The sequence below is a fragment of the Cetorhinus maximus genome, chromosome 1 (genome assembly GCF_964194155.1).
Source record: "Cetorhinus maximus chromosome 1, sCetMax3.hap1.1, whole genome shotgun sequence".
NCBI lineage: Eukaryota > Metazoa > Chordata > Chondrichthyes > Lamniformes > Cetorhinidae > Cetorhinus > Cetorhinus maximus.
The window spans coordinates 98,777,949-98,922,127 of record NC_135879.1 but is presented as its reverse complement, the minus strand read 5'-3'; the positions used below and the strand labels follow the sequence as shown (position 1 = coordinate 98,922,127).

General features: G+C 41.7%; 2 protein-coding genes across 6 annotated transcripts in view; one reads left to right on the top strand and one right to left on the bottom strand.

Annotated features, from left to right (window-relative positions):
* Positions 1-25,202, top strand: part of ccni (cyclin I) — a 45,173-nt gene extending 19,971 nt beyond the window's left edge. For both annotated transcript variants that reach the window (XM_078544399.1, XM_078544408.1), the window contains 5 exons: positions 14,483-14,617; positions 18,288-18,362; positions 20,789-20,929; positions 21,974-22,204; positions 23,550-25,202. In XM_078544399.1, coding sequence (XP_078400525.1) covers positions 14,483-14,617; positions 18,288-18,362; positions 20,789-20,929; positions 21,974-22,204; positions 23,550-24,002 — 1,035 coding nt within the window. In that variant the 3' untranslated portion in view covers positions 24,003-25,202. The remainder of the gene's footprint in view (positions 1-14,482; positions 14,618-18,287; positions 18,363-20,788; positions 20,930-21,973; positions 22,205-23,549) is intronic.
* A 10,260-nt stretch (positions 25,203-35,462) lies between these two features.
* Positions 35,463-134,770, bottom strand: LOC144682066 (septin-11). Of its 4 annotated transcripts, none has more exons than XM_078544378.1 (10): positions 134,499-134,653; positions 93,855-93,975; positions 75,885-76,080; positions 75,148-75,334; positions 66,694-66,855; positions 63,422-63,518; positions 61,705-61,873; positions 53,211-53,343; positions 50,801-50,985; positions 35,463-36,613 (listed from the first exon to the last, which is right to left on the bottom strand). In XM_078544378.1, the coding sequence occupies exons 1-10, from the start codon at positions 134,523-134,525 to the stop codon at positions 36,601-36,603; spliced, it is 1,290 nt and encodes a 429-aa protein (XP_078400504.1). In that variant the 5' UTR covers positions 134,526-134,653; the 3' UTR covers positions 35,463-36,600. The 4 variants fall into 4 exon arrangements, with proteins under 4 accessions (XP_078400504.1, XP_078400496.1, XP_078400514.1 ...); XM_078544370.1 differs by lacking the exon at positions 35,463-36,613 and adding an exon at positions 39,401-40,436; XM_078544388.1 differs by lacking the exons at positions 35,463-36,613; positions 134,499-134,653 and adding exons at positions 39,401-40,436; positions 133,939-134,027.
* Positions 134,771-144,179: the final 9,409 nt, after the last annotated feature.

Sequence of the window (144,179 nt, the reverse complement as noted above, 5' to 3'; positions counted from 1 at the left end):
TGAAGGAGTCACATGTGCTGTGGGTAAAGGGGAACCGGTGGATGTACTGTACATAAATTTCTAGAAGGCATTTGATAAGGTGCCATATTAAAGGTTATTGCAGAGAATAAAAACTCATGGTGTAGGGGGTAACATATTGGCATGGATAGAAGATTGGTTAGCTAATAGAATGTTATCATTTACTGTGAGGGGAATTGATTACAAAAGTAAGGAGGTTATGCTTCAGTTGTACAGGGCACTGGTGAGACCACATCTGGAATATTGTGTACAGTATTGGTCTCTTTATTTAAAGAAAGATATAAATGCGTTAGAAGCAGCTCAGATAAGGTTTACTAGACTAATACCAGGAATGGGCAGGTTGTCTTATGAGGAAAGGTTGGACAGGTTAGGCTTGTATCCACTGGAATTTAGAGGAGTAAGAGGTGACTTAATTGAAACTTTTAAGATCCTGAGGGGTCTTGATAGAGTGGATGTGGAGAGGATGTTTCCTCTTGTGGGAGAATCTAGAACTAGTGGTCATGGTTTATAAATAAGGGGTTGCTCATTTAGAACCGAGATCAGAAATTTTTTGAGAGTTGAGTGTCTTTGGAACTCTCTTCCTCAAAAGGCAGCAGAAGCAGAGCCTTTGAATATTTTTAAGGAAGAGCTGGATAGATCCTTGATTAACAATGGGGTAAAAGATTATCGGGGGTAGGCAGGAATGTGGGGTTGAGGTTACATTCACATCAGCTGTGACCTTATTGAATGGCAGAGCAGGCTCGAGTGGCCTACTCCTAATTCGTATGTTCGTAACAGAAAGTTAGCAGTCACAGCAAGCAATTAGGATGGCAAATGACAGGTTGACCTATATTGCAAGGGAGTACAAGAATGAGAAGGCTTGTTAAAATTGCATAGGGCTTTGGTGAGGTCACACCTCCAAGTACTGTACTAGCTTTGGTCTCCATATCTAAGGAAGACTATACTTGCCTTGGAAGACAACACAGCTAAGGTTCACTAGATTGGTCCCTGGGTTGAAACGGCTTCTTCCTATGATGAGAAGCTGAGTAAATTGGACCTATTTCTTTGGCATTTATAAGCATGAGAGGTAATCTAATTGAAATGTACAAGATTTGAAGGAGCTCAACAAGGTAGACGCTCTGAGCAGCTGTTTCCTCTGGCTGGGCAAACTAGAACATGGGGACACAGTCTCAGCATAAGGGGGAAATAATTTAAGACTGAGATGAGGAGAAATTTCTTCACTCAAATGATTGAGAATCTTTTGGATTCCTCTACCCCAATGGTGTGGATGCCCCACTGTTAACTATATTTACGGCTCTGATAGACAGATTTTGGTGCCTCAGAATTGAGGGATATGGGGAGTGGTTAGGAAAATGGAGTTGAGACTGAAAATCAGCCAGCATCATATTGAATGGGGGAGCAGGCTTAAGGTACCATATGGGCTACTCCTATTTATTCTCTTAAGTTATAAAAATTCCACAGGCTCCTGATAACATTACACAAGATGTTTTTCTGTATTACAATTTGGATATATAGGATAGAAAAATCTCCAGCCTGTGATTTGTTTTGGAGCACAAGCCTTGTTGCACAGTAGTAACCCAGTGCATATATATCCATTTCAGTGTTTAGTGGCCCAGATTTACTGTTTTAATGACTGTTCCTCAGCCATTCACCAACTAAATTCAGCACTGTTCTGGAGGTGGGGTTGGTGTGGCAAAACTCCTCCCAGCCAAGGCTTTCGGTAAGTAAATTACATGGGCACCGAGTCAAGTCCTCTGTATTGCACTTCCAGTCCATTCTAGACTAGACCATGCAATAGCTGCCCAGTTTGGGCTGACAGTGCTCCCATAGTTTTCTCTTTTGAAAAGCAAACTTTTATGGTGCATGTTATTATCTCACTGCTTTCCACAAAATATCCTTGTCCTTGTTTATCATTCCCTAGAAAAGGGAGTAGATATTACATAACCTGGTTATTTTTGGTGTGTTTTATGGATCCCTGTTTGAGAACTCCATCCCTTGATGGTGATAGAAAATGAGACAAAAATATACCCAGGCTCTTTGCATCTGATTTAACAGGGTTGCTTACAAATCTGACATCTATAGTCTGCAGTATACTCATCCACCCCCCACCCCAGCACTCTGTAAACTAAAACAGATGCTTTTAAGAATCAGGAGAACTCTTAGTGAGAGAAATGTAAATTAGACAATGGTACATTTAGAATTTGTTGCATTGAGAGTCTGCAACAAGGAATGAATTTCAGGGTAGTATGAAGTAAAAACCCTAAAATAATTTAGAAAGAAATGGATGCCCCTGTAGGATCTTCCTGGATAGATGAAGTGGGTTGAATGGCTTCCTCATCTATGTATCTTTGACGTGCTCTCCCTGTACATTAGGCTTTACAATTGTTCAGGTCTAATCTTGGTTTTACCTCGTTATAAAATTTTGACTTCTGCCTCACCTCAGATTTCACAAAACAGCTGGAGGAGTTGTTAGGAGCTGCTCTAATGCGGTGGTTTATCTGGGCACAAATTATATCCCCATGAACATTGCCTGTACTACTGTGGTTTGCATAACAGGAGCTATGCCTCTCAAGTGGCAATGATCCAATGATCAAGGGCAATCTATCCCTAAATTGTTGCATCTTGTTATCTGGTTGAACACTGGCAAAATTTGATTGTGTTTAAAAAATTAAAACACAGGAAACTAAGTTATACTCAGATAATATTTTGCTTAAATGCAAACTCTGGTCCATCCAAAACTTTAATTTCTGCTGAAGTGAACCTTTTAAGGAATGTCTTTTTTTTTTAATTCATTCATGGGATGTGAGCATCACTGGCTAGGCCACCATTTATTGCCCATCCCTAATTGCCCTTGAGAAGGTGGTGGTGAGCTGCTGCCTTGGACTGCTGCAGTCCATGTGGTGTAGATAACACCCACAGTGCTGTTAGGGAAGGAGTTCCAGGATTTTGACCCAGTGACAGTGAAGGAACTGCAATATATTTCCAAGTCAGAATGTTGAGTGGTTTGGAGGGGAACTTCCAGATGGTGGTGTTCCCATTTGCCTGCTGCCCTTGTCCTTCTAGATGGTAATGGTTGTGGGTTTGGAAGGTACTGTCCAAGGAGGCTTGGTGAGTTCCTGCAGCGCATCTTGTAGATAGTACATACTGCTGCCACTGTGCATCCGTGGTAGAGGGACCGTCAGTTGGTGGATGGGGTGCCAATCAAGCAGGCTGCTTTGTCCTGGATGGTATCAAGCTGCTGGAGTGGTGTTGGAGCTGCACTCATCCAGGTGTGGAGAGTATTCCATCACACTCCTGACTTGTGCCTTGTAGAGATGGTGGACAGGCTTTGGAGAGTCAGGAGGTGTTACTCGCTGTAGGATTCCTAGCCTCTGACCTGCTCTTGTAACCACAGTATTTAAAGCTAATCCAGTTCAGTTTCTGGTCACTGGAAACCCCCAGGATGTTGATGGTGGGCAATTCAGCGATGGTTTAAAAAAAAGTCAAGGGGTGATATTGGGGCGATATCACCACCTGGAAGTTCCTCTCCAAGCCACTCACCATCCTGACTTGGAAATATGTCATTTAACAAAGTTGAAGCGTTAACTAAGTTGATCTGAAGGACATTATTTTGTCAGATGATCTTTTAAAATGAAACTCTTCTTAAAGATCAAAAATGTAAATTAATAACTGATTCCTTTTCAGTGTAGTCTGGAGCTGTGATCTTTGAATTCAATCTTTCATATGCCTGACTTCGATCACACATTAGACCATACTCCTAAGCAGCAGTAATAGTTGTATGTAGCATTTCCAGCTGGAACTGGTTTGATTTTGGTAAAAGCAAAATACTGCAGATGCTGGAAATCTGAAATAAAGATGGAAAACGCTGGAAAAACTCAGGTCTAACAGCATCTGTGGAGAGAGAAACAAAGTTCACGTTTTGAGTCCATATGACTTCTTCAGACTCTGAAGAAGAGTCATATGGTCTCAAAACGTTAACTCTGTTTCCATTTTCCATGTAGTCTCCTTATTGATGTGGATGGATGCCTTACCTGATTAAAGAATGGGAGAGCAGGGGATGGAAGATACCTTAAAACGCAGTTTAAATTTAACTATTTTAAAAGTTTTATGAAGGAGCACCTTTGCCAGCACCCTGCAAAATACCTAAAATTCCCTTTATAATGAGGGCTGAAAGGAATTGAATGTTGCAATGTCAGAAAGATGGAGAGGGCTTTATTGTACCTTGTGAAAGGCACTAATTTGATAGTTCAGACAGATTTTCCACACCATCTTTGTTAGCGTGACCAACATAATATTTGGTCCTGTCGGCCTTCACTGTGTTTCTTTAGTTGAATTCCTGTTCTCTTTTCCCAGTGGAGATGTAGCTTTTGTGCAGTTAGCATCTTTTGCAACTTTATGTCTGACCAAGAACTCATGCTAAGATCTATGTGGGCATGACCACATCCACTTCATTTTGCGTTTGCTAACAAAGGTGCTCCTTTATAAAACTTCTAAAATATTTCAATATAAGCTACCTCAAGCTATGCTTTTAGTTTGTTCATTACTGAACTGATGGTTTTGGAACTAAAAAGCTGTCACAGAGCCATTTTTTATTTCATTGACTTGTCTAAGTGTAACACTCCCTTTTCCATTTCCTGACCTCTCATTCTTTCAAACATCAGGAAGCCAGTAATAAAAACAGAAAATGCTGGAAAAACTCAGCAGGTCTGACAGCATCTGTGGAGAGAGAAACAGAGGTTCATGTTTCAAGTCCATATGACCCTTCTTCAGAGCTGATCTGAAAAAGGGTCATACAGACTCAACGTTAACTCTGTTCCTCCCTCTACAGATGCTGTCAGACCTGCTGAGTTTTTCCAGCATTTTCTGTTTTTATTTCAGATTTCCAGCATCCGCAGTATTTTGCTTTTATCTCAAGAAGCCAATGACTTGTACAAGAGTACAGTTCCACAAATTGCAGGAGTGCTTCTGCATCTCATTCCAGTGCATGCCTATAAATCTTAAAATCTCCACAGATGTTTCTAGCAGGAATCACTGCTACATAATTGGAAGATGGAAATTTGCTTAACTTTGCCTGTTGACTAGGAACACTGAAGAGGTGAGGAAGGTTGGATGCATGAGCTAAGTGCCTTTATTGCACTGCTTGTGGACCAGGAAGAGCAGGGATATTTCTTCCAAGCCCATCTAGTTTGCCTCCCTGTGCCCACCACCACAACCAAAGCGATGTTTGACAATCAGCCTGTCAGTCCTCTTGACCTAGGTTAAACACCTGTTTGAAAAAATATTAAGATGTTCTTGCTGTTGATTTCTTTAGGAAATCTGGAAACCATACTTCAGGATTTCCTGTTCGAACATCTACCTCACTTTCCCACCCCAGTCGCACACCCTCCACCCCAACCCTCCAGTCTTCTTTCTGGGCCTGAGTACAGTAGTTGTTAGTTGTCTTTGTTATGAAACTCAGGCTCAGTACAGTTGAATCCAGTTCTCTGCATTATCATGTAAAATTCTGATAACAGTTTTCATTAACATTAAATAGCACTAGTGCCTAACAAATGTAACTGTTCTCCTGCAATTGAGATCTGAAGTCAAATGAGTAAAACAAAATGAGTAGGCACTGGTTAAAGGATAGGAAACAGTGGTGGTAAAAATTTTTTTGGACTGGAAGAAGATATACAGTGGGGTTCCCCAGGAGCTAGTACTTGGACCACAGCTTTTTTCTATTATTCATGGGATGTGGGCATTTCTGGCTAGGCCAGCATGTATTGCCCATCCCCAATTGCCCTTGAGAAGGTGGTGGTGAGCTGCCTTTTTGAACTACTGCAGTCGATGTGGTGTAGGTACACCCACAGAGCTGTCATCAACCTCCCAGATGCTTGTTATACCGTGAGCCAATCGGTCCCACTGAAACTCTGCCTCTTTCACGAAATTTCCAATCTTCATGCTTGAAGAACTCACTTTGGAATTCTCTCCCAAACGACACTTTCTCTCTAACGTCTTCAACAAGGATCCACCTCCACGGGGTTTCACTCTCTTCCAAGGCTCCTTCCCCTGGCTCTCTAGGTGCATTCAAGCTGCACCTTCCATTCACACTCCTAGATATTTGGCCATGCCAAACAGAACACCACTGCTCCAATGTCTGTAGTAAGGAGTCACCGACCTTGGGCTGTCTCCTCAGATTTTCTGGCTTCTCGCAAGCCCACCTTGTTCCAAGTCTGCTTCTTGCAGCTCTGTCTCTTTAATTCAGAGCCTTTTCCAATGCTCCTCACTCTTAACTTCACTTAACAGGATCTGTTTCAGATTCCTACCCTTGTCCCTTGACTATCTTCCTGTGACCTCTTTCTGTCCCATTCCCTGGTTTGGGATGACGACTTTGTTTGGGGACCTGCTCCTGGTCCCTCTCCTGTGTCCAGCTTCTTCTGGCACTTGCTGTGGAACGGTGTTTTCTTCTAGGTCACCTGACCCTCTTTTCCTCTTGTTTCGTTTTCTTGTTTTCCCTTCTGCACAGGCACGCAAGAAAAGTTTCAACTGGAAAAACAAAAGAAATTGCGCATGTGCACAGGGCCGTCTACCAGCCTAGAAAGTAGAAAATGCACCAACTACACATGTGTGGCCTTCTCAGAGCTGGCGCATTTGCAGAGACCACTGGTGCCTGCTGGGAGCTGTAGTTCTCAACCTCCAAGGCCCGGTCTCCATTTCCAAAAGGTAAGTTTTGTTTCTTCTCTTCTGGGACCCGTCATGGTATGCATCCCAGATGAAGTTGGTTCTTTTACATTTAATTGAGCAGTTTTCTTGTGGTCAGCTAAACTAGGCACTGAATTAAGTTGATTTATTCCAAATTAATTATCTTTAAGGATATCTGTATTTGTCAGGATGAGTATAAAATAAAGGCAGATGCCTTAATGTGGCAGTTTCTTATTAGGTCAATGCAGTTGGAAATTCAAACAACTGTTAAAGCAGAACTTTAAATGTTATTTTACCATTTTGCTTTTGATTTCCAAATTTAATCTGTATAATTTAAACTTCTCCTGTTGTGGGTCGTGTACCTTCACTTTCAAATGCTTCTTTGAAACTTGCCCCTCAGTTGCATTTGCAATCACTTCCCCAACCTTCCTCCCAAACTTGTACAGTGTCCAATTAATCTTCACTCTTTATAAAGTGCCTCATGATATTTAGTTGTTAAAGGCATGATACAAATCTGTTGTCTGAGATTTTGAGGCTGTGGCAGATTAAAGGGGGAAATGGGTACATATTGAAAACGTATTGTGTGCTCACAACATTGAAAACTTGGCTTGAGCCACCTGTTAATCTTGGCTGTGTGATATAGGTAATTAGCCAGTGGCATTTAATACCTTGTTTTGTAGCAGTAAATATAGCCCCCAGAATCCCCAATTCTGTTTCCTTACATAAATGTAAAGCCAAAATTATCTTGAGTTTTATTCAGTTTGAAAATTTAGTTCTAAAAGGGGTGGAGCATTAGCTCTGTTCCAAAAGCTCAATGAAATCTTCTCTTACCTGTTTTACCTGTCTTTTTAAAATTTTTCTTTGGTTCTGCCTGGGTTACTCGATTGTCCATTGATACTTTGGCTCTGATATTTACAGGGGTGAGGGAGAGAGTAAGTGTGCCTGATAGCAGGAATGTGAAGATTCTGATGAGTTTAATGGCAGAACCTTATTAAAATGTTTTAACTCAATTTTCTGTCTGGCAGCCAAATTGAAGACTGACAGGTGGGAAGGCCTGCAGTACAAGGAAGCAGCCCAGAGGCTGCTGGGAAGGCAGTCAGGAAAGCTGGGGGTAAAGTTCAACTGCTCAATTACTGTAAAAGAACCAATTTCATCTGGGGATGCATACCGTGACAGGCCCCAGAAGAAAAGAAACAAAACTTACCTTTTGAAAACGGAGATCGGGCCTTGGAATCAAGAACTACAGTTCCCAGCGTGTACCAGCAGTCTCTGCGCATGCGCCATCCCTGAAAAAAAGGCCACACGTGCAGTTGGTGCATTTTCTACATTCTATGCTGGTATTCAGCCCTGTGCACATGCGCAATTTCTTTTGTTTTTCCAGAGCTCAGCGGGGATCATGGAGGGTGGCGGGGAGAGGAAGGTAGGTGGGAGAGAAAGGAGTGCTTGGGAGGGTGGTAGGTAGGGGAGGGGGTTGATGGTGAGAAGAGGATGTAGTTTGCAGCTGCTAATCCTGGGAGGCTGTTGGGGGAAGCACTTCTCTTAGCCCAATAGTAGTGATGAAAAGTCACTTAACCTGCTGAATCTGGCTGCTCCCACCTTCCTTTAGTCGCTGGGTTTCCCTCAGTCCTGTGAAAGCTAGCTACACCAGAGGGCTGTGGAAGCTGAGTCATTGAGCATGTTCAAGACAGAGATTGATTGATTTCCAGATTTTAAAAACATCAAGGGATAATGGGGACAGTGCAAGAAAACGGTGTTGCGCTAGAGGATCAGCCATGATCTAGTTGAATCGCAGAGCAGACTCAAGGGGCTGAATGGACTACTCCTATTTCCTACATTCAATCCTGGAAGTGTTAAATTTAATTTGTCCACAAAATCTTGAGGCACAGAGTCTTGTCCAAATACTATATTGCAGACCTGTTTTTTGCAGGTTACATGGCCGCTCCCAAAACTGCTGCATTTAAACCATTTAGAACCATTTGCAGTGGCTTGGGTTCAGGTCCCATCCCTCCACCCAACACTACTCTTCCTGGGGAAGGGTTGAACATTTATCCATTTATGTACGAGAAATATTAGATCGAAACAATGACTCTGAAGGGTGATTCTGTATAATTTGGATAAGAAGCAGATATCCTTTGAGATTGGTGGCAAGGAAGGTTCCATAGTCTGAAGCACAAACAGCCTTTTTTGCAGTTATGGTCTTAACACCCTGCTGCCAGGGTAAAGGACATTGGAATTTGTAGGAAAAAACCTTTTGGAAAGTGAAAGAACAGCCAAAAATCATGAGTCAATGATGTAAATAGCAATATGTTGAGGTCTTTGCAGAAGACAGAAAAAGGCCTCAGGGTTGGTAATGCTAGACCTGTTTGCTGTTCCACATAAACAGGCTAAGGCGAGGGCGATTAGGAAGGTCAGTATGTGGTTGCAGGGCTAGTGCAGGAGAGAGTTCACATTCTTGGCAACGGAACAATTTCTGGAATAAGGGAATCCTACACCAAAGGGATGGGCTTTGAATTGAAACAGTACCCATATCTTTGCAGATGGAGTAAGCAATGAGAGGAGCATTTCATAGAATGTATTCAGGACAGTTTCTCAGAACAGTACATTCTGGAACCAACCAGGAAACAGGCTATTTTAGACCTGGTAATGTATAATGGGATAGAATTAAGGACCTCATGGTAAAGGATCCTCTCGGTAAGGGTGATCATAACATGATAGAATTTCTCATTCTGTCAGAAGGTGAGAAATGTGGGTCTGAAACTAATGTCTTAAACTTAAATAAGAGCAATTACAGTGGTATGAAGCCAAATGTTAGCTAAAGTGGAATGGGAAAATAGGTTAAAGGATAAGATGGTTGAAAAGCAGTGGCACACATTTAAGGAGATATTTAATAATTCTCAAGCAAGATATATTCCATTGAGAAAGAAACACCCTATGAGGAAGATGAAGCATCCATGGGGGTGCTATCTAAGGAATTTAAATATGACATCCAGTTGAAAGAAAAAATAGCAGCCCAGAGATAGGGAAAATTTTAGAAACCAGCAAAGGATGGCTAAAAGAAATAATAGAGGTGGAAATTGGAGTATGAGAGAGAATGAGCAAGAAATATAAAAACATAGTAATAGCTTCTACAATATATAAAAAGGAAGACGCCAGCTAAAGTAAGCATTCCTCCTTTGGAGGATGAGACTGGGGAATTTATAATGGGAAACAAGGAAATGACAGACTTTGAACAAGTATTTGTCTTCACAGAAGAAGACAGCAAAAGCATCCTAAAAATAGTAGAAAGGCAAGCGGAAAAAGGGACTGAGGAACTTACAATCGTGCTCACTAGAGAAAAGGTACTAGGAAAACTAATGAAACTAAAGGCTGACAAGTTCCCTGGACCTGTTGGCTGGCATCCTAGGGACTTAAAGGAAGTGACTGCAGAGTTAGTGGATGCTTTGGCTGTAATCTTGTAAAATTTCCTAGATTCTGGCAAAATCCCAGTGGATTGGAAAACCACAAATGTAACACCACTATTCAAGAAAGGGAGACAGACAGCAGGAAACTATAGACCAGTTAAACATTTTGCATTGGGGAAAATGCTAGAATCCATATCAAAGAAGTGGTACAGGACAGCTAGAAAATTCTAATACAATCAGGCAGAGTCAACCGTTTTGTGAAAGGGAATTCATGTTTGACAAATTTGAGAGTTCTTTGAGGATGTAACAAGCAAGGTGGATAAAGGGGTACTGGTACATGTAGTGTATTTGGATTTCCAAAAGGCATTCGATAAGGTGCCACATGACAAGTTACAGCACAAGACAAGAGCTTATGGTGTTGGGGGTGATATTAGTATGGATAGAGGATTGGCTGATGAACAGGTAATAGTGTCAGGATAAATGGATCATTTTCAGGTTGGCAAACTAACTAATGTAATGCCACAGGGATCAGTGCTGGGGCATCAACTATTTACAATCTGTATTGACTTGGATGAAGCATATTTTAGCCTAATTTGCTGCTGATACGAAGATAGGAAAGTAAGTTGTGAAGAGGATACCAAGTGTCTGAAAAGGGATAGAGATAGACTTAGTGAATGGGCAAAAATTTGGCAGGTGGAATATAACGTGGGAAAATGAGGTTGCCCGCTTTGACAGGAAGAATAGGAAAGCAGACTATCATTTAAATGGAGAGATGCTGCAGTACAGAGGGACTTGGGTTTTCTAATATATGAATCACAAAGTTAACATGCAGGTACAGCAAGTAATTAGGAAGGCAAGTAGAGTGTTGGCTTTAATACAAGGGGAATGGGTAAAAGTGGAAAAGTCTTACAACAACTGTACAGGGCATTGGTGAGAGAGTACCTGGAATATTGTCTACAGTTTTGGCCTCCTTACTTAAGGAGGGATATACTTGCATTGGAAGCAGTTCAGAGAAGGTTCACTCGGCTGATTCCTGGGCTGAAGTGGATGAATGAGGAAAGGTTGAGCAGGTTGGGTCTGTACTCACTGGAGTTTAGAAGAATGAAAGGTGAGCTTATTGAAACATTTAAGATTGTGACGGGGCTTGATAGGGTAGATGCTGAGAAGTTGCTTCCTCTTGTGGGGGAATCTAGAACTAGGGTGTACAGTTTTAAAAATAAGGGCTCTCCCATTTAAGGTGGAGATGAGGAATTTCTTCTGAGTGTTGTTAGTCTTTGGAATTCCTTTCCGCAAAGAGCAATGGAGGCAGGGTCATTGAGTATATTCAAGGCTGAGTTTTTAAAAAATCTACACGGGAGTCTAGGGTTATGGGGGACAGTCAGGAAAGTGAGGTAAGACCACAGTTAGATCGTTAATGATCTTATTGACTGGTGGAGCAAGCACGAAGGGCTAAATGGTCTACAGCTCGCATTACTTATGATTTTGAGGATGTAAGATAATGGTGGGGTGAGAAAAGTCAAGTTGCGAACTGAGAGCTTTATCAAACTGTTTGAATAGAAGTAGAGGTTTTAACTGAAATAGAAATACTGTATATTGAGAAAGGGGAGGTGGTAGGATAAAAAAAAACTTTAGAAAGAGCAGGCAACATCCAAAAGTAATTTGTCCTGCTATTCTGTTTTAATAGGGGTTAATGTTCCAGAAGAATTGGTGTCAGGATCGAGTGTGTGTGTGAATGGAGAAAGCCTTCAAACAAAACTGGAGAGTTGGTAACATTATTAAAAATGAATGGATACGATACAGTTGATATTACTGAGACATAACTTGGGTTTGGACAGGACTAGGAACTTGAATATTTATGTCATTTTCAGAAGGAATTTGGGAAATATTGTGGGATTAGCAATGTTAAGGAAGGATACTATTGCTGAACTAAGATGAAAGGATGTTCTGGGAGTCAAGACAGAGTTCGTAATTCTAACGTCAAGAAAAAGTAAAGGAAATGGTATTGGTCTTTGGTTATTCTCCAGTTCCAGTCTTTGTTCAAAAATATAAAAATGGACAAACAAGTTTGTTTAATGTCATTTGTGGGCAAAATATTAGAATTAAAAATCAAATTAAGCATTTAGAAATGTATGGGTTAAAAGAGCACAGCCAGCACTGAGTAAGAGTGACAAATTTAATTGTGATTTGAAGAATTTACTGATTTTTAATAAAGTGAATGAACTAGATGTGTATGCCAATTTTCAGAAGGTGCTTGTTAAGATATCTTACAAGGCTTAAGATAAGTTCAGGAATGTAGTATAAAAAGAAATGTAGCAGTACAGATATGGGAAGTTGGTTAACCGCAGCAAACCATGAGATCGTGTAAATGACTGTTGGTCAGATTAGAGCAAGGGTGAGACCGCACTGTACTGTTGAAAGTCGATGTGAGATCTACTTTTTCTATGTATAGATAATTTTTATGAATATAAGGAATAGAATCTTCATACTTTGTGCCACAGCAAAATTTAAGTTGGCAAAAGGAGGACTTTAAAAGACTTCAGGAAGTTCAAAGAACGGGTGGGCAGGTGGGAAATACAGTTCTATGTTGATAAGTTTGAGAGAGCACATTTTGGGAGAAAAAATGAGGTGTGGGAATCTCTACATAGTGGAACTACAGTGATGGTAGTGGGTGAAGAAATTGACTTGGTGGTTCAAATATATGATTCCTGAAATGCAAGTGTAGGTGGATAAAGCCTTTAAAATTAATAGGAGCAGGGTTTTATAAATAAAGCCATAGAGACATGAGCAGGTTATATTTGAGTATAGCATTCAGTTTTGGGTGCCCCATTACAGAGAGCTTATTAAAACCATGGGGAGAATGCAATGTTGTTTCACCAAATTTTCAGGAAAAATCATTAGGACAGACTTGAGATCCTTCGACTATTTCTTCTGGAGTTGAGTGGGCAAAGATGATTTTTAAATAATGAAATTATTAATCTCTTTGAAGCAGGGAATGATTTTTTTTCCTGTTTGAGCAGTCACTTGCAAGGTTGATTTCAGATTACTTCTGAGACCAAGGCGAAAGTTTGTGAGAAGCTTTACGCAGGATTGTTGGAACATCAAATACTTTGCCGCAGAGTGATTGTGACAAATGTCATTGTGTCTTAAGGGGAAAATGGTTAAATATTTGAAAAGGACGATGCATGGTTATGGGGAGAGACCTGGACAGTAGGATTAGTTTTTGATCGCTCCAACAAAGAAGTGGTGTGAACACCTTTGGCTGCTGCAACCTGCTCTGTAAACTCTGTGGTTGTGCTCACTACTTATAGCAGGCATATTGGTGTTAATGTAATATACCTGCTACATACAGTGGATGGTAAAACTTGTAAACTAAGTAATCAGCATCTTTAATCTTACTTGGCAACTGCATTCATAATCCCTTCACTAAGGTAATCGCACTTTAATGAGATATGCACAGTTGATTTGAAATTGCTTGAAGACCTGACCTGAAGTACCTATTGAGCTATGTGAAATAGTCACCACACTTAAGTTATAACCAGTGCCTTTGTAATTGACTCTTACTGTGATAGCCAATGTAATTTGCCTGATACAGACATCTGCCTGTGGTGAGCAAGGCATATATAACTGGGGATTATATACACACTGAATTATACTGCCAACTACTCAAGACTTTTTGTGAAAGAAAATAAAAACTTGCATTTATATAGTGCTTTTCGTGACCACTGGACATCTCAAAGTGTTTTACAACCAGTATATTCACTGTTGTAATCAGGAAACACTGCAGTTAATTTATGCACAGCAAACTTCTAACAAATGGCAATATGGTAATGACAAGATGAACTTTTTTCTCTGATGCATATTGAGGGATAAATATTGGCCAGGACACAGGGATTACCTCCCTTGCTGTTTGAAATAGTGCTGTGGGATCTTTTACATCCATCTGAGCCAGCAGATGAGGCCTCAGTTTAACATCTCATCTGAAGGAGTTGGCATCTCCTACAGTGCAGCACTCCCTCAGTATTGCACTCGAGCTTCAGCCTTGATTTTTTTTGTGTGTTCAAGCCCTGGATTGGGGCTTGAACCCAGAAGTTGTAGCTCAGAGGCAGGAGTGCTAGCAACAGACTCATGGCTGACACAATGAACAGCAGTGAAAGGTTTAGTCCAGAGCATCTGTTTGCCCTTCTGAAGAAATTTTGTATTATGTGGGAAGTAGATTTGTTATGGGCCTGGGAGAAAATTATGCCATGCCCCAGTATTACTTGTATATTTGTTATCTTGACGTGTGAAATGTCTATCCTGGTCTAACTAAATTCCTTTAGTTACAAATACATTTGTAAGCCAGCATTTGTGTGGAAATCATAACTGGTTTTTGTTTGCCTCTGCAGGATACAGATGTCTCTCCAGCACAGCGGGATGAGGTGATTCAATGGCTAGCTGAGTTGAACAGCAAATTTCACTTCTATCCAGAAACCCTTTCTCTTGCCATCACAATTTTGGACAGGTTTTTAGCTCTGGTAAAGGTAAGGACCTTGTGTTAAAACATGTTTAACCTGATTTATATCTGTAGGAAAGCTATGGCTCTCTTCTCTGGCCCTTTTCACTCTCTTCCTGTTAGTTTCTATAGGGAATATGGCCAAGTTTTTTCCCCAAGTATTTGTTGCATTCAAGTTTTGTCCATGTAACTTACAAGGTAATGGACCAAGAGTTGAAAAGCGGGATTAGGCTGAATAGCTCTTTTTTGCCAACATTGACACTGGACCAAATGGCTGCCTCCTGAGCCATAAGTTTCTATGATTCTAAACTTTGCTCTCCCTCCAGCCTATCTTATGCTGCAATTCTACTGCAAATCATGGGGTTAAAAGCAAATGTATCTGTATGTAGATCATGTAGTTTAGAATTCTTTTAGGATCAGTGGGTGGAATAATACTTTCCTTTTTAAACACTCAGCTGGGACTGGGGCCTGAAACCCAAACACTCCTCATTGCCACTTATATCTGAGACTCTTGCTGTATGTTTTTTTTGGTACTAGTTTCTGCCTGGTTTGCTGGTTTTGACTCAGAATTGTAAAGTGCGTGCAGAAATTAATTATGGGTAGATATTTTGTATATAAATGTGCAAATTGCGTTGTTTTGTGATTTGCAAGTTCCTGAATTTGCAAGTGAATCAAATTTCCTTCTTGCATCGTAAAGTAAAAATTGACATGAGAATGATTCCTTTTGAATGAAACTAGCTAATAACGAACACCACATTATGACAAAAGGGAATGCAAAGAGGTTAAGAAAAAACGATGGGAAGGCAATGAGGATCTACAAAATTTTATCAAGGAATATAAAACATTGTGAAATATTCGAAAGACACATAAATAACAAAATAAAAATCAGAATAAGGATATGGCCACTAAGGGATACATAAGATAAACTTGCAGGTAATGACAGCAACATGGCAGAGATATTAATCAATTACTTTACCTCTTTTTACTAGGGAAACTAATAGGTGGACATGATATTTGAAAAAGAGATCAAAAAAGATATAAAGACATTCCGATAGAAAGGGGATGCAATTGACGAACTAATCAAATTTGGTGAGGATATGGTCCCTGGTCTGGACAGGTTGCACCTGTGTATATTAAAGAAGCTATGGAAGAGTTAAGAGACACCATTGAATATGTATAAAAAATCATCGGGAAATGGAATGGTGCCAGAGGATTATTGTTATACCTAGATTTAAAAATGGAAGTAGAGCAAGGAACTAGGGAACTATTGTTAGCTTAACCTCGGTGGTAGGGAAAATAATTGAATCCTTAAAGAAAAAAGCAATGGAAAAGCATTTGGAAACTCAAAATATAAGAGTAGTGAGTATGGATTTTCAAAAGGGATGGTCATGCTTAACCAACCTTTGACTTCTTCGAAGAAGTAACACAGGGTAATGCAGTAGTTATATGTTGGATTTTTAAAAGGCCTTTGATAAAATTTCTGCATAGAGTATGTGGAGCCAAGACAAGTTATAGAATGGATAGCAAGCTGGCTACAGAGGAGAAAACAGTAGTTACGGATAGCTGCTCAGACTGGCAAAAGATGGGAAGTGGTGTCCTATTATGATCGATATGGAGTCTGCTGCAGTTCATAATTTACATAAAACTATTTGGACTTGGGAACTTGAAGCATAATTTCAAAATTTTCAGAGTAAATTAAACATTGGAAAGACCAAAGCCATTGTCTTTGGTCACCACCACAAACTCCATTCCCTAGGCTACCAACTCAATCCCTCTCCCTGGCAACTGTTTGAGGCTGAACCAAACTGTTCGCAGCCTTGTCATATTTGACTCCCAAGATGTGCTTTTGACAACATATCCATAGTAACATGAGACTTCTTAATTCCACCTCTGTCATATTGTCTGACTTCGCCCTTGCCTCAACTCATCTATTGCTGAAACCCTTATCCATGCCTATGTTGCCTGTAAATGTGACTATTCCAATGTAATCCTGGCCGCCATCCCATGTTGTACCCTCTGTAAACTTGAGGTCATCAAAAATTCGACCGTATCCTAATTTGCACCAAGTCCTAATCACCCATCACACCTGAGCTTGCTGACCTTCATTGGCTCCTAGTTAAGCTGTCTGGATTTTAACATTCTCCTCCTTGTTTCAGATCCCACCATGGCCTCAGCCTTCTCTATCTGTGTAATTTACCCCCAGTCCTTTGAGATATCTGTGCTGTTCCAAATCTGACCTCTTATAACTTCAGCTGCCAAGACCCTAAACTCTGGAATTTTTTTCTTCTACCTCTCTGCCTGTCTTCCCTCAAGGACACTCCTTAAAACCTACCTATTTGACCAAGCTTTTAGACATCTGCTGTAATATCTCCCTATGTGGCTTGTTGTCAGTTTTGTTTAATGATCCTATGAAGTGCCTTGGAACATTTTACTACATTAAAAGCACAACATAAATGCAAGTTTTTATTGATGACCTCCCCAAATGGAGGTAGATAATACCAAGGAACAATGTGACAAAATATAAGACAACATTAATATTCGTGAAAGGTGTGTCACTGGTAAATTCATTTCCATGCAGACAAATGTGATGTGTGTACATTTTGCTTGAAGAATGAGGAGGCCACATGCTGCTTGGATGATAAATGTCTAAATGGAGTAGAAGAGCAAAGTGCAGATACACACATTGCTCAAAGTAGCAATGAGGGTTAATAAGAGCATTTTTTTAAAAAAAAAGCAAACACTGGGATTCATTTCTAATGGAAAGGAATTGCAAATCAGCTAAATTATGTTAAACTTGCTAGACCACACATGGAGTACTGTGCACAATTCTGGCCTCAATATTATAAAAAGGATCTAGAGGGATTGGAAAAGATCCAAAGAAGATACCAGATCTGAGAGAGACTGGGGCTGTTTAGAAAAGAGCATTGAGAAGTGATCTAACAGAAGTCTTTAAAATGACGAAAGAGTTTGATAGGGTAGACACTGAGATGCTTTCTCTTGTAGATTAAAATTTGAGGCCATAAACATTAGATGCTCGTCAATAAATCCAACATGGAATTCAGGAGCAACTTATTTACGCAAAGAGTGGTACAAATGTGGAACTTGCGACCACATGGAATAATTGACGTGATTACCATAGATGTATTAAGGGGAAGCATGAAGGAGAAAGGAGTAGAAGGGTATGCTGATGGCGTGAGATGAAGAGGAGGAGGCTTATGTGGAACATAAATACTAGTGTAGTGCAGTTGGTCCAAATGGCTTGTCTGTGCTGTCCATCCTACGTGAAAATGTAGAGTTGCAAAACTTTTTGATTGCCTTTTGAGTTTTTCTAAACATTACATGGGCAGCTGCATTTGTGTATTCACAAGGCACTAAAGCATAAAGCTTCAGTCATTGCCATATATGTAATTTGTCACGAACCACCCTAGCTTTATTTCTACTTCTACTTGGCATTCTGGATGATCTGTCAACTCCACTGTGGTGAGCAGTTGAATATGTATATCAGATTCCTGACAGCACTCATAACCACAGAATGTAGTTTATTCTTCATGACTTTGAACATACAAATGCAATTTGCAACTTCAACCGCTGAGAAAAATACACAACTGGCACTCTATTTGATTCCTTCAAATTAAGTATTTGAAATATGTACTGTTTAAATACTTTAAAAATTAATTTTACTTTTCCTGATTTTCAAGGCCCGTCCAAAGTATCTGCGTTGCATAGCCATCAGTTGTTTCTTCCTGGCAGCTAAAACCAATGAAGAAGATGAGGTTGGTAAACTGCCTATTTTGTTTAATTGGCAAAATTTATTGAATTTCTCTTTGCTTCTTCCACCCCCCACCCCCCCGCCAAGCCCTCCCTATTGTCCCCAAATCATTCATAAAATGCTGTATGCATTCAGGAGCCTTGTGCTGTTTTTTTTCCATTGACTGTACAACTGAGATTGGGAACTTACCATTTGCTATTTTGTGGCAGAGCAAATTGAAATGCCAAAGCCACTATTTCATGCGTTTTACAATTTTTAAGAAATGTTTCAAGTTCATTTTAAAATCAGTACCTAAAGACTGTACTGTGTAATACCTTTTGTTTTCATTTTGCCTGTTTGAAATCTGAGTTAAACATGTCTTGGAAGATCGATCTCTCCACCTTGATCTTTGGCTAATGCTATCAAGCCAGAAAAAGAGTCTTGAGGGTGTGGCTTGCAAATCTAACCCTGAAACACTCCTAAGAGATGATTACCTCGCGTAGGAGACATACTAGCCTTCTATAACATCAAAGCTAAAGGCTATTGAATGCTTGTGGTGTTAGTGTCATTCTGAAGCAAATGTATGTAATGCTTGACAAAAACAGAAATACCTGGAAAAACTCAGCAGGTCTGACAGCATCTGTGGAGAGGAACACAGTTAACGTTTCGAGTCCGTATGACTCTTCAACAGAACTAAGGAAAAATAGAAAAGAGGTGAAATATAAGCTGGTTTAAGGGGGTTGGGATAGGTAGAGATGGATAGAGGGCCAGTGATAGGTGGAGATAACCAAAAGATGTCATAGACAAAAGGACAAAGAGGTGTAGAAGGTGGTGATATTATCTAAGGAATGTGATCATAGGTGCCATTAAGCAGGATGAGCAAGGTACAGATAGCCCTAGTGGGGGGTGGGGTGGGGGGTAAGGGATCGAAATAGGCTAAAAGGCAGAGATAAAACAATGGATGGAAATACATTTAAAAATAATGGAAATAGGTGGGAAAAGAAAAATCTATATATATATAGGGTCATGATAGGGTCCCCCTTGTCCTCACTTATCACCCCACCAGCCTCCGCATTCAAAGGATCATCCTCCGCCAACTCCAGCATGATGCCACCACCAAACACATCTTCCCTTCAGCCCCCCTGGTGGCATTCTGCAGGGATCGTTCCCTCCAGGACACCCTGATCCACCCCGACATCACCCCCTACACCTCAACTCCCTCCCACGGCACCTTCCCATGCAACCGCAGAAGGTGCAACACCTGCCCCTTTACTTCCCCTCTCCTCACCGTCCAAGGGCCCAAACACTCCTTTCAAGTGAAGCAGCATTTCACTTGCACTTCCCTCAATTTAGTCTACTGCATTCGCTGCTCCCAATGCGGTTTCCTCTACATTGGAGAGACCAAACGCAGACTGGGTGACCGCTTTGCGGAACACCTTTGGTCTGTCCGCAAGCATGACCCAGACCTCCCTGTCGCTTGCCATTTCAACACTCCACTCTGCTCTCATGCCCACATGTCCATCCTTGGCCTGCTGCATTGTTCCAGTGAAGCTCAACGCAAACTGGAGGAACAGCACCTCATCTTCCGACTAGGCACTTTACAGCCTTCCGGACTGAATATTGAGTTCAACAATTTTAGATCTTGAACTCTCTCCTCCATCCCCACCCCCTTTCCGATCCCCCTTTCTTCCAATAATTTATATAGATTTTTCTTTTCCCACATTTATTATTATTTTAAAAATTTATTTCCATCCATTGTTTTATCTCCACCTTTTAGCCTATTTCGATCCCTTCTCCCCACCTCACCCCCACTAGGGCTATTTGTACCTTGCTCATCATGCTTTCTACCCTTAATGTCACCTATTATCACATTCCTTAGATAATATCACCACCTTCAACACCTCTTTGTCCTCTTGTCTATGACATCTTTTGGTTATCTCCACTTATCACTGGCCCTCTATCCAGCACTACCTGACCCCCCCACCACCCCAAACCAGCTTATATTTCACCTCTTTTCTATTTTTCCTTAGTTCTGTTGAAGAGTCATACGGACTCGAAACGTTAACTGTGTTCCTCTCTGCAGATGCTGTCAGACCTGAGTTTTTCCAGGTATTTCTGGTTTTGTTTTGGATTTCCAGCATCCGCAGTTTTTTGCTTTTATCTTGGTATGTAATGCTTGTTTTGATTACGGTTACCTTAACTTGTGTTGTGAATACTGCAAGGTATTCAAAGCATTTATTTATATTTTTGACTAGACCAAAAACTTGTACCATTATAGCAGCTTACAAATGTGGAATTGACCCTCATTAGGACTCTTCAAAGGTGCCTCAAGATGCATATAAAAAATCCTACAGGCTCAAACTGAGCAGTGAAGTGGATTTCTACTGCTTCTGGAACTGGAAGATACAAATGTTGCATCATTTTTGTTTGCATCTGTTCATTTCTCTACAGATCATTCCATCTCTAAAGGACATGGTGAAGAAGAGCAATTGTGGTTGTTCATCTGCAGATATTCTGAGAATGGAGAGGATTGTACTGGATAAACTGAACTGGGATCTGCACACAGCAACACCTTTGGACTTCCTTCACATTGTAAGTATGTTTTCTTAAAATATCTCAAGACTTTAGCAAAATGTATTTGAGTAATTACTCCAAAGCTCCACATGACGGTCACTGTCACATGCTGTCTCTCTCTCTCGCGCCCTCCCTACCTTCCCACCTCCCGTCCTTGCTCCGCCACGCACTCCCGCGACCCTCAGCCCTTGTTTTGAAAATTGCCGCTGTGGACCTTATAGAGGGGCTTCACAGGTCACCTGTTGGACAAGCCTGATCTATTCCCTTCTCCCTTACATGTTTATCCAGCTTCCCCTTAATATATCTGTGGTTTACTTCAACCACTCCCTGTGGTAGGAATTGCACGTTATAGTCATTTGGGTAGTGGGAGTGAAAGGGCAAAACATGTGCTACTTCTAGGTCCTGTAAATTAAAACTTCTTTATGTTAACCCTCTTTTCATGATGAGTTATATACTAGGATTTTAACATTGTCCTCTGTTGGTGTACTAGTTATGTACCTTGCCATAACTGTCAGAAATCTTTATGTATTAATACTTGAATTTCATTTGGAAAAGATAATCTCACTTCATCTGCCCCTCTTAACCTAGTGTGTCAGGCTTCAGCACCTCCTCAGTACAGCTGAAAGAGAGCACAGCAGGCCAGGGAATGATCGGGCTTTCCCAAACCTGTTCCACCTGCTCTTCTCTCAGTATTCATACAGGGGTTGATTTTAGAATGTTTTTGTTGTGCATTATTTTCTCTGCCATTCTTCCTGGTAGTCTTTGACAAGAGTAGATCTTATAAAACTGATAGTTAGCTGTGCAGAACAGGAAGGACTTTGTTTTAATTAGTGTTGAGTTAGCTAATCTCAAGTGGGGTGGCACAAGAAGCCAACAGTTAGCATCAGTACCCTGGGATAAAGGGAAACTTGTCTTTGTGACATGTGAAGGATAAACATACTTATTTGAAATCTGTGCAACTTCAAGATTTTTTTCATGCTCGAATACTCTATAACAAATGTTTTTGTTATCACTGTGATTCAAATGAGTCTTGACTCTTTTTAAGAAAAAATGTTTGTTTAGTTTCATGCGATGATGATGTCCAGCCGTCCCCAGTTACTCAGCAACCTGCCTAAGATGACCCCATCCCAACATATTGCACTCCTTATCAGGCAGCTACAGCAGTGTGTGGCCTGTCACCAGCTTCTACAGTTCAAGGGCTCTACACTTGCACTGGCTATCATCAGTCTCAAGCTGGAAACATCAATTCCTGATTGGCTAGCTCTCACTATTGATCTCCTGAAAAGGGCACAGGTATGTGTTAATGTTTATCTGGGTTAGATATCTGTAAAAGTGGCTAGTTTAAAAATTGGCATGTATTGTGTTTGCATATATGTAGACCAATTCTCTTTCACATTTAAATGGATAGTCAGAATAAGTACCCATATTCTTGATGTGGTTAAAAAAATTTGGCTCAGGAACTGCAGCTATTTTATTTTTGCACCATCCTGTAGTCAACCAGCTTAGGTAAGTGGGCAAGAATGTACAATGTTGGGAAGTGTAAAGTTATCCACTTGGTAGGAACAACCAATAGAATATTTGAGTGGTGAGAGATGAGGAATTATTTACACTCAGAAGGGGCCTAGATGTCCTTGTACATGAAGCACAGTAACATGCAAGTACAGCAGGCAATTAGGAAGACGATGGTATGTTAGCTTTTGTTACAAAGGGATTGGAGTATAAGAGTGAAGAAGTCTTACCACAGTTATACAGGGTATTGGTAAGGCCACACCTGGAATAGTGTGTACAGTTTTGATCTCCATACCCAAGGAAGGACATACTTCTAGAGGAGTTCAATAAAGGTTCACCAGACTGTTTCCTGGGATGATGAGATTGTCCTATGAGAAGACATTGAGTAGAAAAGGCCTATATCTCCTGGAGTTTAGAATGAGAGGTGATCAAATTGAATCCCAAGTTCTTAAGTGGCTGTACAGGGTGGATACTGAAAAAATGTTTCCCCGGTCTGGGGAATCTAGAACCCGGGGTCACTCGAGGGTCATGAATCTTTTGAATTCTTGTCTCCGAGCTGTGAACCCTCGGTTGTTGCATATACTCAAGACTGTGGCTGATATTTTTTTGGATAGTGCTGGAAGGTGGAGTTGAGGTAGAAGATTAGCCATGATTTTACAGAATGACAGAGCAGGCTTAAAGGGCCAAATGGCCTGTTCCTGCTCTGATTTTCTTATGTTCTTATCCTTCCTGTGGAAAACAAAATTGGAAACAGAATTACTATTGACTAGAACTATTTCACATATTTTAAAACAGTACAGAACCTTTTGATTGTATTGATCCTATGTGCTGCAGCAGCTAGTGTCCCCACTGAACAATTTTGGATAAAATCCTAAAATGTCTGCTAAAACTAGATCCACTATATTATAATACTAAATGTACTTGGGATTAAGAGTTTTGTGTGTTCACTGCTGCAACTGCCTGGAAATGGAACTCATTTTGTGAGGGGGAAGAAACTTTCAAATATCTAAAATTTATTGTGGATTGATTTCATGTGACAGTATTTAATGCATCAATTATGGGCACCTAGTTTTTCTACCTGGCTTTTTTGAACATTTGATATTCAAATTATAGTGTTTTCATTTTTCAGATCGATAGCTTACAGCTAATTCGCTGTCGAGAGCTTGTGGCTGGACACCTATCCACATTTCAGGCTTCCCTACCACCTAATGCGGTATACATCTACAACCCCTGCAAGCAAACCATGGTGCCATGTGCAAGGGGAGCACTTAGATTATATTCCTCCCCTACCACAGAGCCAGAGTTTGATGTCAAGGGCGCCACCAAGAGAATTGGCAGTACAGCAGCACCCTGCCGACGCCTGCCTGCTTCCTACAGCTGCAAGCAGGCCTCGGCAAAACGTAAAGTAGAAGAGATGGAAGTGGATGACTTCTATGATGGCATAAAGCGTTTGTACAATGAGGACGGCAGTCAAGAAATTGTGGGGATGGATGCTGTAACCTCTAGCTATGGCACAAATCTACAGATTAAAGAGGGTAGTATCTCTCCATGTCCTCCGCTTCAGCCAGTTACAGTCATCTAACTGGCCAAAGTGGCTAAAGTTTAAGGCTTACGCTATGTTACAAGGAAGAAGAGTGTTGAAGGGCATACCTTACCAGGCCGAAATGAAGTGAGCTACACATTTTCATGCTGCTAATTTTAGTTTAACCATTTATTCAAGCACTTAAAGTATAAAAAAGAATATACTTAAAAAAAATAAAAAAAGACCCAAAAACTGGAACAAAAAAAGTTGTAGCAATTTTAAACAGTTTTCTCTCATGTTGTAAGTATAATTGCATCTATTTCTAAATCTTCTGTTTTTGTGCTCTCTGTTCTTAGTTCCAAGTCCACAATTCACTGTGACATATTCAATTTTACAGCCTAGTTGTTGCTTACCGTCCAATTTCATCCTGTAGTTCCTTGTGCTTAAATATGTTTGATGTGCATCTTGTCTTAAATACACTGACCTTTGCTGAAGAGGAATTTTGGATGGGAGTATTTTTGTAACTCTTCAGGATATGTGATGTTAAACGAAAATTGTCAGATAAACAAATTTTCTTGAGTGGCCAAGCTGCTCAAACGCTAAAATTGCTGGAAGGTTTTGGTTATGAACAAGAAAAAAGATTTTTAACATGAATGAAAAGCTCTAAATTTGTTTCATAATGGAAAACAGCACTTTTGGGTTTTATTTTCCTTTAATTTGGAAAATCTTTTGGGTCTGAAGCAAATGTTATATTTTTAAGGAATGGTTGATTTTATGTGAATTCTCAGCATTGTTTTGTAAATTAATGCTATAATCAGTTAACTAAAGTGGTTTACCACTGTTTAGAAGATGCCTATTTATTTGTCCTTTTAATTGAGTTGTGCCATTTTTGGGAAACCATGAACTTGCCATAAATCTGCATCAGTTTAGTTTACGCAAACCTGAGTTTTGACCTTTTATACCAAAACTTCAGATCACATCACAGTGGGTTTTATTACCTGGAATTCACATAAGATCAAAAATGATTCTAAATGGGAAGTTATTTAAAATTAAACCCATTAAAGCTTCCACAATGCTTTAACTGATCCCAAATGTGGAAGAAAAAGTAATTGTTATTTTTTTCCCTACCTGTTTCTTAAACCACCTTGACTTTGGGCACTGTGCTCTCTCTATAGTCTGAAAAAGGTACTGCATTCTTTGAAAACGTGGGGTTGTACTGCTGAGGTGCTTCTGGCAGCAATAAACTTGTCCTTGATTCAATATTGTGTTTTTTGTTTGCTTTTCAAATACAGAATACTGTTTCTAAAGTCTTATATTTAAAGCTGTTACACAACTACTTTTATACAATGTTGATTATTCTCAAAAGAAATGTACCAAAGTTAAAAGCAAGATGCTGGAAATCTGAAACAAAAACAAAAATTGCTGGAAAACAACAGAGGCGCAAACAATCCCCATCCACCACCATGCTCCTCCGTCTGGCTGAACTTGTTCTCTCACTGAACAATTTCTCCTTAAACTCATCTCACTTCCTCCAAATAAAAGGTGTGGCCATGGGTACCCGCATGGGCCCCAGTTATGCCTGTCTCTTTATGGTTATGTGGAACATTCCTTGCTCCAATCCTACTCAGGCCCTCTCCCACAACTCTTCCTCCGGTACATCGATGACTGCTTCGGTGCTGCTTCATGCTCTCATCTGGACCTGGAAAAATTTATTAATTTTGTTTCCAATTTCCACCCCTCCATCATTTTCACATGGTTCATCTCTGACACTTCCCTTCCTTGACCTCTCTGTCTCAATTTCTGGTGATAGACTATCCACCAATATTCATTACAAGCCCACCGACTCCCACAGCTACTTCGACGATAGCTCCTCACACCCCACTTCCTGTAAGGACTCCATCCCATTCTCTCAGTTCCTTTGCATTTGTTCCGATGATGCCACTTTCCAAAACCGTTCTTCTGACATGTCTTCCTTAACCAAGGTTTTCCACCCACGGTGGTTGACAGGGCCCTCAACCGTGTCCGGCCCATCCTTTAGCTAATATTACATCGTCAACACCTTTTGCTTATGACATCTTTGGCAATCTCTCCTTTTGCCTCCACCTATCACTGGCCCTCTATCCAGCTCCACCTGTCCCACCCCACCTTAAACAGCTTATATTTCACCACATTTCTATTCCTCTTTAGTTCTGATGAAGAGTCATACAGACTTGAAATGTTAACTCTGTCTCCTCTCCACAGATGCTGTCAGACCTGAGTTTTTCCAACAATTTTTGTTTTTGTACCAAAGTTAATCCACTTGTAGAAACTGCATTGTTTTAGTATGCCTCCTTTTGGCCTACATTGATGGCAGACATCTTACCCTATTTTTGAGCAAAATACTGTTGAATTTAGGAAGCTGTAGTTAATGTGATTGATTTACAAAACTCTTTCATTTCATGCAGATACACACCAATAAAATAAACCAGTCCCTTTGATCAGGACATACCATCTGCCACCATTACCTATATCAATCAGCAGCATTGCCAATGAGGTTGTTTTCCCAATACGAAAGCAAAATACTGCAGCTGCTGGAAATAGGTCAGGCAGCATCTGTGGGTGAAGGGTCATCAACTGGAAACATTAACTTTAAACATTAGCTGACCAACCTGCTGAATATTTCCAGCGTTTGCTATTGCTGCCTCCATAAGAGGTGCACTAAATGAGGAATAGTTAGTTTAAGTAGGAGTTTGTTCACTTGACAATGAATTACCTCCCATGAGGATGTTTTGCAGAATATCTACCTTATTGTAAACAGTCAAAAAATACTGGGGATTCAATAAAACCTTCATTGCCACCCATAGGAAACACTTGATAAAGCTTATTTTCTAATCAAATGGAACAATACTAAAATTGCTGAGTAATGGTGGGAGTTAGGTATCCGGTATATGTTTGTTGCTTGGTTGAGGGAACTAAGCAAGTGTATAAAAGTGGCTCAATAATGCTTCCATTTGTAGTTTGAAATAGAGGAGTAGAGGGCTCTGGTTAATAAGCCCTGTAGTTCATGCATCACCTGGGTGGTTGGGGGTAGGGAGGTGTAAGGAGAATAGATAAATTCAAGGCAATCAGGCAGAGTCAACATGGTTTTGTGAGTGGGAAATCATGTTTAACCAATTTATTGGAGTTCTTTAAAGTAGTAGTATGTGCTGTGGATGCAGGGGAACCAGTAGATGTACTTAGATTTCCAAAAGGCATTAAATAAGATGCCACATCAAAGGTTATTGTGGAAAATAAAAGCTCATGGTGGAGAGGGTAACATTGGCATGGATAGAAGATTGGCTAGCTAACCGGAAACAGGCATAAATGGGTCTTTTTCTGGTTGGCAAGGTGTGACAAGTGGTGTGCCACAAAGATCAGTGCTGGGGCCTCTTTTTACAATTTATATAAATGACTTGGATGAAGGGACCAAAGGTATGATTGCTAAATTTGATGATACAAAGATAGGTAGGAAAGTAAGTTATGAAGGGGACATAGGTTAAGCAAGTGGGGTAAAGATCTGGTAAATGGAGTGCAATGTGGTCAAATGTGAAATTGTCTATTTTGGCAGGAAGAATAAAAAAGCATTTATCTAAATGGCGAGAGATTGCAGAGCTCTGAGATGCAGAGTGATCTGAGGGGTCCTGGAACATGAATCGCAAAAGGTTAGTATGTAGGTACAGCAAATAATTAGGAAAGCTAACAAAGTTATCGTTTATTGTGAGGGGAATGGAATACAAGAGTAGAGAGGTTATGCTTCAGTTTTACAGGGCATTGGTGAGACCACATCTGGAGTTGGCTTTCCTTATTTAAGGAAGGATGTAAATGCATTGGAGGCCATTCAGAGAAGGTTTACTAGACTAATGTGTGGAATGGGAGGGTTGTCTAACGTGGAAAGGTTAGGATCAGAAGTACATGGTGTGGAAAGTAAGATGGGTCAACACCGCACAGAGGGATGTGCAAATGAGGTCAAGGGTATTTAGTTCCATGTATTAGGGAATTAGGAGGAAGATTAGAGAGGCGAGAACAAGACGCAGAAAGTTCCATAGCAGGAAGGATTTTTGCTTTATGTAGAAAAAAGGTTTTTTGGACAGTTAAATACTCATGACTAATACAACAGGTTCCTAAAATCTCCACACATCGATCTTTTGTGACTAAAGACTATCAACCTGAAATATTATCTGTTTTATTTTCTACAGATGCTACCTGACCTGAGTTTCCAGCACCTGCTGTGTTTTGCTTTTGATCCAACTTCCATAATTCTGTTTGACAGAGGTCTTTATTTACTTTAAGATAAAAGCAAAAAACTGCGGATGCTGGAAATCCAAAACAAAAATAAAAATACCTGGAAAAAGCCCGTCTGACAGCATCTGCGGAGAGGAACACAGTTAACGTTTCGAGTCCGAATGACTCTTCAACAGAACCAAGGAAAAATAGAAAAGAGGTGAAATATAAGCTGGTTTAAGGGGGCGGGTGGGACAGGTAGAGCTGGATAGAGGGTCAGTGATAGGTGGAGATAGACATAAGGACAAAGGTGTTGAAGGTGGTGATATTATCTAAGGAATGTGCTAATAGGTGACATTAAGGGTAGAAAGCAGGATGAGCAAGGTACAGATAGCCCTAGTGGGGGTGGGGGGAAGGGATCGAAATAGGCTAAAAGGTGGAGATAAAACAATGGATGGAAATACATTTAAAAATAATGGAAATGGTGGGAAAAGAAAAATCTATATAAATTATTGGAAAAGGGGGGGGGGGGGGGGGGGGTGGCATCGGAAAGGGGCTGGGGATAGAGGAGAGAGTTCATGATCTAAAATTGTTGAACTCAATATTCAGTCCGGAAGGCTGTAAAGTGCCTAGTCGGAAGATGAGGTGCTGTTCCTCCAGTTTGCGTTGGGCTTCACTGGAACAATGCAGCAGGCCAAGGACGGACATGTGGGCATGAGAGCAGGGTGGAGTACATTGGACAGACCAAACGCAGACTGGGTGACCGCTTTGCGGAACACCTTTGGTCTGTCCGCAAGCATGACCCAGGCCTCCCTGTCGCTTGCCATTTCAACACTCCACCCTGCTCTCATGCCCACATGTCCGTCCTTGGCCTGCTGCATTGTTCCATTGAAGCTCAACACAAACTGGAGGAACAGCACCTCATCTTCCGACTAGGCACTTTATAGCCTTCCGGACTGAATATTGAGTTCAACAATTTTAGATCATGAACTCTCTCTTCCATCCCCAACCCCTTCCCGATCCCCCCTTTTTTCCAATAATTTATATAGATTTTTCTTTTCCCACCTATTTCCATTATTTTTAAATGTATTTCCATCCATTGTTTTATCTCTACCTTTTAGCCTATTTCGATCCCTTCCCCCCACCTAGGGCTATCTGTACCTTGCTCATCCTGCTTTCCACCCTTAATGTCACCTATTATCACATTCCTTAGATAATATCACCACCCTCAACACCTCTTTGTCCTTTTGTCTATGACATCTTTTGGTTATCTCCACTTATCACTGGCCCTCTATCCAGCTCTACCTGATCCACCCTCCCTTAAACCAGCTTATATTTCACCTCTTTTCTATTTTTCCTTAGTTCTGTTGAAGAGTCATACGGACTCGAAATGTTAACTGTGTTCCTCTCCGCAGATGCTGTCAAACCTGCTGACTTTTTCCAGGTATTTTTATTTTTGTCTTTATTTACTTTGTTTTGAATACAAAGGGAGAGGGATTGCAGGGGTGGTGTCTATAGGATAGGCCCCTCACAGGTTAACCTTTTGCTGAGTATGTTTTATATCATAGATACCATTCAATAAATTTCACTAACTGCAACAATCAGATAAAGACATAATTGCCACTGCATTACTCATAACTCTTGCAACAATAATTTCAATTTAAATAGTACTTTTAACGTGATGGTACATTACAAGGAGCATTATCAAACAAAATGCGACAGACCCCAATAAAGAGGTATTAGGACCAATGACCAAAAGCTTGGTCAAAGAGGTAGGTTTAAAGGAGGAAAGAGGTTTAGGGAGGGAATTCCAGGACTTGGATAAATGAAGCCACGGCCACCAATGGTGCAGTGATTAAAATCCGAAATGAACAAAATGCCAGAATTAGTGGAATGAAGCTTTTTTGGAGAGTTGCCTTGTATTTTGTTTCAATGATGCACACAGACTGTTGACATTGTAGCTGAGCTAACTTTATTGATAATACATTTTCCTAACAAATACATATCTACAGTAACTGAATTTTATAAAGCAGGCTCCAACATGTGCTATCGGACCTTCAACTCCCAGGTGACCACCTTGTCTAGTACAGAGTACCATATAGTATCTTAATATTGGCGTCCACTGCCACAAACTTTTATACAACTCAAGTACACAAAGTCTCTTATCTATCTTGCTGTTTTGATCAGCCTATTTTGTCTTTTACTCATTTCTGGTTTTTTTCCCACAATTCTTCCACTGGATGTTCTGAATGGTGATTTTGAAGGACAAGAGGCTTTCTCCAGCTCTGTCAATATCACCCCTTTGATAAGTTTTCAGAACTCTTGGGTTTTGTCTGGTTATTTGTTGCTTCACTGGTACATTCTAGTTTTAGATCTTCAGCTACACTTTCTGGTTCAGAGCAGGGTTGTGTTTCATTTGTTTTCTATAGAAATTTCTGGTTTCTCCTGTACTGTTGTCCATTTGCAATCTGCACTATGTAAGGCCTTGGTTCTCCTGAGATTCTTGTGACAACAGCAGGATTCCAGACCCCTTCATGCTGAATCCTCACTGTCACTCCCATATTCAGGTCAGGCAGATATCGGGTGCCTTGATCAAAATACTGTTTCTGCTGCCGCAGTTTGAGCAGATCCTGCATGCTGTAGCTAACTGGCTGTGGAAATAATAGTTGGGGCTCAGTTGGAAGCTTAGTTTTTAGTCGTCTTCTCGTCTGGAGATGATCCAATGCCCTCTAATGGAGTATTCCTGAAATCCAACAGAGCCTGGTAGGGGTCTCTTCTGTCTGCCGTTGCCACCTTTAGGTGGTGTTTTAAGGTCTACATGATAAGTTTCATCGTTCCATTGGATTGTGGATATTTGGGACTTGATGCAGTGTGGCAAAACTGCCAGTCCTGTGCAAATTTGCGAAACTCAGTACCTGAGAACTGTGGACCATTATCTGAGATGAGCATTTCAGGTATTCCGTGGCGAGTGAAAATTGATTTTAAAGTGATTTATTACAGTGATGATCTTACTATCATTTCTCAGCAGCTCAGGCTCAAAAAACTTTGAATAATAATCTACTGCTAATAGGTACTCACTGTTGTCAAATGTGAACAAGTCCACTCCAATTTTCTGCCAGGGCTCCTCTGGAACACTGGTTGGAGCGGTTCTTTTTGTTGCAACTTACTGTACTTTTGGCACACTGCATATGCATTCCCCATTTCACCAATTTGTGCTCCCATTCCAGGCCAATACATTACATCTCAAGCTCTTCTAGTGCATGTTTCTATGCTGAGGTGACTTCCTTGAAATGCTGCAGAGCATACATGAGAGAAAAGATCATAATTCGTATAACACGAGGAAAGAAAAGCATTCCTTCTGCTACATGAAGTTCCTCACAGAAGTTTCAATATTCTTGTACAGCAGAAGCGGCTCCACTCTGATGTGTGGGCCAGCTAGTTTGCACAATCTGCTGCAGTTTTCTCGGCGGCATTGTTCTTGGACGTTCCCCTGATCTCATCCAGTTTGGTTACAGCCGCAGGTAAGTTCTTTGTCAGCATGTGAACTTGTGTTTCCATTTCTTTATCCTCTTCCTCCGTGATGGGTAGGTATGCACATGACAGAGTGTCTGCGATGTACAATTCCTTGCCCGGTTTGTATTTAACTCTGACCTGGTACTTCAGACGCATTAGTAACCTTTGGATTCTTGGTGGTACACAGTTCAGGGGCTTTTTAAAGATAGCTTCCAAAGTCTTATGATCAGACTCTACCTCCATGTCTTTGCCATAGAAAAACTGGTGGAAACAAACATTCTAGGCCAAACATAATTGCTAGCATTTCTTTCTCTATTTAGGCATACTGCTGCTGTGTTTCAGTCATTGCCTTTGAAGCATATACAACTGGTGCCTCATTTTGTAGGAGGTCAGCTCCCAGGCCAGTCTTTGAAGCATCCACTGAGGTCTTGACCGGCCGATCAACATCATAATACTTTAACACTGGTGCCTGGGTCAGTGTTCTCTTCAGACTGGGCAAAGCTTCCCGGTGACTTTGTTCCCAGTGCCATTCCATCTCATTTTGTAGAAGTTCTCTGAGAGGTGCTATCAGGTATGACATGTTCGGAATGAATTTCCCAAAATAGGTCACCATTCCCAAAAACCTCTCCAAGTCTTTCTTACATTCTGAAGGTGGCATGTTCACAACTGCTTCGATTTTACTCGAGTCCAGCTTCAGTCCCTCACTCGTTAGCACGTGTCCCAAGTACTTGAATTCATGAAGACCTATTTAGCACTTTTTCTTCTTCAATTGGAGGTTCCTTTCTCTAGCTCTGGCCAGTACCTGCCTCAGTCTGTGGTCATGCTCTTCTCATGAGGCTCCCCAGACCACCACATCATTGATATGTTTCCCTGCCCTCTAACTCTTCAAACAACTGCTTCACTATTCTGTGGAACACCCCCAGAGCTGAATCAATACCAAAAGGTGCAGTAAAAATCTGTATCGCCCGTATGGTGCATTGAAGGTACAGAGATAGGAGCTGCATTCATTAGCTGGAGCTGCATTCATTAGCTTGACCTGCCAGAAACCTGAACTTGCATTCAAGACTGAATAGTGTTTAGCATCAGCTAGTTTACACGTGATCTCTTCTACTGTGGGCCGCTGGTAATGCTCTCTTTGTACTGCCTGGTTTAGGTCTCTGGGATCCAGACAGACTCGCAGATTCCCATCTGATTTTTCTGCAATTACAATTGGATCAACCCACTTTGTCGGTTCTTCACTTTTCTTGATGTGGAGTTTCTCCATTCTGTCCAACTCTGCTTTCAGATCTCTCAGCATTACTGGTATTTTTCCTGGGTGGGTGTATTTTGTGTGTCACAGTTGTGTCAATCTTGATAGTGTGTTCTCCTTTTAGGCAGCCAATCCCCTGAAACACATCTTTATAGTCGCTCACGATATCATCAGTGGTGACTGTCATTATTCTCTTGATTAGCTTCAGATTTTCACAAGCTTTGATTCCAAGAATGGGTTTTGCATCAGTTTTCACCACTATGAAGGGGAAGTGCTTGAGACTTTTTTATAGTTCACATTAAGTGTGCACTTGCCTTCTACTGCAATTTTTTCACCTGTATAAGTAGACAGTTTCACTTTTGCTTTAGTTAGCTGTTTTTCTTTGCTTATCTTACAATATAGGCTTATGGGAATGACATTTGCTCGTGCACCTGTGTCAAGCTTGAAATTCATCATGTTGGCAATTTTTAAAAGTTCAGTTTCGGTGTCTGTATCAATCGTGCACTTTCTTTGATTTACACATCTTAGCGGTGATTTAGTTTATCACTGTTCTTACACTGCTTTCCGTAGGCTGAGCAACTATGTGGTAAATGCTCTGTTCTGCATTGGCTGCATTTAAATGTTTTAATAGTAGTTTTGTTCTTCCGTTCAGACTATTTGTTCTTTCCTGGGGCTGTTTCTGTTTAACTGCATCTAACTGCTTGACCATGTGTGGCTTATCTTCTGTCATCTGTTTAATCTGGCATTTTGTTGTCTCTGCCACTCTGCAGATATTTACTACTTTCTCCAATGCGAGATCAACTTCTTCAAAAGCCATTCTCAGAATAATTTGTGGAATCGCAAATGACACTCATCTTGGATCAGCGATTTTTCAAGCTCTCCAAATTCACATAACTGAGCTGAGAAAATGAGCCAAATCATGTACTGACTAATGTTGTCACTGCCTTGCGTGCACGTAAAAAATTGGTATCTTTCATACATGATGTTTTTCTTAGGGCTGCAGTAGGCTTCAAATTTTTCCATTATTTCTTTCAAGTCATTTTGTTTCTCATCACTTTCAAATGTGAATGTGTTATAGACTTCTAGGGCTATTTCACCAGCTACGTGAAGAAATATGGAAGACCATGTATCTGAGGGCCTTTTTTTTAATCACTTCCTGTTGCTGAGGTACAGTCAAATCGCTGCTGGAACTACCTCCAGTTTTTGGCGAGATTACCCTCCAAACTGAGCTGTCGGTGGTTTCAGAACCTCCATTGTTGCATTTAGTTTATTTCTGGCACCATGTCTTGTTTTCTGTTTCAATGATGTGCACAAGCCGTCAACATTGTAGCTGAGCTAACTTTATTGATAACACATTTTCCTAACATAAAGACATATCTGCAGTAACTGAATTCTATCTAGATAGCACATGTTGGAGCCTATCTGACCTTCAACTCCCAGGCCAGGTGACACCCTATCGAGTCCAGAGTACTGTATAGTCCACTACCACAATCAATTATCATCATGACAAGTTGTAGGAGGTTAGAAACATAGAGAAGGGTGAGACTATGGAGGAATTTGAAAACAAGTTTTAAGAATTTTGAAATCGAGGCTGCAAAGAAATGGGCCCAGGAGGGTTCTCACTTAAGGTTGTTGCAAGAAAGATCCTCATAAGACTACTCTTTGCCTCTCAGAGACAACTGTGATACAAGTATGCTGGATAGAAGTAAAGGACATTACCTTTGGGTGGTTCTTCTTTGGCCTGTCTACTTTTAATGAACAGCCAACTTGAAGAGATTCTGTTTTGTATATAAATTACAGGCCAACACCACCAAGCGTCACTTTTGTTGTTTTCAATAGATATGCAACCTTTAGTTTCTCGTGCATTATTTGAAAATGCCTCGAGATAAAGCCAGTAATTTGGCAGTACTCCTGGTGCAGGCGATAGATAATTGTGTATGTATATTTTAAGACTCTTAAAATGAGTGGTGTTCTATATGGTTAGACACTTTGCACACCGTAAGGATCCACGTTTGGTCTTAAAGGCAATTACTTTGTGTAAAAGCATGTGTAACAGCATTTTTATAGTTTCCATATCTATTAAACTGTTTAGCTCCTGGAAAAGAGATGCAACAGAAAAGTGACATACAGTAGCTGATCAGAATTCCAGGGTCTAAATTAGCATTAGCCAGCCAAGAGGACTAGAGGACGGGCGGATTCAAATTTTCCTGCTTAATCCTTCATCATTGGTTTCTGTGACACATGCTGAATGGAGAGTTCCCTCCCCTAAAAAGAGGAGAGTCCCCGTGTATTTTGATGTTTCAGACTTGGAGGATGTGGGAACAATTAAGGAGGTCCAAAGATGTAACTGGCCATTCCATTATTAATCAATTAATTTATCCAGCATTTTAATGAAGTTGAAGTGAAACTAAATCAGAAATTGAACTCTTTAATCAAGCCTTCAGTACAGATGGGAGAAGGCAACAAAAACAAAACATATACTCTAAATTCCATTAATCACATTGATAATTAGGGTGAAGTGGTTTAAAATCAGTTTATTTTCTTATAGAACTTCACTTTTCACAGTCTCCAAGTCAATGGTTAAAATATATGGTTGGTTACTGAAAAGCATACTCTACTAGATCAACAACATTGCACAACTGAAGAACTGGTATAATTGCAATAGGACAGTTTTCATCCAAGACCACCTCAGTATCACAGCATTCTTGTACTTTTTGTACATTTTACATTAATTAGCATTTATTCTGATGTAGAAGTCATTGTCAAATTGACTGTTGGTAATTAGTTCACTTTAAATTTCCTTAAAAAAATTAATGTTGAAGAAATGCTAACAATTATTTACTGTTAAATCAGTAAAGGATGTAATTGCTCCATTTAAGCCAAGTTTACAAATGCTGTATTAAGTAGGCTAAAGTACAATCCAGAGACTAAGTGTTTCTTTTCGCAGAAACCTAAGAACAAGCTTTTCATTTGGGTACACATATTATTAAAAGTGGTCTTGGTATGATACATTAAAACTTGAAACAAATAACAAAATTGTAACTTGGTCTCTTATAAAAACCTCGATCTTCCTTAACTATCCCCCTTTCTGAAAGCTTTGTGATAAAAATATTAAACGTCAACATTGTGTGATGCAATCAAGGGTCATACTAATTCAATTTTGTACAGGAGAGTCAGTTACGATTGATCATACTTTTAATCAGTCATTTTAAGAAGCTTGTTAGTTTGGGTTGCATATGTGCATTAGAGAAGGGGGAGGAGAAATAGTGCAAAACTATTAAAAAAAATTGAAACAATGTGATAACAAGAATTATTAGTGACAGAACATTGAGTGTACACTCTGATGCCATAAAGAATGATTACACAAATAACATTAGATAAAACACAAACTCAAAAAAGGTCAACTGTTTATAAATATTGCACTGTATGATCTTGTTCCTGTCACAAGTAGATTATTTTATTAGGATTTTTCTCCATGTCAAAACTATAAAATACTGACATATTCAACATGCTACAGTACAACAAATGTGACCAGAAAGAAGCAGGAGTAGTGATGACCCAAGAAAGAATTCTTCTGCGTGGTGTGTGAACATACTTTAGCTCTTCTAAAGCTTTAGGAATCTCATCCAGTGGAGAAGGGGACAGGCAGCAGAACAATTAGATAAAGAAGCTACAGAGGAAAATTAAAGAAAATTGGTTAAACGGACATCAGAAGAAAGGAGAAAAAAATGGAATAGAACCTAATAAATGACCAAGTGTACTTCCAGACCCTGGGATGAAACTGGGAAAGTCATGCACCAGTGAAATATCTTGAACGAAAGGCAAGTTATTGGAATAAGGAAATCATCATAATTGTCAACTCACCCTCCTTAAACTGAAGATCCTTAAAGGTGCAGTTGCCTTAGCGCTAGCTACCATCTGATAACTTGGCCACCTTCAACTGTGAATTTAGATAGTAAGTGCCAGCAAAATATTCATCTGCAGCAGACATCACAGCAGAGCCCAACCCATGTCTCCATCTGCCAACCATGCATGTGCACTTTCTAGTAGGAATCAGTGGGTAGTGATCATGCGCAGGAATATCTGGCTGATATTTCCCCTTCCTGACTGACTAAGGATAATCGCACAACTACTGCTATCCCAAATGAGATCAGCAAACTCAGCCTTCAGATTTACATGGCTTAATTACGCACCAGGCCATTCAGTTACTGGGTCACTGGAAGCTATATATTTTTTAATAGACAAGCACACAGGTTTGTATTTCCCCTAATAAATTCTTACAATTTTTAAAATCACAAATTGGACTCTACATGAATATTTTTCCTCCCTGTGAAGATACCATTCCTCCCCAACCATACAGGATACTGTATGAACACCAGTGAAAATGTTGAACATAAGAAATATCCAACTCCTAGTTTCACAGTCAAAAGAATCAGGAGCATATGCAGATTTACAGAAACAATAATTGACAAAGCAATACACTTTTTGCAAGCTCGTTCAGTAAGCCACATACAACAAACAATGCATTGACTGAACAACAGGAAAGGGCAGACGGCAGCTTACACTGTAAAACAAAACTTCACACAATAAAGCATTCCAATGTAAAAAATTATAAGATACATGTGAACACTATGAATTCACTCAGGATGCAGGATATTCAGATTCTGGCTCCCTACTACTGGGACATGATTACAACAGTGTGACGTGCACTTGTGGTTATCTTACTTGTGTAATATTTTGGTGGTACAAAAAACATTTAACCACACACTACACAGAAAGGTCTTACAAAACAGCCATTTGAATAAAATGTATCCGTGCTGGCACCATTATATTAATATGTGCTCTGGAATACTCAAGAGTGTGGCTATAACCAATAGCTTAGTATTTTATAATACTATCAGAAAATTAACCATTATTACTACACGACCATTTTAGGAAACCTAACAGTGATAAATAATTAGCTAAATACACATAACTCTAATCATGCCTTTTGAGATACAAAATTTGTTTGAAATATATTCAAGGATTTACTAATTCCACCCCATCCCCCCTCCCAAACCCCCATATAAATTCACAAATAGAAAGCAGGAAGCATAAAAAGGCATTTAAATACATTGTTGTGTAGTACGTGTTCACATCTTTAAGTAAGGACTTCATACAAGCAATATAAAAATGACTGGTCAAGGTACACATATGTATGTAATGGTGCATCTTAGAGAAATGGCAATAAACATGTTCAGCAACAAGGTGATTAAGAGGCTGCAATTCATATAAAAATACATAGAAATCTGCATGAACTTAAAAAAATTTCTTAAGTGTTAACTGCATTAAAGTGGAGCACAGTAAATGCAAAAATAAATGTGGCATCTTGGTGAGCAAACTATTTGGCAGAGCAGAAAGCAAAGTAGAATACGAGTGTGTTATAGGCAGCTGGTGGAACACTTCACAGTGGGGAAACTAGACAGTAGACTGGCCTAGAAGTATTTCTGCCAGAGTTCTGAACCCTTCTGTTATCAAAATGGGTTAGATCAGAGGCCAGAGCACAGGCGACGAATCCTTTGGGCTATATATTCATCGCAAGAATACAAAAGTTCCAACTGCCATACTTACATGCATAGGTGAAAGTACAATCCAACTAGATTTGTGGGATATTAGTTATTCCGTGCAGAGCCAAGGATTACTGTGAAAACAAGGCAGAAGACATACAAAACAAAATAAAACTGCTGCTAGGGTAATCAGCTAAACATGGCCCAGGAAAGATGTGCAGTTAAAAGCACTTTCTTATGATTAACATGTCCTCAAGATTATGGATTAAGGACTAATGTTAAAATTTTGCTTACCATAAAGTCATCAATAGAAAAATTTGTACTTACTGAATTCCAGTCCTGCTTCATTCCCCCCCACCACCCCTTCCTACCAATTCAAATAGGAGTCATTGCTATAGTTTACTGGGGAAGGTCAGAGAAAGATAATTGGTTTTAATATGACTCGAGAATAATCTCCCAGGCATTTGGAGGCGCAACAGATTCTGATGCTGTCTCCATCTTCCTCTCGCCATGCCCCCATAATCTTCTCCATTATCACATACAATGTAAAGATAGAAACTGGCATTGAGGGTGGTCCTACCGAACTGAGACAAACTGAAGGACAAGTCGTTATTGAATATGAACTAAAGAGCTACTGAGTTAACCAAACACAGTGCAGTTGATATTCAATAATACATTAACATTGTAAAGCTTGTCAGCATTGAAATTGATATTTATAGAAAAAATATATACTAATATTTAGTATATACTCAGATGAGAATTCAACCCCAAGAAGAAACGTGAATTTCAAGATTACTGAATATCAGTTTAAACGCTAACCCCCAGTAAAGATATCTTAAAAGAGTTGTTTTTCTGATTTATAATTCCTATGTACTAAAAGATGACAAGTTTCATTCAAAGGTCAAATCCAATTTGTAAGGTGGTAAACTTTCATAAGTTTTAATGTGCAAAGTTTTCAAGTACATGTGCAGTTAACTGCACTGGTGATTGAAACATAAATGCTGAAGGTTAAATGCAGGTTGGTTATTATGACTGCTCGTGCACAGGCCAACATGGATATTAACATCTCTCTTTCCTGAGCCATGTTTGGCTGGTGAACAAAACTGAAGCCTGCCATTGGAAGGTTTGAAGCTGTGTAACTCTGCTGTAGTAACATTAGTCCTTGTTTGAAATAGGTTGGTATGTTCAAAATAAGCAAGAGGCACTACCAAGACAAAAGAGAGCAGATACAAATTCATAGCAGCCACAGAGGAACAATAGTTGACTTCTCTTTGGAAAGGCATCAAAAGGAGAATCTATCCAATGGTGTATGGCATGAAAGGGTTAAAAGAAACAACTTTGACCTGTGTAGTCAGCACACTTTAAAAACAGGGACAAATATTACTTTAAATTCCACCTTATTAATAATAACTGAAGCACATCAAGGAAACTGGGAATATTAAGATTAATTTTAGATGATCTGGAATGAACTTTTCTGCTTCCTAAATAGGCTGCTGCTTATGGTAGCAATAGGCAAAAGAAAGTACACTATTTACTATCTGTAAACGAGTAAACTGGAAATCATCTCTTTCAGATTTGGTTCCTGCAACACTTCTAAATGGAAAGGGGTTGGGGAGATAGCTATGATATCCATCACTGCTCCCCACCTACATGGCTGACCACTCTCCTGTTCATAATAACTGTCCTATTATGTTAGCTTCTGTTTTCAAAGCATTAAGACTTCACCCTTTCTCCTCACTCCCTCAGTTTGTTTCAATTTTAAGTTGTACCCCTTCTCCATTTCATGGAATGTTCTTGAAAGGATTTTCCTATATGAAAAGATAACTGTTAATGTTCTCTCAATTTTTTTCTAAATGGATGGATATTCTGATGCCAGACACGTTACAGCTAAGCAGATGGATAGGGTGACATCCTTGACTTGCCAGGGTTGCTTATGTGAAGCTTGCACTGCAATTAAAAAGGAAAAAAAAAATAAAACACACAATTAGAAATCATACCTCATAAATAAAATAATTTGTTGCATTCCAATACAGTTCCATACATAAGTAATGATTAAAAAACAAACCATTTTTTATAAAAAGCTGCATTTAATTACAACTGCTAATAAGTAACTCATGCATTGTAGCAAATTATATATGAGTTCCAAATGAAAAAAAACAACAACAAAGCACAGGCACTTGAGAGATAACTGGTAAATTACACACCCAACCTAAATTCATGGCAGAATGGAGTCATCAATTAGATTGACTCTCACAATACCCTCCCCAAAGTTATCAATTAGACTAATTAAAATAGCATCTAGATTCGGAAATTTAACTTAAGATACAGTTGTGTTTGTGTAGTTTCAAGCTGATGTTTTACAGGCCATATCATTTTAAAAGTGATTCCTTTATGTTTTTCCACTTCCTTGGAGAATAAATCATAATTTCTCTACTCCCATTATCCCAATTGTTTATGTGGTGAACTATTGTTCGACAGTTTAGCCGAACAGTGGAATTTCAAAGGATTGAGCTATTAGATTAGGCTTAAGTTCCGACTATTTCCACACATTCCTGACAACTTCAGTTCCTAAAGAGTACACTGTACCACTGAAAAGCAAATACTGCATTCTGTGATGGCGTAAAGTTAGCTGTATGACCACTATTCTGCTGAGCTGCCCAATTTAGATTTAAATGTTTATACAGCTTGCATTATCCATCAAAAGAATCCTGTATATTGATAAATTTGGTCATAACAAATGCTGTACAGTTGAACTATGAGTTTTTAATACTCATCTCTTAGCACCTTGGAAGAAAGCAAAGAGTTGAAGGTTAAGAAGGTCAGTGTTACTTTTAAGCAAAATGAATGGAAACTTTTGGCCCTGAATTTCCATGTGCATTCTAATGCACTCACATCATTAATTTGGGAATACAGATCTGTCACAGTTTAACTGAATGGCAGAATAGGCTTGGCGGGCTAAATGGCTTATTCCTGTTAATATGTTCCTATGTAGGAGGATGGGTGTTGCAAAATGCTTGGGAGATATACCAGGTCCTTGTTTCTGCTCTCAGTTTCCAGGATCCATGTTTACAGATGAACCTTCAACCATTCTACCACACAAAGCACCCACATCAACAAGACAGCAAGGCCAGGAACTTCCCTTGGACTCTTGAAGATGATGTTGGAAATATCTGTCAGATTTTTTCCAGCCCCGTTATAGAGGCGTCACTGGGGCTGACAGTTACTGACAGATTTGCAAACATATTGAGACCCAACCACTTTCCCCCCCCCGTCATCCCTTTTTATGGTAGGCACATGAGATGGTGCACATTGGGCATGATTGCTTTGGCAGACTCAGTGGCAGAAGTTCCCAGTTCACATATCCCAGCACTGATTTCAGCTCTGTATATTTTCAGTCCCTCTAATTTTCAAGGAGAAAGTCAACAGGACCTCAACATTCAATATAGGTCAATAACATTTATTGCTTGTCATCTTCATAATTAATATATGTGTGTGCCCGTGGTCAGAAATCACAGGTTTAATGTGTAACATTGAATAATTAAAATGCTAAAGTGATCAATTCTTGATTACTGGAAAATTATTTACACTAGCAGCTGGTTATGCAGGTTTTGCTGCCTCTTGGAGGCTGGGGTACAATCCCATGAGTGTCTGCTGCCCTACAGCATATTAGTCAAGTGGCCAATCTTCTTAATACAAAAGTATAGAGCATGTACGCTAATGGCTGGAATAGTCTTCACAACCAAACCCGTTTGAGTGCTGACCAGACGTTTAAATATGGACTTTCAAACAGGATTCATCAGACAGCAATTAGGAGTGGCACCCATCCCTCTCTTCAGTCAGAGGAGGTTGGGGTCAACTACAGTGCTTCCACTTATGCTTAGATCAGAGACTGGTATAAAATTTAGTCAGAAAACTGTATTTCCAGCCTCATTTCAAAACGCTTTCAATAAACTAGAGGTGATTTAGGAACACTTCACAAGACATGTCAGTCATGGTAATAAAGGAACACCTAGGGAATAAGCATCAATATGAAAAATGAAATTGGATTGGATAGCCTACAATTTGATCCCAATCCTAAGGGAAACACATGGAATTAATTTAACACTAGGGGCTTAGAATTGCCCATTAATTACTTTCCATATTTTGTCTGAGGAATGAAGCTATTACCATCATGCAACTTGGAGATAGCAGATATCCTGAACAGTTTTCTGCATCAGTATTCCCGGAAGAAGCTGTTGATCCGCTCTCAGGAGTGAGGTTGGTTTTTTTTCAGGAATAACAAGGAACAATCAGGATAACAGCAATTATTGATGATGACGTGATGGTAACATTAAAAATAATGAACAAGAATTAGGCCCCAGGCTACAAATGACCAATAACATTGGTTATGAAAGGGATTCATTAGAATCTGGAGTAGGAAAGAAAGGAACATAACACCTATATTTTAAAAAAAGGCAAAAGGGCTGTACTGGCAGTTACAGGCCAGTGAGGCTGATGAGGTCCTGAGTGTAACATTAGGAGATTCTCCTGAAGAAAGGGATTTTGAAACATGAGAAGAGTATGGGCTCATTAGAACAGGTCGGTGTGGCTTTATAGGGGTAAATGCCATGCTCGATAAAATTGTTTGAATTTGTGAGGAGGTAATAGGAACTCCATGGAAATTCTTTACAGTATCACATTGAAGCTTAGCCCATACGGTAACAAAGCATGGAATAGTTGAGCAGTTAATGAACTGGATTAGCAACGAGCTGTATCAAAAGGAGACAGAGTAATCATCAGAGTGCTGTATTGGAGTGATAGAAAGTAACTGCTGAGGTACCCCAACATCAAGTTGCATTGGGACCCTTGCCATTCATGTTGTACAGTATATTGATGATTTGAAAATGGGCATAGAAGCAAAATTGTCACAATTTGCCAATAACATGAAAGTGGAGGGGTGGGGCAGGGGGTTACAAACAACCAAGAGCATGCACAAAGGGACCTAAATAAATTGGGCTGAGAAATAACAAATGAAATTCAATATCAATCAGAGCAAAGTGATGACACAATAGCATATATTTGGACGATAAACTAATTGGTAGTAGGCTACAGGATGCAGCACAAGAACAAGATTTGGGAGCATTGGTAGACAGATCATTGAAGTGTGGAGCAGTGGTAAATAGGATCTCGGGTTGTATAACACATGAAACAGAACACAAATCATAGGATGTGACAATGAGTCTATATAACATAATGGTTTATCTTGATCTGGAGTAGTGTGTGCAGTTCTGATTGCCTTACTGTAGGGAGGACATCACTGAAACATTGAAAAAGGTGCAGCAAAGAGCTACTTGTCTGATACCTGACGACAAGGAGTTGATAATGTTCACACTGGAGAAGACCGAGAAGGAATCTTAAAGTATTCAAAAAATCCTTAAGGGTACTGATGAGTTGAACCCAGAAAACCTTTTTCCCCATGCTCTTAAAAATGACACAGCCGGAAGCCCAGAGAAGGGAAGGTGAATGTACAGATCAGATATAACTATTTCACACGAGTGGCAAAGGACTGCCTAGTGAGACAATTGAGATTGAGAGTAGGACTGACATCCAGCAAGAAAAAAATTGAGGGATCTGATAGTGAACTATGCATTCTGCCAGTTGGACTAACATTTTTCCCCTATATTTACATGCTCCTAAGTTATTAATCTTGTATTTGTTTATGGTATAGCTGATTCTAACCAGTGCGCAGACACTGATTCTATCCTGATATGGCACAAGGTTAACTAATAAATACTAGAAGTTCCATACACGCATTACAAAACAGCTTAAATGCACTATTTAGAGGACAAACATATGGAACCGTGCAACAGATCACACTTGCTAAATTTACTTAATCAGTGCACAGTGTAAGCAATATAATGATAGCACTAGTGATTGAAAAGTTACTTTAATGATGTAGACATGCAAATAGTAAAATAATGAAAGCAGCGCAAACAATGTTAAGTCCATACAACATGGAGCAATACTGTGGTAAGTCAAAGCACCTGTAAAAAAGGAGGGAGCTGGAGAATCACCTGTAGATAGCTGCACCCCACAACTCTTCATCTGGTATTGCCCCCACTATACTAGTGATAGGAAACGAGATTTTTCCTGTCACAGACTTTTCCCTAGTGTGAACTCCATGTGAAAGGAATACATTATGTTGCCAAATCTATCAGAGAGTATTTATTCCTGCGATTGGAAAGTACATAGATTACACTTCAGTATGTCTTAAAGTCACTGGTTATAAACATTCATAAGAAGAAGCCATTTGCAGGAAACATGGAAATAATTCAAACCTATTTCCTAATCTTCCAATCCCTATGAAATAATCCATTTTTTAAGCATGTTCCAGGCCACATGTTAGATTCCAGTAGTAACTGAACTTCAAAAATAATTTGAAATGTTATGATAGACATCAGCAAGTAAGCAAGCAACATTTTCTCCTTCAATGTAATAATTAAAGCTGATAAGATGAAAACCTGCTTTTAAAACTGGCAACTCAAACATACCACCAGGGGCGTGGGGTTACCGATAGAATCCATATTCAGTAACATTTCAGTTACTACTGTTTGTTCTGTTTGTGATTAAGGTCGTTACACAAGAGGTAAGAGCAGGGATAGACCATACAGCCCATCGGGTCTGTTCTGCCATTCAACATGATTATGGCTGATCTTAAACTCCACTTTTCCACGCCTGCCCCCACCCCCAAATCTTTCAGATTCCCTGAGAGACCAAACATCTGTCCATCCCAGCCTCAAACATAGTCAACAATGCAGCATCCACAACACTCTGGGCTACAGAACTCCAAAGATTCACTACCCTTTGAGTGAAGTAATTTCTCCTCATCTCAGTCCTAAATGATCAACCCCTTATCCTGAGCTTGTGCCCTCTTGTGTTTTAGATTCCATGACAAGCGGGAACAGTCTCTCAGTGTCAATCTTATCAGGCCCCTTCAGAATCTTGTATGCTTCAATGAGGTTGCCTCTCATTCTTCTAAATTCCAGATAATACAGGCCCAATTTCCTCAGCTCTCAGCATAGGACCCCCTCACCCCAGGGACCAATTTAGTGAACCTTTGCTGTACCACCTTCAATGTGAGTATATCTTTCCTTAAATATGGAAACCAAAACCAGTATTCTAGATGTGATCTCACCTAAGACCTGTACAATTGTACCACAACTTTTTTATTCCTGCACTCCAATCCTTTTGCAATAAAGGCCAACATGCCATTTGCCTTCCTAATTGCTTGCTAGACCTGCATGCTAACTTTGTGTTCCTTGAGCACACCTAGGTGTCTTTGAAAATCAACATTTACAAGTTTCACACCTTTTAAAAAAACATTCTTCTTTTCTGCAAAGTGAATAACTTCAAACTTACCCACAGTATACTCCATCTGCCATCTTGTTGCCCACTCACTTAACCAGTCTATATCTCTTTGTAGCCTCTCTGTGTCCTCCCCCGCCCCACAGCTTACCTTTCCACCTAGCTTGCTATCATCAGGAAAATTAGATACATTACTCTCTGTCTCTTCATCCCAAGTCATTAATATAGATTGTAAATAGCTCAGGCCCCCGCACTGATCATTGCGGCACTCTACTAGGCAAAGCCTGCCAAATTCAAAATGCTTCATTTATGTCCACTCTCTGCTTCTTTCCGTTAACCAATCCTCTATCCATGCTAATATATTACCACCCAACTCCATGAGCCCTTACCTTGCCTATTAACCTTTCCTGTGGCACTTATCGAATACCTTTTGGAAATCCAGGTATACTGCATCTACTGGTTCCCCTTTATCTACCCTATTTATTATATCCTTAAAAAAGTCTAATACATTTATCAAACAAGATTTCCCTTTTATAAAATCATGTTGACTTGGTCTAATCATGCTTTACTTTTCCATGTGCATTGTTAAGACTTCATTATTAATAATTTAGAGCATTTTCCCAACAACTGATGTGAGGCTAACTGGCCTGTAGTTCCCGTTTTCTCTCTTCCTTTCTTGAAAATGGCGTAACCTTTGCCAACTTCCAATTTGATGGGACCATTCCTAAGGAATTTTGGGAAATCATGGCTAGCACATCCACTATCTCTGTAGCTATCTCTTTTAGAACCCTAGGATGTAGACAATCAAGTCCCAAAGATTTTTTGGACTTTAAACCCTTAAGTTCCTTAGGGTAGTGTCATCGGCCCAACCATCTTCAGCAGCTTCATCAGTATCTTGCCTTCCATCACAAGGTCAGAAATGGGGATGCTCGCTGATGATTGCACAATGTTCAGCACCATTCGCGACTCCTCAGATACTGAAGCAGTCCAAGTCCAAATGCAGCCAGACCTGGACAATTTCCAGGCTTGGACTGACAAGTGGCAAATAACACTGGCCAGGCAATGATCATCTCCAACAAGACAGAATCTAACCATCGTCCCTTGACATTCAATGGCATTACCATCGCTGAGTCCCCCGCTGGGGTTACCATTGACTAGAAACTCAAATGGACTAGCCATATAAATACTGTGGCTAAAAGAGCAGGTCAGAGGCTAGGAATTCTGTGGTGAGTAACTCACCTATTGACTCCCCAAAGCCTGTCCCCTCTCTACAAGGCACAGGTCAGGAATGTGATGGAATACTTTCAACTTGGCTGGATGAGTGCAGCTCCAACAACACTCAAGAAGCTTGACAACATCCAGGACAAAGCAGCCTGCTTGATTGGCACCCCATCCACAAACATTCACTCCACCACCGATGCACAGTGGCAGCAGTGTATACTACCTATAAGGGGAGATGGTGGCATAGTGTTATTGTCACTGGACTGGTATTCTAGAGGCCCAGGGTAATGCTCTGGGGACCTGGGTTCAAATCCCACCACAGCAGATGGTGAAATTTGAATTCAATAAAGCCTGGAATTAAGATATGATCATGAAACCTATCTGGTCTGACTAATTGTGACTGTGGTTGACTCTTAAATGAACAAGGGCAATAAATGCCTACGTCCATGAGTGAATAAATAAAAAGATGAACTAACAGCAGGAACTCACCAAGGCTCCTTAGACAGCACCTTCCAAACCCATGGCCACAAACAGCTGGAAGGACAAGGACAGCAGATACATAGGAACACCATCATTTCCAAGCCACTCACCTGATTTGGAAATATATCCCCATTCTGTCACTGGGTCAAAATCCTGGAACTCCCTCCCTACACTGCGGGTAAGCAGCTCACCACCAACTTTTCAAGGTGTGGGCAATCGTCCCATGAATGAAAAGTTTCCAATACTTTTTCTTTGCTGATATTACCTTAATTTCCTCACTCTTATTAGTCCCTAGTCAACCACTATTTCAGGTATCCAACTTGTGTCTTCTACTGTGAAGAAAGACACAAAATATTTGTTCAATACCTGTGCTATTTCCTCATAATTTGTCTCTGCTTTAAGGGACTAATATTTATTTTAACTACTCTCTTCCTTTTTATATACTTATAAAAGCTCTTACAATCTGCTCTTACATGTCTGGCTGTTTACTCTCATATGCTATGTTTTCCCTTTCTAATCAACTTTTTGATGGCCCTTTGCTAAAATTGAAATCAATAGGAATCAGGGAAGAACCCTCCATGCTGGGGTCATACCGAGCATAAAGGTTATGGTCGTTGGAGGCCAGAATTCCTCAGGGTGGTGCCCTAGGTCCAGTCATCCTCAGCTGCTTCATCAATGACCTGCCCTCTATCAGAATTGGGAATGTTTGCTGATGATGAGTGTTCAACACAATTCACAACTCCTCAAATACTGAAGCAGTCCGTGACCGCTTGCAGCAAGACTTGGACGACATTCAAGTAACATTCACGCCACGTAAGTGGCAGGAAATAACCATCTCCAACAAGTCAGAATCTAACCATCTCCCTTTGGCATTCAATGGCTTTTTCATTGCTGAATCCATCTCCAACATCCTGGGGTTTACCATTAACCAGAAATTGAACTGGACCAACCACATGAGTATTGTGGCTACAAGAGCAGATCAGAGACTGAGAATTCAACATTGGATAACTCACCTCCTGACTTCCCAAAGCCTGTCCATCATCTCAAAGGCAGAAGTCAAGAGTGTGATGGAACACTCTCCACTTAGCTGAATACCATCCAGGACAAAGCAGCCCACTTGATTGGAACACCATCCACCACCAGTGCACAGTGGCAGTGTGTACCATCTACAAGATGCACTTCACCAATTTGCCAAGGCTTCTTCAACACCACTTGCCAAACTTGTGACCTCTACCACCTAAAGGACAAGGGCAGCAGGCACATTCGAACAGATCACCTACCAATCCCACACCTCCATGTGCCATAACATCCTGACTTGGAACTATATTCTATAAGTCATTCCTTCATTGTCAGTCAGTCAAAGATCTGAAAATCCCTTCCTGACACCATTGTGGGTGTAATTACACCACAAGGACTGCAGCGGTTCAAGAAGGTAGCTCACAACAACTTCTCAAGGGAAAATTACGGATGGGCAATAAATGCTGGTCTTGCCAGTGACGCCCACATCCTATGAACAAAAAACTCATCCCATCCAGGTGGTTATTTCTTATGTGAGAGACTATGCCTCAAAAACCAACAGGCCATTCAATAATGTGGTGCCCAGCCCTATCTAGTCCTTACCTGACATCTACACAGGCTGTCAGTACTATCCTGGCTGAGACCCGCTAACTTCTTAAGAACATTAAAGGATTGAAAGACAGGTCTCCTTGGCTCTATAATGTGCAATGCCTTGCTTAGGAACTGCATTTATTCAGTACGCCATCTGGGAGCTTTTCATATGTTTCTAATGAAGAATGTAATAACATCGTGGAAGTGGTATGGCACAGGTTTGTGCACGAAATAATACGTTCACAATTTTATTCCAATAGCAAGTCATATCCAATCCCCATGTGAATTCTAAATGTTAGCCACATCACTTTTGAGCAACACCAAGCAGAGGAAAGATGTGGGACAGGTGGCTAATACAGATCAGTTAAGACTGCAAGCCAAGATCATTCACCTAGCAACTTTGTTCACGTGAACAGATGACCCATTTAGAGAGAAGTGGGAGAAAAAGAAACAGATAAAAATGAGAGTAAACCTATTTTGCAAAAGAAAATCATTGTAGAAATATACCAAGTGCTTAATGAATTAAAATCTGAAGAAGTTCAAAGATACTAACAGGCTGCTGTAAAATCAAGTTAGGAATGAGCAAAAACCATCTCAATGACTGCAGGGCTCCCCACTCCCTGTGACCACCATTTACTAAATTGTTTTTAATGACTTTAAATAATCCAGCTGTAATCATTTGAATTTTCATTTTCACAACTGTAAAATGTGTCTATTATTAAACAGTGGGGTAGACATTTACTTTGTGCAATAGTGTAAAACAGGTGATTGTGATTTGGCAGCCCATCTTACAATCTTTAAGTCAATAAAAATAAAAATGGAGAAGATGTGAGAAAAGCTACTGACTCGCTATCATCTGATCTACACTACTGCACAAAATCAAAACCTATCCCAGTATATAGGAGCTCAAACATTTATACAGCAAGTTACTCTTCACACCTACACAGTTCCACCTCATTTTTGACCTAAAATTATTTAAATAATTTCCCATAATCTAATACTATTGCCAATTGCAGAAAGAATTTGATACTCTAGCAGTCATGATCGCACAAAAAGAGTACAATCCTCTTCTGAAAATGCGCATCAGCACTGAACAGAGACGGTGGAAACCAACCCAAGAAACCATGGAATGCTACAAAACAAACACCCTATAATCTCTCACATTTTTCATGTGGGGTCATACAAATTAATTCAATACTAAATTTTACAAACTGCTTAATTTGATTCTCACTTAATAAGAAACACCAAACCTGTTAGATGCAAGGACGCAGAGATCCACAGCTCAATCTCTGCTGTGAGTTCACTCACTCTCCAGCTCTTATTACATTAAATGTTCTACTTTCATCATTTAGAAAACAGACTACTGAAGCTGTTATACAAGAATAAAGTTGAAACAATCTATACAGGGATATTTGCGGCTAAGAGGCAGGCCAGGTTACAAGGTATAATGAACCAACACAAGAGCATTTCTAGAGTGGTATGTATAGGAGTCCTACCTGGTAGCAAGTTTAAACACATATATTTTGTGAATAAATATTACCATTTCTAGCCATTTGACACCTAAATTGTGCTTTGCTCCCCTTTCACTTGAAGATTAAAATCAAATCAGGAAATTTGAAAAAAACCCAGCATTTTAAATACATTGAAAACTGACATACTTCTTCTTATCCTTGTCCTTCTTGGTTGTCTGGGAAGCTTGCTGAGCCTGTGATTGAAGCAGCTGAGTTGCTGCTTTCCTCTTATTGAATGCATTCATTTCATCCTCTAGGTCCTTCTTCTTATCTTCAAGTTTCTTCTTCTCATCTTGGTGAGTCTTCTTCAAGTGATCAAACTTCTCATGAAGCTGTGAACACACAATATACCATGCACTTCAAACACATGTACAACCAAGTGGATGAATAATTGTGATAAGGAAACTTGTTGATGTATGAACACAAGCGCTTAGTGTACTATAGACTAATGACCCAGAAGTTGTGAACTCTCTAAATCTCACCATAGCAAGTTGTGAAAGCAAAGTCAATAAAATCTGTGAACTGTGGGCTACCACCAAAAGGAAAACGGAGCATAAAAACACCAAATTGTCATGAGAAGGATTGTTAAAGGAAATCTTGCACCCCTACCTATCCATGACTCCAATCCCACACAGTGTGGTTGTTTTTTCAATTCCCTCTCAGCTCAGTGTAACATAGGGCAGTTAATAAATGTAACCTTGCCAGATTCACACACATCCCAAAGCTTTTTTTTAAGAAAGTCCTCCGCTATTCTAAGTTTGCTTTTTTAAACCAGGTTTTCTCCCTTTCAACCCTGAAAGAGGCATTTCATGTTAAAGCATGATTTCCTAGGCACCAGCACTCTTCATCAAAGCAAACAATCTGTGTAAACTAGGCAGCAAGTGTCTGCAAGGTTATATGATTTTGGCAAAAGAGGCATCACATTTGAAGAACAAGCAATTTCTAACAGGAGATACTGGATACCTCACAGAAGCAGGAACTCTGCAGTAACCACAGTGCCCCAATTAAACTTGGGGAAAAGCACAGATCATGTATTTTGCTGTCCTCAGCACCAGGGAGTATAGAAACTTCAGAAACTGACCAGAAACTTCACTGGACCAGAAATACTGTGGCTACAAAAGAAGGTCCAAGGTTGAGAATTCTGCAGCAAGTAACTCACCTCCTGACTCCCTAAAGCCTGTCTAGAAGCTACAAGTCAGCAGTGTGATGGAATACTCTCCACTTGCCTGGATGAGTGCGGTTCCAACAACATTCAAGAAGCTTGACACCACCCAGGACAAAGCAGCCGCTTGACTGGCACCCAATCCACCACCTTAATCATTCGCTCCCTCCAGCACTGATGCACTGTGGCAGCAGTGTGTACCATCTACAAGATGCACTTGCAGCAACTCAAGACTTCTTCGTCAACACCTTCTAAATCTGCACCAGCCGCCACCTAAAAGGACAAGGGCAGCAGCCGCATGGCAACACCACAACATGTATGGCCCCTCCAAGTCACACACCATCCTGAATTTGAAATATAATCACTGTTCTTTCATCGTTGCTGGGTCAAAATCCTGGAATTCCCTCCCCAGCAGCACTGTGGGTGTACCTACACCACACTGACTGCATTGGTTCAACAAAGTAACTAACTATTATCTTCTCGAGGGCAATTAGGGATAGGTAATAATTGCTGGCCTTGCCAATGACACCACATCCCGTGAAAGAATAAGAAATAAAAGGTCCACTGAATCACATTTTTGCTTAAAATTGATATTAAAAGTAGATTAATAAATTATCATTGAAGTCACTGTATTTTATAGCTTCTTTAACCATTTCCTTATTGTTGAGCTGATATCAAGCTTCTACTAAAACATCTTCAAACTTAGGCAATGCATTAAAAATTGCAGAATAGGTCACCACTTCGAATCTCAAAATAAATTGGAAACTCCTATGCTAAGCTTTGCCCATGGAAATATCCATTTTAAAAAAGAACATTTTGTCTATGATGGGATAGGAGTTTTCAATGTTAAATGCCATTCAACAGTACATGCCGTAGCATACGTGTTTATGACAGAAAAGCTGGTTAAGTCTAGCCACTAAGCATGGCTGTGAAGCAGCCCAAATCTCTGGAATTCAACTGTATCACAATCTTTTAAAAAAATATTTTGTACTTCCAGGTTTTCCAAAGCTCCCGCCCACTAGCAGCCCTTCCTTTATTCTCCCGAATTGGATCATTCATCATCCTGATGCCCCCCACCCCCCATCCCAAACTGACCTATGCTTTCTTTGTCTTCCCATACCTTGGGCCCACTGCACCCCCATTAGCACACAGTGCCCCATCCCACCCATCTGAAGCATTGTTGGTTGGTGAATGGGCCATCATTTCTCTGTTTTTTTTTGCACCACTACCTGATGAGTAGTTGGGTGTGGCCTCTACATATTCTTCAGCCAATATGATATCCAGCCAACATTTCCACCCCACTTCCAGGCCAATCACTAGCCCCTTAACAACATCCCTCAGGCCAGAGAAAAACAGGTACTTGCCCCCCATCACTCCCCCAAGTACAAGTTCTACCTCCTTCTCAGCTTCTTTCAGCTCAGCCTCCTTCTCTTTCACCCTCATGACGAACATCTGTCTCATCTCCTCTTCCTTTTTTTGAAGCTCGGTCAAGAATTCATTTCTCTTTGCTTCGTAGGTCTCCTGTAGGCTAAGGTAAAAAAAAAACACAGAAATACAATTGAGACTGTTTTCAACCTATGTAAACATACTTTAAATGCACGCAGTTGTTTTTCCAGGAAAAGATTTTTACTTGGCTCTGTCCCATGCTAACAAGTTAAAATATAGCTTTAATCCATTATAAATATAAAAACAACCTTTGTAACCAAATGTTGAATGCCACAATTTTAAAAATAAATTGAAGTATTGTACGTGAATTGATATTAAAAACATCACATGCATATTGCAAATACCTACAGCACAAAAATGTGGTTTCTGGATTATACTCAATTGAATGGAGATAATTTCAAGACACATTGGGGCCTCACGAGCTTCCAAACTTTTGGGTGTCCTGCCCATTTCCCAAGCACCAATCCCACCCAGATATAAAATCGATCCTATAGGATTAAAATACATAATTCAAAAGCTATTTCCTTGTTTCTTTTCTATCTTTGATCCACCTCTCCAGAATATACTTTTTTTGCTGGAATATAGCATCAAAGGCACAGGGAGCTTGGAAATATTCCTCAGTTCCAGAATCTAAAGGTGGAATCATCCCAGAATTGCACTGTGCAGTAGCGGGCGTGAAAAACGATGTTTTATCCGCCGGCCACAATGGCGGGTTTTTGCACCGTATCGTCCTCTTCCCGCCTCAAATTATGAGAAACACGCCGTCTTGCTGGTGGGTGGCGTCCGATTTGCCCGCCATGCTGTTACCTCACCACTTCCTCACTCCAGGTGCCATATTTAAACCGCAGCTGTGTGCGCACTTCTCAATGCTTGCAGCCCACGACTGCTCCGGTGAAGACGTGGCCCTAAAAACTAAGAAGAGTGCAGCCCCCTGATTTAGTGACACAGCCCTAGAATGCCTTTTGGATGCTGTGGAGGCCCACCACGATGTCCTCTACCCACGCTCTGGCCTCAGGAGGCTCATCAGTCTCACCACTCCAGTTTGGGAGGCTGTGGCAGAGGTGTTCAGTGCCAACGTGGCACACAAGAGGTCGGCCATCCAGTGCAGAAAAAGAATGAATGATCTCATCCTTGCCATCAGGGTAAGTCAACCATTTCATCACTCTCAACTCACCCACTCACAAACCCATCACATATTCACTGGCATCTCACTCACTGCCAACTCAAGAGACATCGCCACTCACATAAATCCTCAGATCTCCATCCAGCTTCATCTCCTCTAGAGATCGCCTCCACATGCTGTCCATGGCTCTACTCAGCACACATGCACACCTGGCATCATTCTCATTTAGCTTCACATGGGCCTTGCTCACATTCTCGTCATCTGTCTTTATGCAGGACAAGATCGCGCGCAATCACCGGGAGAGGTCCCAAACCAGGGTGGAATGCTGGACATCAAGGTCCTCACCCTGTTCATCCCTCTGTCAACGCTACTCTGAGTCCACTGTTCTGTGTGTAACGTGGCTGCCAAGCACTAATAATCTCCACTTTCTCTCCTAGGCACATCTATCATGTCGCCCTCAGGCAACCTTGGCCTCAACTCCAACGCTGAGAGGACCTTGGATGAGGATCCTGAGGGCAGCACTGTTGAAGACCCGTCGTGGCACTCACTCTCACCTTCCACCAGCGCAGTGACACACACCTCGATTGGATCTAGATAATCTGTTCCACAGCAAGTGGAGTCAGGGACATCCGAGGACGCCGTCACTCGGAGGACTACTGAGGGCAAGGAATCTGCTGAGTCCAAGCCAGATGATGAGCCTCGGGACTCGATGCTCAGTTATTGGAGCTGCAAAGACAATCATGGGACATCTGGTGCACTCCTCAGATCGCAAGGGACGACCGAGGAGTCCATCCGCCTCAAGTCGGAGGTGTTTGCGCCGTCATGCCAATGCATGACAGCGCGAACATGGGGCAAGGGACCAAATTTGAGAAGATGTGGTAAACCAAAGAGTCAAGGCAAGGCAAGAGAAAAAGGTATTAACATGGGAAATGACAAACAGACCATGACAGGAAGGGACAAAGAGTGCAAATCTAAGAGTAAAAATAAAAAGGGCAAAACTAAAGGCTCTATATCTAAATGCACGTAACAGTCAAACAAAACAGATGAACTGATAGCGCAAATAGAAATAAATAAGTACGATCTGACAGCCATTACAGAGATATGGTTACAGGATGACATTGATTAGGACCTGAATACTGAAAGGTACGTGACAATTAGGAAGGACAGGAAGTTAGGAAAAGGTGGAGGGGTGGCTCTGTAAATTAATGATGGTATTAGCACATTAGAGAGGGATGACCTAAGTTCACGAAACCAGGATGTTGAAGTGGTTTGGGTTGAGATGGGAAATGATAAAAGCAAGAGGTCACTTGTGGAAGTGGTGTATAGGCCGCCTAATTGTAACTACACGGTAGGACAGTATAGAGAAAATGGGAACTTGTCAGAAAGGTACAGCAATAATCATGGGGGATTTTAATCTACATATAAACTGGAAAAGTCAGATGGACAAAGGTAGCGTAGACGAGGAGTTCCTAGAAGGTTTTCAGGATAGTTTCTAAGAACAGCAAGTTCTGGAGCCAACTAGAGAGCAGGCTATACTAGATCTGGCATTGAACAACGAAATTGGATTAATTGATAACCTCATGGTGAAGGCACCTCTAGGTGGCAGCGATCATAATATGATTGAATTTTACATTCATTTTGAGGAAGAAACGAGTACATCCAAGGCCAGTATTTTAAACTTAAATAAGGGCAATTATGAGGGCATGAAAGCAGAGTTAGCTAAACTGAACTGGCAGATGAGGTTAAGGGATAGGTCAATAGAGGTTCAGTGGCACACAGTTAAAAGGATATTTCAGAATACACAGAATATATACATTCCAATGAGAAAGAAAAATTCCAAGGGAAAGGCCCACCATCCAGCAGGGCACTTAGAAAAATTCAAGGCAATCAGGCAGAGTCAATATGGTTTTGTACAAGGGAAAGCATGTTTAACCAATTTATTGGAGTTCTTTGAAGGAGTCACATGTGCTGTGGATAAAGGTGGATGTACTGTACATAGATTTTCAGAAGGCATGGTAAAGTGCCAGATCAAAGGTTATTGCGGAAAATAAAAGCTCATGGTATGGTGGGGGGGGGGTAACATACTGGCATGGATAAAAGATTGGCTAGCTAACAGGAAACAGAGAGTAGGCTTAAATGTATCTTTTTCTGCTTGGCAGGATGTGATGAGTGGTGTGCCACAGGGATCAGTGCTAAGGCCTCAACATTTTACAATTTATATAAATGACTTAGATGAAGGTACTGAAGGGATGGTTGCTAAATTTGCTGATGACACAAAGACAGGTAGGAAAGTAAATTGTGAAGGGGGCATGAGGAGGCTACAAAGTGACATAGATAGGTTAAGTGAGTGGGCAAAGATCTGGCAAATATAGTATAATGTGGGCACATGTGAAATCGTTCATTTTGACAGGAAGAATAAAAAGGAAGCTTATTGTCTAAATGGTGAGAGATTGCAGAGCTCTGAGATTCAAGGGATCTGGGTGTCCACATGAATCACAAAAGACAAATATGCAGGTTCAGCAAGTTATCAGGAAAGCTAATAGAATGTTATCATTTATTGTGAGGGGAATTGATTACAAAAGTAGGGAGGTTATGCTTCAGTTGTACAGGACACCGGTGAGACCACATCTGGAGTATTGTGTACAGTACTGGTCTCCTTATTTAAGGAAAGATGTAAATGCATTAGAAGAAATTCAGAGATAGTTCACTAGACTAATACCAGGAACGGGCGAGTTGTTTTATGAGGAAAAGTTGGACAGGTAAGGCTTGTATTCACTGCAATTTAGAAGGCTAAGGGGTGACTTGATTGAAGACAATGAGAGTTCTTGACAGGGTGGATGTGGAGAGGATGTTTCCTCTTGTGGGAGAATCTAGAACTAGGACTCACTGTTTAAAAATAAGGGATTGCTCATTTAAGACAGAGATTAGGAGAGTTTTTTTCTCAGAGGGTTGTGCATCTTTGGAACTCTCTTCCTCAAAAGGCGGTGGAAACAGAGCCTTTGAATATTTTTAAGGCAGGACTAGATAAATTCTTTATTAACAAGGGGGTGAATGGTTATCGGGGGTAGGCAGGAATGTGGAGTTGAGATTACAATTAGATCAGCTATAATCTTATTGAATGGTGGAGCAGACTCGAGAGGTTGAGTGGCCTACTCCTGCTCCTAACTCGTATGTTCATATGTAGGTCAATAGTGGCAGGATGGTGGTCGCCATAGAGACCTTGGTCCAGGACATCGATCCTGCACTGATGCGTGGGCTGAACTCCATCGCTGATGCCACAGTTGGCCGCTAACAGTGTCAATGCAAGAGGAGTATGGGGCAGCTCAATCTCACTCCGGCTTCCCTTTCTCCTCAAGGAGTCAGCCTGGGGCTCTCGGCCACCCATGCATAGGGAGGAGGACTAGCATCTCAACACTGCAGTGCAATCCACCCAGGTGATTCCAGGAATGTCCGGCCAATCCAAATCCCCTCTTCTTGTGACCCCATCATCTCCAGCTCCACAGGCCGAGGAGGGTGAGACAGGCCCCCAGCAAGATACCCAAAGCAGGTTGGGGCCCTCCACGTCTTGACTCTCCAGAGGACACCCGCTAAGGTCACCACAGACAGGGCGTAGCAGGCTGCCTCCACCTCCACTGTGGATGTTGGGGGAGCTCCAAGACGTGGAAAGTTATGATGGTGTGGTTGCACCTCATGGGCACGGGTGTTAATCACTTGTACATAATATTCACTATTGTAAATAAACTCCCAAGAATGTCTCCTTGTCTATGGCTCCTTGTTATGATGAGCAGTGTTCATGTCATTCAGATGTGAAACCCTGGTTCCTGCACAAGATAAAGGCAGGTGTCTCAGTCCAGGGCCTCTTCCCTGTACAGCATGAAACCTTCAGATCAAAGTGATGGTCCGGCCTCACACTCACTGGACACATTACTGATGCCTGCAGCTCGTCAATGCTGCCAGAATGTCATGGGCAGGCGTCACAGAGTTCTGACATTCTCTCTGTGTGCTCGCAGCACCTTTGAGGCGGAACTATCACCCATCTTGTCAGCATCTGTGTCTGGTGATGGTGTGGCCTGAAGGGTACAAGTGATGAAGACTGACAAAGGATCAGGTGCTTTTAACGTTTCATGGCTGAGTCTCCATGAATGACCCTGATCACAGAGCGCAAGCGAGCTGCCCTCAGCCAGACAGCAGTCAGACGCTCACAGATTCAATGTGAAGATCTATGGAGTGTCCTCACCACGTCATTATCATTGTCCTGGAATCTTGCGACTATTATGGCCTCTGATGTGTCTCCATGACATGAGCCTGAGCACTGAGGGTATGTGCACTGTCATCAGCCACACAGGAGTCAAACATTCACAGATGCAAAGTGAGGATGTCAGGACTCTCCTCACTGCATCTTGTCATCATCCTCCACAAATCTAGCAGTTATGAGGGCCTCCTGAGTGTGCCAGTCTTATCTGGCCAGTGCGATGGCCTCATTGCCGGCATCCTCCCCTTTGAGGACCTCATCACTGTCATCCCCTTTGAAGTCCTTCTCATCAGATGAGACATGCAACTCTTCCATCTTCTCCTCAAGCAGGTCCTCCCACCATTGCAGCGCCAGGTTGTGTAGTGCGCAGCAAGCTATGATGATGCACGACATCCTCTGGGGACTGTATTGCAGGGCTCCACCGGACCTGTTGATGCACCGGAACCTCACTTTCAAGATGCCAATCGTTTGCTCCACCAAAGTCTGGATTGTGAAATGAGCCACGTTTTACCATTGCTCTGCTGCAATCAGAGGCCTCCGTACAGGCATCATCAGTCTTGTCCTGTGGGTAACCCTCGTTCTTGGAACCAACCCCGCAGCCTCTGTGGGCACTGGAAGATGTCAGGGATCTGATACATGCTAAGGATGTAGGAGTCATGGACACTCCATGGGAATCATGCAAAGATCTGCAGGATACATTTGTAATGGTCACAGACCAGCTGAACATTCAGCAAGTGGAAACCCTTGTGGTTGACATAGATCTCCGTGGCAACAAGCAGTAAACTAAGTGCCACGTGAGTGCAATCGATGGCACCTTGCACCTGTGGAAAACTAGAGATTACCACAAATTCTTGCTTCCTGGTTTGCCTGATCCCGGTTGAAATGCTCAGAGTTCTGTGCCTTCGCGAAGATGGCATCTGTGACCTCCTGGACGCACTCGAAGGTGGAGGCTTTCAAGATCCCGCACGGGTCACCTGTGGAGCGCTGTATGGAGCCACTGGCATAGAAATTGAGCACAGCGGTCACTTTCACTGCCACTGGCAGTGGATGCCCTCCATGCCCCCGTGGCACCAACTCCTGCAGCAGGTGGCAGATGTGACTGACCAATTCCCTCGACATGAGCAGTCTTTGGGGACACTAGTTCTCAGTCATCTTCAGGAACGACAAACGCTGTCTATAGACCCTGGGTCTAGCGAGGTGCCTACGAGCGACAGCTCATTGTGGATCTTCAGCTGGTTGCACAGGAGGCCCTGCTGCATCTTCAACTTGAGGGAGGTGCTCCTCCTACTGGCGAGTCAGGCACCTCCGTCGCACACTTCTCCTTCTTCTCTGCTCCCTGTAAGCCATGAGGCCAGATCACCAGGCTCCATGGTCCTGATGTTCTTCTCCTGCAGGATCAAAGAGACAGATGCGTGGATTAGCATGTGTCCTCAGGACCTCTCTTGGTTAAGTCTCCAGCTTCGGCTGTGTCTCAAAGCCCCTTCACGCATGCCAGAGAGTGCCGGTTACCACTTGGATGGCCTGTGTGTAGTGCACTGCATGGCTGTCCGAAACTCCACCCACCTCCGCCCCACTCCACTTGACTGATTGGCAGCACCATCGGCCATTGGACTGCATGCTGTGCTCTCAGCTCAGGCGCAGGCATTCTCCTAACCCGCACTGCAAGACTGCACTGTTAGCTTGAACCATGAGGGATACCGGTCCAAACCGGAATGATGACATTGCAAGGGGCTGTAGCGCCTCCACCAGTGACTGCGCGATGGCCACCTTTCACAAGAGGATTCTACAACTTGACCAGTCAGCCAATTGTTCTGCTGCCCCCTAAAATGCTCATTAGTTTACAGTGTGCACCCAAGGGGTGCAAAGTTCTGGAGTATTTGGTGGCGCATTCATATTTTTGTGTTGCTTGAGTGGGCAGAAAAGTTTCAAAGGCCTGACTTCAAGCTTGTCAACGGAGCTGCAACTGAATGCTCTTAGCTGCGGAAGAATGTTCACTTTTGACAAGCTTTTCCAAGTGCGTGGCCGCACCCCTCACCCTCCATCCCACCCCCCGGCATGTGCTTGTGTACTTCGATCAATCTGTGCTGCCTTGGCCACCCTCAGCCCCACCCACACTGAAAGCCAGCTGGGAAAAACGACTTGCATGTGCTCCCTTATCTGCCCGAGTGCGCAGTGCCTCTTCCTTGACGTCCTACAGGCGATCCTCGCAAGCGCTGCACCAGGTTGTGTGCACTCACCTCCAAATTCCCCTCAAAGTTCAGGTCGCCAGGTGCACACCTTTTAAAGGCAGCCCTAAATCACAGCAACGTGGGAGGTAAATTTGACATGGGGGGAATGATTCCGGCGTGCCGCCACAATGATGAGGTGCAAATGCATTAAAATTAAGTTCCCGACATTGGACGGCAGAAAACACAGCTTGCCATTGACGGGTGGAGCAGATGATCGTAAACTGGTTTCACAACAGCGTCAAACCAATTTTTGGCCTTGTCGTCATATTGTCCGCTTACGCTGCCAAACACGCCTTCTGCCAATGGGAGTGGAAAATTCCCACTTAAGTTTTATCTTGTCATTTGACTGCAGAGGGCACCACTGTTGAATGCAATCCTGTATTTGTCTAACGTCCACACCATAAGTAGTGGAAGCAGTGTCACCGAATAGGAATCAGGGATCAATTGCCCCCTCGCTAGCTTGGATTCTGAAGTCACTGTCCTGTCCCTAACATTGCACTGTCTGAATTCAATGAATGCAGCATAGGCCATAGATATTCAGCCTGGGATCTTCCTGACCTACAAAGCTCAATAATGCACAAGTGTGTGACCATACAGACAGATCCTACAAAGGTATTCACATTCAGAAACACATTTTTAAAAATTCACCATAATAAACACAGGGACCAACCATAACATTAAAAAAAACATTTTCTATTTCACTCTGGATTTCAATAAATCAACATTATATAATGTATATTGATTTTAGTAAGGAAAAGTATCAGCGCTTTGCTATAAATCTACATGACCTCACCCTCACTGAAGAAATAAGCCTCAACAACTTTAAAACTAGTTCTGTACCTGAATGGTTTGCTGTCTGGATCTGTGTCTTTAAAACCCATTTCTTCCAGCTTACAGCGTCTGTACAGTTCATAATGACGTGCATGTGTCTGCTCCCTCAGATCCTCCATATTTACACGAATCAACATTTCGCGCAGCTTCACAAAGTCACAGTGGTTTTCATTTTCCACTATAAAGTAGTTTAGTTTTACCCCCAAAAAGGGGGGGAGAAAATAAGTAATTTTTGTCAGCAACTGTATTCTTTAATACGAGGTTCAAAGCATATAATTTCAAGCTCCTTAATATTTTCATAAATCAATGATGACAGACTGTACAAGTATAATCTAAAAGCATATTACATTGTACTGGTTGATCTACTGCTTTCTGAGGGAGAGGGCTGGTAAGTGGGGAGCATTACAGTATTTTTCAAAATGCACATTTGTTTAAAGAGAGTGTACGTAAAACTGATGGCATCAGGTCTCAAAATACATGAGGTACTGCAGCCATTGGCATCTAGGGTGTTATTTTCCCAATACATTTACTACATTCTACAAAATGATCATGCATTACTTAAATGATTTCCATAATTAGGCATCGGGCCCAGACACACCAGCTCTCTTCCTATGTTATTTTTACAAGGCAAATTTTAAAAACTCCTAAGGTTTCACTGTTGCAATTTATCTTTAAAGGATTCAACAATTATTTGCTACCACCATGCACATTCAATTTTTAGGCCAGTTTCTGGTGCTGAAAGGAGGTCAGGGTTGTTTCACTAGTAAAACTGTGCAAAAATCAACAGAATCTAAAGCTGATCCCTTGGATGTAAATCACCTCCTACTCTTGTAGAATTATTTTACTAACAAGTTCAGTACAAAGCAGCTCAGTACTATAATTTGGTTCACTGTTACACTGTTTGGTTACACTGTTAGTTTGGTATGAACCCTGAATGACAGAGGCGAAGAGTGGATTCTTTACTATTTCACAGGCCTTTGAGGCATACTGCTTATATGAAATTTATGTTAAACATAAATGTATCTGTTGGGTGCATGATGCACTATATTCTGTTTCAGGTGATCTCACTGAATATCACAAATCTATTGTTCTGCTGCAGGTGATGAAGAATAGATATGTTTTGACTACTACTTTCCATCATTCAAAAAGCTCAACCAAAAACAAATCAAGAATTTAACATCTTCATCAAAGGAGATAATGACTTAGCCACTTTATCATGCCAAAGTATAAAAGCTTAATGGAATGGAGAAAAGCTCTGCTTCCAGGAATTTTTAAAAAATAATTTCCCTGTGATATGCTCTTGGAGCACCTGAACCCCACCTTGGTGACTACTCTGCCTGGTGTAGTGAGGCACGCATGTCAAGACACCTGCATTCAGCAGCAATGTGGGCGAACTGATTGTGATCTAACTGGCACAATACACAGTGGTGTTCCAACATGCTGCAACCAATCCCTTCCACGATATGCTGAATGTGTTTCTTTTAAAAGGGGTAAAAGCAAATCTAATCTATTTCAAAAGCACAATGCATCAATTATGCCTGTTAAATTGCTGCACATGATTACTGATAGATTAATAAAATTCAAAAGTAAGATAGAAAGCAATTTGTTTCAATCCATTATCACAAAGAAATATGCTTAGCAATTTTGCAACTGCTCCTTCTGCCATTGAGTACACGAAACATAACGGCCAGATTAAAAAAAAATGCATCTTCCTAGTCAAACATACCCTGTACAATTCCCCAGGGATACTGCCGCGCTTTCGCCATTTTATTCCCAATCTTTATTTCTTCAGTGCTGCCAACAACAGCAAATGGAAGATGGCCCTGCAGAGAAAGAAAGAAAGAAATGAGTTCTTCCTGCATCAGTCTGCAACAGAGTGAAAGGGAACAATACACTCCGTTAATACACAAATGCTTTCTTTGACATAGTGTGCGGTTTTCAAATACAATGAATCACTTTGGAAGTATAAAATCCAAAAAGAACAAAAATCCACTACAATGCCTAATTTTGAAACTTATTTTCATTTATTTTTTCATGGGATGTGGGCATTGTGGCCAGCGTTTATTGCCCATCCCTAATTGCCCTTAAGGTGGCGGTGAGCTGCCTTCTTGAACCATAGGTCCACCCACATTGCTGTGAGGGAGTTCCAGGACCTTAACCCAGCGACAGTGAAGGAACAGTGACATAGTTCCAAGTCAGGATGGTGTATGGCTTGGAGGGGAACTTGCAGATGGTGGTGTTCCCATGTATCTGCTACCCTTTCCTCCTAGGTAGTAGAGGTCAAAGGTTTGGGAGGTGCTTTTGAAGGAGGCTTGGTGAGTTGCTACAATGCATCTCATAGATGGTACACACTGCTGCCACTATGTGTCGGTAGTGCAGATGTTTCAGATGGCAGATGTGGTGCCAATTAAGCAGGCTTGTTTTGTTCTGGATGGAACCAAGCTTCTTGAGAGCTGTTAGAGCTGCACTTATCCAAGCAAGTGAAGAGTATTCCATCAGACTCCTGACTTGTGCCTTGTAGATGGTGGACAGGCTTTGGGGAGTCAGGAGGTGAGTTACTCACCACAGGATTACTAGCCTCTGACCTGCTCTTTTGTAGCCACAGTATTCATATGGCTGGTCCCGTTCAGCTTCTGGTCAATAGTAATGCCGAGGATGTTGATAGCAGGGATCCAGCGATGGTAATGCCAATTAATGTCAAGGGGAGATGGTTAGATTCTCTCTTGTTGGAGATGGTCATTGCCTGGTACTTGTGTGGTGCAAATGTTACTTGCCACTTATCCGCCCAAACTCAAATGTTGTCCAGGTCTTGCTGCATCTGGGCACGGGTTGCTTCAGTATCGAGTCATGAACGGTGCTGAACATTGCGCAATCATCAGTGAACACTTCTGAACTTGTGATAGAGGGAAGATCATTGATGAAGCAGCTGAAGATGGTTGGGCCTAGGACAATACGCTGAGGAACTCCTGCAGTGATGTCCTGGGACTGAGATAACGGAACTCCAACAAGCACAGCCATCTTCCTTCGCGCTAGGGATGACTCCAACCAGTGGAAAGTTTACCCCGATTCCCGTGAACCTGAACTTCTCAATGCCACACTCGGTCAAATGCTGCCTTGATGTCAAGGGCAGTCACTCTCACCTCACCTCTTGAGTTCAGTTCTTTTGTCCATGTTTGGACCAAGGCTGTAATGAGATCAGGAGCTGAGTGGCCCTGGCCAAACCCAAACTGGGCATCTGTGAGCAGGTTATTGCTAAGCAAGTGCTGCTTGATAGCACTGTTGATGACCCCTTCTATTACTTTACTGATGATTGAGACTAAACTTATGGGATGGTAATTGACTGGGTTGGATTTGTCCTGCTTTTTGTGGACAGGACATACTTGGGCAATTTTCAACATTACCAGGTAGATGCCAATGTTGTAGCTGTACTGGAACAGCTTTGCTAGGGGCACGGTTAGTCTTCAGTATTATTGCCGGAACATTGTCAGGGCCCATAGCCTTTGCAGTATCCAGTGCCTTCAGCTGTTTCTTGATATCACGTGCAGTGAATCGAATTGGCTGAAGATTGGCATCTGTGATGGTGGGGATCTCTGGAGGAGGCCGAGATGGATCATCCACTCGGCTCTTCTGGCTGAGGATGGTTGCAAATGCTTCAACCCTGTCTTTTGCACTGATGTGCTGGACTCCTCCATCATTGAGGGGTATAGCCTCCTCTTCCTCCAGTTAATTGTTTAATTGTCCATCATTATTCATGACTGGATGTGGAAGGACTACAGAGCTTAGGTCTGATCCGTTGGTTGTGGGATCGCTTAGCTTTGTCTAACGCATGCTGCTAACAACGTTTGGCACACAAGCAATCTTGTGTTGTAGTTTCACAAGGTTGACACCTCATTTTTAGGTAGGCTTGGTGCTGCTCCTGGCATGCCCTCCTGCACTCTTCATTGAACCAGGGTTGTCCTCTGGCCTGTTGGTAATGGTAGAGTGAGGAATTTGCCAAGCCATGAGAATACAGGTTGTGATTCAATACAATTCTTCTGCTGCTGACGACCCACAGTGCCTCATGGATGCCCGGTTTGAGTCGCTAGATCTGTTCGAAATCTATCCCATTTAGCACGGTGGTAGGGTCACACAGAGGATGTCCTCAATGTGAAGATGGGACTCCACAAGGTCTGTGCAGTGATCACTTCTACCAATACTGTCATGGACAGATGCATCTGCAAAAGGTAAATTGGCAAGGATGAGGTAAAGTAGTTTTTTTCCCTCTTGTTAGTTGCCTTGCCATCAGGCGCAGACCCAGTCTACAGCTATGTCCTTCAAAACTCCACCAGCTCAGTCAGTAGTGGTGCTACTGAGCCATTCTTTCCTCCCATAATACATTCTGAGACTTCATGACATCTGAAGTCAATGCTGAGAACTCCCAGGGCAACTCCCTCTCAACTATATACACTGTGTCACCTCCTCTGGTGGATCTGTCCTGCCAGTGGGACAGGATATACCCAGGAATAGTGATGGTGGTATCAAGGACATTATTTGTAAAGTATGATTCATGAATATGACTATGTCAGGTTGTTGCTTGACTTGTTTGTGAATAGCTTTCCCAACTTTGGCACAAGCCCCCAGATGTTACTAAGGACTTTGCACGGTTGACTGGGCTTGCTTGTCCAAAAGCAGTCTGTCCCAGTAGACCACAACACCTTCCCACTTGGAAATTACAGTGGCAATATGGATTACAACCTTCAAATGGAATTCATTTATTCTAATGAGATATCAAGAAGGTTTTGTTAAATAAAATAAAAAATCAATGCATTAACTGGCTTTTCAGAGGTGTATAAAATTAAAACGTACATCGGGGGCAAAGAGAGAAATTGTTGAGAAGTAATATCAAGACAGCAACTTGTGTAATTCTGCATGACAAATTAGATGCAAGAAATCAAGGTAAACCTAAAAATAATTTAAATGTTGAAAAGAAAATATAATCCACAAGTAATTACAACCTACATTCATTGTTGAATTGATCTCGGCAACAGTTTCATCATCCGTTGGGAATTGGTAAATCTGCACGCCATTACTGACTAATTCACTCATGATTTTGATCTTGAATTTATGTAGCTCACTCTTGGATATTGTGTCTGCTTTAGCAATGATGGGGATTATATTCACCTGTAAAAATAAAAATACATCGGCTCTTGTTTGCTTTGCTTGGCCAAAGGCCTCATCCTGAATTCTGCAGAATAATAAAGTTGTGTGTTAAAGATTAAAAAAAAACAACCTAATGGCTACAAAGTGCAGTTGAATAACTAGATTAAAATGGAGTCACGTTTTTGCTTATAGTTGATAACAGTAAACTGGCCAGTGGCATAGCAATGGATGGGTCACAGCTCACTCACATTCTCTCTCGCACATGTTATTAGTGCATTACAACGCAGTATATATTTGTTCGCTGGATTGATAAAGCAAGGCATTTGGTCTCAGGGAATCAAGGGAAATGGGGAGCGGATGGGAAAGTGGAGTTGAGACAGAAGATCTGCTATGATCTTACTGAATGGTGCTGCAGGCTCAAGGGACCTTATGGTCGCGCCTGCTCCCATTTCTTATGTTTTTAAGGTCCCAGCCTCATCCTCCACCACCAATTCCCTTCCATTTCGTCAATCTTTTTGCCGCCATAAAATAAGTTGTTTCATACTTGTACGATAACTGCAAAGCCATGTGAAATCATTAAGTTTAAATTAACCAGGTCAGAGATCATCACAATAGGCAGTGAAATTAGTTGGCTATGATTGCCTAATTCCACATCAAGGGGTTGGGATAATTTCATTCCAGGTCAGTTTATGAAAGGACATGAAGTGAGAAGGAGAAACAGGGTGAATATCAAACATTTCTGCTGGATGCAGGATATTAGAACACAATGTACAAAATAGAAGAATGTACATCAAGTGTCTTTATCTGCAATTTATTTGTAAATTGCATTCCCAGTGTTGTCATTATTTTAATTATCATGTAGCTATAAAGTATTAACCAGGTAGCAGGCACATATTTGGAGCTCATTCTCAAGCTACAGACTGCACCACAGTTTCTAAAGAGAATAGTTTCCAAATACACAAAAAAGTCCAACTTTTAAAGTTAGGAATTTTACTACTAACATGGTAATGGGCTCATCTCCAGAGTTTAGAAGAACAAGAAGTGATCTAATTGAAACATATAATTTTTTTTTTTAAAAAGAGGGCTTGACAGGCTATATGCTGGGAGCATGCTTCCCCTGGCTAGAGAGCCTAGAACTAGGGGAGAGTATCTCAGGATGAAGAAGTTGACCACTCAGGATTGAGATAAGGAGAAATGTTTCACAGAATTCTCTACCCCAGAGGGCTATGGTGTTCCATCAATGAGTACATTCAGGACAGAGATTAATACGTTTGGACACAAACAAAATCAAGAGATATGGGGATAAGTCAGGAAGATGAATTTGACTTAGAACTTCAACCATAATCTAATTGAATGACAGAGTAGGTTCAAAGGGCCACATGGTCTACTCCTGCTCCTTTCTCTTATATTCTTGTTTAAATGCAAAGATAATAATGAATTGTTAATATTGCATAAGTAGGAAAAAATTCTCCCCATTTTCAATGGAACTAGTATACATTACTTAAAAAATTAATTTTCCTTCCTTTTCCTTATCAAAATATTTCGCTCCATTTTAATTACTTTGGTCAAATGCTGACAAAAGTGCAAAACACCTATTTGGATTTCTCAAATACAATTAACTCCAGAGATGAACAATGTCAATGCTCGGGTAGACAGTGGAAAAGTGGTAACATCACTGGACTTCCTCTGGGGGCACGGGTTCAAATCTTACCATGGCAGCTGGCGGAATTTAAATTCAATTGATAAAAAGTCTGGAATTGAAAGCTAGTTTCATGGTCACCATTACTGAAACTATCATCAATTGTTCTAAAAGCCCATCTGGTTCACTAATGCCCTTTAGGGAAGGAAATCTGCCATCCTTACCTGGCCTGGCCTACATGCGACTCCAGATCCACAGCAATGTGGTTGACTCTCAACTGCCCTCTGAAATGGCCAGCAAGCCACTCAAGGGCAATTAGGGATAGGCAACAAATGCTGGCCTTGCCAGCAACACTCACATTCCAAGAAAAAGTAAGGAACTAAAAAACTCTCATAACAGTGAGCAAAATTCAGAAAATAAAGTGCTGACTGAAAATAAAAATGTCCGTATAAAATGCATTTTGTTTGGAATGCGTGTTATGCAAGAGCAGATGAAAAATCCAGGTATGAAATGTGATCGTTAGTAATGATGCTGATATATCGGACCTCTTCAAACTAGAGTGTTGTTGTATGTGGATTGGAGGGGAATGAAGCATCATTTATCTTGGATCCTGATGGGGAGAAGATTTCAAAATTGATTTTAATTTTGCAGAAGCAGAACGTCAGTATCCATACCTCATGACGTTTACAACTGCATGTGGCTAGTGAAGGTTGTGAAATTAAGTTGCAGGTGGGAGCCCTGCTGTGACACCACTGCCTGCAGTGGGGAAATCACCCAAATTTCAATTTCTAGCCTAAGGCTGGCAAACAATATAAGCAATTGTTTACTACAAGGCAGAATTTGAAGTTACTGCAGTTTCTCCAATGTGCTGCCTGCCAACAAAATAAATAACTTGCTCTTATGCAGCAGCTTGCACATCGTTCTCAGAACGCAGTTTACTGCGTTTGTCTACAAAACAACAAAGTCCCACAAACAGCAATGAAATGAGTAACCAATTAATCTGAAAGTTGTTCAAAACGTGACTGTCTGCATCCTGTCCAATATTAAATTGCGCTTGGCCACTACTCGACCATAGAGATCTACACTGGGTCCTTGTTCACGTCACCCACATCTTCTGCTTCTGCAAAATTAAAAAATCAACTTTGAAATCTTCTCCCCACCAGGATCCAAGATAAATAATGCTTCAATCCCGTCCAGCCCACATAAAACAGCACTCCAGTTTGAAGAGGTCTGATATTCCAGCATCTTTACTAACATCTTCCCCAATATCTTGAACCTTTGTCCGTATTTTTGAATTCCTCCACAGCACCTTTGCAACCTTGTCCAATCCTCACCCTTTGGAACTTTGGTCTGCTCCATTGCTCCATCCGTTGAACCAAGATAACAATCCCTGGGTTAAAAACAAAAAGCTAAAAGCTACTGCGGATGCTGGAAATCCAAAACAAAAACAGAATTACCTGGAAAAACTCAGCAGGTCTGGCAGCATCGGCGGAGAAGAAATCAGTTAACGTTTCGAGCCTTCACGGCCCTTCGGCAGAACAATCCCTGGGGTTGTTCCCACCCACCCCCACTCCTTCTCACTCCAACTTCAAAAGTATGCAAAACAAAAACTTCTTGACTAATCTTTCATTTATCTATACCACCATGGCTCAATGTTTGTTCCTTTTTTATTTTTCTCTCTCTAAAGCTCTGTAAGATTTTTCCCCATGTTGTATACGCTCAAGTTAAGGTTGTTTTATCCTGAGATTGACTATACAAAGTGGCAGAGCCTAGAGGCAGTAAACTGTTTCATTTGGTATTAGTTTATAGTTGAGCTAATTCCCTTAAAACAGCTGTCACCCCTAAGGAACAGAAAGGTCCTTTGTTTGATTCCTGGTCAGTATAGAGTTAGCTGGTCTCAGCAGGGACAGCAGCGGAGGCCCTGGTGTTCACCAGACTGTTGCTGGACTTTGCCCTCAGACTACAGATGACATTACAGATGTCAGACAACATCAGGATCACACTTGGCTTTGAAAGCACAAATAATCTTTTGATGCTCACTGCCTAGCCTCCTGAAGAATGGCTCAGTGGGTGAAGTAGTGGAGCAATATAGGCCCTTGTGTAGCCTTACCATGCCACCTGAGAAAACAGAGAAGAACTGCAGGCAGAGCATGAAGTTGAAACATTTCGTTGGGCACCTGGTGGGAATGATGAGGAACCAAAATACCTACAGTGTGCATGCCTGGCGAGCCCAATGGGGGTAGTCTTTATTTCCACAGGTTTGACGACATATGCAATTAAAAAGTCAGGTCTTTCATGCAGAGTAGGAAATAGTCAGAGTAGGAATTTGCAGAACCAAAAGTTCAAAAGCTAGTAGATCACTCCAGACACAGAAGTACAACTTTCTGAACGCAAACAGAATCCCAGGAGTATAAATTTCTTGTTGTAGTTAGGCAGGAAGGCTAACATTTTACATGCATTGACTGGAATATCTTCCTGGTAACCCAGTAGCAAAATAAAGCTATCCACTGTATCCTTCTTGATCCATCTGTACCAATAACTCCACACTAACTGAGCTATTAAATGCAATGCCTAATAAAAAAAGACTAGTATCTGTATCATGCTTTTCATGACCACCAGATGCTTTGCAGCCAATGAAGTACTTTTTGAATTGTAATCACTGTTGTAATGTAAGAAACATGCAACACATTTGTGCCCAGCAAATTCCCACAAGCAGCAATGTGATAATGACCAGATAATCTGTTATTGTGAAGTTGATCAAGGAATAAATATCAGCTAGGGCACTGGGAATATCTCCCCTGCTCTTCTTTGAAACAGTGTTATCGGATCATATACGTCCATTCAAACCAGCAGATGGAACCTGGGTTTAACATATCACCCAAAAGACAACACCTCCAACAGTACAAAATTTCCTCAGTACTCCACATTATCAGCCTGGATTTGTGTGTTCAAGCTTTGGACTGGGACTTGAACCTTAAAACAATACAAGCTTCTAGGAAACAATTTTTCATTCTTGCACTAAACAATACCCTCATTAAAAACAAATTTTGCTATTTCCTTTCAAGTAGCTATAATAGAAAACACTAGTGTCTGCATCCTTTTCATCAACACTCACAAGGAATGAAGAGGAAGCATGCTACAGGAAATCAAAACAGCATGAGGCTCGCAACAGGAAATTAATTACCCCATCACGTTGAGCTAACTTCTTTAAAATTACCTTATTTGAAATTATAAATCTGGAAAACAACTGTATTTAACAAGTGGAGACCTAAGGGTAGTCCCATCTTGTGATTATCTTTTGAGCACCACACTGGCTAGAAAGCTAACTTTTTGATATTTTCCACTCTCAGAAGATTAAGTGCAGCTTATCTCCCATATTAAAAATTTTCATCTCCATCACATCAAAACAAATAAAAGCTTCTTCTGGAGAAACATGAAAGGGAAAAGGAGGAACAAGTTGCACATAAATAGCACGTCGAACAAAAGGAGAAGACTAGATGATTGTGGGTATGATTGGAAAGATTATAAGATGGTTTTTGAAAACAGGGCAGAATACAGGAGCATTAGGAAGCGCATTCCAGCAACAAGGGCCATGACAGGTGTGATGTAGAAGCAGAACAGTAAGGAAAATTTATAATTTATTTAAAACATCCAGGGAATTTGTAAAAGCAAAATACTGCGGATGCTGGAAATCTGAAATAAAAACAAAAATTGGTGGAAAAACTCAGCATCTGTGGAGAGAAAGACAGAGTTAACGTTTCGAGTCCGTATGACTCATCTTCAAAACTAAAGAGAAGTAAAAATGTTGTGAAATATATACTGTTTAAGGGGGGTGGGACAGGTGAAGCTGGATAGGAGGCAAGTGATAGGTGGAGGCAAAGGGGAGATTGCAAAAGATGTCATAAGCAAAAGGTCGAAGGGATGTTGATGGTGGTGATACTGCCTAAAGGAGGTGCTAATGGTGACATTAAGAGTAGAAAGCAGAATGAGCAAGTGACAGATGTGTGGGAGGGGGAGGGGACGGTGTGGGAAAAAGATCAAAATAGCCTAAAAGGTGATGAGGATGGAGGAGAGAGTTCATGATTTGAAGTTGTTGAACTCAATGTTAAGTCCGGAAGGCTGTAAAGTACCTAGTCGGAAGATGAGGTGCTGTTCCTCCAGTTTGCTTTGAGCTTCACTGGAACATTGCAGCAGGCCAAGGACGGACATGTGGGCACGAGAGCAGGATGGTGTGTTGAAATGACAAGCGACAGGAAGGTCTGGGTCATGCTTGCGGACAGACCGAAGGTGTTCCACAAAGCGGTCACCCAGTCTGCGTTTGGTCTCTCCAATGTAGAGGAGACCGCATTGGGAGCAGCGAATGCAGTAGACTAAATTGAGGGAAGTGCAAGTGAAGTGCTGCTTCACTTGAAAGGAGTGTTTGGGCCCTTGGACAATGAGGAGGAGGAAAGTAAAGGGGCAGGTGTTGCACCTTCTGCGATTGCATGGGAAGGTGCCGTGGGAGGGGATTGAGGTGTTGGGGGTAAAAGAGGAGTGGACCAGGGTGCCCTAGAGGGAGTGGTCCCTATGGAATGCTGACAGGGGAGGTGAAGGAAAGATGTGTTTGGTGATGGCATCATGCTGGAGTTGGCGGAAATGGCAGAGGATGATCCTTTGAATGCAGAGGCTGGTGGGATGAAAAATGAGGACGAGGGGGACCCTATCAGAGTTCTGGGAGGGAGAGGAAGGTGTGAGGGCAGCGGCATGGGAGATGGGTCAGACACGGTTGAGGGCCCTGTCAACCCCCAAGGGTGGGGTTTCTTTTTCAAACTGAAGAGGGAGTCAGGAGAGAAAAGTTTGAAAAAGAGTTGAGATTGGAAGCTTGAGGCTTTGCAAAGTTTTACTGTACTTCCAATCAGCTGACACAATAGCACAGATCTGCAGCACCCTTTCTTTGAAAAAAGGGAGGATGGAAAATAAATTTTCATTGTTCATTTTTGACAGTCTTCAGAGAGTTACAAAGTTCTTACTAATGACATAGGAGAAGCTACATCATCTACCATGGATGACAAGAACTCTGAATTCAGATAATTTGAAATTTTGAAACAAAACATTTTTTTCCAACAGCTATCACAGAAGAACAGTGAAGATTGTTATGCTGAATTATGTGGTTATCGGAGTTGGAAACAAATAGTTGCCACAAAGATTTCTACAATGGGTCACTGAACCATATCTGGAACACAAATGCAGCGATATTAGAGAAGAAACTTAACTTACAAATTTATACAGCATCTTTAAAAACGACCCAAGGTCAGTATCAAACAGGAGCATGATCAAACAAAATTTGACAGCGAGGCACATGATATTAAGGCAAATGACTGAAAGCTTAGTGAAAAAGGGGGGTTTTAAGTGTGTCATAAAGGAGGAGAGAGAAGAGAGAGGCAGAAAGGTTTAGGAATGGAATTCCAAAGCTTAGGGCTAAGGCAGCTGAAGGCATGGTTACCAATGATGAACTAATTAAATTGGGGACACAATTGAGACTAGAATTAGAGAAGAGCAGATATCTCATGAGGGCTGTCAGAGGTGACAGAGGAAGAGGCAAGGTCACAGGGCTATTTGGAAAAAAGGATGAGAATTTTAAAATTGAGGCATTGCCGGACTAGAAGACGACATAGGTCAGCGAGGAGTGATGGCTGAACAGGATTGGTATGAGCTAGGATACGGGCAGCAGAATTTTGGATGAGCTCACGCTTGTGGAGAGTAGAATATGGGGAGCTGGCAAGGAGAGTATTGGAATAGTCAAGACTAGAGGTAATTAAGACATGAATGAGGTTATCAGCAGATGAGCTGCTGATGATAAATACCACTAACTATTTAACATCTGCATACATCCTTTTTATAAAATAGGTTAAAATGAACTCGTGGTGTTTTTTTATTATTAGACTTGCACATGATGTAGTTTACATTCCTTGGAGCAAATGGACTAATAATATCTTTTTTATTCTTTCATGCGATTTGGACGTTGCTGGCAAGGCCAGCATTTGTTTCCCCATCCCTTAGTGCCCTTGAATTGAGTGGCTTGCCACTCCATTGCAGAGGGCAGTTAAGAGAGAACCACATCGCTGTGGGTCTGGAGTCACATGTAAGCCAGACCGAGTAATGATGGCAGATTTCCTTCCCTATAGGACATTAGTGAACCAGATGGGTTTTTATGACAATCCAATAGTTCATGGTCACCATTATTGAGACTAACTTTATTTTCCAAATTTATTAACTGAATTTAAATTCCACCAGCTGGCATGGTGGGATTTGAACCCATATCCCCAGAGCATTAACCTAGGTCTCTGGATTACTAGTCCAGCGACATTCCCACCACACCACTATCTCCCCCCCATATAAGTTTACATCTAGTTATTTTCATTAGAGGACTCAACTAAGTGTACAAATTAAACTGAAGTAGATTACAAAGCCATAAGAGCACTCCATTAGGGGTCAAGCATTTAAAACAAGTATGCTGAGTGCCCTGTATCAACCTATAAAAAGCAACGTAACAAACTACGAAATATGGTCAATGAGGTTAATTTAACAGTGACTTACAAAATGCAACAAATCCTTAATACATTCAAAAGTTGATCAACATTTTGTTTAGATATTTGACAACACCACATTGTTAAGAGTGAAAAATAGTCAATTACCTTGCTATCTAACTTTTTCATGGTAACGAGGTCGAGGGATTTCAGTGAGTGTCCTGTGGGTGCAATGAAGTACAGACAGGTGTGAATTCTTGAGTCAGGATAATTGTAGAAGGAACGCCTGATTTTCAACTCTTCCTGGAGGTAGGCTTCAAACTGTGCATCAATGTATTCAACGATAGGTTTGTAGCTGGAATGCAAAGAACGGTAAGTTATTTAGAAGTATAGGAAAATATTCCTGAAGTAAAATATAGAAATTACCTGGAAAACTGATCAAGTTAAACATACAAACTGACTTGAGCCATCGTGAAGAAACAGTCTACTTTTTTTTTGGCTACAATCCAGCTTGATTGGAGCGGGGAGGGAGGGGCTGGAGTGGGTGGTGGACAGCATGAGAGTGAGAGAGAGCACAAGAAAGAGCAGAGAAAGGGAAAATTGCAAGCAGGGAACAGAGCAAGAGAAAACAGAAAATATCGAAAAAAAAATCCAGATAGAGAGTCCAATATTGGCTTCATTTCAGATTACTATCTAGTGGCAACTGCGCAAAATTTTGTTATGTAGACATCCGGTGATGGCAGTACTCGATATCATTGTTCACCAGTACAGTCACAATATAAATTAACAAAGAATTACAGCTGGGTAAGGTACTGGAAGGGTGACAGCATCGTAAAACCAACACCAAATTACAGCACAGAATTTTAATGCTATACTTTCAATAACAATCGTACTTAAAAACTTACCTATCTTCCTTGTTTATCTGGTCTCCAAATCCTACTGTATCTACAATGGTCAGCTTTAGCCGTACATTACTCTCTTGTAGTTCATAGCTGCTCGATTTTAACCGGACACCAGGTTCAGTGTGGGATGCTTGTGTATTTTCAAATTTAGTGTTGAACAACGTGTCCATTAATGTTGATTTACCGATACCAGTTTCACCTAAAAGATTATATTAAAAATGCTATTTAATACACAAAAACTTAGTTAACTCCTCAAATTTTATTCTTGGGTCTATCAGTGAAGTAGTAAGGAGATGTATATTTAGGGATTTTTAAAAAAATTTATACACAAAAGGTCACAGTGGCCAAACCAGCCTGCTTAGATGGATTCATAGTAGATAGTTACTTAAAACAGAGGTGATCAATGGTCACATTAAAAATCCAAACAGAAACACTGCAGATTAATGCTCAATTCAACCACTGAATGTCTCTGCTGCAAACATTCTAGTCCTTCTACAAGATTCTTGAATCAAGCAGAAGGCAAATACGAATACTAGAAATAGGAGCAGGAATAGTCCATTCAGCTCTTTGAGCCTGCTCTGACATTCAGATAGGGTTGATCTTCTACCTGAACTCTATCTGCCTGCAATACTCCCATATTCTTAATTTATTAGTATCCAAAAATCTAAAAATCTGTCTTAAATATATTCAACAACTGAGTATCCATAGCCCACCAGGGTAGAGAATTTCTCATCTCAGTCCTAAATGCCCCCTTTTACCAAGGCTGAGACCACTAGTTCTAGACTCACTGGCCAGGGGAAACATCCTCCCAGCATCTAATCTATCAAGCCACTTTAGAATTTTATATGTTTCAATGAGTTCACCTCTCAGTTTTCTAAATTGCAGAGAATATAGGCCCAGTCTATTCAATCTTTCCCCTCATTCCAGGAATCAGTCAAGTGAACCTTTGTTGCATTCCCTCCAAGGCTTGTGTATCTTCCTCAGGTAAGGAGGCCAAAGTACTCCAGGTGTGGTCTCACTACGTCCTTGTAAAATTGTAGTAAGACTTCTTTATTCTTGTACCCAATTCCTTTTGTAATAGAGACTGACATAATATTTGCTTTCTAAATTGCTTGCTGTACCTGCATATTTCTGTGATTCATGTACAAGGAAACTCAGGACCCAATAAACACCAACATTCCACAGTCTCTCACCACTTAAAAAATATCCTGCTTTGCTACCTTTTCTTCCAAAGAGCAAAACCAATTTTCCACATTATATTCCATTTGCCACGTTCTTGCCCACTCACTTAACTTGTGTATATCCCTTTGCAGCCTCTTTGCTCTCTTCTCGCAACTTACTTTCCCACTTTGTATCATCAATAAACTTGGATGCTTTACACTTGGTCCCCTCATCCAGGGCATGAATACAGATTGTAAACAGCAGAGGCTGAAGACTTGATCCTTGTGATACCCCAGTAGTACCACTAGGCTGGGCCTACTAACTGGAAAAATGAGCTGTTTATTCCTATTGTTTCCTGTCCGTAAACCAATCCACAATCCATGTTAGTATATAACTCCCAACCCAATGAGTTCTAATTTTTTGTAATAATCCTGTGTGACACCACATTAAATACTTTTTGAAAATAATTTTTTTTGCATATATTTTGCTTCACAGTTATCTTTGGATACCGGTTTCCCACATTTTTAATAAACATTAGGGGAGGTGGTGGTGCAGTGGCAATGTCACTGGATAGCAATCCAGATGCCCTTGAGGACATAGGTTCAAATCCCACCATGGCAGCTAGTGGAATTTAAATTCAGTTAATAAGTCTGAAATTAACAGCTGATCTTGGTAATAGTGATGCTTGTTGTAAAAACCCATCTGGTTCAATAATTCCCTTAGGAAAGGAAATCTGCCATCCTTACCCAGTCTGGCCTACATGTGACTCCAGATCCACAGCAATGTGGTTGATTCTTAAATGCCCTCTCAAATGTCCTAGCAAGCGACTCCTGTCTTCACCTTGAGGATACACTCCATCGTATTGTGTGGCACCACCACCGTGCTAAATGGGATAGATTTTGAGCAGATCTAAAAACTCAAAACTGGGCAACCATGAGGCGCTATGGGCCATCAGCAGTAGCAGAGTAAAAATAAAATGTTCAGCAACCCTGCCACATCCAGTCGTGAATGGAGGTAGACAGTTAAAAACTCACTGGAGGAGGAAGCTCCACAAATATCCCCATCCTCAATGATGGGGGAGCTCAGCATAACCGTGCAAAAGGCAAGGCTGAAGCATTTGCAGCCAGAAGTGCCAAGTGGATGATCCATCCCAGCCGCCTCCTGATGTCCCCAGCACCACAGATGCCAGTTTTCAGCCAATTCGATTCACTCGACATATCCAGAAATGGCTGAAGGCACTGGATACTACAAAGGCTTTGGGCCCTGACAACATTCAAGCAATAGTATTGAGGGCTTGTGTTGCAGAAAAAACTGTACCTCTAGCAAAGCTGTTCTATTAGTTACAACACAGGCATCTACCCAGCAATGTGGAAAATTGCCCTAAAAGCAGGACAAATCCCAACTGGCCAATTACCGACCCATCAGTCTACTCTCAGTCATCAGTAAAGTGATGGAAGATGTTTTCAACAGTGCTTTCAAGCAGCACTTACTCAGCAATAACCTGCTCACTAACACTCAGTTTATGTTCCACCAGGGCCACTCAGTTCCTGACCTAATTATAGCCATAGTCCAAACATGGACAAAAAACGGTAGACTCAAGTGGTGAGGTGAGAGTGACTGCCCTTGACAGCAAGGCAACATTTGACAGAGGGTGGCATCAAGGAGTCTTCCAGCAAAACTGGAGTGATTGGGAATTGGGGGAAAAACCTCCACTGGTTGGAGTTATACCCAGCACAAAGGAAGATGGCTGTGGTTGTGGCAGGTCAATCATCTCATTCCCAGGTCATCACTGCAGGAGTTCCTCAGGGTAGTGTACTAGGCCCGACCATCTTCAGCCATTTCATCAATGACCTTCCCTCCATCATAATGTCAGAAGTGGGGACGTTCGTTGATGACTGTACAATGTTCAGCACCATTTGCGACTCCTCAGATACTGAAGCAGTCCATGCCCATATGCAGCAAGACCTGGACAATATTCAAGCTTGGGCTGATAAGTGGCAAGTAACATTTGCGCCACACAAATGCCAGACAATGACCATCTCCAACAAGAGAATCCAACCATCTCCCCATGACATTCAATGGCATTACTATCGCTGAATCTTCCACTAACAACATCCTGGAGATTACCACTGACCAGAAACTGGGGACCAGCCATATAAATACTGTGGCTACAAAAGCAGGTCAGAGGCTGGGAATTCTGTGGAGAGTAACTCACCTCCTGACTCCCTAAAGCATGTCCATCATCTACAAGGCACAAGTCAGGAGGGTGATGGAATAGTCTCCACTTGCCAGGATGAGTGCCGCTCCAACAACACTCAAGAAACTTGATATCATCCAGGACAAAGCAGCCCAATTGTTTGGCACCCCATGCATAAACATTCACTCCTTCCACCACCAAAACATAGTAGCAGCAGTGTGTACCATCTACAAGATGCACTGCAGCAACTGACCAAGCCTCCTTAGATAGCACCTTCCAAATCCACAACCACTACCATCTAGAAGGACAAGGGCAGCAGGCACATGGGAACACCACCACCTGCAAGTTCCCCTTCAAGTCACTCACCATCCTGACTTGGAAATATACCGCCTTTCCTTCAGTGTCGCTGGGTCAAAATCCTGGAATTCCCTCCTTAACAGCACTGTGGGTGTACCTACACCACAGGGACTACAGCGGTACAAGAAGGCAGCTCACCACCACCTTCTCAAGGGCAACTAGGGATGGGCAATAAATGCTGACCCAGCCAGCGACACCCACATCCCATGACTGAATAATAAAAAATAGATTTAAGGTAAATGGGTGTTGTTTGAACTGGGGAAAGGTTAGGACTTCCACATTCATTCTCAGCATGTTTGATGATTTGGGCATGGGTATAGGGTCTCAATATAAACTTTAACATTTGCTAATGACAGAAAATGAGGTGGTTTGATAAACTATGAGGATGGCAGAAAACTTCAGGAAGACAGACAGATTAACAAAATGGGCAGGCAGATGTGAGATGCAATTTAATGTGGTTAAATTTAAGTCATGAGAGAAAAAACAAGGAGGGGAATATACACTTAAGTGAAAGACAGTGAAGGGTGTGAATGAACATTAATTTAACAGAAGTGGTGTGCATAAAGCCATACAAAAGACCAAAAGAATGTTGGGTTTTATAAATGAGAGAACAGAGTACAGGAGCATAAGAAGTAATGATAAATGTATACAAAACATTGGCTAGGCTACAGTAGAATACTGCATGTAATTTAGGGTGCCACATCATTGAAAAGACATTAGAGTACACAACATAGATTTACTCGGATGATATCAGTGATCAGAAACTATATTAATGTGGAGTGATTTGAGATTATGGGACAATTTCCACTGGAGCCAAAAAGCTCAGAATAGATTTAATAGAAATGTTTCAAATTGTGAAGGACTTTGATAGATTGAATATGGAAGGAGTATTTGCCCTGGCTGGGAAGTCAATGATGAAAGGGTCATCAATGTAAAATTATCACAGAGAGCAACAGCAGAGATGAGGAAAACTTAAATATGAGGATTGTTGAAGCATGGAATGCTTTGTCACAGACTGGTTAAGACAGACAGCATTGTACTTTAGGAGAAAGTGGATCAATATTTGAAGCAGGGGAAGATACAAGGTTATGGGGAGGGAGCAGGGCTGAGAGATTACTCTTCACTTGCTTCAGAAAATAGCTGACACAGAAATGATTGGCCCAAAGGCCTCCTTCCATTTTGTAAACGTCAATTTTTACTTTTATTTTTTTTTTACAGATTTGATGGTGCAGGGGACGTCTGTCTAATCCTTCTACAGGGCGGAGTTAGTATAGGCTGAATGGCCTTCCTCATCTTCATCTACCTTGTGATCTTGCAGTAAAACTGACTTTATTGGCATAACACTTCACTATTACTTTTTCCTTAAATAAAAAACGAGTATTTTTTTTCTTTAAAAATGTGCTCTTTCCTTTACATACAGGGACTTACTTTTCAGTCTCATTTTGCTTAATTTTATTAAATCGTCACGTGTAAATAAACTAATTCTACAAAGTACAGCGAAATTCAGGGTGATCCGAAAGACTAATGCGCAAAGCCAAAATGTTTTTACTGTTTTCTTACGCGGTGTTATGAGTTTCATTAATATGAATAGCATTGATTGGAGCCACCCAAGCATCTACCTCTTTATTCCCACAGCACTTCTAGTGATTCCCCATTCAAGCTTGGGATTTATTTGCACCCCAACTCATTGGAAAATATATATTTTTTAAACAACATACAAGATACCAAGCAATGTTTCCTCTAAGCTCCACAGCGACCCGAAAATTCCCACACAGAGGCCAACGTGCATGGCCTAAGTTACCATGCATGAGCAGCCATGCAAAAAAAAAAATGTGAAGGGCCTGTACACTTGAACAAATTGCCCGGGAAGAGGGTATGTTGATGCAAAGTGAATACCAAGGTCAGTCCTTGCTCTCTGAACTCTTTTTTTGTGCTGCCAGACCTCCTCCCCATCCTAAACAGAGAGATCATTTTACTCCCACAAAAGCAACATTTAGAGAAACCTCACAAGCATTACGTCAGCACAACACTGACAAAGTAACCATTGTGTTCATATCAAGTTCACTGAGCTTGTGATCAAATTGTGGTACAAGATTTCAGCAATTTTAACAAAGCAGTTTCCATATATCAAACACTAGACTAGGCCCACTCCTATTTGGAGCAATTTTGCAAGGTAATTCCTACACTCAATTTGTAAATCAAGCAATCCAGTGTTCCAAATGATCTCCAATGCTAAAAAAAAATGGGAAGCAAATAGAACGCTTGATCAACATGTTGCAAGTGAGATAAAACTAGAATAGTCTGCATTTTATTTGGCCTTTAACAGAACACATATCACTTCGATGCATGCTAAAGACGATAAAATAAAGTCTTCTCAAATTTTATACTGACATTGTTTATTTTCTTAAACAGCTATTTCTATTGATGGAACAAAAATTTAAAACGTTCTTAAGTCCAAAACAAATTTGAACTCAAATTTCCTTGCATTTTAAAATTGAATAAAATATTCCTAGCCATGTGCAATTTTTCTAATCTTAATCCTGTTATGATCCCCATAGAGACTGATACCTTTTAAAAAAACAAATGGATTCCCTAACAACCAAGACATTTCACCTTTTAAGATTTTTACTGTAACAAACAAACCAAAATCAACAGAAATCAAACACTACTTAACAGACAACTAATGCACTGAACTGAAGAAAAGGTATTTTCACATAACTAATGCAATTGAGATATGACTTATAACTTCTGCTGTGCACCGCAATTCTAGCAGATATACAGCATTACAAGGTCCAGTCCCAAGTTACTCCCAGCTTTCTAGCAGGCTCACTTCTCCCTGCTACGCCAAATTGAATCTCCCAGTGTCCTTCGAGAATCGACCCACTCCACCTGAGTAAACAGACTTCCACCACAAAGGCCCTCCTGGCGACTCCTTGTTCATTAAATCTCAAAAAGTCCCATCTGTTCTGTTGTCTTCTTTTTGAACAGAGCACCAGCTCTCACCAGCATCCTGCTTGGCTACTAACACAAGCACCGTCTCACTGTTCTTCACAACAGCTGTACTGTCTCTCTCTCTCTCTCGGTGTCTCTGTATCCAGAAAAGAGTTCCCTCTTTTATGTCAAGGTGTGAAAATTGTCACTTGATTTTCCAATAGATTTGGGTTTCCCATGACAATCAGATCGCGAGCCTGTCTCCAGGTAGGTTTAGTCTGATCAACATCTCCCCACCGCCATCCAGAATATTCTGTTTCATTTGAAGTTAAAGGAGATATTTAAAAACATAACTGTCTTATAAAGTCCCACAATTGCAACAATCTACAGGATAAGTATTTTAAGATAACAAATAGTATGAAAGAAAATTTCCATTAGTTTCAGAAGAATTCTGCTCTGCAGCTTCAAAGCTGAGCTGAAATAAACATTTTAAAATACAAGTACAGTTGATAGCCTCACACCAAGTTTTTCAATTTATAGTAGCTGATTTTACTGTGCCTGTCTGAGTGGTGAACGGTAAGGTTACATTTTATATTCATAGAATCCAAATGGCACAAAAGGCAGCTATTCCCATCATGTCTGTGCTGGCTCCCAAAAGAGCTGTTCACCTAGTGCCATTCCCCCAGCTTCTCCCTGTAACCCTGCACATTCTTCCTTTTCAGATAATAATCCAATTCCCACTTGCCTTCCTCGATTGAACCTGCCCCCACCACACTCTCAGGCAGCGCATTCCAGATCCTGATCACTTGCTATGTGAAAAAATATTTTTCTCATGTTGCCATTGCTTCTTTTGCCAATTACCTTAAATCTGTGCCCTCTGCTTCTTAATACATCCACCGATGATAACAATTTCTCTCTCTGTCCAGACCCCTCCTCATTTTGAATACCTCTATCAAATCTCTTCTCAACCATCTCTTCTCCAAGGAGAACAGTCCCAACTTCTCCAATCTATCTTCATAACTGAAGATCCTCATCCCTGGGACAATTCTCGTGAATCTTTTCTACACTCTCTCTAATGCCTTCACATCATTCCTAAAGTGTGGCACTCAAAACTGGACCCAATACTCCATTTGATGCTGAATCAGTGTTTTATACAGGTTTAACATCGCTTCCTTGTTTTTTTACTCTATGCCTCTATTGATAAAGCCCAGGGTGCCATATGCCTCATTAAAGGCTCTCTCAACCTGTCCTGACACCTTCAGTGATTTATGCACATAAACACCAAGGTCATAAGAACATATGAATTAGGAACAGGATTATGCCACTCAGCCCCACGACCCTGCTGTGCCATTCAATAAGATTATGGGCTGAATTTTCCTCCCGTCGGTGGGGGGAGTTGATGGGCGGGCCATTAAGGCTTGCCAAGCGTGACGTCCGTAGGAAAGCGCTATGTGCTTTCTGTGCGGGCAGGGGGAATGCCTAAAATCGAGAATGCGCTCTTTCACGCATGTGCACGAAAGAACGCACTCATCTCCCTGAGGCAAAGTGCTGCCTCAGGGAGATCGCCTCTACTTTCCAAAATATTAAAAATAGAAAAAAAAAATTTCCCTTATATGTCCCCTCATGCGACAAAGTCACATGAGTTGGGACATGTTCATAATTTCCAAAAAAACTTTATTAAAATTTTTAAAACCCTACATGAAACCTCATCCCGCCTATGGATGAGGTTTCATGTTTTTTCTACTTCCCACCAGGGCTCCTGGCCTGCTCGGCAACCTTAAGGTTGGACGGGCAGGTCCACTAATTACTTTAATTGCTCTGTCAATAGCTTCAATTGGCCATTGACAGGTCGGCGGGCACGCAGCTGATTTTGCTGCACCCCCGCCTTCCTGAAAATTTAAATGGGGCACGGAGACGTCGGGAGTTCCACCCGATGTCGCCACGCGTCATTTTGCGCGTTGGCGAGTGGGCCCCGCCCCTGCTTGCTGACAGTAAAATCCAGCCCTATGGCTGATCTGATTGTAACCTCCACTCCACATTCCTGCCTACCCCCAATACCCTTTCAAGAATCAATCTAGCTCTGCCTTAAAAATATCCAAAGACTCTGCTTCTGCTGCATTTTGAGGAAGAGTTCCAAAGACTCACAAAAAATTTCTCCTCATCTTGGTCTTAAATGAGCAACCCCTTATTTTTAAACCATGACCCTTAATTCTAGATTCTCTCACAAGAGGAAACAACCTCTCCATATTCACCCTGTCAAGACCCCTCAGGATCCAAAAGGTTTCAGTCAAGTCACCTCTTACTCTTCTAAACTGCAGCAGATGCAAGCCTAACCTGTCCAACCTTTCATCACAATATAACCCGCCTATTCCTGGTATTAGTCTAGTCAACCTTCTCTGAGCTGCTTCTAACGCATTTACATCCTTTCTTAAATAAGGAGGCCAGTACTGTACACAGTACTCCAGATGTGGTCTCACCAGTGCCCTGTATAACTGAAGCACAATCTCCCTACTTTTGTATTTAATTCCCCTCGCAATTAATGATAACTTCTACTGGCTTTCCTAATTATTTGCTGTACCTGCGTTCTAGCCTTTTGTGATTCATGCACCAGGACATCCAGATCCCTCTGAATCTCAAAGCTCTGCAATCTCTCATCATTTAGATAATATGCTTCTTTCTGAGTTTTCCTGCCAAAAAAGACAATTTCATACTTGCCCACATTATATTCCATTTGCCAGACCTTTGCCCACTCACAGCCTATGTCACTTTGTAGCCTCATTATGTCCTCTTCACAACTTAATTTCCTACCTATCTTTGTGTTGTCAGCAAATTTAGCAACCATACCTTCAGTCCCTTCATCCAAGTCATTTATATAAATTGTAAAAAGTTGAGGCCCCTGATCACTGTGGTACGCCACTCATTACATCCTGCCAAACAGAAAAATACCCATTTGTGGCTTCCCTGTTTCTGCTGTTGCACTCCTTTTAAAACTGCATCTTTTATTTAACATTGCCTTTCTGCGTCCTTCCTACTAAAATTAATCACTTCACATTGCTCTGCATTAAATTTCCATCTGCCACTTGTCCACCCATTCCAACTCACACATCTGTCCATGCTCTTTTGAAGTTCTACACTAGCCCCTTCACAATTCACAAAATTTCCAAGTTTTGCATTGTCCACAAATTTTGAACTTGTTCCCTGTACACCAAAGTCTAGGTCATTCATATATATGAGGAAGAGCAGGGGTCCCAATACCAACCCCTGGGGAACTCCATTACAAACCTTTCTCCAGTCCGAAAAACATCCATTAACCCTTACTCTTCTTTCTGGCGCTCAACCAATTTTGTATCCATGTTCCTACTATCCCTTTTATTCCATGAACTCTAACTTTGCTCACAAGTCTGTTGTATGGCATTTTATCAAATGTTTTTTGGAAGTCCATTTGCACCACATCATCACCATTACCCTCATCAATCCTCTCTGTTACCTCTTCAAAAAACTCAAGCATGCTAGTTAAACATGATTTGCCCCTAACAAATCCATGCTGCCTTTCCTCAATTAACCCGCATTTGTGCAAGTGATTTTGTCCAGAATTATCGTTTCTAGAAGTTTCTCCACCACTAAGGTTAAGCTGATTGACCTGTAGTTGCTGGGCTTATCTTTACACTCTTTTTTTGAACAAGGGTGTAACATTTGCAGTTCTCCAGGCCTCTGGCACCGCCCCTGACTTCAAGGGTAATCATAAAATTATGGCTAGTGCCTCTGCAATTTCCATTATCACTTCCATCAGTATCCTTGGATGCGTCTCATCTGGTCCTGGTCTCTTATCAAATTTAAGAGTAGACAACCTGTCCAATACCACCTCCTTATCAATTGATAATATTTTTAAGAAAAGCACAGCGCTAAAACTTAAATTTATTTTTAAATAACATATAATTCAGAATAAGTTATTTGGTACATAGGAAGCCATCTCTAGTCTTACGTTAGCAACAGACGCAATGACTTTGTCTTTAGGTCAGTTTATTGACAGGAAAATATACACCTTCTTTTGTGCCTTTTAAGACAAGCGGAAACCAGTTACTAAAATTCTAAAGAAACTAGAGTTCTATGACAAAATATAAACAAACAATAGCATAACTGAAAACACTGCATCACAAGGAATCCCAACCTGAGAACATGTACCCAACAAAAGACTCAGATTGACAATATTCTCCATCACGTCCCTAATATTCATGTCTTCAAAGCAGTGATTGTTTCAGAAATGCTCATATTTATATGCACATCGTGTTAATGAAAACATTTACTGAATTAGGTGGTATAAGCCTCTTGAACTGAATCTTAAATGAAGTTCAAAGGCTTGATCTTCTCAATACTAAAACATAAAAAACTTGGATCTTTCTTTGTGTTTAGTTGTTTAACATACAACTTAATCCTTGTGTAAGCTCTGACCAAAATATTCCATCATGTACAATTATCATTCAGGATAAATGTAACAGGGCAGCTAGTAATCAATTAAAATTACAGTAATGTGTTGATATGTTATAGAATAATTTATGAACATATTTCCATCATCTCAGATGGGCCAATTGCTGTGTTTGGGGAAAGAGGAACATTCTGAAACAACAGAGGACAGAATCAACCTTGCCTGCCCTTGAATATATACTGGCTACTGAGCAGCACCGGCAGATGTCAAGGAGCAGGTTAGTTGGGCTATGAGATTTTTTTAACTCTTTTTTTTAAAAACAGAAAGGAGTTTCATACTTGAATGGCTTTCTTTCACCTACAGAATTATACTGAATTCTGATATTTGTTTAAATATAAACCATGCAGTGTTTCAAATGCTAATTAGTAATTTGCACGTACAAATTTCAAAATGCTTCATGCATTGCGAAACAAGTCACATGTTGACTTCAGGCCATTTTTCACTCTGCTGGACTCTCATGATTAAGAATAAACTAAACTCAATGGGAAGGCAGTTTTTTCTGGGCCACCAGGGTCTATGTGATGTTCAGCAGACGATGCATTACTAATGGACAAAAACAGAGGTCCAAGAATGTAAAACATTCCCTGTTCTCTCCAACAGGACATACTTATTAACAAAAATCAGATTTACCTACACACAGACTGGATAAAATTGCCTCTGGAACAGCTTTAACATATGAACTTACATCTTGTTTGCATTCACCAGTTTAATGAAATCAATTAAAATTACAATGTGCTGTGTTCAAGTATGTAAAATTTCATTTTAAGATTTTAAACTTCAGACATTCAATTAAATTAGATTGCTCAAATTCTGTGCTGCACAATTAAGTATGTTAATGATAAAGATGTTTTGTCTGCAGAATCCCCTTTTAGGAATGCACTAAATTATTTTAAAACTGATGTACTGATTTAATTTTTCATCAAGTATTAATTCAGAATCAAACATTCAGAAATGGACAATTAGTTAATCGTTACATATATTTTTTAAAAAAACTTCACTGCAACATAATAAGGGAAAGAAGAAAGGAATGTACATGGAATTGTCAAAGGAATGGGAGTTGGCCATCTTGGTGTAGCAAATTGGGATTTACTCCGCTGCTTTATAATACGGGGGGGGGGGGGGACAAAGAAAATACAAAAATTAAGCTTTCTAAAAGATATATAATCTATCCAGCTGCGAATTTAAATTGGCAACTCGCTACACTTTGGGCTCTCCAGCTGACATGAGGAGAGATGCTGGCCACATTTGAGCAGATTGCTTCTTTATTGAGAATGGTTCTACACTAAGCTGTGTAAAATAGGTCAATCCTAATGCAATTCGTTCACAGGAAAATTGCCATTCCCTTAATCATTCCATGTACATTCATGTCTTCTTTCTTTTTTCCTGACTCGCTAATCACTTTATGTAACAGTTATTTTGTCAAAAATCTTTTTTTTAAAAATGATCTCAGAGTGTGGCTCATGCTGCCAAGGCTACATATATTGTCCAGCCCTGGGTTCCCTTGAAGTGGTAGTGGGCTGCCTGCTTAAACTGCTGCAGTCCTTGTGACAACAGTGCTCCCACAGTAGTGTCGGGTAGGGAATTCCAAGACAGTAACCATATATATTACTATATTCATATATTAATAATAAAACAAATCAAATAAATATCAATATCTAAGTCAGTTATCCAGGTCAAACCTTCCAGTGTAACAGTGTGGATAGAGAATCATAGAACGTTTTCAGCGTAGGAGGCGGCCATTCGGCTATCGTGTTCATGCCGGCTTACTACAAGAATAACTCAACTAGACACATGCCCATTCCTCGGAGTCCTGTAAATTCTTGCTTTTCGGGTGCTCATCCATTTCTCTTTTGAAAGCAACAACCAAATCTGCCTCCACCACATGCTTAAGCAGTGCATTCCAGATACTAACCATTTGCTGCATGAAAAAGGTTTTTGCTCAACTCGCCATTCACCTTGTAATCAGTATCCTCAACCTCTCCGCAAATGTTTCCTACTAATCAGTTTCCTACTATCTACTCTTGTCTAGACCACTCATGACTATGAACACCTCTATCAAATTTCCTCTCAACCTGCTTTTCTCTAAGGAGAACAGTGGAAGTTTCACCAATCTATTCTTGTAACTGGTCCCTCATCTCTGGAACAATTCTAGTAAATCTTTTCTGCACTCGCTTCACATCCTTCCGAAGATGTGGTGTCCAGAATTGGGCACGATACTCCAGTTGAGGCTGAACCAGTGTTTTAAGGTTCACCATAACTTCCTTGCTTTTGGACTCATCCCTCTATTTACAAAGGTCAGGATCTTGTATACCTTTTTAAGCAGTTTCTCAACCTGCCCCTTCTTCTTCTTACCAAAATGTATCACTTTTTGCGTTAAATTTCATCTGCCATGTGTCCATATCTTGTAGGTTGCCTGCAAATTTCTTCTGAGGGCAGTGTTTGATGACGTGCATCAGGGTGTGATTTGAAGCTCCGCAGTCACATGATGGGCATTCCATTATTTTCCATCTATGGAGAAGGCGGCAGCATCTACCATGGCTGGTTCAGAACTGGTGAATGGTTGGCCGCTGTTGGTGCAGGAAGTTTGATCCTTCAGGTTGTACTGTGGGGTCTTCGATAAGCAATCAATTTCTCGTAGTTCTCCCAAGTCTTACACCATTAGTCAACAAGGCTCAGGGAAGATCAGTGAAGGACTTCAGTGACGGTCCAAAGCAGCTTCTAGATTTGAGACGAGGGAAGTGATGTCATAGAGATTTTGAGTGTCTGCTCCTTATGTAGATCCAGCAAGTTTCTGGATCAGGTTGATTTACTCTTTAATTTCTCCCCAAGCTTCTGAGGTGCTGCCTGTATTACAGGATGCGATCAAGAACAATTTCTAAATAGGAGGAATTTTGGTCTGGTTTACCTCAGCTCCACAAAAAGAGACTTTCAAGAGGTAGGTTTGCTTGATGAGTTTTGAGATGGAAAGTCGAAGTGATGATCTTTTGTAGGTTTGGCCCAAGTCGCCATTGTTGAAGTAAGAATTCATCCTCTGCAAACCACTGGTCAGAGCCTCCTCAGTGGCAGCCAGATTAGTGATGTGTGTCCCCAAAGCAGTGTCATCAGCACAAATGAACTTGCCGGACTCTGTTTCAGATGATCACTAGTGTAAATGTTAACAAGGATACCAGGACAGGTGTCTTTGTTCTTCTGAATGCCAGTGCACACATGGATGCATTAGTTGCTAAGAACAGATTTGAGAAGGGATCATTGTTCTGCAAGATAAGGTGATTGAGAGCTCGAAATACAGTCCATGCTGTTGTCAGGTCACATGTGACACAGCATTCTTAATGAAGCAATGATTGGGCATAGTTCCATTCCAGCTGGTCATTCCTTGGCACTTACATCGTGCAAACAATGCTTCCCATTTGTCAGCACATGTCATGATATTGCCCCAGGTTTTTTTTTAAAGGCTAGCATTATTGGAGGAGTTGTGAACATATTTGAATATTATCATAAAGTCAGTATTGGGCGCCTCACTGACTGAGGCAACACAGGAACATAGGAACAGGAGTAGACCGCTCAGCCCTGGAACCTGTTCCATCGTTCTATTAGGTCATGGCTGATATAGATCTCAACTCTTATTTTCTTTTTTTTTCTCCATATCCCTTATCTAACAAAATCTATCCACCATCATTGATGAAGCAATTGAAGATGATTAGGCTGAAGACGTTACTTCACCAATGGTTATACAATAATTAGGAGCTGGACCAGGCCATTTGGACCTTCAAGCATGTTCCATCATTCAACAAGATCATGGTTGATCTACTATTTCAACTCCACCTGCCCACACAATCCCCATATCCCTTAATACCCAAAAATCTATCAGCCTCCATCTTGAATATACTCAGTGACTGAACAACCACAGCTCGCTGGGGTAGAGAATTCCAAAGATTCACATCCCTTTCAGTGAAGAAATGAGATACAAGAAAGTAAAAAAATAACTTGCCGTTGTTTAGCATCTTTCATGTCCCCAGGATGTCCAAAAAGCACTTTACAGCCATGAATTGCTTTTTGACGCACACACACACGCACACTATTTATGACCTAAGGATTTGTGCAAAGTGAAGAGATTGCAACACTGCAATGACTCAGACCTTGCATTTCAATATGTGCAATTGCTTAGGCTTGAGATTAGGGCTTCAAATGAACAATCTTAACAAATTACCATGAAGGAGCTCCAGGATACAGCAGCATGCAGTCAAACTTTCAACAGGGTTAAAAAGGTGAAAAGAACTGTAGGGGCAAGTACTTAACTAATCGAGTTGTTTAATGTATTTCAAATTCCAGTCTTGCATCCGCCACTAACACCCCCCCACCCCCAAAAAAATCCACAATGAAACAGTTACAGTTTACAGACTCATCAGGCAGAGATGTTTATTCACACGAGTAGCACTAGCCAAGGAGACCTCTCTGGAACAAGGCTGCATCCCAGCATTTGGTGCCTGAACAGTTTTGGGATTATTCCACAAACTCCTTTACTTCCATCCTACCTGCCTTTTTGCTAAAAACTTGGTAGATTGTGAAGGCAATAATCTTGTAACCAGTCCAAAACAGTTCACTGAGTAAGCTGAGGAACACAAAGGGACTCTCAAAGTGTGGTTTTTATATCGACATTTCAGATTTCAGGGATGAATAAGAGAAATAAATCAAACCATCCAGTAACAAGTACTGTGAACGTTATAAAAACAAAAAACTACTGCGGATGCTGGAAATCCAAAACAAAAACAGAATTACCTGGAAAAACTCAGCAGGTCTGGCAGCATTGGCGGAGAAGAAAAGAGTTGACGTTTCGAGTCCTCATGACCCTTCAACAGAACTGAGTAATATTAGGAGAGGGGTGAAATATAAGCTGGTTTAAGGTGGGGGTGTGTGGGGGGAGAGAAGTTGGGGGTGGGGTGGTTGTAGGGACAAGCAAGCAGTGATAGGAGCAGATAATCAAAAGATGTCACAGACAAAGGAACAAAGAGGTGTTGAAGGTGGTGATATTATCTAAGAGAATGTGCTAATTAAGAATGGATGGCAGGACACTCAAGGTATAGCTCTAGTGGGGGTGGGGTGGAAAGACTGACAGGGCATTACAGGTATAGATTTAAAAATAATGGAAATAGGTGGGAAAAGAAAAATCTATATAAATTATTGGAAAAAACAAAAGGGTGGGGGAAGAAACGGAAAGGAGGTGGGTTGCACATATTGAAATGCAAGGTCTGAGTCATTGCAGTGTTGCAATCTCTTCACTTTGCACAAATCCTTAGGTCATAAATAGTGTGAGTGTGTGCGTTAAAAAGCAATTCATGGCTGTAAAGTGCTTTTTAGACATCCTGGGGACATGAAAGATGCTAAACAACTGCAAGTTATTTTTTTCCACCCCCTTTCCATTTCTTCCCCTTCCCTTTTGTTTTTTCCAATAATTTATATAGATTTTTCTTTTCCCACCCATTATTTTTAAATCTATACCTGTAATGCCCTGTCAGTCTTTCCACCCCACCCCCATTAGAGCTGTACCTTGAGTGTCCTGCCATCTATTCTTAATTAGCACATTCTCTTAGATAATATCACCACCTTCAATCCTGGGTGGGTTCGAAACAAGAGGGATGGAATTTAAGTTGAAATCCACATGGGGTAAGTTGGAGACGGAGACAGTCAAGTCACTGAGAAAGGAAATATGGCTGTCCAGCATCTGCAGTAGTTTTTTGTTTTTATCACCACGTTCAACACTTCTTTGTTCTTTTGTCTGTGACATCTTTTGATTATCTGCTCCTATCACTGCTTGCTCATCCCTACAACCACCCCCCACCCCAACTTCTCTCTCCCCCCCCCCCACCTTAAACCAGCTTATATTTCACCCCTCTCCTAATATTACTCAGTTCTGTTGAAGGGTCATGAGGACTCGAAACGTCAACTCTTTTCTTCTCCGCCGATGCTGCCAGACCTGCTGAGTTTTTCCAGGTAATTCTGTTTTTACTGTGAATGTTATGTCTGACTCTGTGGCCCAGAGGGGAGAGGTGATCACAGAGAGTGCATTGTAGTAAAATCACTGATACCCAACACCTGTGACCTCCTGTGTACTGTTCATGTGAGTGCTGCTCCTCAATGGAACATAGATTTGGGCCTATTAAGTAGTTACCCGCAATTGCCTCATTTGATTTACCTCACCTTTCAACTTCATACTCATTATTCAGGTATACACCACTAACACCTAACTGCACACTTTGTAACAGAATGTTAAAAGTAAAATACTGCGGATGCTGGAAATCTGAAACAAATACAGAAAATGCTGGTAAAGCTCAGCATGTCTAACAGTATCTGTGGATAGAAAAACAGAGTTAACGTTTCGAGTCTGCTCTGAAGAAGAATAATACAGACTTGAAATGTTAACTCTGTCTTTCTCTCCACAAATGCTGTTAGACCTGCTGGGCTTTTCCAGCATTTTCTGTTTCTGTAACAGAATGTCCTGTTAGATACAATGGTAATCCTGCTTTCCAAATCTGAGGGTTCCATATCCAGCCACTTTCCAACAAGGCTGACACTTCAGTATGGTAACTAATAGGGTGTTGTATTGTCATTGTGCTGTCTTTTGGATAAGATGTTAACCCAAGGTCATGTCTGCCAGCTTAAGTAGACATAAGAGGTCCCAAAAACAGTCATAGCGGATGAAGAGTTTTCCTAGCGCATGGACCGCATTCATCCTTCAACCAATAACGCTGAAACATCAAGTGGGCGTTTAATGCATTTGATATTTAGGGGAATGAAAAGCTCTATGTAAATCAAAGTTTCTTCTTTAGCGCTTTCACATTTTACTCACCTACACAAAGAATATTAAAGCAAAATCCTTGTGTTGTTGATTTGTTGACTAGCTGATCTGGAAGGCTGTCAAATCCAACATGACCAGCAAGATTCAAATTTCTTAAGTCTTCACTCTGTGACTGTAAAAGAAAGAGAGAACAGTCACAAAAGTAGTTTCCATAAAAAGCCAATGCTAATTACCCAATTATATAAGCCCTTAGTGCTGCTTCTCATCCTATAGACACCACTCACTTGTGCTTCACCTCCGGAAGTGATGTGAAGATGTACCTAGCAAACCTTACAGCAAGTGAGATCTTGGGGCATAATCTAATACGGTGCAGATCAATGTGGGCATCCAGCAAATGTACTGATTTACAAACAGATAATGTATTTTACCTGATCCAAAATTTAATTAACATATGGCTACTAAGATTGTGCTTCAATACATACATTAACCTCTATCCTTTTCTACAAAATAAATTGGCAATTTAACATGCAATAGAGAGTCAGAAGGTTCTATTTCAAAATGTATTAAAAATCTCTATGTCATGTTCTAACTATGGAATGAAAAATTGCAAAGCTCTCGACACATACCTACAATACCATTGAGCATGTCCGTGGTGTTGTGAATGGCCAATTGCCAGCTCAGATATAGACACCCGAGTGGGCCATTCAACCCCTGGAGTCTGTTGTGCCATTCAATTAGATCATGGCTGATTGGTACCTCTTCTCCATCTTTCCTCTATATCCAGTAATAATCAAAAAAAAACATTTGCAGTCTTAAAAGCTCCAATTTTTCCACTGCCACAGACTTTTGGGAGAAAGAATATCAGATCTCACCTACATGTCCTTGCAACATTAGCTACATCAACTTGTGCGTCTCTAAGATAATTTTTTTGGTGAATCCTTCTGAACTTGAACATACTAGCCACTGCTAGCCACTAGATGCTCCTTCCTGCAGCATCCGCCCACAAGCTAAATAACATGCTGCCTTCCTTTAGAAAAGTAAGCAAGACATACCGACCAAGTTAAAATCCTTTCTCTTCCCCCCCCCACTATCACCACAGCTCTCATTCACAAATGCTGTGCATGGAATTCACTCCTTCAAGCACAACTTTAGTGTCCACTTCATGAGTTGGCACCCCTCACAGTGGAGTTCAGGGCCCAACCCCCTGGTCTACCTCAGCCTCTAACCTCAGTTCGCCTGAATACTGCCCTTGATCTCATCTCCTGGTGTGCAGTGCCACAAGGGATGGAGTTTAGAAATACTGAACTCATAGCATCCTTTGAAGCGCAATCAACTCCCAACAATGGATGTGATCCCTACAAGCTTCATATGTAATCAATTCAATTTCCATTTTTTATTGTGCAACACCCCTATTTACCATAATTTACAATACAATCATAAAACAGTATTATTACATGCTAACACTTCCATTGTGAATTACTTGTGTACCAAATACAGTTACTTTATCAAGGCTATCTAAAATATCAAAATGATCTAGGGTTGCAATGCTTGATCACTGTCCTGCAACACCTGCTGATAGCCGTGTTACATGTGGGTTAGGGGAGGGCAGGATCCATCCCAGCTGTTAGAGAAGCTCGAAGTTCCCAGAAGATCGAAAAATTACACTTTTAGATTCAAATGCTAGATCTTTTTTTGAATGCATTTCTCAGATCACACTCTGTGCTGCAAATTGATACGCTGTTAGTTCCTTACACAGATTATAGTAATGAGTGTTGTGGCACTCTGGATACTTATATATACACACATACGCATGAACAAGTAGGTCCTAAATCATATAGCAATAGAATAGCTGTGTTGCTTGCACAGTTGATTAACTTGGCAACATTCATAATGTAGGTTTGCGCATGAAGATTGCCCATTTAGACATGGTACCAGAGGCAAGCCTACAGGAGAAGGGTTTTGGAGGTTGGGATTTGAAAAAAATCTGCTGTATACTGCTTTCAGTTGTAGAATGATTAAATACTATAAAAACATTTCTCCAAATTGCTCATTTCATATTTAATCTACAGAAAATCTTGATTCAAAATTAACATTTCTTGGTAAACTGGTTGCTATTTGTATGACGCAGCTGTACTTCATTTTGCTTAAAATTTATAGTCAGAATTTATAGGACAAAATTGCTAAGCTTGGCTTATATGTTCATCATTCAGCAGTCTTTACTCAGAGCAGCTGCTCTTTTCGTCTTCAATCAAGTAAAATATTCATAAATTTGACTCGTGATATGTTGTGATATGATTAATCTCATCCCTTTAGGAGACTTAACTAAACTATGTATTGACAGGGTCAGTTACTCTGAAATTTTATTTATTCAACTACGGGACATGGACGTTGCTGGCTAGGCCAGCATTTATTACCCATCCCTAATTGCCCTTGAGAAGGTAGTGGGGAGCTGCCTTCTTGAACCGTTGAAGTCTGAGTGGTGTAGGTACACCCACAGTGCTGTTAGGGAGGAAGTTCCAGGATTTTGACCCAGTGACAGTGAAGGAATGGCGATATACTTCCATGTCAGGATGGCAAGTGGTTTGGAGGGGAACTTCCAGATGGTGGTGTTCCCACGTATTTGTTGCCCTTGTCCTTCTAGATGGTTGTGGTCATGGGTTTGGACGGTGCTGGCTAAGAGATCTTGGTGAGTTTCTGCAGTTCATCTTGTAGATGGTACACACTATTGCTACTGTGCGTTGGGTGGTGGAGAGTGTGAATGTTTGTGGAAAGGATGCCAATCAAGCGGGCTGTTTTGTCCTGGATGGTGTCAAGCTTCTTGAGTGTTGTTGCATTTATCCCCAGACAAGTGGAGAGTATTCCATCACATTCCTGACTTGTGCCTTGTAGATGGTGGACATGTGTTGGGGAGTCAGGAGGTGAGTTAATTGCTGCAGGATTCCTAGCCTCTAACCTGCTCTTGTAGCCACAGTATTTATATGGCTAGTCCTGTTCAATTTCTGGTCAATGGTAATCCCCAGGATGTTGATAGTGGGGGATTCAGCAATGGTCATGCCATTGAATACCAAGGGGCGATGGTTAGATTCTCTCTTGTTGGAGATGGTCATTGCCTGGCACTTGCAAATGTTACTTGCCACTTGTCAGCTCAAGCCTGGATATTGTCCAGGTCTTGCTGCATTTGGTTATTGCCCTTTGTAAAGCCTCCCAATTGCTCTCAAGACAACATACATCTGACTACAAATGTTTGAGAGAAAGACAAATAAAACGTTGCAAATACACAGATTTGTCAGTACATGAAACAAAAAGAAAGATAGACCAACAATTCAGGTTATATTTCTCCTTTCTCCTAACTATGCTTCAGTTCTGCCGAAGGGTCGTGAAGACTCGAAACGTTAACTGATTTCTTCTCCACCGATGCTGCCAGACCTGCTGAGTTTTTCCAGGTAATTCTGTTTTAATTCAGGTGGGGCCCTTCTACCTCAGAACAAATGTCCTTGATGTGCTTATCGGAACAGAATACAAATGTTTATGCAAGGAAAAACCGCTTCCAGCGATGGAGCTCACAGAGGGGCATTCAACTTTGTCGTATGCAGACATGCTGGGAGAAAGGGTTCCACAGAGTTCCGTCGATTCCTCAGGGGCAGACAGCACACGGGCCACTATCCATGCGGTGTTCCTCATTGATATTACTGCCGAACATGGAGCTATCTGCCCCCGGGGAATTAATGTAGTCTGCATAGCACTGCTCACCCGAATGAATTCTCCCCCTTATGTTGGGGAAGGAGTAGTGAGATAAAGAAAATGGAAAGGTTAAGGAGGAATCATACAATCATATAGCTCAGAATGAGGCCAGTCAGCCCATCTGTGTCAGCTTTTTCAAAGTGTACTCCAGTAAATCCCAATCCATCAATCATTCCCCATGTTCCTGTAATTGTTTTCCTTCCTTCAAGTATTTATCCACTTCCCTTTTCAAGGCTACTATTGAATCTGTATCCATTGGTCTATCAGGCAGTAAATAATTTTTGAGTCGACTTGACAGGCTGGATGCCGAAAGGATGATTCTCCTTATAGGACAGACTAGAACTAAGGGGGAATAAAAACAAAAAGTACTGGAAAAACTCAGCAGGTCTGGTAGCATCTGTGGAGACAGAAACAGAGTTAACATTTCGAGTCCGTATGACTCCTCTACTTCCTGACAGCCTGCCTCGAGTAAGAGAAATGCTTGGTTTGTAGCTAGATGTGCAAAAATCCATACTTGGAGAGGGTGGTACCAAATGCCCAAGACTTGCAGAGTACAAGCAGAAACACTCCAATGAGCCTCAGCTTCTCTGGGGAAGGAAGGGAGGGTGGAGGAAGAGGATGAAGTTAGGGTTCCCACACTTGGGTCACTGGATAGTAATTATGCAAAAAATAAAAACTACTTATGGACAACAGAAAGATTGACTCTGTGCAAGGGGTGAGGGGATAACCAGCTTTCCATAGAACCACCCTCAACCGAAGTAAATGACAGGTCCATGAAATTAGGGGTAAAAAAAAAGTTAAAAGCTGGACCCATTCAGTTCTTGGATAGCCGGCTAACTCGGTCATTCTTTTTTTATCAGAACTCGTTCTTCCGCGTAAAGTTAGTCAGTAAATCGGTTTTTGGCACTGATCAACATGAACCATCAAAACTCACTGAACATATTTATTGGACAAGGTAAAGGCAAAATACTGCGGATGCTGGAAATCTGAAACAAAAACAAAAAATGCTGGGAAGAGTAGGAAGTAGGATGTGATAATGGCCAGACCAGGGTGAGCGCTCTGGAAAGTGACAAATGGCCCTAGTCGAGGTGGGGTGTGGGGAGGGGACCGTGGTGGGGAAAAAGGTTGAAAAGGCTAAAAGCTGGGGATAAAACAATGAATAAAAATTGAAATAAATTTTAAAAATAATAATAATGAAAATAAGTGGAGAAAAAAAATGAATATAGAAAAAGGGAGGGGATCAAAAAGGGGTGGGGATGGAGGAGAGAGTTCATAGTCTGAAGTTGTTGAACTCAACATTAAGTCCGGAAGGCTGTAAAGTGCCTAATCTGAAGATGAGGTGCTGTTCCTCCAGTTTGCGTTGAGCTTCACTGGAACATTGCAGCGGGCCAAGGACCGACATGTGGGCATGAGAGCAGGGTGGTGTGTTGAAATGGCAAGCGACGGGAAGGTCTGGGTCATGCTTGCGGACAGGCCGAAGATGTTCCGCAAAGCAGTCACCCAGTCTGCGTTTGGTCTCTCCAATGTAGAGGAGACCGCATTGGGAGCGGCAAATGCAGTGACCAAATTGAGGGAAGTGCAAGTGAAGCGCTGCTTCACTTGAAAGGAATATTTGGGCCCTTGGATGGTGAGGAGGGGGGAAGTAAAGGGGCAGGTGTTGCACCTTCTGCGATTGCATGGGAAGATGCCATGGGAGGGGATTGAAGTGCTGGGGGTGATGGAGGAGTGGACAAGGGTGTCCCAGAGAGAATGGTCCCTATGAAATGCTGACTGGGGTGGGGGGCAGGGGGGGGGGGGGGGGTGTGAAGGGAAGATTTGTTTGGTGGTGGTATCATGCTGAAATTGGCGGAAATGGCAGAGGATGATCCTTTGAATGCGGAGGCTGGTGGGATGAAAAAAGTGAGGACAAGGGGGACCCTATAATGGTTCTGGGAGGGAGAGGAAGGTGTGAGGGCAGAGACGTGGGAGATGGGCCGGACACGGTTGAGGGCCCCGTCAACAACCGTGGGTGGGAAACCTCGGTTAAGGAAGAAGGAAGACATGTCAAATATTTATTGGGCAGCTGCCTCTATTAGGCATCAAGTCACCACCAATGAAATATTTACAATTCAGCGACTGCCATCACACTACAAAGCCACTCAGCATAAAATTCAAATAGAAATAGAAAAATTCTTGTTGTAAAGATCAAAGAAAAAAGGTTCAAACTTTCACATTCCATTGTTATTAGTGGGCACATCCTTTAACTCTGTGATGTGTCATTTCAAATTTAAACTTTATAAGCCAAAAACAAAAAGCTTACCAATTGTTCAGCAAATGTATCTAGTAAATAGCTAAGTCACACAGGCTAAGATGGACCTTGATTATTCCCTACTACATCCTGAGTAAGTTATTCTAACTTGTGTGACGGTGGGGGCACTACAATGGGCCTCAATTACCATGAGGGGAGAGGAGGAATCAGAGTCAGTACTTCTGATTGTTATCCAGCATCCCTGTGGGATTGGGGGTGGTGATCCAATTATTGAACTGGGAAAGCAAGCAGAGTTCACAAGTGTAATTCCCACTACTGAAACAGAATGCAATGAATTTGGTAATTTTTGAGATAACGCCAGAAGAACTGACCATGAAAGCTGCCAAACTGTCATGCAAACCCAACTGAATCACTAATATCCTTCAGTGAAAGTATCTTTTAACCAGTTTGACCAATATGACATGCCATACCATTAACTAGAGATGGACAATAAATAGTGCCACCCACATCCCAAGAACAAATAGCATTTTTTTTTAAATGGCCAATGCTCCAGACTGCTATCAAGAAGCCCTGGTGGGAAGAGAGGGGTACAAATATGGTCAATGCTCCTGACTGCTAACTAGCTAAAAGTGCAACTGTTTGGACATCAGATCGAGGTCAAGACTGGAGTTGGTTGCAATGCCCTCACTCTACTGAACAGCTTTGCTGATATTCACCATCTAGGTTTACGTGTGAAAAAGAGCTGGGGACTACCACAAGGTGTATACACCTATGAAAAGATAATTTAGCAAGGCTCTTCACCACAAGAAGACCCAAGTCCTGGCCACCTGGTCCTTATAGCTCAGGAAATAGAATTCTATTTGTGCTTTTCTTACTTGTTATGCTATTTGAACTTCATGGGTCTGGAAATTTGAAAAGGCTTGAAGACTCACTGGTCCACAAGCTTAGTCCCAACAACTTGAAATACAAGCAAAATTAACAGGAGCGTTTATACATGGCCCCTGGGGCTCCATGGTACATATCTATGTAGCATACAAAGAAAAAAATTAGCCGCCCTTGGCAATAGGCAGAGGCCTGGGAAGAATGCCGCATCTCTTTCTTTGCAGGAGATGCATGACCTGGGAAAACCAGAAGAACAGGAAAGGAAAAAGTTAGACGACATCATGCCCTTAAACAAAAATCAAAAGGATGGATGCAAGTTCAGCAGACACTTATAAAAACTAAACCAATTAACACTAGATAACTGTTTCAAATCACCACATGCCAACACGGCATTGTTTGGGTTGCAAGTAAGGAACATCAGCAAAGTTAATAAAGACCAGATGTGCATACCACAGTGTCATGCAAACTTCATTTTAACGACCCTGATGTGACAAACAAGCCTGGAAGAATCCGAGCAGAGCCAAACAGAATGGTCACATATGTTGCATATTTTATGTTGCATATTTTACTGCCAAACTCTAAATCCTCTAAGGCTTCCAACAAAAAAAATAGCAGGATTTTTCCAAGAGCCTTTCCAGTACCTCTCGAAAAACTGAATGAGACTTTTGATTTGCGTTGTAAGCAATAAGAAAAACAAACACCAAATCAAATTCAAATAAATTACCAAGTTTACATTGAGTTTATTCCCAAAATGAATGTTACAGGGAAATTCTAAGATGGAATATTAATTCACCTAAAAAGCAAAGGAAAATATTCTTGTTCAATGTGGAACTGCAATATTTCATAAAATATTTGCATTCACAACTTTCAAGGATTTGGATGGCATTAAGGAGAAATTTCTTCACTCAGAGGGTGGTGAATCTTTAGAATTCTCTGCCACAGAGGCTGTGGAGGCTCAGTTGTTGAGTATGCGCAAGACTGAGACTGATAGATTTCTACAAATTAAAAACATCAAGGGATACGGGGATTGTGCAGGAAAATGGTGTTGAAGTTGAAGATCAGCCATGATCTCACTGAATGGCAGAGCGGGCTCAAAGGGCTGAATGGCCTCCTCCTTTTTCTTATGTTCTTATATTACATTTTATGTTTCATTATGAAGTCAAATACCAATTGTTATTACTGTTCAAAACAAGTTCCTTGCTTCCAGTTATACCACATACATGCTTTCATGTGTGGCAGTTTAATCTTAGCTTCAGTTATGCTACAGTTTGCAACTGAAGTGTAAAATCACTAGAGTTGAACTCTATCTACCTCACAGAGACAGTCTCATACTTAAAACACTGTGAACTCAAATTTCAGATAGTATCAGAAATTCCACTCGCTCTGCCCCAAATCACTCTTTCCTCCTCTTGAAGATACTGTCTTTCACTAAGGTATAGCTCCAAAAGTGACTGAAGTTCCTGATACTTCATCCAAGAGTTCATTCTTTACAAAAAGCATAGCTGGAATTTTACACATAGGTAATAGACCCACAGCCCAGCTGAAAAGTTAAGGGCAAGCTCACCTCCGCTTGGCTGGGAAAGCCCACAGCGATTTAACAGCCACTGGGCCATTAATTGTCCCCATCTGGAAGCAAGTCCCATCTCAGACAGCTGTCAGCCAATCAAATGGTCAGCAGCTCTCAGGTTCCAGCAGTGCCACTGGGTGGGGTGTCCACAGTCCCCAACAAAGAGCCTTCATGGAAATGGGCCTGCTCCACATTATTGTACTACATGTGATGAGCAACGCTGTAAATTCCACTTTCTAATTTATTATCCTTGTCTACGCATGGTTTTTTTTTGAAAAAAGGGGGCAGCAAGAGAAAAAACAAGGAAAAATTTAAAATAATGCCAGAGCTTTCTGGAAAGGCGGCACCGAGAACAACTTGCATTTGTGTTAAGAAAGCCAGTCTGGGTGCTTCGTCGAAAGCCACACAGAAAACAAAGACTAAATTAGGGAAGGAGAGATTAGGGGATGTGACCAAAAGCTTGGCTGAAGAGACAGATTTTGAAGTGGTTTGTTTCAGAAGCTGTAAAGAGATGAAGCAGCAGAGACTTTTAGGGAGGGAACTACAAAGACAAGGACCCAGGCGGTTAAGAATCTGCTAACAATTATGGGATAAGGGGGTGTGGGATGCACAAGACATTGACCATTATTAGGAGGGAATCACTGGAAACTATGGAGATCAGCCATGATCTTATTGAATGGTGGAGCAGGCTCAAGGGGCCGAATGGTCTACTCCTATTCCTATTTCTTAGGTTCTTGTTTCAATAGATTAGAAACAGGCTAATGAGCAGCAAAACAGGTAAAGGCAACTACAGACCCATATTACTCCCTCCATCCCATCAGCAGTAAACTTGAGGATATCAGTACAATAACAAATCAGAGAGAAACAGAAGTGGCACGAGGAATAACTTTATTTTATGCAGCAAGTGGTTAGGAGCTGGACTGCATTGCCTGAGATTATGGAGGAAGCAGATTCAATCGTGGCTTTCAAAGAGAACTGGATAATTATCTGAAAAGAAAAGATTTGCAAGGCTACGAGTAAGGGCTGGGAATGGGATTAGCAGAGTTGCTCTTGAGAGAACCAGCATGGACAGGTCAGGCTGAAAGGCTCTAAACAAGCCAGGTCTGACAATGTTTGGTTCGGCCAATTGCATACCAGTTGAACTCAAGTTTGCATCCTTCAAATGGGAGAAAATAAACTTGTGCATTGTACAGGGGGATGAAAAGTGAGGATATTTGTGGCCCAGACTATCCTGCCCCAAAACTTAATTATGCAAGTTGTATTCTGTCAACTCAAGGGTGGCAGCTCAAGAAAAGTTTTTTTTTTTAAAAAGTGGGCTGGGTTAGAGAAGATAATTGAAGAAAATTAGGGGTTTTAAATAAATCAGTAAATTGAACAAAAGCTGGTTCTTGAGGTGGGGGAAATAAATTTTATAATTCCAGAAAAATTGTTGTTTTTGGACAGTTTCAATGTTCAACATAAATGTCACAGAAAATCTTATGGAGTATAACACTTAATTTTCCAAAAACTCAACGTTTCAAATTTTTTAAAAAACAGCAATAGGCCTGCGGGTCTAGATGTTCTAAAAATTGCCACTGTTTGTTGTTTACAAGAATTTCAAGCTTTTAAAGGAACAAGTTCCAATTCCAGCCCTTCAATTTTAGCTGCACGTTTTTGACTGTGAGAAACTGGTACAATTTAAAGAGTGGAGGGAGTTAAACATGGTCCTTTCCCCTAATGTTTTTACAGCTGTGCTGGAGTTTGACCTAATATTTTCACCTATAATATTTTCACTTCCCTATTCACATTCTGTCACATCTGTTCGAGTGGACTCAAACAGCAATAAAAAACATACTGCCTCTGAATGCTGTGGGCAGAGCATTTTTTTCCCAATAGCACATAGTTAATCACTGTTAATCATGAAGTTCATTTGAATATTGCTCTCGTTATTTAGGAATTTATGAAAAACATCTGCTTATAGACACTTCAGAGTTTGTACAGCAGGTTTTGTTCCAGACTCATTTTTATTATAGTTACAGCTGAGTGCTGCTCCCAATAATCCAAGGATCATTCACAATCTCCATCTCCCTCTACGCATATGTACAATTTGATTCAGGGGTTCAAAGTTTGCAGTAGAATAAGAAAGGCAACAAACTTTGGACTTTCCTCAGTTGGCAATCAAATAAAATTATGCTACAAGGATCGGAATCAAGTTAGCAAATCTGAGCTGGAGCACTGGTTAAAAAAAAATTACAATTCATTATAGCAGCCTACAAGGTTGGGCAGGGTGGGCGATAGAGAAGGGGGAATGTAAAAGGAAAAACATTTGCTAGATTTCCTCTAATTGCTATTCAGGTGAAACCGTGCAAGTCAAGGATGCCAGCAGAATTACACTTGGCTTGCCAGTGTCCAGGCTTACATAGAGAATGAACTGTTTCACTTGCTTAAGGTCACATTTTGGTACCTAGCCAAGTAGCAATTGTACAATAATTGGTCTCGAGAACAAGAGCATCACCAGGCTATTCTACCACACTGAGCTCCAAAGCAGAGACAGATTCACTCCCTGTCCGACATCTATACACCCGAGACCACAATCAGGCTCAAGGGACCTGATAGCCTACTCCTGCTCCTAATTCTTGTGTTTAAACAGTCATATGGTAGTACAGAACTTGAGCATTGCTGAAAAAAGACATGTTGTTGAGGCTTTTCATTTTGCACTCATCAGGATAATTCACAAGAATACCAAATAGTAAAGGGAACAATAATTTATACTGTATGAAAAGAGTGCTGATTGTTGGCAAGTGGATTCTGATTAGTAGAGGCATTGCCATGGGGAATGCACCAGTTAACTGCCAAGCTTTGTCAAATTCCAACCAGGCAGATTGACTCTGATCGGCCAAGGCATTGCCCTGGGTTATGAACCAGGGATTGGCTGTCGTCTATTTCATTTGGCTGAAAAAGGCGCAATGTTTGTACATGTTCTTTCTGACTGCAAAGGACAGGGCCCTGTGGGATTAATACATGTAGCTTCCCAAAGGCCATACGTCCCAAAAGCTGGTGGATTGTATCAAATAGCACGTCCCTTCAGTTGTTCGCAACAAGCAAACTACTGACCGTACCTAACCAGCCCATGCTTTCAAAACTCAAAACAGTGCCCAACATTAGATGTGATTCCGCCACTGGACAACATTTGCTAAACAATCCTGAGTGTGCTAAGAATTACACTGACAACCAATTTAAGATTACCAGTCGGACACGCAATACAGCCATCCACAAACATTCACTCCCTCCACCACTGACACACAGTGGCAGCAATGTGTACCATCTACAAGGTGCACTGCAGAAACTCACCAAGACCTCTTAGACAGCATCTTCTAAATCCACGACCGGCAAGGGCCAAGGGCAGCAGATAGGTGGGAACACTACCACCTGAAAGCCCCCCTCCAAGCCACTCACCATCCTGAATTGGAAATATATCGCCATTCCTTCACTCTCACTGGGTCAAAATCCTGGAACTCCCTCCCTAACAGCACTGTGGGTGTACCTACATCACATGGGCTGCAGCGGTTCAAGGAGGCAGCTCGCCACCACCTTCTCAAGGGCAATTAGGGATGAGCAATAAATGCTGGCTTAGCCAGCGATGCCCACATCCCACAAATGAATAAAAAAAGTCAGCACAAAATGTGCACACTTCAATTACTGGAATTTCACAAACTAATATATAAAAAGGAACCCAAATGTCAGTTCCTGGACCTTCACAAACTAATATATAAAAAGGAACCCGAATGTCAGTTCCTGGACCACACAGTGATGTCACTGATCCTGTGGCATGAGTACAGAGAAGGGCAATGTGGGAAACAAAGCTGTTTTGCCTTTTGAACATGCAGATGGTAGATGGTACACATTGCTGCCATCGAGATTTAAGCAAAGACACTGGAGAAAAACTGTACTGGTCAAAATTTATTTATTAAACCCAAAATGATGCTGAAGTGACAGGCAATAGCTTTGAGGATGTTTCCCTTGGCTTTTTCTGAAGGTTTGCTCAATGTAATTTAACCCAGAGTTTTTGTTGCAAATCAGCCACAGCTGTTCAGCTTTGGCTTCGGTAATAGAGGAAATAGAGTAGAATTAATATAAACTTACTTGGAAGACACATTCTATTGATGGTAGAATCCAATATGACGAAGAATTGCAAGAATGATCTAAAACCAATTTAATGCTTTCTAATCTTCCCATTACAGAGTCCTCTGGAATGTAAGTCTTCTACACTGTTTATATATTATGTAGGTCAAAGAAAGAACTAGACAACCAGGAATTTAAGTTTAAGTTTACAAATTCCCATAGTTTATTCACATGACCAGCTGTCCCATAAGTGTCATCCAAGCCGAAAGAAAATACCGACAAAGTAAAAGACGGACCAATGTGAATACGGGCAAAGGCAGACAAAATGTTACATGTTACATGTTTCCATTGAAAAGTTACGGTGCAGAAAAGAGGCCCATCGTGTCTGCACTGGCCAAAAAGAGAAAAAGGAAACTGGCCGCTCATTTTAATCCCACCTTCCAGCACCTGGTCCGTAGCCTTGCAGGTTATAGCACTTCAGATGCAGATCCAAGTACGTTTTAATGAGTTGAGCGTTTCAGCTAGTGAGGAGGAATGGGGACAAAATAAAGACAGCAAGCAGAAGGCTGAAGAAACGACTGACACAGAAATAATATTACACTACAACAGATCAAAGTGACCAAAGTGGAGCTGTGGCAATAGCTTTGAACAATATAGTCATCAGAAGCAATCAACTTTTCTACCTGTTCAAGTATCATCTTGGGAGAGACAAAGTGCGAGAGAGGTGCTATCCTCAAATAAAAAACAGGTTACATCGATTAGATTTCAGATACTTAGAACCAAATTTTTTAAGGACAGTAACCTTTATATTTGCAAGAGATTGCCGATAGCAAACAGGGCATTAATGGCAGCATAGAGTCAGCAGAGTTGTCAACCACTACAGAAGGGTTTATCTTTATTGTGGTTGCTGTCTATTTTCTTCCTTAGCCAGTTCATATTGTGCACATTTATTGCAACAACATTCAATGGAAAGATTACAGCCCAGTCCAAATAAGTTTGGGCTGATTAGTGGCAAGCAACATTTGCGCCACACAAAAATGTTAACCACTTCTCCTTCACATTCAACTGCATTGCTATCAGTGAATCCCATATAAAAACTGTGGCTGCAAAAGCAGGTCAGAGGCTGGGGAATTTGGGGAGAGTAAGTCACCACCTCACGACTCCCCAAAGCCTGTCCACCAACTACAAGGCACAAGTCAACAGTGTGATGGAATGCAATGTTGAGAGGAGGGCGTAAGGGTATGAAACTAAGTCCTTTGCTGAGCACTGAACATTCAGCATCGGAGAGGGGAAGATTTGAGATGAGGGCGTAAGGGAAACTCGAAATGTCAACTCTTTTCTTCTCCGCCGATGCTGCCAGACCTGCTGAGTTTTTCCAGGTAATTCTGTTTTTGTGTTGAGTGTGATGGAATACTCTCCACCTGCCTGGATGAGTGCAGCTCCAAAGACACTCAACTCCCTGTAGTAAGGTTTATTATTACTGTAATAAAATCAGAAAATGCTGAAAAAACTTAGCAGGTTTGTTAGCAGCTGTGGAGAAAGAAACACAGTTAATGTTTCGAGTCCAATATGACTCTTCCTCGAACTCTATTTTACATGTCAGAAATATGATCGAATACTCCCTACTCCTCTGGAAGAGTACAACTTCAATAACACTTGAGAAGCTCAACACCATCCAAGAAAATGCAGCCTGCTTGACTGGCACCCCATCCACCATCTTAACACTCCTATCACTAGCGTGGAGGGGCAGCAGTGCGTACTATCTACCAGTTGCACTGCAGCAACTCGTCAAGGCACCTTTGATATCACTTTCCAAAGCAGTGACCTCTACCACCTAGAGGAACAAAGGCAGCTGGCACCTGGGAACACCACCACCTGCAAGTTCCCCTCCCACCCTGACTTGGAACTGTTATCACCATTCCGTCACTGCCGCTGGGTCAAAATTCTGGACCTCCCTCCCTAATAGCACTGTGGTTGTAGCCATACCAGATGAGTGCACCACCACGTTATGGGCAATTAGGGATGGCAATAAATGCTGGCCTTGCCAGCGATGCCCACATCTCATGAACAAACATAAAATAAAATAAAATTCTGCAATATTTTGAAATACCTTTGTATGCTGGGGTGAAGGATTTCATCTATATTGCTAGGGAACAAAACATGATGACATCTCTAGGACAAACACAATCACATAAACCACTCTGTGATGTATGTTTTCTGTTCCATGAAATATGCATTTTGTTTTAAAACAATACTCTACACATAATACCAAACAAGCGCATTCCATTCATTGGTGTGAATGCATCATCTTGTGCTCAGCTCTGCTTACACAGGGACTAAATTTTGAATTAACTAGAAAATCAGTGGAAATCAAGTATTTGAAGAAGAACTCTTTATTCACAATTTATGACTTTTTGTTTTAGCAAAATTATAACAAAGGACTCCAATTATAATGTCCCTTTTTTAAAAAAAACTGTTGGGAATTCTTATGTCTACTTCTCGCTCAGTCCCATCCTTGGTAGTCTCCCTATAATTGTCACAGCAAGACATGCGAGAAAATGGCAAGGGAGAGGGGTTTAAAATGTTGACTAACTTGATATTTAAAAGCTAAAGTTGATCAGAGGAGACAACACTTGCCCCACTCATATGCATTAAATGAGCATAACTCAGAGTCTGCTATTTTGAATAGCGAAGTAAAGATAATGTATAATGGTGTGGGGGTGAAATAATTAGACATTCGTACCTCTTACGCACCCATTGAAGTTAAAAGAATTAGGACAGAAATTTTGCTACATGTGTGCTGTTGGAACTGTTATTGTGAGCATCTTAATAGTTCTTAAGAGCTGCTGATGCTGTGGTATTCGCCCCATTTATGTTGTGGAGGTTTCAGGCCATCATAGAAATACTGAAAATTCCAAGTATGCGAACTCCACTATTGCTGTAAAGATACGATTGCTGCTTTTAATTTTGTGGTTGTGGCTTTCTCTAACGGTGATGAAAAGTCTGGAGATGTCTGGTTTGCAGAGAATGTCTATTAATACCACCACTATCTGTCTAGGCTTTGGTCCAGTGTTTCAGCAGGATAGACCCCTCTTATCATGGGTCTCTGAAAGCATTGGTGCCATTTCTTTAAACCAGTAGTGCGTTCCTCTATTAAAAGACTCTTACTTTTGCCCTCCATCTGCACAATTTCGCCCCCACAACCACCACCCTTTCTGAGACCATCAGTTTCTTGTTGGGATACAATTCCACTGATACTGATGCTTGCAGGTGAAGAATTGATATTAAGCTATTCCAACATGGGGGCATCACAGCCAAACCCAATCCTGTTTACATATGAACTTCCATACACACACGCTTACAGCAGGGATTCAGTGGTTAATGATCAGAAGGAGCCCTTCCAATTTTGATCTCCTTGAACTAGGAATAGCAAGCCCAACTGAAACATTCCTACTGGTAGCTTCGCTGAAACAGGCTAACTTAATGGAAATTATGGGTGGAATTTAATAAAGAGGAATACAGGTCCTGACAGTGGAACCTGAATTGGATGTTGCTTCCACTTTAAACAGATGAACCATATGCACTCTGACCAGCATTACCTTGCTCTAGCCACGGGCTCCACATAGCAGTGACTAGGCGGCAGGGGGGTGCTGCGGAAACGAGGCACCTGGACCTCGCTCCGAATATCCCTTCTCAGAGAGAGACAGGGAGGTACCATCATGCACAGAGATGGAGAAGGAGCATGTGTCTGTCGTCCCTGGGGCTTCCTCTCAGGAGACCACTAAGGTGAGTGCCACTCCTCATCCCCTCTCCCAATGACCCCATCACCTCCAGTAGGTGAGGCCCAGGAGGATGCCCCTGCAAGTGCAAGAAAGCCCCCAGGACCTATCATTGGACATTACTGAACGTGCCCTTTAGGCCCCTCATTTTGAATCTCCTGACTGCTCTCCACCACCAAAACCCTGCCAAATACACCCAAGATGGCATGTCCCTCCTGTTGTGCACTTCCACCCTACCCCCCCAACTGCACCTGGTTCCCTTCCTTGAAGGCCTCTGGTCCCTACAGATAGATGCCCCAGACCACCCACCCATCCCCCCCACCCCAATTCAACCTTGCCCCTTTGATCAGCCATCCAATTTAGCAATCTCCTGCTCCCCTCCCCTGTGCCACAGATTTCCACAAGAACAACCACTCACCTCAGATCCAAACGGCCAAACTCAACTGGTCACGCCACCTTCAAACAACCGTGAAACAAGAGGCAGAGTTTCCTATGAACGTTGACTTAATCCTAAAGGTAGGACTTAATTTGAAAACGTTTTAAGGTAATGAGTATTCATGGGATGCAAATGTATCAAAAACAGGCACCTGCCACCAGATGACATGAGGCCTGACCCTCGCTTCAATGCCACTGACTTAATTCAACCCATTGGGAAACCAAGATTTTGTTTCCTGCCTAATTAAGTCCCCCGTCTGCCACATTCCTTGTTAAACACCACCGTGTGGATCAAACCTACAACTTTCTTGGGCTGTGTGAATAAGCTACTTACTCTTTCACAAATATTTTTTTAAAAACAAATGCCATATGTAACATTGCTTATCTATTGTTTATGTGTCTATTTATTTCCCTTCACATTTCATCTCAAGGGTGTGCACACTAAAACTTTTGGGCCACATGCAGCAAGTGGGTTTTCCAATCTGACCTAAAAAGCCCAAGCAACCCACTTTCGCCTTGCGTTTGTGCGACTTACTCACTGGTTTGTCCTGGTTGAACACCACATGGCTGCAGTTTTTCAAAAAGCTGATCAGAGACCTGTTGCCTTGTTAGTGAATAGATCCTAAATCTACACACACATCCATTAGTGGCAACAACAGTTTGAGCTATATGCAAGTTCATGAGGACACAGATTTATATTTGGCCCTGAATTTTTACAAGAATTGTTCCAATTTCCTGCTGTCATTTCTATGAGAACTCTCAAAGGAAGTGTAAACAGCCCCTTTCAGCCATTTGCACTGTTTTTCAAGGGGTTTTGCCAATCTCCTACAGACAGTTTTAACAGACGATTGGGGCAACCCATGAGGAAATTCAGGGTCCAAGGCTTTCACGAGCCTCCATGGTGCTGAACCAAGTGGCGGCCAATGGCATTGACTCACTCACTTACTTTTCCAGAACCATTTCATCCAATTCAAGGTCGCGGGAAGTCAGAGCCTATCCCGACAGGCAATGGACGTTAGGCGGGGTACACCCAGGATGGGATGCCAGTCCATCACAGGGCACACACACACTTGCGTGCACGATAAGGGTCAATTTAACTACATGTCTCTTTATGGGGTATGTGGAACATTCCTTGTTCCAGTCCTACTCCGGCCCCCTCCCACAACTCTTTCTCCGATACATCGACGATTACTTCGGTGCTGCTTCATGCTCTCGTCGGGACCTGGAAAAATTTATTAATTTTGCTTCCAATCTCCACCCCTCCATCATTTTCACATGGTCCATCTCTGACACTTCTCTTCCCTTCCTTGACCTCTCTGTCTCAATTTCTGATGATAGACTGTCCACCAATATCCATTACAAGCCTACCGACTCCCACAGCTACCTCGAATACAGCTCCTCACACCCCGCTTCCTGTAAGGACTCCATCCCATTCTCTCAGTTCCTTCGCCTCCGTCGCATCTGTTCTGATGACGCTACCTTCAAAAACAGCTCCTCTGACATGTCCTCCTTCTTCCTTAACCGAGGTTTTCTACCCACGGTCGTTGACAGGGCCCTCAACCGTGTCCGGCCCATATCCCGCGCATCCGCCCTCACGCCTTCTCCTCCTTCCCAGAAACATGATAGGGTCCCCCTTGTCCTCACTTATCACCCCACCAGCCTCTGCATTCAAAGGATCATCCTCCGCCATTTCCTCCAACTCCAGCATGATGCCACCACCAAACACATCTTCCCTTCACCCCCCCCCCTGACGGCATTCCGCAGGGATCGTTCCCTCCGGGACACCCTGGTCCACTCCTCCATCACCCCCTACTCCTCAACTCCCACCTACGGCACCTCCCCATGCCCATGCAGAAGATGCAACGCCTGCCCCTTCACTTCCTCTCTCCTCACCGTCCAAGGGCCCAAACACTCCTTTCAAGTGAAGCAGCATTTCACTTGCATTTCCCCTAACTTAGTCTACTGCATTCGTTGCTCCCAATGCGGTCTCCTCTACATTGGAGAGACCAAACGCAAACTGGGTGACCGCTTTGCAGAACACCTGCGGTCTGTCCGCAAGAAAGACCCAAACCTCCCTGTCGCTTGCCGTTTTAACACTCCACCCTGCTCTCTTGCCCACATGTCTGTCCTTGGATTGCTGCATTGTTCCAGTGAAGCCCAACGCAAACTGGAGGAACAGCACCTCATCTTCCGACTAGGCACTTTACAGCCTTCCGGGCTGAATATTGAATTCAACAACTTTAGATCTTAAACTCCCCCTCCCCCCATCCCCACCCCGTTTCTTCCCCCTCCCCCTTTTTTTTCAATAATTTATATAGATTCTTCTTTTCCCACCTTTTTCCATTATTTTTAAATCTACAACTAATACTTTGTTAGTCTGTCCACCCCACCCCCACTAGAGCTGTACCTTGAGTGTCCTGCCATCCATTCTTAATTAGCACTTTTCTTAGATAATATCACCACCTTCAACACCTCTTTGATCCTTTTGTCTGTGACATCTTTTGATTATCTGCTCCTATCACTGCTTGCTTATCCCTACAACGACCCCACCCTCAACTTCTCTCTCCCCCCGCCCCCCACCTTAGACCAGCTTATATTTCACCTCTCTCCTAACTATACTCAGTTCAGCCGAAGGGTCGTGAGGACTCGAAACGTCAACTGTTTTCTTCTCCACCGATGCTGCCAGACCTGCTGAGTTTTTCTAGGTAATTCTGTTTTTGTTTTCAATTTAACTACAGCCAATCCACCCAGCATGTCTTTGGATGGTGAGAGGAAACCAGAGCACCCAGCAGAAACCCACGCAAACAAGGGGAGAACATGCAAACTCCACACAGGCAGACACCCAAGGTCAGGATCAAACCCGGATCCCTGGAGCTGTGAGGCAGCAGCACTAACCACTGTGCCACCATGCCACCCTGGACAGGAACTTATATTTCTATGTACTATACAAAAACAATTCTAACTCTGTTGCCTCTAACTGCATTTCAATCTCTTCAGTTTTATTATCCCTTTGTAAAGGCATCTCTTGTTGTACCTCCAAGAAGCTACTAGTCAGCAAGGTATTTTGAAATTCTATTAGGAACCTTAGCTGAATGAGTGGGTCTAGATGGGGGTGTATGTGTTGGTGGGGGGGAAACATGGGAACATAGGAAATTGTAGGAGTAAGCCATTCAACCTCTCGAGCATGCTCCACCATTCAATTACATCATGGCCGATTGTCTACCTCAATGCCATCTTCCTGCACTATCCCCATATCACTTGATGTCTCTACTATCGAGAAATCTCGGTCTTGAACATACCCAATCACTGAGCCTCCAAAGCTATCTGCAGTAAAGAATTCCAAAGATTTACCACCCTGGAGTGATGAAATTCCTCATCATCTCAGTACCCTGTATTCAGAGACTGTGTTCTCTGGCTCGAGACACCCCCAGCCAGGGAAAACATCTTTCCTGCATCTACCTTGTTGAGAACTATAAGAAGTATGTATGTTTCAATGAGGCCACTTCTTATTCCTCTAAACTCTAGAGAATACAGGCCCATTCTCCTCAATCTCTCCTCAGGACAATCTTGCCATCCAAGGAATCAGCCTGGTGAACCTTTGTTGCACTCCCTCTATAGCAAGTATATCCATGCTTAGGTAAATTGTGCACAATACTCCAGGTACAGTCTCACCAAGGTTCAATACAATTGCAGCAAGACATCTTTACTCCTGTACTCAAATCCTCATACAATAAAGGCTAACATACCTTTTGCCTTCCTAACTGCTTGTTGGACCTGCATTTTAGTTTTCAGTGGCTTATGAACAAGGAGACCCAGGTCTCTTTGGAAATCAAGATTTCCCAATCTCTCACCATTTAAGAAATACTCTGCATTTCTGTTTTTCCTATCAAAGTGGATAACCACATATTTTCACATTACATTCCATCTGCCATGTTTTTGCCCACTCCCTAAACCTGTAAATCTCCTTGAAGCCTCTTTGCATCTTCCTCACAACTCACATTCCCACCTAATTTTGTCTCATCAGTATATTTGGAAATATTGCATTTGGTCCCCACATCCAAACCACTGATATCGATTATGAATAGCTAGGACCCAAGCACTGATCCTTGCGGTATCCTACTAGTCACAAATGCCTAACCTAAGATGACCCATTAATTTCTACTCTTTGTTTTCTATCTGTTAACAAATTCTCAATACATGCCAGTATATTACCCCAATCCCATGTGTTCTAAATTTGTTTATTAACCTCTAACTTGGGACCTTATTGAAAGCCTTCCAAAAATCCAAATACACGACTCCCATTGGAATGTTGTGGTCCCCCTTATCTATTCTGCTAATTACATCCTCAAAAAACTCCAACAGGTTTGTCAAACATGATGTCCCTTTCATAAATCCATGTTAACTCTGCCCAATCCTACTAATATTTTCTAAGTGTTCAGTTATCACATCCATTGTAATAGATTCTAGGATTTTCCCTCCTACTGGATGTCAGGCTAACAGGTCTATAGTTCCCTGTTTTCTCCCTCTTAAATAGTGGGGTGGTATTTGCTACCTTCTAATCTGCAGGAACCTTTCCAGAATCTGCAGAATTTTGGAAGATGATCACCAATGCATCCACTATCTCTACAACCACCTCTTTCAGCACTCTGGGATGTAGATCATCAGGTCCAAGGGATTTCTCCACTTTCAGTCTCATTAATTTTTCCAGGACTATTTTTTTACTAATACTAATTTCTTTCAGTTCAGTTGGTTCTCTAGTATTTTTGGGAGATTTTTGGTAGCTTCTTTCATGAGGCAGACACAAAGTGTTTGTTTAGTTTCTCCGCCATTTCCTTATTCCCCATTATAAATTCTCCTGTCTCTGCCAGTTATGGGCCCATATTTGTCTTTGCTAATCTTTTCTTTTTTACATACTGTTTCTCATTAGTTTACTCTCTTATTCTATTTTCCCTTTATCAGTTTCTTGGTCCTCCTTTGCTAAATTCCAGAAAGCTCCCAATACTCAGGCTTACTACTTTTTTGGCAGCTCTGTAAGCCTCTTCCTTGGATCTAATACAATCTTTAACTTCTCCTGTTAGCCACAGTTGGATCACTTTTCCTGTTGGATTTTTGCACCTCAAAGGAATGTATATTTGTTGTAGAGCATATATTAATTCTTTAAATGCTAGCCATTGCCTGTCCAACATCACACCTTTATGGTAGTCTCCCAATCTACCACCACCAAGTTGCCCCTCATGCCTTCATAGTTTCCTTTGTTTAGATTTAAGACCCTAGTTTCGGATTGAATTACATCACTTTCAAACTTAATGGAAAATTCTTTCATATTATGGGCACTCTTTCCTAAAGGCTTCTTTACAATGAGATTATTAATTAGCCCTTTCTCTTGGACAATACTTGATCTAAAATAGCCTGTTCCCTAGTTGGTTCCTCAACATACTGTTCTAGAAAACCATTTTGTATACATTCCAAGAATTCATCCTCCACAACATTCGTGCTAATTTGGTTTACATAGTCTATATGTAGATTGAAGATCGCCAGGATTATTGTATTATCAGCCATGATTGTATTGAATGGCAGAGCAGGCTTGATGGGTCACGAGGTCTATTCCTGCTCCAATTTTGTGTGTTATTGTACCATTGTCACAAGCACTTCTAATTTCCTGATTTATACCATGCCCTACATTATCACTACTGTTTAGTGGTGTATAAATAACTCTCACCAATGTTTGCTGCCTCCTGCTATTTCTCCACCCAAACCGATTCTACACTTTGATCTACCGATCTAAGATCCTCTCTCACTAATGTACTGATCTCATCCTTTATTAACAGCGCTACCCAGTTCCTTCTCCTTTTTGCCTATTCTTCCTAAGTGTCTAACACCCTTGAACATTCAGTTCCCAGCCTTGGTCACCCTGCAGCCACATTCCTATAATGGCAGCCACGTCTCCATAATAGCAATTGGATCATACCCATTTACTTTTGTTTATGCCATCAATTCATTATCTTGTTGAGAATTCTGCATGCATTCAGAGAGAGTGCCTTTAATTTTGCCTCTTGAACATTTTTCCCTATTTTGATTCTGATGCTGGTCTTTGATTCAACTGCCTTCCAATTTCGCTTACTACTTTTCTTCCTACCATTACCAGCTTTCTTCCTCTCTTATCTGAATTCCCTCTATGGTTCATAGCCCCTGCCAAGCTAGTTTCAGCTGTTCCCAACAGCACTAGCAAATCTCCCTGCAAGGATATTGGTCCTGATCCTACTAAGGTGTAACCCATCCTCCTTATACAGGTCCCACCTGCCCCCCAGTCTTAATGCCTCGGAAACATATGAACTAGGAGCAGGAGTAGGCAATACAGTCCCTTGAGCCTGCTCCGCCATTCAATAAGATCATGGCTGATCTGACTGCAACCTCAATTCCACATTCCTGCCTACCCCTGATAACCTTTCACCCCTTTCTTTATCAAGATTCTATTTAGCTCTGCCTTAAAAACGTTCAAAGGCTCTGCTTCCACCGCCTTTTGAGGAAGAGAGTTCCAAAGACTCACTACCGTCTGGGTGAAAAAATTTCTCCTCATCTCTGTCCTAAGTGGGCTGCCCCTTATTTTTAAACAATGATCACTAGTTTTAGATTATCCAACAAGAGGAAACTTCCTTTCCACATCCACCCTGTTAAGACCCCTCAGGAACTTGTATGTTTCAATAAATTGGTTCTTACGCTTCTAAACTCCAGTGAATACAAGTCCAGCCTGTCCTCATAAGACAACTTGCCCATTCCAGGTATTAGTCTAGTAAATCTTCTCTGAACTGCTTCCAATGCATTTACGTCATTCCTTAAATAAGGTGACCAACACTGTACACAGTACTGCAGATGTGGGCTTACCAATGCACTGTAGAATTGAAGCATAACCTCCCTACTTTTGTATTCATTTCCCCTTAGCAATAAACGATAACATTCTATTAGCTTTCCTTATTATTTGCTGTACCTGCATGCTAACCTTGTGCGATTCATGCTCTAGGACACCCAGATCCTTCTGCACCTCAGTGCTCTGCAATCTCTCACCATTTAGACGATATGCTTATTTTTTATTCTTCCTGCCAAAATGAACAATTTCACATTGTCCCACATTATACTACAGATCTTTGTCCAGTCACTTAATCTATCTATATCCCTGTGCAGCCTTCATTTGTCCTCTTCACAGCTTACTTCCCTACCTATCTTTGTATCATCAGCAAATTTAGCAACCATGCCTTCTATCCCTTCATCCAAGTCATTAATATAATTTGTAAAAAAATTGAGGCCCCAGCACTGATCCCTGTGGCACTACATTGATTACATCTTTCCAACCAGAAAATGACAATTTATGCCTACCTTCTGTTTCTTGCTAGCTAGCCAATCTTCTATCCATGCCAATATGTCCTACACCATGAGCTTTTATTTTCCGCAATAACCTTTGATGTGGCACTTTATCAAATGCCTTCGTGAAATCCAAGTGCAACTCATCCACTGTTTCTCCTTTATCCACAGCACATGTGACTCCTTCAAAGAACTCCAATAAATTGGTGAAACATGATTTCCCTTTCACAAAACCATGTTGACTCTACTTGATTACCCTGAATTTTTCCAAGTGCCCTGCTGTAACATCTTTAATAATGGCTTCTAACATTTTCCTTATGACAGATGTTAATCTAACTGGCCTGTAGTTTCCTGCTTTCTGTCTCCTTTTTTGAATAAAGGAGTTACATTCGCTATTTTCCAAGCTAATGGAATCTTCCCCGAATCTAGGGAATTTTAGAAAATTAAAACCAAGGTGTCAACTATCTCACTAACCACTTCTTTTAAAACCCTAGGATGAAGTCCATCAGCACCCAGGGACTTGTCAGCTCACAGTTCCAACAATTTGCTCCCTGGTGATTGTGATTTTCTAGAGTTCCTCCCTCTGGGATGTTACTTGTATCCTCTCTAGTGAAGACCGATGCAAAATACCAGTTCAAATCATCTGCCATCTCCTTATTTTCCATTATTAATTCCCCAGGCTCAATTTCTATAGGGCCAACACTCACTTTTGTTAACTCTTTTTAAAATATCTATAGAAACTCTTACTATCTGTCTTTACACTTCTAGCTAGCTTTCTCTTGTACTCTAACATTTCCGTCCTTATTTTAAAAGGATTAAAACCCGAAGCCCCTCCTCCTGCACCATCTCTCCAGCCACATGTTCATTTGTTCTATCTTCCTGTTTCTACTCTCACTAGCGCATGGCACTGGAAGTAATCCTGAGATTACTGCCTTGAAGTTCTGCTTCTTGACCATTTCCTGGCTCCCCAAAATCAGGACCTCATCTCTCTTTCTACATCTACCGATGTGGACTATGACCTCTGGCTGTTCACCCTTCCCCATAAGAACGTCTCTCAGTGACATTCTTGGCCCTGGGCACCAAGGAGACAACATACCATCCTGGAGTCACATCCATGGCCGCAGAAACATCTGGCCATTTGCCTAACTATTGAATTCCCTACCACTGTTGCTCTTCCACACTTCTTCCTCCCCTCCGGTGCAGCTGAGCCATCCGTGGCGCCATGGACCTGGTTTCATCAGCACCCAAAACAGAAAACCAGTTAGTGAGTGAGATGGGCTCAGGGGACTCCAACACTACCTGCTTGGTTCTCCTAGATTGTCTGGCGGTCACCCATACCCTCTTTGCCTGCACTCTGTTAACCTGCAGCATGACCACCTCCCTAAACGTGCTTTCCACGTAGCTCACAGCCTCAAGGCCGCGCCACAGTGACTCCAGCCGTCAACCGAGTTCTGAAACCCGGAAGTCGAGTTTCTGCTGCTGGTGGTATTTCCTGCAGGAGAAGAAGAATGATAACTATGAAGCAGCTGTCCAACAGTCACATTCCATCCACCCACCCCCAACTGGCTCTCCACCTGAATGCCATCCATTGCTGGAACATGTACAGTATGCATCACCTGCAGATATGAATTTCAATTTAAAATGAGGTGGCTGCATTGCAGGTGACTGACGCAAGTCCAACAGTATGAAGTGCTCACAACATGAGAGGAGAGATGGTGGTGTAATGGGAATGTCACTGGACCAGTGATCCAGAAGCCCAAATTAATGCACTGGGGACACAAGCTCAAATCCCACTATGGCAGATGATGAAATTTAAATTAAAATTAAAAAATCTGGAACTGAAAATCTAGTTTCAGTAATGGTGGCCATGAAACCATCGTCGATTGTCATAAAAATTCATTTGGTTCACTATGTCCTTCAGGAAGGGAAATCTGCCATCCTTACCTGGTCTGGCCTGCATGTGGCTCCAGATCCACAGCAATGTGGTTGACTCTTAACTGTCCTCTGAAAAGACCTAGCAAGCCACTCAGTTCAAAGGTAATTAGGGATGAGCAATAAATGCTGGCCTTGCCAGCGATGCCCACATCACATGAAAGCATAAATAAATAGTACACCTCTCAATCATAGGCTGTGCGCCACAATTTTAGGAGATTTACTCCTGGCAAGAACTGCTCCTCCCCCAATCTTTTTTCCATGTTGCTATTTTTTTTAAAATGAACTCTAGTTACAGAATATGCACATTTTTCATAAATCCAAATGTAATGAGGCTTCCAAAAAAAAAGCAAAACAGAAGTTGCTTTAAAACAGAAAAGTAATTATTTTTATAACAGTTGTGTAAATGTTATGTAATAAGCAAAAATTTGGCTAATGTTTAGTTCCAACATGCCTACTTTCTGTCAGGGTATTCTTACCAGCAAGTGATTACACCACAAATATTGAGATAAGAGACGAGGGTTGCAGTACCACAATGGGCTGTTACATAGTGAAGATAACATGAAGATAACACAAAGGTCCTGTCAGGGTCACCTCCCGACCTGATCCAATTCAGATAATATACACACAATAATCCAGGGTATATGCTCTGAATTTCCCATTTGGCACCAGCTTCAAAAGCACCAGCAGTGTGCCATTCCTGGAGTCAAATGGTCGTTGGTTCAGAATTCCAAACTGCCCATTCTTAACTTGGGATGTGCTGAAAATAACTGTCAGTCAGGATTTGCAACTGCACTAGCTTGTCTTACAAAATATACATAGAATGCATTAAATTCACCTCTTGTAGCTAGATTTAAGCTGAAGGGAAATCTCTCAGAATTATGGATCTGCTACAGATCGGACCAAAATGCCAGGATGGTGTTCATGTAGCTGGGAACTGTCACTTTATAGAATCAACGCACCACTGACATTATGAATTAAAATGTACAAGTTTGAGGTTGAATGAATCCATTTCCAAGAGAACACAGATTATTCCAAGGGTTACCTTTGATCAGTTGGAAACACTTTCAACCAAGTAAAAAGGGTCAGCCTCCACCACAGTTTGCAGATGACACTAAAATAGGTGGCACAGTAAATTGGGTGGTTAGGAGCAGGTGACCAAAAGCTCAGTCAAAGGGGTAGGTTTTAAGGAGTGCCTTAAAGAAGGAAAGAGAGATGGCAGAGAGGTTTAGTCAGCTGAAGGCAAGGCCACCAATGGTGGAGCAATTAACATTGGAGATGCTCAAGGGGTCAGAACCAGAGAAGCGCAAAAATCAGATGGTTGCAGGGCTTGAGAAGATTACAGGGATAGAAATAGGTGAAGCCATGGAGGGATTTGAGAATGAGAATGGGTATTTTAAAATTGAGGCATTCAGGGGCCAGCATTTAATGAACCAAGCATATGATAGATGGGTGAATGGTAATTGGTGCAAGTTAAGATATAAGTAGCACAGTTTTAGATGAGGTTAAGTTTATGAAGAGTGAAAGATGGGAGGCTGACCAGGAGAGCCTGTGATAGACACAGAAGAAAGTCATTCAGCTGCTTGAGCCCGTTCAATGAAATTATGGCTGATCTGTATCCTAACTTCTTCCATCCAATTGGGCTCCATATCACGTAATACTCTTGGCTAGCAATAATCTCTCAATCTCAGATTTTAAATTATTGAGCTAGCATCTACTGGTTTTTATGGAGAGAGTTCCACATGTCTAACAACCTGTGAAGAAGTATTTCCCAACTTCTCTCCTGAATGGATTTTAAGGTTATGCACCCTTGTCCTGGACTCCGCACCAATGGAAAATGTTTCTATCTATCCTATCGATTCCTCTTAAAATCCTAAAAACCGCAATCAAATCACCTCTTAACCTTCAACATCCAGGCAATACAAGCCGAGTTTAATTAACCTCGACTCAATTTAACCCTTGGATGCCTGGTAATAGGCTGGTGAATCTGCGCTACTCTCCTTCCAAAGCCAATATAAACTTTCTGCGGTCTAGCACCCAGAAGCACAGAGAATACTCCAGATTTGATCTAACCAGGGCTTTGTAGAGCTGTAGCAAAACTTCCGGCTCTTTACATTCGAGCCATGAAGGCTAACATTCCATTAGCCTATTATTTTTTGTGCCTGACCACTACACTTCAGTAATCTATGTACATGGACCCATAAATCGTTTGGATCGCCACTATATCTAGCTTTTCACCACTGGTCCAAAGTGGGTGACCTCACGCTTTCCTGCTTCAAAATCCATCTGCCACAATTTTGCCCACTCACAATCTATCAACATCCCCTTTTAATCTTATGCTCCTGTTTACACTACTTACTTTCCACCAATCTTTGCTTCATCAGTAAACTTAGATATATGGCCTTCTACTGTTTTATCTAAGCCATTAAATAAATGAAGCGAATATTTAAGGCCTCAGCACAGATCCTTGTGAGACACCACTAGTCACTTCCTTCCAATTTCAGTACTTTTTGCCTTGTATAGCACTTAACCAAACCAATAGTTTGCCTGTAAGTCTATCAGCTTTTAACTTAGCTAATAGTTTCTTCTGTGGAACCTTACCAAGCCTTCCAGAAGTCCATATAAACTACATCCATAGACAATTCCTGTCTATTACTTCAGTTATTTGCTCAAACAAAATCATTCAAGGTCGTTTGACATGACCTACCCTTAAAAATCTCTCTAATCCGCTCAAACTTCTAAGTCATCAGTTATCTGTCCTTAGTTCTAGGTTCCAATAGCTTCCCCACAACAGATGTTAGAACAACAGCGTTATCATTTTCTGGTTTGTCTTATTTGTGATTTTCGAAAGTCAGAAGGAACAATTCTCGAATTGGGAACATTTTAAAAGTTTATGGCTAAAGCACCTGCAATTTCCTCATGTACTGCCTTTTAAATCCTGGGATGGAAAGCATCATGCCCTGAGTTAGTATCATTATTTTTTTCAAATACTGTTTTCTTACTTACATTAACTTTAGTGAGTTCTAGTCCTTGATTCAATATTAGTTTCCATGGAACGTCGGGTATTTTATCCTCTTCCTCTACCATGAAGACTGACTGAAAGGAATTATTCAGTACGCCTGCCATTTCCTTATTTTCATTTGCAATAGTAACCCCCATCTGCTTTTCAAAGGCCCACATTACCCTTGATTATAATTTTCCCTCCGATATAATTTAAAAAAAACTTTTTTTATGAATCTTCTCACGATGTTGCCAGACCAGGAACTGTGGAGGATCCAAGGAATTTAGCTATTGACGTACACAAATCATTAAAAGCTAGTGAACACGTGCAAAAAATAATTAAATAGACTAATGGAAAATTGGTTTTTCTCTCGAGGGAGTTAAATTCAAAAGTGGGACAGCAATACTTCACTTATACAGAGCCATGGTCAATCTCCATCTGATGCATTGCATTCAGTTTTGGGCACCAAAGCTCAGCAAAGAAATAATGATCTTGGAAGGGGTATTGTACATATTCTCCAAAATAATACAGGAACCTAAAGGGTTAAATTATGAGACCAGTTTGCATAAACCTGAATGATCCACTCCCATTCTTAAGCACAGACTTAAGTTTACAATTAGTTTAACACTTCAATGTAATATTGAGGGATTGCTACATTGTTAGAAATGCTGTCCTTCAGATGAGATGTTGTCATGTTTGCTTACTTAACCACATCACATGCACTGGAAAAGTAATTCAATGGCTGTAAAGCCATTTGGGATATCAGAGGATGAAATAAGGTTCTATTTAAATGCAAATTATTTCTTTCTAACTCTACTGAATTTGTGAAAGAAAATCTGGAAAAAAGCATTTGCTAAAAAAAAATTGCACTGTTGGTAAAAAATGCACTTCCATGTTCTGACGGAAGACAGGAGAAGGCCACATATCACATAGCACAGAAATACAGGAGACACAAACAGCCAATTTAATTCCATGACTCGCCTACGTAGAACAGCTCAGCAAGTTTATCAATGGGCATCTGCACCAAACAGGTCAGGACTGACCTAGCTTCAATCCTGAGCCTGTGCAGAGCTAATCAACCTCAACTGAGGAAGTAACAGGAGCATTACAATTAGTCTTAGCAGCTTTTAGTTAAACAAGAGTAAATCAGCCAAGCGTCCATCACTTCAGAGTGGGCAAATCAGCCAGGGCTCCTGTCCTGATCATTAATAGCTGCTTACAACAAGCAGCTCTTCTGGCATTCTGATCAACTCCAATCCCTTTAACCAACATCATTAAAAAAAAACTGGTCATAAATCTCATTGTTGTTTTAAGATCTTTCGCTGCTGTGGTTCCCTACATTTCAACTCAAAAATATTCAATTGGTGGTGAAGCATTTTGGGAAGAAAGGCGCTATATAAATGCAGAGGCTCTTTTTCCCTGGGGTGGTGGTGGTCAGGGGGCTGATAAGAACAGGGAATTAGACAATGAAATCAAAGTAAGTTTTATAAAAATGTTATTAATATCCAATCATTCCACCCTTTAAGACCTAATTTCTCCTAAATGGGATTTTAAAGACCAAAGAATTGTGGTGAGGAGAAACCGTAAGCACTTTCTAACAGTTATGATCTGAACACGCGCCCATGAGTTAAGCAGAAATGCTACTGACAGAATATCACTAAAGGTCAGACCTACTGTTCTCAGATTAGAGCAGGCCTCCCTCACATTGAAGAGGAAGGAAGGGCAATTTGTCTGTAATAGGGTATCTTTAGAGGAAATATAAGAAATGAATCAATGTTCATCCAGAAAAACAGTAATGAATAACAGTGTACAGAGGGAAGGAATCAGGTTTGTTTTATAATGATTCAGATAGCAGCTACGAGATAGAACGCACAACAATGGCCCATGTTAACAAATATGTACAATGTTCAGCTTGTGGTACTGAAATAATGAATAGAAAATGCATTAGATAAATTCCCATATTTCAAAAAGTGGCAACAGTTTGAAATGTCATAAAGGATACCAAGCATTCAAACTGCAGCTTGAGATCAGAGGGATTTGTTGAAAATATCTTTGCAGACATGTTTCTCTTGTAGGAATGTTATCTTGTCTTTGGATTCAGTTTGTATCTTTGAGCCAAGATACTTACAACAATGAAAGAGATATACAAACAAAACCAAATGGATTAAATGCGTACAGAATCTGAAGTTAACCATTACTACACACCAAAAATCCAGTGCAAGACTCTCCCCTTTCCCTCCACTCCCCAGCCAAAAAACATTGAATGTTTTGCATCTACAAAGAGATTCAACTGCTAAAGTTGGCCATTTTTCCACCACCTTCAATTGGCAGGCGTTTAACCAACTCTTGCACATTATTGAAGTCAAACTAGCATTAGAGTTGCAGCTGGCAGTAACCACAACTTTGGTAGCAATGTAGGATGATAAATTAACTGGCAGGCTGCCTCCTGCATTGGAGATCTCCCTCAGGAAGCAGTTCTCCCCAAACCACCAGAGCCAATGCAAAAACGTTAACAATTGCAGCCAAGAGCAAAAAGCCGTTAAGAGGCACACCCAGTGCTTAATCTGACAACACTGGTCATTCAAGCCGCTTTAATGCTACTCCCCTATACAAACTTTCCAACAAAGAGCAAGGCCTGAAAGCAGAAAGAAAAATGTGATAACCAATTTGTGTTAAGAATACCTTCGAGTGGAAGTGATTCTGTGGAACAACTCAGTTTCCTTGCTATTGATTCAACAGGAAAGATCTGGTGGTAATGGACGACTGCCTGTGCAAAATATGTGCATTTGCATTTACTCTGAAGTCACAGACATGACTTTAAAACTACTGCAGATGTGCAAGTATTACATGTGCAGTTAAACAGTCACACTTGTGGTTTCAGGAAACTGTGTATAAAGTTCCAAAACAAGGGGAAGGCTGAATGCACACAGATGGTCTTTACACACAGTCTGAGACCTCAGTTCACCAACAAGAACAAAAATTGGAAGATGCGACTGAGCTCTTGTCAGCAACTGTTGCTTATATTTCCTGCTCTGGTACCAAGCAGTAGGAGTCACCAAATAAATCCTCCTCTCAAGGGAAGTGTGTGTACCTCCAGTGGCATTTGTATCTTTTACTTCACAGGGTCAACTGCCCTCTTTCTGTCAGAGATAAACCTACAAAGTAACTGAAGCTGCAGCACAATCAAAACTATCCATATTTATTGTTTTGTATTGTCACTGCAAGCCTGGACAGGATAAAGGGATTTATAAGGGCTACAAAAGGAAAAATCTATAGTATTGAGAATTAGGACCTCTTCTTTTTGATGTTGTTTCCACATAATATAAACTTGCTATGAAAGATACAAAGAGAAAATGACTCACAACAGTGACTTTAAGCTCACGGCTCATGTTGGGCTGAGGGAGAAATATGTGGTACTTTGATATTTGGGTAGGGGCTAGATCTCATGTCTGGTGTAGGTTACAGGCCATGGCCAAGATTAAATAGGAGGTCAGGCTATGAATCTTCCGATCACAGCCATAACTCAGGAAAGGCAAAGCTGTGGACTGGGGAAAATGGTGACTTACATCCCTCAAATTTTTTCTTCTGTCTGTTCTTACTCCTTTCTTGGTCACTCTTGGTCTTTTTGTTCCTCTTACTATGTTTATTAGCATAGCTCTCCCTGTTACTCTCCCTTTTGTATAGTATTTCTTTCTTCTGGTCTCTATTACTTTAGTCCCTCTCTCTTCCTCTTTAGTAATATAGGACTTAGAAGCAGGAGTAGCAGGAGCAGGCTGGCTCCACCATTCCATAGGATCATGGCTGATCTGATTGTGGTCTCAACTCCACTTGCCTGTCTGCCCCCCAATAACCCTTGACTCCTGTGTTTATCAAAAATCTATCTAACTCAGCCTTGAATAAATTCAATGACCCAGCCTTCATTGCTTTCTAGGGAAGAGAATTCCACAGACTAACAACCTTCAGAGAAAATAGTGCTCCTCAACACCGTCTTAAAAGGAAGACCTCTTATTCTTAAACTGCATCTCCTCGTTCTAGTTTTCACCCACAAAAGGAAATATCCTCCCAGTATCCACCCTATTAAGTCCCCTCAGGATCTTATATATTTCAATAAGATCAGCTCTCATTCTTCTAAACTCCAATAGGTATAGACCCAAATCTTTCAATCTTTCTTCATAAGATAAGCCCTTCATCCCAGGAATGAGTCAACTGAACCTTTTTTGAACTGCTTCTAAAGCAATTATATCTTTCCTTAAGAAAGGAGACCAAAACTGTACACGGTGCTCCAGATGTGGTCTCACCAAAGCCCTGTACAGCTGCAGTAAAACTTGCCTACATATCTATTACATTCCCCTTGCGAAAAACGCCAAGGGCTGGAGTTTACTGTCAGCGAGCGGGGGTGGGGCCCGCTCGCCAACGCTTAAAATGATGCGGGTGACGTCGGGCAGAACTCCCGATGTCACCGCGCCCCATTTAAATTTTCAGGAAGGCAGGGGCGCAGCAAAATCAGCTGCACACCCGCCAACCTGTCAATGGCCAATTGAGGCTATTGACAGAGCAATTAATTAGTGGACCTGCCCGTCCAACCTTAAGGTTGGCGGGCAGGCCGGCAGTCCCGGCAGGAAGTAGAAAAAACATGAAACCTCGTCCACAGGCGGAATGAGGTTTCATGCAGGGTTTTAAAAATTTTAATAAAGTTTTTTTGGAAATTATGAACATGTCCCAACTCATGTGACATTGCCACATGAGGGGACATGTAAGGGAATTTAATTTTTTCTATTTTTAATATTTTTGAAAGTAAAGGCGATCTCCCTAAGGCAGCACTTAGCCTCAGAGAGATGAGTGCGCTCTTTCGTGCGCATGCGCAAAAGAGCGCACTCTCGATTTTGGGCATTCCCCTCCGCCTGCACAGGGAGTCCCTGTGGACGTCACGCTGGGCGGGCCTTAATTGGCCTACCCACGTAAAATGGCGCCACGCCTCCGATCGGGGGCGCCGATCGAAAGTGCGCCCACACGTGCCCGCCCATCAACATCCCCCCCAACAGGGGAGAAATTCAGCCCCAACATTCCATTTGCTTTCCTAATCACTTGCTGTATCTGCATACTAACTTTTTATCATTCATGTATCAGGACACCCAGATCCCTCTGTACCAGGTAAAAGTAAAATACTGCGGACGCTGGAAATTTGAAATAAAAACAGAAAATTCTGGAAAAACTTAGCAGGTCTAACAGCATCTGTGGAGAGAAAGACAGAGTTAACATTTCGAGTCCATTTGACTCTTCTTCAGAGCCAACACACTTAACCTGTGTCCCTTTGTAGACTATTAATCTAACCTTGTCTTTTTGACACCGAAGCCACACGGATGAATGAGCAGATAGGAAAGAACAAATATAGAACAAGAACATGCTCTTCACATTAAACTAATGTTTGTTAAACAATTAACAAAGATCAAAACCATGGAAAATGCCATAAAGTTCTGGGCTAGGGATAGGTGTGCTGCCTGCATGTATTGTTATACTAATTCTGCAATTGTTTAAGAAATGTATATAATAGACACTGAACTGTAGAGCATATCACCATTCTATTTTGTAGTAAAATGTAATTTGCCAGTCATGAAAATAACCAGAAATAACACTAGAAAGCTGCTCTGGAATCCAACTATCTCCTGATGATATGCTCTTGATTTTCTTAAATGGTTGAACATACACTGGCTTCTAGCAGTTGACAGGCTGAGTTTCCAGGATATGATTTGATTGGCTGAAAGGCCTCCACAACAACAAAATTATCGTCTTGCACCGGTGAATCAACTACTTCCTCCTCACATCATGTGAAAAATCTAACATCTGTGTACACTTCTTATCAACTTTTTCGGTAATTTCCCATGTCAACATTTATAATAGTGATTGCCTATGTCTATAATGTGCCATAGTTACATCCTCCCACCAACAGAGGTGCTTCAGTCCTATCATTGGAAAGTGAGTGTCATTACAGAATGACAAATTTATACATTTATATCATAAATATTGAATGTATAATGGAAAATACAGAACACATGGCTTTAAAATAGGGACTGAATTTCATATGTGCATCCTGACCCAATTATCCCCTTCTAATCTTGCTTCAGAAGATTGCATTTGCGAGATTAGGTGGGGATAAACTTCTCAGCCAGTTGTCGCCATGAGGAATTGGATAATACAAGTTGCAGGGAGCTACATGGCATGGGCTCCTTCAGAACAGGGAGAAAGGGAAAGGGTATTGGAAGTCTGGACATCCAGGCATTCAGCTGCAAATATCTAGTAGGGTTTGCCCAGAGAGGAAATGCTAGGACAGTTCTTCAATATGCTCTGAAATAGCTGCAGTTGATCTCTTTCACTTAGTTTTAGCTGTGCTCAAAATCCTCTTCCTGTCTTGAGACCCAATTGAACTCCACAAAGTGTCTCAGAAATATCCCCATGAAGCTGTGGCTAAGGCCCTGGCAAATTTTTCCCACACTTTTGCTGCTGCAAAGCCAACTGGGGTTAAATTGAGCATGGCCAAGAAGCAAAACAAGTGCGACTGCATACCCACTACACGCACACACTGTCCAATATTCAGTTCCACTGGCTTAGATAGAACTGAATATTGGGCATATCGTATGGGCAGCAAAAGTTATCATGCCCATTTTGTGTCATCACCCAAATTTAATTTCATCCAAAAAGTAATTAAAATCCAGCTGTCATGATGATGTGACAGGCGCATGTATAATATTAATCTTTAAATTTCATCACCTGGTCAAATATATATTAACTGCTTTAAAAGCACTTATAAAAAGCAAGCAAAGACACTGACGTAGGAAGGCTGCCACAGGTCACCTGACATGTCTGGTACTGCAGGTTGGTCAGTTCTGGAAGTTTCCAATGTGGATTACAATTAAGACATGTCAAGACAACCTCCTATGGAATTTCCCACTTGCTGATGTCAAGAATTACTTCAAAGATGAACTCTACTGACTCTCGCCCTTTGCATTTATATAAAGCTACCTTTCAGACAGAAACAGAAAGTCTACCAGGACAATAGCTATATAGGTGTTCTTTCTAGCTCATCACAGGGATAAATGGTCCATTCAGAAGCAATGGCTGGGACATTAAAGAAACTAATCAACTAGGCCATAAAACAATAGCCAAGGTCTGCCCAGACTTGAACTAATCAATTAACTTCTGGAGAATACCCAAATCATTATGGGAAGAGGGGTCATGTGACCAGAGTAACTATTTTGAAATGTCTTTTATTACAACACCCAAGCTGCTAAAGGACAGTCTACAGGAAGAAATCTGCCAATGGAGCTGTAAGACCATCTCTCTCTCCCTCCTGTTTTTAAGTTCGGAGCCCTGTTACAGTTTGGAATCCATCACAGAGCTAGAGAAATTTCAATCAAAAGGAACCTCAGGTTCCATCAATTTTTGGAAGAGACGGATCACGGTTTAAAAGAGACTGTCTCCAGGAATTGCAGTTTACATCTGCTTCATCCCCACTGGAATTTCAAGACCACTGTGGAAAAAATCTGCCTCAGCCTCGAACACCAGCGAAGTATTCAAACAGTGGACTCTATTTTTTCAAACCTTTTATCAAATCTTAAATTTGGCCAATAAGTTACATCCTACTGTATAACTTGTAATTTTGCATGCTTGTGAGAGTGTGTGTTGCAAAGGTCGGGACATGTATTTAACCTTTTTAATTACTTTAATATCTTTACCTGGGTGGGTTTTTAAGCACAATAAAAACTAACCCCTGTGTTTAAACTCAAGAAAGCCTGTCAAACTGAGTTCTTTGCAATCTGCGCATAAATGGTTAAGTACAGACACATAAAATTTTTAAAACCCTGTTACGATCATTCAAAGAGTGGGAAAGAAAGGCGGCTGAGTCCTGACACATGTCCTCACCATTGTAACATAGTAAACCATTTGGGAATTGAAGTGACAATTAAAGCAGTCAGGACCTTCAGTGCTCTGCACCAAAAGGAAGCCCAGTCACATGAGCACAGTGTGTTTCTAACTGTGCACAAATTCATTTAGGGAATAGCTGCTTTTTATGTACTCCAACATTATTTTCATGCCAATTTATCCCAATGGCACATTAACCATTCCATGCTCCAATGTCTCACTTGCTTTAAGCCGTCACGCTTAACCATTCAGTTAATTGTGCATGGTCTTGATAACACGCTGCCTCTTACCCCCACCACCCCCAACTCTCTTCTCCACAATCACAGAGCCGCTTGACAATCACTATCTAGGCTCACGCAAAGCACAGCCTCTCAGATGATTCAAGGGAGTCAATGTCTTCAGGTGAGAAAGTAAAATTACTCCATGTTTTCTACCATACTGGCAGTAACTGTAGTCAGATGAATAAGTTATAAAATAGAAATGTATTCATTTCTATGAATCACTCAATAATAAATGAAGAAATATATATTCAGTTTCTGAAGTGAAATCCCTCTAATTTCTCAGCAACTCTGTGGCTATTATCAATGGTAAAATATTTTACAACTCATGACCACAATGTGTGTTCTGTTTGACTAACTAGGAATAGACTTGTCATTCAGAGTTATCTATTCTGCTCTATGGATGTTATAATCAGCTATTATTATAGGCTTCCTTTACTGAGACACTACTTCTGACAGGAATGGTACATTACTATTTTTTGCTTTTTCTCTGCTACCATAATTAGTTAGCCTATAATCATCCAATACCACAAAAATAAATTTAAATGATGAGTTAATGTGGGACCATCACACATTGAGTGTGGGTTTGCCTACATAATAATTCTAACTTACAATTCTATGCAAGATGCTTAGGGATGTCGTGAGAGCATGATACGGTGAAAGAACTTGGATTTTTGCACAGTAAATGCAGAGTTAATGTCCCACAGGCGAATGTACTACAATAGCCTTGTCCTAGAGTAGATCTTCCACAAATCTTTCTGCAAAATTTCCACCTATCTAACGGCTCTACAAGGATAGGACTACCATTAATATTGTTAAGATCAAATATTTTGAAAAAATTATAACAGATGTAAGTATGACGTACAGAACAAGTAGTCAGAGCCATGAACTTAGCTGGAAAGTGCTCCTTCTCACTTCCCTCAATTCCACCTACCACAAACTTCCCCCATCTTACACATATCTCCCTCAAGCTCATCATCCCATGACTTCTCATAAGCATAAAAAGCCAATCAACAATCACCCTCGAAAGTAATTTCTTTCTTTAAAACACAACACCTGGTTCTTTGACTCTACCCTGTCAGTGCTAGGCCATCCAATGTTCACTTTTTGGACATACTTGACAGCATAAATCAACCAATCCCTATTCTCTGGGATGGCTCAGGCCCCTTTTCAAAACTGCCATGTTCAAAACTCCACCCTTAATTTTCTTATTCTCTAAGTTAACTATTCTCTCCTACCTTAATGTTGACTGCACCCTGCAAACACACACATATCTCTCCTATTTTGAGTTCTTCTAACCTGGTTTCCAGTCCACTTGCAGCATGAAACAGTTCAGGTCAAACTTAACATCCCGTGCAACTGTATTCATTACTCATTAACCTTCTTCATTCTCCTCAAATTCTGTACCACTTTTGACAGGGTTCATCATTTAATTCTCCTCTATAGTACAACTCTCTCAAGGATCTGGTCACCTGTCCCATTGCAGCCACCTAAACCCACTATCACCTCCAGCAATCGCAAGGCTTCATCATCATTCAGTAATATCATACACACACCTTCCACATTTATGCCAATGAACATCATGGATCAACGTCATGGATTCAAAGGCTATTACCACACTTTTTGACCATCTGGCAAATATCTCATCCTGGATAAATCAAAATTTCCTTCACTTCAATCTTCATATATTCAAAGCCATTCTTTTGGGCTCCTGCCAGTGCCAATGTACTGCTATCTCAAACCCCGTGACCCCTTCGCCCATGTTAAATCTGAAGGTATATAATCTTCACATTATATCCAACCCCAAGCTGAACGTTGTACCTCACAAATGGCCCAACATCACATCCTTCCATAACTGTTACTATCAACATAGAAACATAGAAACTAGGAAGAGTAGGCCCTTCAAGCCTGCTCCACCATTCAATATGATCATGGTTGATCATATTCTATAACTGTTCCACAACAGTCACCATTTACACACTATTATTCATTACTGTTGTTAAAACCTTAACCCCCATGTACTCATCATCTTGAGGATAAACTTTCCAAACAATATTTTTACCTGCCTTCTTCCATTCCCTTCACAAACATCAACTAAAACAGCACAGACAGTATCCTCTAACACATAGTCTCACAAGTGATTGTTCCAAGTTCTGCTACCCCAGCAAATAAACTTCCAAGATTCTTTGACTTGTTTTCAAATCTCTCTACACTACATTTCATTCCATTTCAGTGATTTGCAACTCAACATCTCTGCCGACGTCATCCATTTGTCCGAGTTCAGGCTATTTATTATTGCTTCTTTTGTACTCTCTCCAGTCCTTTCAGCAACTACACTGTATCTTCCCCCACCCCCACCCATCATTTCCTCTTCTCTCCAGCTGGATTTCTGCCTTTTTACTGCCAATCTTTCTGATATATTTCTTTTTTTACACTGTATAAGTGCAAGCTGTTGTTGAGAATTCATTTAAAGGCTGTAATCTATTCAGTCAAGATTTCCTCATTATTGGGCTTGTATCTTACAGTTGCTACGGTCAGGAGCTCTGGTATTATGGCTCTAATTATAACGTATATTAATAACATTGCATACTATTATCTAACTTTTAACGGGATCTCAAACAAGCCCCACCCCCTTGGCCTACCTCATCCCTGCCAAACTAAAGATGCTGTCATCTGCCACATGGCAACGGGAAGAAAATTTAAACAGTTCAAGGCAAGATGCAAAGGAATTCTCTCCGATTGCAACCCAAGGTATGAACAATATGACTTGAAATAGATCGGTTTGTAAAATTATAGAATGATAATTGGGCATCGGAGCCAGCTTTTCGTCTGAGTTACTAATCCTCTTGTCCATAATGCAAATTGCACTTTTACAATTACGAAAATTGGAAAAAAAACCCTGAAAATATCGTGTTCAGTTGGTGAGTCAGTGCAGGAGCACAGTTCCTGAACACAGGCCCCTGATTTCCCACAGCTTCCTCTGTCTGAGGGAAGCTCATTCAGCACTGAGCTGACTGCTGGCAGCAGGCAGGGAATGCCTCATCCCATCCATCCCATCCCATCCCATCCGGTATAACGGCAACCTCTGTATAAAAAACACTCCACACTTCCCCACCATCAGCGCCACGGATCTTCCACAGTTCAAACAACCGAATATTAAATAATCCGACATCAAGAGCGACGCCATTAACACTTGTTAACGATAAAAGGTGTGTGGGTTTAATTAACCTCGCCTACCTACTTACCAACAAATAGAAATACACGACTCTGCGAACTGAAATTTTCCAACTGAAACAACTGGTTAAACTGCCACCTTTTTTTTCCCCTTAACCCCTTCGAACAGGCAACTGTGCCGTTTAGCGGTACCAGTGTTTCATTGACAGAAAAAGAACAGTCCAGTCGCACCCTGCAGCCTCTGCGTTCATACAGAGGTGTTACATTAAAGAATGGGAACTCACCGACTTCCTCCCGACTAGAGCAGCCATCCTGAGTTGCTATTGCTGGGGGGGGCTGTGTGTGTGTGTGTGTGTAGCTGGTGCCTCCGCTAAGCTCCTTTCCCCAGGAGTTGCAGCCTCTCCACTCGCTCAATATGGCATCCTGCACACAGAAAAGCTCCTCACACACACACACCACACACAGGCAAAGCCCGCAGGGGTGCAGCGCAATCCACAACCCTGACCTGAAACATTGTATCCGCCCCATGCAACAAGGTGTCCAAGCTCAACATTTTAACTCGTTAGGATGGAACAAATCCCACAGAGTACGGATGCATGAAACGCGTGGGATCCTGCTAATATAGCATTAAAAGAATTTGCACCCCTCTCGATCACAGTGACTTACTGTGGTCCGGGAGAGGAGGAGATAGACAGATACTTTATATGTCTTTCCTGGAAGTTTATTGTAAATTGATATTTCTGTATTTTTCAGAGTTTTTTTCAGATTAAACAATAACGTTTTAAGCAGCAGAACATTTCCCACAGTTGTGCTATTTAGATTACATATTTGGAAATTCACATTTTTGATTTGCGATAACGACGAGTGTATGTGTTAATGTAACATGACCGCAATGTGTTCCATATAGCTCATGTAATTATTTTAGCTTATCATGTTCGGTAACAGGGAAAAAAAAACAAAACTGAAGATGGCAGAAATGCGAAACAAACATAAAATGCTGCAAACATTCAACAGGTGTCAGATAAGTTAACGTTTCCGATGTAGATATTTCATGCTGGAGAACATAATATACAGCCTTGGAAATTACGCATGCTTGAGTTTGCCTCTATTTTAGTCAATATATGCATTAAGCTGACTGCGACACTTCAAGAAGGTCCCCATTGGTGCAGCTACCTGCCGATCCATCCGTCACTTGAAGCGACTAGCAGGCATCACAGGATTTTGGTCGTATTGTCGACCATGTGGATCAAATATTATTTGCAATTGCATACAATTTTTGTTCAGATAGACCATCAGTATTAATGATGCCAGCCTGAGTACTTGGAACGTGTGTTTTAGTTTGGTAGGTGTTGGGCTGATGAAGTATCACTCCACTGATCTATTTAAAGTAGCCATGGACAGCAGTTGGTCTCAGCATATGGAACCTAAATGAATCGGTGTAAACACTAGCAGAAATCCTCTAGCTCAAAAATGAACTATGACGGGAGTTCGTGCTGCAAAGAAATGTTGTTTGACGGATGAATAAAGTTCAAATTTGAAAGAAAAGGTCTTGGGTTGGAAAAGGCAAATTCGACCAGGGTTGCCACTCCTTGTTGCTCCGTAAACCTTCTGCTGGATGGGCATTTGCCAATCAAGTGAGAACATACTCAGGCTTAGCTGTGATGCCCCCTGCTGTCAAATACCTCATCAAGGCTCACACATGAAAATGGCGCCTTGGGCGAGGGCTAGCCATTTCACGACTATCTTTGCACCTGCTATGTTACATGCCAACGTGTTGTGCTCTATTTGTGAACTTTATTCAGTGAATGGAATCTTCTGACTTTCAGAAACCTCCTGGCTCCTAGATTATAATAACAATTGACTGTCTAAAACATTTCTGGAGCAATGTGATATAACCCATGTGGTACTGGGCTAGTGACAAAAAAGCAGGTTATCACTGTTGCTCCACAGAATTATTCATCAGCACCCTGACGTCTTTAAGCACCTCAGACCTTGACTTAGACTCAAGCTGCCCCTGCTTGCTAAAATAAACAACCTATCAAATTAGGCATCCAAATCAAATTAAAAACCATAATTAGAATAGGCACTGACTTGAAACAAAATAAAAGCAAAATACTGCGGATGCTGGTAATCTGAAACAAAAACAGAAAATACTGGAAAAACTCAGCAGGCCTAACAGCATCTGTGGAGAGAAAAACAGAGTTAACATTTCGAGTACGTATGATGACTGCAACCCAAATTAGAAATAATTCTTACATAACAAAGGTATGAATAAATAGTGATTTAGAATTACAGTTTAACAATTATGAAATACAAGAATAGGAAATGATTTTGAATTACATGATATAATAAAGTGAGGAGAATAGTCAGAGTTCAGGAGGACATAGATTGATCAAATGGGCAGACCAATGACATGAAATTTAACACAGTGACATGTTAAGCAATACATTTCAACAGCAAGAATGAAGGGAGGCAAGATAAACCAAATGGTACCTTTTTAAAGTCGGGTAGGAACAGAGAGATCTGCAAGTGTATGTATACGAGCCCTTGAAGGGAGCAAGATAAGTTGAAAAGGTTATTAAAAAGACATATTGATCCTTAATTTTATAAATAGAGGCATACAGTACAAAAGCAAGGAAGTTATGGTAAACCTTTATAAAACCTGTTAGGCCCCAGCTGGAGGATTGTGGCCAATTCTGGGCACCACACAATAGGAAGGCTACCAGGGATGAAACTTTTCTCTTACCTAAAGAGTCCAGAGAAACTGAGGTTGTTCTCTTGAATGCAGAGAAGATTAAGGAAAAATTTGATAAAGGTGTTCAAAATCATGAAGCGTTTTGATAGGGTAAGTAAGGAGAAACTGTTTCCAATGGCAGAAGGGTCAATAACCAGAGACGACAGATTTAAGGTATGTGGCCAAAAAAAGGACAACATGAGGAAACATTTTTTATGCACTCAGTTCTTTTGATCCAGAATATAGTGCTTGAAAGTGTGATGGCAGCAGATTCAATAATAACTCAGCAGGGCAGGCAACAATTGTGGAAAGAGAAACAAAGTTAATGATTTAGGTTGATGACCTTTCATCAGAATTGGTTAGAGACGTTGTGGTCCAGATCTTCCAGTCTCTGGATCATTGGAGACCAGACGAATAGCCGGAGATGCATTTTGGAACCCTTTGGAAGCCCTGATGCACTGACTCTGCGGGAAATGCCTGGGCAGTTTGAAATTCCAATGGGCAATTCCCCTGCTCCCTGGGACCCTCTGAGAAAGTCTCCAACTTTGAGTCAGAAACTTCAGATGGTTCCGGCTTACTCACCTGAATAGTTTACCAGGAAATATTAGAAAAATCCTAGTCTAATGCCTGGGTGACTATTCAACTGTCACCACTGACTCTTTCCTCGACCCCTGGACCACCACCCCTGAAACCCCAACTTCCCCCCTGATCCCTCCAGCTCCCCTGCCCGACCCCGACCTGACTAGTACCCCCCCCCCCCCCCCCCGGCCACCCCCCTCCCTAGACCTGACCTGACTAGTTCCGCCACCTGACTCCCCCTCGATCCCCTGACCTAACCTCACCATCCTACCCAGGTGCCACCCTACCCCTTACCCACTTACTTCACCCACCCTACCCCCTTACCCACTCACCTCACCCACCATACTACCCACTTACACACCTACACATTCACCAATTCACTCATAAACTCATTCATTAACATACTGAGAAACTTGGGACATGTAAACTCTAACTTACCAGAATACAGCTGCAAGTGTGTTAAAAAGAAGAGTGGCTTCTGAGCTGATTCTCTCTGCTGCTCCAAGATTTCCTGCACTGAGTGAGTTTTGCAGGATCCTCCATCAGAAGATTGGCCAGAAAATCAGAGGAATGTAAGTGGGTAGTTTCTTTTTTGATCAGGGTTGGAAACAAGTGTTCCGACACTGATTGGAAGATTTAGGCCAATAAGTTTTTGAGCTGGGAAAGGGGATGGGAAGGAAAGAGCAGAAGAGAAGGCCTTGTAATAGGGTGGAAGGCAGGAGAGATTAAATGACAAAAGGATGATGGTGCAAGGCAAAAGGGAATGGATGGCAGTGGAACAAGTAAAAAAATATTAAAAATTTGGTCTAGAGGAGGTGAAAATCCAATAGCAGAATCACTACCAACAGCTGCTATCAGAAAACATGAGAGCAGGGTTATGATCTGAAATTGTTGAACTCAATCTTGAGTCTGTAGGGGCATAAAGTTCCTAATCGAAAGATGAACATGCTGTTCCTTAATCTTTCACTGAGCTTCATTAGAACAGTAGAGGAGGCCAAGCACAAAGAGGTCAGAGTGGTAGTGGGGTGAATATTTAAAGTGACAGGCAACCAGAAACTTAGGATCACACTTGTGGACTTGAGAGAGGTGTTCTGCAAAGCGATCACCCAATCTGCATTTGGTCTCCCCAATATAGAAGAGACCGCATCCTATACAGTATGCATTTATACAATATACTAAATAGAAAGAAGTACAAGTTAATTGCTGCTTCACTTAACGGAACATTTGGGGCCCTAGATGGTGGAAAGGGATGAGGTAATTGTACAGATGTTGCATCTCCTGCACATTCACAGGAAGGTGCCATGGGAAGGGGAAGAATGTTGGGGGTAATTGAGGAGTGGACTGGGTGTCGTGCAGAGAACAACCCCTTCAGAATGCTGAAAGGGGAGAGTAGGGAAGGTGTATTTAGCGATGGCAACAATTGTCCAGATGAACATGAGTCCATGAAATAACCTTTGAAATACTAATAATTTGAATTCAATTTTAAAAATAAATAAAACTGGAAATGAAAAACTGGTTTGAGTAAAGGTGACCTTGGACCTGTCTGACTGTGGTAGAAACCCAACTAGTCCACTAATATCTTTTTATTCCAAAAATATACTTTATTCATAACATTTATGAGCAGACATTGTAAGATCATTCAGACCTGACATTACATAAGATGCAAACCAAATAAGTTTCTTCCAGTATTGTGTGTTACTCACATTTACAATTACAGTTAATATTTACCATCAATAGATGCCAAACCTACAGCCAGAGGGGTTTTGGCTTCTAGCCCCTCATTGTACTATGGCTGAAGGGCCTTAGACAGTGGCCCTTCCCCACAGCACTTTTGCGGCAGTTGCCCCAAGCTTTAGTGAGTCCCTTAGCATGTGGTCCGAGACCTTGAAATGTACCAGTCTGCAACACTGGGTCATGGACAACTCTGCACTGGAAGATCAACAGGTCTTGGACAGACCAAAGAGCATCTTTCATTGAGTTGATGGTCTTCCAGCTGCAGTTGATGTTTCTAGAGTGCACAGTTGAGCAAAGTCATATTTGGGAAACATTATGTCGTGTAGATGCTGCAGAAGAAGACATGAATGGTTACATTCTATTGTTTATAATCAGGGGAGAGCTTAAACATAGCCCCTACTACCACAAATTTTACAGTCGAGTATCCCACATTTAGGGACTTTTTTTTTTTGTAAAAATATACTTTATTCTTAAAATATCTTCAATCACATTCCAAACCATTTCAAAAACACCATTACAAGGGTACAATCCGGTTAAACTTTTACAAAATGTATCACCAGGTGCATCAGTACAAACAATATTACAATCATTTACAGCCTTTCATTTTGAGCTGTACAGCCCGAGGGGCTCTAAACAGTTCCCAGTCTCTCGGTGCGCTGTGGCAGAAAGGTCTTAGACAGCGACCCTTCCCCATTGCGCCTTTGCGGCAGCTGCCCCAAGCTTTAGTGCGTCCCTCAGCACGTAGTCCTGGACTTTGGATTGTGCCAGTCCGCAACAATCGGTCGGGGACAACTCTTTGTGCTGGAAGACCAACAAGTTTCGGGCAGACCAAAGCGCCTCTTTCACCGAGCTGATGATCCTCCAGCTGCAGTTGATGTTTGTCTCGGTGTGTGTCCCTGGGAACAGCCCGTAGAGCACAGAGTCCTGTGTCACAGAACTGCTCGGGATGAACCTCGACAGCAACCACTGCATCTCTCTCCAGACTTTCTTTGCAAAGGCACAATCCACAAGGAGGTGAACAACGGTCTCTTCCCCACCACAGCCACCTCGAGGGCAACGTGCAGAGGGGGTGAGACTCCTGGCGTGTAGGAAGGATCTGACGGGGAGGGCCTTTCTCACCACCAGCCAAGCTACGTCTTGGTGCTTGTTGGAAAGTTCTGGCGATGAGGCATTCTGCCAAATGACTTTGACAGTCTGCTCGGGGAACCATCCCACAGGGTCCACCCTCTCCTTTTCCCTCAGGGCCTCTAGGACGTTACGTGCTGACCACTGCCTGATGGACTTGTGGTCAAAGGTGTTTTTCTGCATAAATTTTTCCACCAGGGACAGGTGGTACGGCACGGTCCAACTACTTGGAGCGTTCCGCGGCAGCGTGGCCAGACCCATCCTTCGCAACACCGGGGACAGGTAGAACCTCAGCACGTAGTGACACTTGGTGTTTGCGTACTGAGGGTCTACGCACCGCTTGATGCAGCCACACACAAAGGTGGCCATCAGTATGAGGGCGATGTTGGGCACGTTTTTTCCCCCTTTATCTAGAGGCTTGTACATCGCGTCCCTGCGGACACGATCCATTTTCGACCTCCAGATAAAGCGGAAGATGGCTCGAGTGATCGCCATCGCGCAGGAGTCTGGAATGGGCCAGACCTGCGCCACGTACAGCAACAGCGAGAGTGCCTCACACCTGATGACCAGGTTCTTACCCGCAATGGAGAGGGAGCGTCGCTCCCACATGCCCAGTTTCCTTTTCACCATAGCCACTCGCTCCTTCCAGTTTCTAACGCATGCCCCGGTCCCTCCGAACCATATCCCCAGCACCTTCAGGCCGTCAGCCCTGACAGTGAAGGGGACAAAGGATCGGTCAGCCCAGTTCCCAAAGAACATGGCCTCGCTCTTCCCACGATTTACCTTGGCTCCCGAGGCCAGTTCGAACTGGTCGCAGATGTGCATCAGTCTGCGCACCGACAGCGGATCCGAGCAGAAGACGGCGACGTCGTCCATGTACAGGGAGGCTTTTACCTGAGTGCCTCCACTGCCTGGGATCGTCACTCCTCTTATGCCCGGATCCTTCCTGATGGACTCGGCAAAGGGTTCTATGCAACACACGAAAAGGACAGGCGAGAGAGGACAGCCCTGCCTGACTCCAGATTTAATCGGAAAGCTATCTGTTTCCCACCCATTGATTGAGACTGCGCTACTGATGTTAGTGTAGAGCAGTTGGATCCAATTTCGAATTCCCTCCCCAAACCCCATTTTGGAGAGCACATCCCCCATGTAGGTGTGCGATATTCTGTCAAAGGCCTTCTCCTGATCCAAGCTGATGAGGCAGGTATCCACACCCCTGTCCTGTACATAGGCAATCGTATCCCTGAGCAGCGCCAGGCTGTCAGCAGGTCTGGTCAGGGTGAATCACCAATTCCAGAGCGGATTTGACCCGATTGGCGATGACCTTGGACAGAATCTTATAGTCCACATTCAACAGTGAAATGGGTCGCCAATTTCTAATTTCCTCCCTTTCCCCCTTGTGCTTGTAGATGAGGGTGATGATGCCTTTCCTCATGGATTCTGACATACTACCGGCCAGGAGCATACTCTCGTACACTCCTAGCAGGTCTGGGCCGATCAAGTCCCACAGAGCCGAATACAACTCCGCCGGCAAGCCGTCACTTCCGGGAGTTTTACTCTTCTCGAAGGACTCAAGGGCCTTAGTCAGTTCGTCAGGAGTTAGCGGTTTGTCCAGGCTCTCCCGCGTACTGTCGTCTAAGACCTCCGTGATAGAGGACAGGAAGGACTGGGAGGCCGTGCTGTCCGTGGGCTTCACGTCATACAATCCGGCATAAAAGGATTTGCTGATCCTCAGAATGTCGGACCGTGATGACTTTACTGAGCCGTCTTCTTCCTTCAGGCTGCTGATCACAGAGCTCTCTCTGTGTACCTTTTGGAAGAAGAAACGTGAGCACGTCTCATCCTGCTCCACGGAGCGGACTCTGGAACGGAAGATGATCTTGGAGGCCTCCGAGGCAAAGTGCGAGGCTTGCTGGCCCTTCACCTCTTGGAGCTCCTCCTTGACATCGACCCCCATCGACTGCAGCCGGAGCAGATTCTGCATCTTTTTCTGGAGTCGGGACATTTCCCTCTGTTCCTTTCTAGCTTTCTGGGTGCCTTTGAGGATAAAAAACCTCTTGATGCTTCCCTTGATCGCTTCCCACCAGTGTGTCAGGGACTCAAAGAGGGGTTTCACAGTTCTCCAACCTTTGTAATCCCTCTTGAGCTCCTCAATGTTCTCTGAGGTCAGCAGTTGCACATTTAGCTTCCATGCCCCCCTGCCCACCCTCAGGTCCTTCTCCAAGTGGCAGTCCGCCAGTAGGAGGCAGTGGTCAGAGAAGAACACCGGCTTGACGTCGGTGGATCTGACTGTGAATGCACGGGACACAAACAGGAAGTCTATCCTGGAACGAATGGACCCGTCTGGCCGCGACCAGGTGTATCTACGCTGCGCTCCGTCTGCAGGGTTGCTGAAGACGTCGTGCAGCTTGGCATCCTTAACTGTTTCCATCAGGGATCTGGACGTAGCGTCCAATCTGCTGCCGGCCCTGCCGGATCGTCCAGCCGCATCGATGATGCAGTTGAAGTCCCCGCCCAGAATGACCGGCCTGGAGGTCGCCAGCAGCAGTGGGAGCTGCTGAAAAACCTCCAGCCGCTCAGCCCCTTGTGCCGGGCCATACACGTTAATTAACCGGAGTGGAGCGTTCTTGTACATTACGTCTGCTACGAGGAGTTGCCCGCCCACCACCTCCTTAACCTCGGAGACGGTGAAGTTGCCTCCCCGCAGCAGAATACCCAGGCCGGAGGAACGAGAGTCGTTTCCGCCCGACCAGATCGATGGCCCATGGGACCACCATCGTGACCATTGCCTGTAGGAGCTGAGGTGCGGTATCGCACACTCCTGCAGAAACAACAGGTCAGCTTTGACCTTGGCTAGGTAGTCCAAGGTCGCAACACATCGCGTAGTAGATTTAATGCTACGCACATTTATGGATACAATCTTTAAACCCATTTTAAAGCATTTATTCTCCTACCAAACCCACTGTCTCTGAGAGTCCCAGACCTTTAGTCTGCTCCTTCATACCCGTAGTGAGCTCAAATTCCTTCACTTTGGATGGGCTGAGGTAGATCTCCTTGGCAGTGTTCTGCTCAGGTGGCATCTGGAGGTTCACGTAGAGAGCGGGTTTTGAGATGACCTTTGCTGGAGAAGCCTCTCCAAAACTCACCCCCTCTGGGGTGTTGCTGTTCCCGGCTTCCTGGAGCTGGGGTGCGATGATTGCCTCACTGCTCCCAGATTCCAGGGGCTGTGGTGCACTGGCCTCCTCAGGTTGCTGGCAAAGTTGGGGTGCGCTGGTCTCCTTGTTGTCTCCAATTTTCTGGAGCTCGGGTGTCTCGTCCTCCAACGCCCTGGAGCTTTGCCGCCTCTTCTGTCGGTGCCGCCCTGGCACTTCATCATCCGAAGAGCTGCTGCCCTTGTCATCCATGTCGGATGGGAGACGCCTCTTGCCGCTTCTCTGGGAAATGCCTTTGCTTCTTCTTCGCTCCTTCTTACTTTTCTTGTTCTTCACCGTCCGCCACTCCCCCTGCTGCTTTTCCACTGCTGCCTCCTCCTCCATTGATTCGCTGTCCTGAGGACTGGGAGGTACAGGGGGTAGTGCTGCTGATTGGCTCTCTGTTGCCTCAATCTCTTTCTCCACCTTGTCTCTCTCTGTGTCCTCCTTTGTCCCGTTGAGCTCCCTGGGGGCCTTGGTGGTTGGAGTGACACGAAACATTTCTTCTGCTTCCCCCTCGTCGGCTTTGGCTGCCTGTGCGTAAGTACGGCAGCGTTTGGGGCAGGTCCTGTAGAGGTGACCTGCCTCGCCACGCAGGTTGC

Coding starts and splice junctions, on each gene's coding strand:
- LOC144682066 (XM_078544361.1), bottom strand. CDS start 134,742: ATGGGGCGGATACAATGTTTCAGGTCAGGGTTGTGGATTGCGCTGCAC. Junction 63,519..66,693: donor AGATCAATTCAACAATGAAT/GTAGGTTGTAAT, acceptor CTTTCTCTGCAG/GGCCATCTTCCATTTGCTGT. Junction 61,874..63,421: donor TCCCTGGGGAATTGTACAGG/GTATGTTTGACT, acceptor ACTACTTTATAG/TGGAAAATGAAAACCACTGT.